Below are 144,179 nucleotides of genomic sequence, written 5' to 3' on the forward strand. Positions count from 1 at the left end.
TGGGTTAGTCAAACTCTTTTAACATACTTTGCATTCATGAGTATTAGTGTGAGGGAATGAGACTTGCCACTTCAGACACCCAGGCTCTAAATCACACCATGGAATACTAAAGTATGAATAAAAAATGCATTCATCTGAAATCCTTCTCCCCATTGTCATAGCACGGGCATTAGAACGATAATCTGAACACCTCTGCCAAGTTATCAGAGAGAGAAATTTCAGACAAATGCATTGTGTTTACATGCATGCATCAGTTGTGCAATGCAGATCATGTTGGCTCAGTGGCAGGACTCACCTGGGAAAACTCCCCTGCTCTTCTTTAAGAAGTGCTGTGGGATCTTTGACGTCCACCGGAGGGAGCATTCTTGGGCCTTGGTTTAATGTCTTATCTGAAGGACGGCACTTCCCGCAGTGCAGCACTCTCTCAACAATGCACGGAAGTGTCAATCTAGATTATGTGCTCAAATTCTGGAACAAGGTTTCTGATTTCCCATATGGGACTAATCAACCACCAGTGGAACTACCAGAGGACCTGAGAATTCTTTAATGATCCAAGGTTGCTTGATATGAGATAACTATTATTAAGACACAGATATTCATATCTGTGTGCTGACTGTTCACATAGAACCAGTGGGAAAATGGTAAGTATCCTACAAGTCTGTCACCTTTTGCCAAGCCCAGGGTAAGGTCAGGATGGGTCAGCCAATCGGAACATAGGAACAGGAGTAGGCCATTCAGCCCCTCAAGCCTGTTCCTATTTCAGTTAGATCATGGCTAATCTGTACCTCATTCTCACTTAGCTGCCTTTACTGCATATCCCTGGATACCCTTACCCAACATATATCTATCAGCAGTAGTCTTGAAAATTTCAATTGACCCCGAAATCCACAGAATTTTGGGGGAAGAAATTCCAGATTTCCATTACCTTAATATTGCCCACAAGATAACTATCAGGACGAGGAGCCATGGCTGATTTTCTGCCCTTGGTCTGAAAGCAATGAGACAAATTGCAGCAATGCAGGGACTATGTGACTAAGAGCAGCTGATGGTACAGACCAGGATAGAACCAAATCTGGATTGCTTCGTAGTATATTGACATTGCCTTTGCCAACTAAGCTATATTTAAAGTGGAATAGAGTCAGTTATATCATTCAGAGAATCATATCTCTACTGAGAGGGATGATGCACCTTCTTTTAATACTGATTTTACAAGGATGATACCAGAAGTTAGAGGCTACAACTATCAGAAAAGACTGAACTGGCTGGGTTCTGTTTCCTCGAAAAGAGAAGGCTGAGGGGCTGTCTGATGGAGGTTTTTAAAATGATGAAGGGGTTTGATAGGGTAGACATAAAGAAGATATTTCCACTTGTTGAGGAGTCCAAAACTAAGAGTCACAATTATTAAAGTTATTAATAAATCCAACAAGGAATTTAGAAGAAAGTTATTTACTCAGAGTTTGTTGAGAATGTGGAACTTGCTATTGCATGGAATGATTGAAGCATTTAGCACAGATACATTTAAGGAGAAGCTAGATTAGTACATGAGGGAGAAAGGAATAGAAGGTAATGCTGATAGTGTTAGATGAAGAAGAGTGGGAGGAGGCCCGTGTGGAGCATAAACACCGGCAGTGCTGCACTGTTGGAGGAGCCATCTTTTGGATGAGATGATCAACTAAAGAACCATCCGCTTGCTCAGGTGGCTATAAAAAATCCTATAGCACTATTTGAAGAAAAGCAGGGGAGTTCTCTTCGTATCCTGATATTTATCCTTCAACCAACATTACTAAAATGCTGTTGTTTGTGGGACTTGACTACCACGTTCACATCAGTGACTTGAAAAGTACTTCATTGGATGTAAAGTGCTGTGGAACATTCTGAGGTTGTGAAAGTTGCTATAGAAATGCACATTCATTCTTTACTGGCTCCCAGCTGAGCTATCTTGCATTTTCTTAGTCCCGTAGCATAGAGTTAATATTGCAGCTGTACAGCTGGTAAGGATTGGGCCCAGTAACAATATCCTCACTGTTTCTTTCTACGCTGCAGTATGTGAGCTGGAAATGTTTTGATAAGAAAAGGGCCAATTTGAGAAACAAACCAGGCTAGCAAACTAAGAGTTAATGATTTTTTGTGACATGGGAAAATGACTGTCTAATATATCATTCAATGAGGTTCGTAAGATTTAAGAATGAAATGGCAGCAGCACACCTGCGTGAATAATGAATGTGCTGGGTAGATTTTGTGACTGCGAGTCCAAATGTGTAAACAGGAGTTGTGATTGACCACTCATAGTGTGCGTCTGAGCCAGATTGCAGACTATTTTCTGTGCTGGATGAAAGCCAACAGATAACTTTGACCTGCCATATTGTACTGTGACTGTGGGTTAACTCAGTGGTTCTCAAACAATTTTGGTTGGAGTATCCCTTTTCAAATGAATTAGCAATCACGGAGTCCCCATCAATATTATACTATATAATACTCATAATGTGAAAGTGCTGCAATTAAACAGTGTTTTAATAATGCTTCTAAGAAAAACAAGTAATGACTTAACAGTTATTTACCTACCCAGTAATCTTAGTGCTCCTCCTCCATATGCACCCCCCAAGGTGAGACAGCCAGCCCACTCTGCGCTGCACATGTGGGGGCTGCACTCCGCTCCCACCTCTGGGCTCAGACCAAACCCACTTCCAGCCGCTCATGCTGCCTACCTGTGAGGCCGGCCCTACTCAGTAAGCATTTTCACGGACCCCCTGGAAAATTTCTATCATCCCTCAGGAGTTTGTGGACTCCAGTTTGAGAACCACCACATTAACTCACTTAGCAAGCTTGTCCACTTCTCAAACTGCCTTGGGTTTTTTTCTTTGTCAGATGGCAAGGGGATTTCCTACTGAGAGCTAAGCAATGTTTTGCACAGTGTAAAAGAAAGCATGGGCACTGAAAAATCAACATGGCTGTAGCCCATGCAGAATTAGTTCTTTATTGAAAGAGAGTCTAAGGTGATGGACTTATCGTGCAGAATTTCACTAGAGAAGGACTTCCCTTCATGTCGCCATTAGACTGGCCTACTCATGCTTTAAATCTTTTCATTCTTTTGACTGAAGATGACAGAAAAGACCAAAAGGTTGTGGTGAAAGGTAGATGCAAATAATGTTTTTTCTTGTTTAGAGCACTTTATTGTTTTTTTCCTGAAGTCTTGGCTTCACAAATGGACATTTGAACTGAATAAATAAAATCAGATGGGATCCCAACTTGTACCAAATCCCATCCACCCATCACCCCTGTGCTCACTGACGTACATTGGCTCCCGCTCCGCTAATGCATTGACTTTACAACTCTTAGCCTTGTTTTCAAATCCCTCCACAGTCTCTGCCCCTCCCTATCCTCTGCCCCTCCCTATCTATGTAACCTCCTTCAGCCCTACAATCTTCAAAGAACCTACAACCGTACAACCTACTCCACTTCTCCAACTCTGGCCTCTTGCACATTCCTCAATCCTTTTTTCCCACCATTGGTGGCCGTGACATCATGCCCTAAACTATCGAATTCCCTCTTCAAACCTCTTTGCCTTTCCATCTTTCTCTCCTTTAACAGGCTGTTTGTCACCTACCTCTTTGACCAAATGTTTTGTTACCTGTCCTAATACCTCTCTCCTTCTTTAGCTTGGTGTTAACTTTTATCTGAAAATGCTCCTATGAGATGCCTTGGGATGGTTGGCATATATAAATGGATGGTATTGTTGAGGGGGGAAAATAGTTGGATTAGATTGGCGTGGAGGATATAACAAACTTATTTTAACTGCACACAGAGGGATGGATTTAGTCGTGCTGGCAGGGCTGCCGGTGTCAGGCCAAAAGGGCGAAAGGAACCCTGTCTCGGCTTTTCCGAGACCCTGTCACGATTCTACCATGCTCAGGCACTGAAGTGCAGGGATCCTGCCTCCAAGAGCTGCTGGCCAATCAGAGGTCCGGCAGCTCAGTAGTATTGGCAGTGCCACCGGGAGCAGTGGCCACTGCTCGTATATAGAAGGCCTGGGAGCAGGCCAATTGCTGGAGACTGGGTCAAGAAGGTGGCGAGGTGGGGGTCACAGTTTGCACGCAGAGGAGCACCCCTCCACCCCCACAAGTCCGCAGGGAGGTTGCTTTGTTTCACTGGACAATCTCCCCATGTGGGGGAGCCCCCCCACCGCCCCTGGCCTGCGCCACTGGCTTAATTTCAGCGGTGGCAGAAAGAGACCCTTAAGTGGCTAATAATTGGCCACCTAAGCACCTCAATTGGTCTCTGGGCAGGAAAGCTGTCTTCAGCCTCTCCCACCCCGACTTAATCGCAGTGCGATGGGGAGGAGACGGGCCCTCTGCATCCCGTTCCCCCTGCTTTCCATCACAATTCTATGGGCCTTCCACCTCCTATCTTCAAGGGTCCCATTAAATCTAGCTCAGCGTTAAAGTTCTATTGCACAGCAAGGATGTTCCTGCATTAATGAAACATTACTATAAAGGGTGGTGGAAGCATTCGTTTACTGGGAAGAGTTTGGCAGGTGTATAACACTTTAGAGGGCAAAGTCACTGTTGCTGTATTGTCAGCAACTAATGGGGGGAGGGTCATTTGATTTCCAAAGGCAGATTCTGTAAAGTCCCACAAAGCCATATCTTCCATATTCCTGTTGTCCTGCCAATCTCAAATCTGGTCATTAATCTGGTCGAGGGCGGCACAGTGGCGCAGTGGTTAGCACCGCAGCCTCACAGCTCCAGGGACCCGGGTTCGATTCCGGGTACTGCCTGTGTGGAGTTTGCAAGTTCTCCCTGTGTCTGCGTGGGTTTTCTCCGGGTGCTCCGGTTTCCTCCCACAAGCCAAAAAAAGACTTGCAGGTTGATAGGTAAATTGGCCATTATAAATTGTCACTAGTGTAGGTAGGTGGTAGGGAAATATAGGGACAGGTGGGGATGTTTGGTAGGAATATGGGATTAGTGTAGGATTAGTATAAATGGGTGGTTGATGTTCGGCACAGACTCGGTGGGCCGAAGGGCCTGTTTCAGTGCTGTATCTCTAATCTAAAATTCATTGCTGTTTGTAGGTCTGTTCGCAAATTGGCTGCTATTATCCCCGACAATACAAAAGTGGCTAACACTTCAAAAGTAGTTCATTGGCTGTAAAATGTTTTTGGACGTTCTGAGTTTGTGAAAGACTCTATAGAAATGCAAGTTCTTCTTCCTCTTTCTAATTTCTCCAGAGACATATTGGAGCCAGAGAACCCAAGATCAAATTATTCATGGAAGCACCCGGACAGAAGTAGACCTTTCAGCCCTCGCGTCTGTTCCACCATTCAATCAGATCATATCTATCTCGACTCATTTTGATCTTATCCCTCCATATCCTTACCTAAATAAAAGTCCTGAAAACTCCAATTGATCCAGTGTCCACAGTCTTTTGGGAGACAGAGTTCCAGGTTTCCACTACCCATTGTGTGGAAAAGTGCTTCCTGATTTCAATCTATTGAATGACCTAGTTCTAATTTAAGATTATGCCCCCTTGTTCTGGGCTCACCGATTAGAGACAATAATTTCTCTATGGAATCCTTTAATCATTTTAAGCACCTTGATTAGATCACCTCTTAATCTTCTAAAATCAATGTAATACAAATCAAGTTTATGCAACCTGCCCTCATAATTTAAATATTTAAGCCTTGGTATTATTCTGGTGAATCTGCTCCAGACCTTTTCCAGGGTCAATATATCTTTCCTGGGATACGGTTCCCAGAAGTGAATGCTATACTCCCTTCCCATCAGTGTTCACTACCCTGGGTCCATCACCAATGACAAGGCAGGATGATAGTGGTGTAATTTGATGGCATAAACAGCAAAGAGTTGCCACTTGCCTATTTCACACCAGTCAGTTTTACTGGCATGGGGAGGGAGCTTTCTCTGCTCCAAAGGAAAAGAAAGACTTACATTTCTATAGCAACCTTCATGACCTCAGAACACTCCAAAGCACTTTACAGCCAATGAAGTACTTTTGGCATGTCGTCACTGTTGTATTTTAGGATATGCAGCCAATTTGCACACAGTAAGCTCTCACAAACACCAATATGACAAAGACCAGATAATCTGTTTTTGTGATATTGATTGAGGGATAAATATTGGCCAGGACACCAGGGATACGTCCCCTGCTCTTCTTAAGACTAATGCTGTGGCATCTTTTAAGTCCATCTTACAGAGCAGATGGAACCTTGGTTTAACGTCTCATCATGTCTGAGTGCCACCAGTCTCTCCTCCAAACTATGGGCAACTAGGTGCTCTTTGGTGTCTGACCAAGTGGCCATGTGAGCCCAGATAGTGGGTGTTGGTCCACAATTTAATTGTGAGGGGCATCACACCAATCTTAAGCCTGTCCTCAACGACAGGCACAAAAGCACTTTTCCAGTTAACAGCGACCAGGAGTGGAAACCATGTCGAATTTCCTATCTTCACCCCTGATTCTACTCAACCTTTGAAATGCTGAGTCCAAGTGAAGCAGATGTACTGCAGACTGGCTGAGATCAGCAGACTCAAAACTGATGAAGGATTGGTGTTTGGACTTTCTGGATGTTTACGGCACAGTCATATAGTGGTGATGGTACTGGACGAGTAATCCAGAGAACATAAATTCAAATCCGGAAAGGGCAGTTTGGGGTTTCAAATTCAATTTAAATGAAAAATCTGCTATGAATAAAAGTGAACACAAAGCTGACAGATTGTGGTAAAAACCAAACTGGTTCACTAACTGCCCTTTAGGGAAGGAAACCTGCCGTTGTTACCTGGTCTGACCTATGTATAACTTCATTCCCACACCAAAGTAATAGATTTTTAAATGCTCTCCTAAGTGGCCCTGCTCAGTTGCATCAAACTGCTTTTGAGATGAAGGCCCACCTTCTCAGGGGCAACAATGGATAGGGAATTAAAATCAGCGTTCCCGGCAATGCCCATATCCTGAGACTAATTAACAAAAAAAGTTTCTCACCTGACGATACATTATTCACTGAACCAGTTGGGTGCTACTGCTACAAACTATTTACTTGTGCCAAAAATGTAAGTTATTCTCGCTGAATTAATGTGTGTGTGGATCCCCCATTCTGGGCCCAGCAGTATTTTTGAGAAGAGCATTAATTGAAGGGTTGCAGATCTCCTGTAGCGTGAGAAAGAACATTTTAAATAATGTCCCGCACGCTCGCACGCACCTGAAAACTGAAACAGTTACATTCTCAGCAAGTGTGTGTGTGTGTGTGTGTGTGAGGATACACTTGGCTGAGCTTGTCTGTCATGCTTTGGCATTCGCGCCTCACTGCAGAAGGAATTAGCCTTGCGTGCACATCATTATCCAACACCTCCTAAGAGCCCACAGGCTGAAGGAGTTGTCACTAAGAACCATTCGAAGCTGGCGAACAAAAGAGCTTGAAAATCATTTAGTGCGAGAGACAAAAAAAATAGCTCAATGGACTCAGAGGAATGTGAAAGCAGACCTGGCGCAATGTTTTATAATGCAAGTCTGAAGCCTATTTAACTGAATAGAACCAGTTTTCTCAGTGATTCTATTCCCAGGGATGCCCCCACCGCCCAGCCCCACCATTAACAGGGGCTATATTCAGCCTCAGTGCTGCTAGGTTGGGGAGGTAGGGTGTTCCTGCTCAGAATCATTATCCCGGAAGCCTTCCTGGGAAATTCACGTGTGCAAAGATTATCTGAGGACTGATAGTACTCAGAGGCAATGCATTACCCCCTTTCCACTCCTTTCCCTCTTTCCCCTGCCCCACATGTTCGGCGGAGAGTTTCATCTTTTGACTTTTTTTAATTAAAATAAAACCACCCAGTTTGTATATTTTACATAGCTTACTGACATTCAGCATCTGGACTGACACATGGAAGGATGGCCATGCAGCTAAGTACCAGAATGCAACTGGCTGGCACCTTTGGAACCGTAGCTCAGTTAAGGTTCGGCAGGTGAAGAAGGGGAGGAAACTTATTTTAAAAAAGCAGTTCAAAAAAAGCAAGTCCTGTTATCCTACAGGTAATTTCACATACAGCGGGTTCTCACATCACAGGGTGAAATTACTCTGCGTGTCAAGGTAACACGTGTGTTATGTGCGTGTTAACATAAATTAACGATGCATTAGTACATGCTGTCAATATTGATTCCAGAGACAATCCAGATTTACACACATCAAGACACAGATCGACTTTGGCATGTTAAAGATGTGCTAAGCACCAGTTAAAGCTGCATTGTTTTAATGGCAGAGAACACAAGAACATAAGAACACAAGAAATAGGAGCAGAAGTAGACCAGATGGCCCATCGAGCCTGCGCCGCCATTCAATATGATCATGGTTGATCTTGGGCTTCAATTCCACTTTCCTGCCCGCTCCCCTTTTCCCATGATTCCCTGCGAGACCAAGAGTCTGTCTATCCCAGCCTTAAATGTTTTCAACGATGAATCATCCACAACCTTCTGGGGTAGAGAATTCCAAAGATTCACAACCCTTTGAGCATAGTCATTTCTCCTCATCTCAGTCCTGAGTGATCGGCCCCTTATCCTGAGACTATGCCCCCACGTTCTAGATTCTCTGACCAGTGGAAACAATCTCTCAGCTTCTACCCTATCATGCCCTTTCAGAATTTTGTATGGTCAGAATTTTACGGTGGCCGGAGGGGAGCCGTCCACCGACTGAAAAGTTGGTGGCGATCCCGCCTCCGCCGGGCCTGTGGATCCAGACTGGATTTTATGGTCCCCAGGCCCTTAAGTGGTCTTAGGCGGGACTTCCACCTCATTGAGGCAGGAAGTCCTGCCTAAGGGAGCTGCCAGCTAATCAGCGGGCTGCAGCTCCTAGTCCCAGCAGCGCCACCGGGAGCGGTGGCCACTGCTGGGACTGCAACCCAGCTGAAGAATGAAGATGTTGGGGAGCAACAGAGAATGGGTACGTTTTTGGGGCCTCGCCAGGGGCGAACAGTTGGGCCCCGGGTGTGTTGGGCATTGGGGGCAGTTGTGGCATCGGAGGCGGCCCTCCGTCATGCACAGGGTGCCCGATCAGGATGATCCCCCCATCCCCACCCCCCCGAGCCATCAGAAGGCTGCCTACTTTTATCAGGTGGCTTTTCTGAGGCTTCGGCCTCCTGCCTGCCAACCGTAAAATCCCTGTGATGGCGGGCGGAAGCCCTTAAGTGGCTGCTCATTGGCCACTTAAGGGCCTTATTTGGCCTGGGGCGGGGGGTGGGGGCTGTTTCTCACCGCCACCTCCCCCTATAAAATGGCGGCGGAGGCGGGAGCTGGTCGGGAAGGGTCCCCCGAACCTCTCACTCCATTTTACGCTCCCCACCCACCTCCGCCACCAGCCTGCTGTTGGAGGGTGTAAATTTCTGCCTATGTCTCAATTGGATCGTTCTCATTCTTCTAAACTCCAGAGAATATAAGCCCTATATATTCAGCCTCTCATCATAGGACAACTCCCTCATCCCGGGGACCAATTTAGTAAATCTTCGCTGCACTGCCTCCAGTGGAAGTATATCTTTTCTGAAATGTGGAGACCAAAACTGCACACTATTCCAGGCACGGTCTCACCAATGCCTCATACAATTTTAGTAAGACTTCTTTATTCCTGTACTCCAATCCCCTTGCAATAAAGGCCAACATGCTATTTGCCTTCCTAATAGCCTGCTGCACCAGCATGTTAACTTTGTGCGTTCCTTGTATGAGTACCCGCAAGTCTCTCTGAACATCAACACTTACCAGTTTCACACCTTTTAAAAAATATTCTGTTTTTCTATTTTTACAACCAAAGAGAACAACTTCACACTTCCCTACATTATACTCCATTTGCCATCTTATTGTCCACTCACTTAACCTGTCTATATCTCTTTGCAGCCTCTCTATGACCTCCCCGCAGCTTACCTTTCGACCGAGCTTTGTACCATCAGCAAACGTAGATACATTACTCTCTGTCTCTTCATCCATGTCATTAATTATGAGTGTAAATAGCTGAGGCCCCAGCACTGATCCTTGCGGCACCCCACTATTCACTACTTGCCAACTTGAAAATACCCCATTTATGCCCACTCTCTGTCTATTAACCAATCCTCTATCCATGCTAATATATTACCCCCAACACCATGAGCCCTTATCTTGCCTATCAATATTTTATGTGGCACCTTATCGAATGTCTTTTGGAAATCCAGGTATACTACATTTACTGGTTTTCCTTTATCTACCCTACTCGTTACATTCTCAAAAAAATCTAATAAATTTGTCAAACAGGATTTCCCTTTAGTAAAACAATGCTGATTTGTTCTAATCATACTACGCTTTTCCAAGTGCATTGTTAGACTCTGTTAATAGTAGTCTCCAGCATCTTCCCAATGACTGATGTTAGGCTAACTGACCTGTAGTTCCCTGTTTTCTCTCTACCTCCATTCTTGAAAAGCGGTGTAGCATTTGCCAACTTCCAATCTGATGGGACCATTACTGACTCTGACGAATTCTGGAAAATCATAGTTAGCGCATCCACTATCTCTGCAGCTATCTCTTTTAGAACCCTCAGATGTAGGCCATCTGGTTCCAGGGACTTGTCCAATTTTAGTCCCTCAAGTTTCTCCAATATTTTTTCTCGGCTGATATAATTTTTCTTAATTTCCTCACACTTTTTAGCCCCTAGATTCCTGTCTATTTCTGGGATGGAATTTATGTCTTCTACTGTGAAGATAGACACAAAATATTTGTTCAATGCCTCTGCCATTTCCTCATTCCCAATGATGATTTCTCCTATCTCTGCCTCTAAGGGACCAACGTCTACTTTAGCTCCTCTCTTCCTTTTTATGTACTTATAAAAGCTGCTGGCTCGTTTACTCTGATGTTCTATTTTTTCCCTTTTTATCAACTTTTTGGTGGCCCTTTGCTAGTTTCTAAAACACTCCCAATCCTCAGATTTGCTATTAATTTTTGCAACTTTGAAAGCCTCTTCTCTCAGTCTAATACTCTCCTTAATTTCCTGAGTGAGCCACGGATGGGTTTGTTTTGACGAGTTTTTGTTTTTGAACTTTTGTTGAACCCTTTGAATTGTTTCTTTAAATATTTCCCACTGTTCATTTACTACCGTACCTTTCAGCTTATTTACCTATTCAACCTGAGCCAGTTTTCCCCTCATACCTTCGTAATTGGCGTTGTTTAAGTTTAAGATTCTTGTTTATGATTGAAACGTGTCACTTTCAAACTTTACATGAAATTCAATGGTCTTCTGATCACTATTTCCCAGTGGATCTTTTACTATGACATTGCTTATTAACCCTGTTTCATTACACAATATGAGATCTAAGAAAGCTTTATCCCTAGTCAGTTCTACAACGTATTGCTCCAAGAAACTGTCATGAGAACATTTTACAAATTCATCTTCTAGACCACTGTTGCCAATTTGATTGTCCCAGTCTATAAGCAGATTAAAGTCCCCCACAATTAATGCATTACCTTTGTTACAAGCTCCAATAATTTCCCATTAATGTTCTGTCCAATAATATAACTACTGTTCAGGGGCCTGTATACTACTCCCACAACGTTTTCTGACTCCTGCTATTCCTAATTTCCACCCAAACTATGTTGGCAGAGGAGATGTGATAAACAGCTACTCATTGGCTACATGGCTGAATTTTCTACATTACGATAGTGGCAACACTTCAGAAAATATTTAATTGTCTGCAAAGCACTTTGAGATATCCTGAGGTTGTGCATTTTGCAACTGGTTCTTTCTTTCTTTCTTTCTTTCTTTCTTTCTTTCTTTCTTTCTTTCTTTCTTTCTTTCTTTCTTTCTTTCTTTCTTTCTCATGAGTGCATCAGCAAGACTCACTCTACTGTTGGGAGAGAGAATAAGATTTTCCTCATCTCCTCCCTGGTTCTTTTGCCAATTATGTTAAATTTATGTCCTCTATCTACATAATTTTGAACATGTCTATTTACTCTCACCCTAACCTCCTTAGCTCGAAGGAGAACAATCCAAGCTTCTCTAGTCTTTCCACATAACTGAAGTCCCTCATCTCTCGTACATCTTCTCTACACCCTCTCCAGCAATATTGTAAGCACATTTCTGCGGAATAGGGAAGAGAACAAATTATTCAACTTGGGCAATGAGAACCCATGAGGAGAAGCAGGGTTAGAGACTAGAAGTTACTTTTTCTGGCAACTTTAAGAGGAAGTTGGATTGAGAAGTGGGATTGAGGAATAGAGGGGTGTTAAATAACACTGCTTTGTTTTATTTTCTAGTTGAGAATGGGAAAGGAAACTAGTGTTCCTAAAGTATAGGATCAACACAGGTCAGTGGTGATTTTCAGGATAAAATAATCAGGCCTGGATCTTACTAGAGAGGGCTTGATGGGCTGACCCTTTTCTCACCCTGAATTTTCTTGCGCTACATATATTTTGGATTCTACTCGGAATATCAAACAGAGGAACAGATGCATTTGCAAAGGTGCTGCACACAATCCCTAGTCGAATCATTACCCTCTGAGTGCAGAGGTGAATACAGACCAGGAAGGTCCTAGGTTCAAGCCTGGTCTGTACCAATTTGGATTACCTCAGCCATGTGACAGCTTATGGACTGCTGTGATTCACTTTCAAAGGGCTCAGGAAAGAAAAATAGTCAGTCCAGCTTCCCATTCTTAATCGTTAACCTATTATTTGTGCTGGGAAATGTGTAGACATTGAGGTAAGAACAGGAGAGGGCTGAGACATGATGATGCCTTCCATAGTTAAATAATCTGCTAACACACACTGTCTAGAGTTTAGGACCACCTATGATGATTGGCCTCTTGGTTGAAGCACCACAAAGTGGTTTGCCGTTATTTAATAGGCTGAGAACCATGGCTAAGTACATTGGATACAGCAAAGGCTATGGGCACTGACAAAATCCTGGCTGCAGTATTGAAGACCTGTGCTCGAGAGCTAGCCGTGCCCCTAGCCAAGCTGTTCCAGTACAGCTACAACACTGACATCTATCGGCAATGTGGAAAATTGCCCACATATGTCGTGTCCACAAAAAGTAGGATAATTTAAACCAGTCAATTACCAATCCATCAGTCTCGTTCTTCTCTTTGGCCTCCTTATCTCGAGAGACAATGGATAAGCTCCTGAAGGTGGTCAGTGGTCGTTCAATCATCAGCAAAGTGATAGAAGGCAATGTCAACAGTGCTATCAAGCGGCACTTACTTATCGATGCTTAGTTTGGGCTTCGCCAGGGCCATTCAGCTCCAGACCTCATTGTAGCCTTGGTCCAAACATTAATAGAAGAGCTGAATTCCAGACGCGAGGTAAAAGTGACTGCCCTTGACATCAAGGCAGAATTTGACCAAATGTGGAATCAAGGAGCCCTAGCAAAATTGAAGTCAATGGGAACCAGGGGGAAAACTTTCCACTAGCGGGAGTCATACCGAGCACAAAGGAAGATGGTTGTGGTTGTTGAGGACCAATCATCTCAGCTCCAGGCTATTATTGCAGCAGTTCCTTAGGGCAGTGTCCTCAGCCCAACCATTTTCAGCTGTTTCATCATAGAGTCATAACAGCACAAAAGGAGGCCATTCAGCCATCCAGCCATCATGTCCATGCTGGTTCTCTGTAGAGCAATTCAGTCAGTGTCATTCCCCCACTCTATCCTTGTAGCCCTGCAAGCTTATTTCCCTCAAGTGTCCATCTAATTTCCTTTTGAAATCATGCATCATTTCCGCTTCCACCACCCTCATAGGCAGCACATTCCAGGTCATTACCAATTGCTGCATAAATACGTTCTTTCTCATATACCCCCTGCATCTCTTGCCTTTGATCTGTGTCCCCTCATCCTTGTACCATCAGCTAATGGGAACAGCATTTCTTTGTTTACTTTATCTAAACCTGTCATAATCTTGTACACTTCAGTTAGATCTCCCCTCAATCTCCTTTGCTCCAAGGAGAACAACCCCAGCTTCTACAACCTAACCTTGTAGCTAAAATCCCTCATCTCGGTAACCATTCTGGTAAATGTCCTCTGCACCCTCTCACAGATCCTCCCTAAAGTGTGGTGACCAGAACTGGCTGTATTATTTAAAGCAGAGATTGACAGCTTTCTAACTACAAATGACATAAGGGAATATGAGGATACCGTGGGAAAAAGGCATTGAAGTGAAAGATCAGCCATGATTATATTGAATGGCGGGGCAGGCTTGATGGGCTGAATGGCCTACTCCTGCTCCTATGTTCCTATGTTTCTATGAATGCAATTCTCTAGTTGTGGCCTAACCAGAGCTGAATAAAGGTTCAGCATAACTTCCCTGCTTTTGTACTCAATACCTCTACTTATGAAGCCCATGACCCCATACGCTTTGCTAACTACTGTTATGGACAGACTGAGATAGGGATGGGCTCCCCATTTCACTTCTCGACTGACTGAAGACAGTATGTTACGAAAGAAGTGTTTTAACCCCTGAGTGCTTTTATTGTCAGGAGCAGACAAAGGACAGGCTTTCTCATAAGTTTTAAAAGAAAGATAAATGTTTATTGTTCAACGCCTGAATATACACATCTGCGCCCACTCTCATACTCATACAGATACACACACTCAAGAAAAGATTATGATTATAAAAGTAGCATGTGTTTAGGTCTTACAATTTCAAGAGTTCTCTGTTACACTTGCTTTTCTCCAGGGTGAAGACTTGAAACGGTGCAGGCCTGTAATCCTATTTTTATATCCACTGAAGAAAAGCTCTGCAGGTTTAGGAGGACGGATTTATTGTTGTTTTATGTTTGCAGTAGCAGATTTCTCTTGTTATACTCCAGTCAAGATTCAATGGTGAAGCCCTGGTGAGGTTCGTCAGGTGGAGAGTTCAGAGCCAACTCGAGCCTCTGCCTACATGTGGCTTAAAGCTAGTGGTCTTAGGCAGGGTCTTTTCTCTTCATTGTCATTGATGCTTTTTCCATCTGGCCAGAATGTGCCTTATTAAAACACCTTATCAGAAACCTAGTTTCTGTCATGTGACCAGAGCATTTCTCCCCATTGTCCTCATAAATAGTTTCTGATGGTTAGGCCATTGTCAGACAATCATCCACATACCATCTCGATAAAATAGATCAGAGCCTTCACAGCTTGCCAGTTACACTAAGGAAGTCCCTCCTGCAGTGCTCTCACCTTCTCCAACCTGCTGGGTTGGAGAAACAAAGTGGGACTGACCCCTGTTGGGAAAGAGGGAGCCTATGTGCAAAATCCCTCTTAATTGCTTGCTTAATATCTTAAATTGCCTTCCCACCTGAGCCAAGGGGTTCCTGACTTCACTCCCTCCCCTCCCCTGAGAAAGATGCAAAGAGGCAGGAGCATGTCGGGATACCAGCCTGAAGGTAGTTTTTGCAATTTTCCTGGCCCACCCCCTCTGCCTCCAAACCCGCTTCCACTGGCCTGGGAAAACTCCCCCCAATATGTCAAAACAAAGTACTGAGCCCAAGCTGATACCCATGCACATATCAACATGGAGACACACTGCATCCACTTATATGGATGCACTTACATGCAATGCCAAGATGTAGTGGTTACAAGTGTCTTGCATTGCTCTGAGTTTCAGAGGACACCAACCTGTCCATAAGTACATAAGAAGCATAAGAACATAGGAACAGGCCATTCAGCTCTCAAAATTCCACCATTCAATTCGATCATGGTTGATCTGTGTCTTAACTTAATCTACCTGCCTTGGTTTGGTAACTCTTATTACCCTTGTCTAACAAAAATCTATCAATCTCCGTTTTAAAATTTTCAATCGGCCCCCTCCTCCCCCACCTCGCCACCCACCAGCCTCAACAGCACGTTGGGGCAGAGAGTTTCAGATTTCTACTACCCTTTGCGTGAAGAAGTGTTTCCTGACATCACCCTTGAATGGTCAGCTCTAATTTTAAGGCTATGCCCACTTGTTCCAAACTCCCCCACCAGAGGAAACAATTTCTCTTCAGCTTCCCCATCAAATCTTTTAATTGTATTAAATATCTCAATTAGATCGCCCCTTAATCTTCTATACTCAAGGGCATAGCCAGTGTTTGCACTGTTGCTTACTAGACTTGTGCTAGTCTGACTAGGTAAGTCTAACGTTCTCACAAGTTCTAAGAATTTGGGCTCTTTCAAACCAGCAACTAATTGAACATTATTTGGCAGAAAATCATTAGACAGGATGTTCTGATGTTGAGGTTGAGACAGAGCGGAAGAGGCTTTGGTCTTCTGATGTGCCTTGGAACTAATCTGTATTAAATTCATCCTCTCTCTCTTTCCTCCCCTGCAGACATTGACTCTTGCCAACGTGCAGTGCTTTGGCTGCCCACCATCCATTGCTACCTTACCCAAGCAGCTTCTTCAGGTGTGAGCCAAAAGGACTGAGAGCGGATATTTTGGCCATGGAGAGGTACCACAAACAAGCTCCAAATCCACACATGTGCAACATTCACCAGGTAAGTATTTCTCAAATCGGGGTCTGTGCATCTCTGGGAGTCCATGGAGACTTTCAAGGAGCTCTGCGAAATAGACAAGTAGTGTGAATGAGCAATAGGCGGAGGCAGGCTTGATGCAAGATGGGGACAGAGTGCTGCGCAGAGTGGGCTGGCTGTCTCACCTAGGAGGGGAGTGCATATGGAGTAGCATACAGAGTGGCATGAAGATTGCCAGGTAGACCTGCAATTACTAAGGCTGGTGATGGGCATTAGATTAGATTAGATTAGATTAGAGATACAGCACTGAAACAGGCCCTTCGGCCCACCGAGTCTGTGCCGAACATCAACCACCCATTTATACTAATCCTACACTAATCCCATTAGGCCAGCTCAGCCTTGTTCAAGAGAGAGGAGCTTTTAAAATATTAAAGTACTACTTAAACTCAAAGAAAGAACACCAAAATACAAGATCGCTTAGTTATTATGAGAATTTTATGATATTATAATTTAGATGGTGGGAATGCCAGCCTCCTTCAAGCCTCCTTCGATGCATGACCCTTACCACCCAGAAGGACAAGGGCAGCAGATGTATGGGAACGCCACCACCTACAAGTTCCCCTCCAAGTCACACACCATCCTGACTTGGAACTATATTGTTGTTCCTTCATTGTTGCTGGGTCAAAATCCTGGAACTCCCTTCCTAACAGTACTGTGGGTGTACCTACAGCACATGGACTGCAGAGGTTCAAGAAGGCAGCTCACCAAAAAAAAGAAAGACTTGCATTTATATAGTGATGTAGATGGTTGGGCCTAGGACGCTACCCTGAGGAATTCCTGCAGCGATGTCCTGGAGCTCAGATGATTGACCTCCAACAACCACAACCATCTTCCTTTGTGCTAGGTATGACTCCAATCAGTGGACAGGTTTCCTCGTGAATCCCATTGACTCCAATTTTGCTCGTACTCCATGATGCCATACTCGGTCAAATGTTGCCTTGATGTCAAAGGCATTCTCTGGAATTCAGCTCTTTTGTGTATGTTCGGACCAAGGTTGTGATGAGATTTGAAGACGAGTTGCCCTGGTGGAACCCAAACAGAGCATCGGTGAGCAGGTTATTGATAAGTGCCACTTGATAGCACTGTCAATCTTCCATCACTTTGCTGATGATTGACAGTGGACTGATGGTCCAGTAATTGGCTGGATTGGATTTGCCCTGCTCTTTGTTGACAGGACATATCTGGATAATTTTCTACATGGTCGGATAGCTGCCAGTGTTGTAGCTGTACTGGAACAGCTTGGCTAGAGGTGCAGCTAGTTCTGGAGCATAAGTCTTCAGTACTACAGCCGGGATATCATCAGGGCCCATAGCCTTTGCTGTATCCAGTGCCTTCAGCCATTCGTTGATATCACATGGAGTGAATTGAATTGGCTGAAGACTGGTGTCTGTGATGCTCGAGCCCTCAGGAGGAGGCTGAGATGGATCATTCACTCGGCACTTCTGGCCGAAGATGGTTGCAATTGCTTCAGCCTTGTCTTTTGCACTGATGTGCTGGGCTCCCCCATTTCTGAGCATGGGGATGTTTATGGAGCCTCCTCCTCCTGTTAATTGTTCAATTTTCCATCACCATTCATGACTAGATATGACAGGACTGCAGAGCTTAGATCTGATCTGTTGGATATGGGGTTGCTTTGCTCTGTCTATCAAGCAGAGTCAACATGGTTTTATGAAATGGAAATAGTGTTTGAAAAATGTATAAGTGTCCTTTGAGGATACAAGCAGGGTGAATAAAGGGCAACCAGCAGATTGTAGTGTATTTGGATTTTCAAAAGGCATTTGATAAGGTGCCACATAAAAGGTTACGACACAACATAAGAGTTCATGGTGTTGGGTATAATAATAGCATGGATAGCGGATTGACGAACTAACTTTAAACAGAGAATCGGGATAAATGGGGCATTTTTTGGTTGGCAAACTGTCACCCGTGGGGTGCCACAGGGATCAGTGCTGGGGCCTCAACTATTTACGATCTAAATTAATGACTTGGATGAAAGAACAGAGTGTATTGTAGCCAAATGTGCTGGCAATACAAAGATAGGTGGGAAGCAAATTGTAAGGAGGACACAAAGGGTCTGCAAAGGAATATAGATAGGTTAAGAGAGTGGGCAAAAATTTGGCAGATGGAATATAATGTGGGAAAATATGAGATTGTCCACTTTGGCAGGAAGAATAGAAAAGTAAAATATTATTTAAACGGAGAGAGACTGCAGAATGCTGCAGTATAGAGTGATCCGGGTGTCCTTGTACATGAATCACAAAAGATTAGCATGCAGGTACAGCAAGTAATTAGGGAGGCAAATAGAATGTTGGATTTATTGCAAGGGAGATGGACTATCAAATTAGGGAAGTCTTGCTACAGCGCATTGGTGTTGCATAGTTTTGGCCTCCTTATTTAAGGAGGGATATACTTGCATTGGAAGCAGTTTAGAGAAGGTTCACTAGGTTGATTCCTGCAACGGAGAAAGGTAGAGCAGGTTGGGCCTATACTAATTGGAGTTTAGAAGAATGAGAGGTGATTTTATTGAAACATGTAAGATTCTGAGGGAGCTTGACAGGGTAGGTGCTGAGAGGATGTTTCCCTTCCTGGGGAAATCTAGAACTAGGGGGCACAGTTTCAGAATAAGGGGTCTCTCATTTAAGATGGAGTTGAGGAATTTCTTCTCTCAGAGGGTCATTGATCTTTGGAATTCTTGACCACAGAGAGCAGTGGAAGCTGGGTCATTGAATATATTCAAGGCTGAGTTAGATTTTTGAATGACAAGGGAGTGACGGGTTATGGGGGCCAGGCAGGAAAGTGGAATTGAAGCCATAATCAGATCAGCCATGATCTTATTGAATAGCGGAGGAGGCTCAAAGAGCCAAATAGCCTATTCCTGCTCCTAGTCATTATGCTCTTCTGTTCTTATCACATGCTGCTTCCCTGCATTAGAGATGGTAGCAGTCCTGAAGTGGAGAGGCAGGCTGACACAAATGTGAAAATGGAATTTCTGGGTTCAGCATCTCTTACAAAGCTGTCGTTTATTGCCCACCCATTGTTGTCCTTGAGAAGTTGGTGTTGTGCCTTTTACTTGAACCACTGCAGTCTATGTAGTGAAGATATTCTCATAATGCTGTTAGGTAGGAAGGATTGACAATATATTTTCAAGTCAGGTTATTGTATGACTTATTGAGAAACCTGCAGGTGATGGTGATCCAATGCACCGCACCTGCTGCTCTTGTCCTTCTAGTTGGTGGAGATTGAGGGTTGGGGATTACTGTTGAAGAAACCTTGGTAGGTTGCTGCAGTGAATCCCGGAGATGGTATACGCTGCTGCCATGGTATGCTGGGCCCATATATATATCTCGCTGGCATTCTCTGAACATCCAGTCAGAGAAAACACTTGCAAATCTCACAGGCAGGCAGGCTGCGAAGAGACTGAGAGAGAAAAGGGTAGGGAGGTGGGAATGACTAATCCCTGTTCTACTTCTAAATATTGCCATGGGATCTTTTACACCACGTAAGAGAACTGATGGAATCTTGGTTCAACTTCTCATTGAAAAAATAGCACCTCCAACAGTGCAGCACACCCTTAGTACTACCTCTCAGAGAATCAGCCTAGATTACATACTGAAGTTTCTGGAGTGGGACTTGAACCCATAACTTTCTTACTTACGGGTGAGAGTGCTGTCACTGAGTAAGCGGAAGGAAAAAGAATGGAAATGAATAAGAAGAGGGGAAAATATGTGTTTCGCTTGACATTTGTTTATGGGATAGAGGCAGCTCACTGCTTTAGTTATGTTCACGTTTGGTTTTGGTGTGACTGACTACCTGAGGTAAAGAGTTTGTGACTGAAAATATATTATTGCAGTTAACAGGTTAAGGAGGACAAGAGGACACGGGTTTAAACAATGTTAGAGTAGGAATAGATGGAAATTAGGTTGTCTTGTTTTCCCAGAGAGTACTGAGCCTTTGGAATGCGTAGCTGGCTTATGTGGTGTGCGTGGAGTCTCTGTGTGCCTTTAAGGGGGAACTGAATGGCTTGTTAACTGGGGCAGAGAGCACATCATAGAGAAGACAAGTGTCTTTATAGTTAACACTTGATCCATGTGATCTCTTGGACTGATTTTGATTGCCTGAGGGAGACCGAGAGGGATCCTCCAGAGTATTTTATTCCCTTTTGTCCCTTGGTTTCCCCCTCTGTTTGTTTGCCTCTCCCAGGAGATCACATGGCTGCGGGAAGTTGGGGGGGTGGTGGGGATGGGGTGGGAGGGTGGGGGTGAGTGAGAGAGGAGAGGGGATGCCAAGAAGTGTTTAATCATGATATTCCCGCCATCATGAGTGTGGGACAAGCTTGATGGACCAGCTGGTCTTTTCCTGCCCATTAATTTTGTGTGTTCGTATGAAACCCCTGTTTCTTTGCCCCTTGCACCCCCATTCCCCCTACACCTCTCCATGACAAATTACATGGATGGAACAATTGCACAGGCTGCGACTCAGTGCCTGTTAGTTTCCGCAGCTGATGTGTGCTTCTGTCATGCAAAGCTTGGCATTGGGAGTGGGGCGAGAGCGGTGCCACAGTATAAGATTTGTATTTAATGCGTCTTGCAGTTAGAATCATACAGTACAGTATTAGGCCATTCAACCCATCATGCCTGTGCCAGCTCTTTGAAAGAGATTTCCAATTAGTCCCACTCCCCCTGCTCTTTCCCTATAGCCATGGAAATCTGTCCTTTTCAAGTATTTATGTAATTCTCTTTTGAAAGTCCCTGTTGAATTTGTTTCCCCTGCCCTGACAGTCAATGCATTCCAGATCATCACAACTTGCTGCATTAAAAAAAAACTCCTCAACTCCCTCTAACTTTTTTTGCCAATTTCCTTATATTTGTGTCCTTTGGTTACTGACACTCCTGCCAGTGGAAACATTTTCTCCCCATTTACTCTATCAAAGTCCTTCATAATTTGGAGCACTTCTAATAAATCTCCCGTTAACTTTCTCTGCTGTAAGGAGAACAATGCTAGCTTCTCCTGTCTCTCCAGGTAACTGAAATTCCTTATCCCTGGTACCATTCTAGCAAATCTCTTCTGCACCCTCTCCAAGGCCTTGATATTTGAGCTAAAGTGTGGTGCCCAAAATTGTGTACAATGCTCCAGCCGGGACCCAGTCATTTCTGAGTTGATAAGAAGAAGCACAACACATGTTACATAATGGTTTCCAGAGAAAACATTTATAGGATTCTACGTCAACCTTGCAATAAAGATCCAGAGCGCATGACAGACGTGTCACTTGTCAATAAGACTACATTGACCATCTAATTTACCCAGTTCCTGAACTCAAACAGTTTGTTTGCGATTTCAAATCTGGTTTTGTTTCTCGTCAATCTTCTCCCATCTTCTCCTGAGAGCGGGAGTCCCTTGCTGGCGCATAGTTCCACAGGCACCAGTTGCCAACCTCCACCTCAGCCAAGAGATTGTCCTTCATATGCAAGCCTAGTCAGGCTATTTTTCTGTGAGGGGTGCCAATGCAGTCAGGCCTGATGCTGTGCTTGCCTAATTCCCCACACAGGACCTTTCCAGCACACAGGCACTGAACAGCAATTAGGAGCGAGAACACTGAATGCTTTCAGGGCAGCTATGAATTAGTCTGCTACATAAATACATTCAATTTTAACTGGAGTTATTAACCAGCAGGTCGGAGTGATATTAAAATAAAAATATTTTCTGATACATTATGTGCCCCTAAACCTGTAAATTGTAGAATCTGGATGAAAAAGCAAAGAGAAAGGAAAAACACTGCACAAGGTATAAATATATCAATGATTCGAAAATAAATATCTTCACTTCTCAGCAATTATACATAACTTCACATTTAACAAATGTCCTTGAAGGGACCCACAAACTGAATGGCACAGTTAAAGACTGACGGAAATCATTGGAACATTGGTCAACAAACCAAACTGCGTTCAGCAAAACCCTCCCATTTATCGTGAAAAAAAACAAAAAAGGAAATTTTGAATATTTTGTGTTCTTGACATCCAGCCATTTGGCTTTCCATCCGTCCTCCCTCCTATATCTGGGCTGTGCTGCCCTCCGAGGTTTCACACACTTAATTTTGCTGCACATTCAGACTACAAGATTAGCATCTGTGTAAGATGTGTTTTGGCTTTGAGCCAACCTTAAACACCAGGTGCTTAAATTGTCCTGAACTGGTTTCTAGAGTGAGGTGGAGCAAGGCTAAACTCTTCAAGGGCGTTCGTTACCCCTCAGTATTGCACTGGGAGGGTAAGTGCAGATCTTGTGCTCAAGTCACTGGAGTGGGACTTAAACCCACACCTTCTGACTTAGAGCTGAGATTGGCACCAACTGAGCCACAGCTGACACTGTCTATGGATGAGTCCCCTTATTGGTTAGGGGGCTGCCAAAATTAGGCGACTCATTGCTGGAATCCAAAGAGTAAACTAGTTCAGGTGTGAATTATGGTTTTGTTGACGTAAGTTTTACATTTGGTTGTTGCGGATTTTGGCAGCTAACATACTAGCTTCACCAAATGAAGACAGTTTCCAGATGGGGCTAGTATTATTCAGGTTGGTGCAAACTCTCCTGATTGGACGTGTAATGATTGATGGAGTCTCCTGTCCAATCGGCAGATGAGTCTCAATTGTAATGGCTGCACTGGTGGAAGAAAAGCCCAAACCTGGGACATCATGTACAGCTGCACTTATCACATTGAAAGCCAGCTGAGGGGTGGGGGCAGGGGGTGGTAGATGTGTGACCTTTTGTAATCGATTAAGTGACTAGCAAAACCTGTAATGAATCCGAACTGTATGAACAACATCTAAAGGGAGTCAGTTTATGATGAAAAGCAAACTAAACAGCGGATGTTGGCAATCCGAAAGAAAAGCAGAAAATGCTGGAAACACTCAGCAGGTTGGGCGCCCTCTGTATCGAGAACAGAGAACAGTTTTGAATGGGGATACTTTATCAAACTGGAGGAGATTGGAGATGGCCAGCATCCAAAAGGAATAGAACAAAGGAAAGGAAGAGGCAAACACAAGAAGCAGCAGCAGAAGATGAAAGACTTGCATTTGTATAACGCCTATCATGACCTTAGAATGTCCAAAAGTTCTTTACAGCCAATGAAGTACTTTAGAAGTATAGTCACCATTGTAATGTAAGAATGCCCTGTAATGTGTGGAAATGGAAAACAGGAGGGGGTTAAATGGCTGAAGTCCCAGTCTGGTCTGGGGAAAGCTCAGTAAATTATAGTGTGAAGGGGTAGCGAAGGGGCTTTTTTTGCTGAGGCCGGGGCTGAACATGTTGTTGGGGCAGAATAGAGGCAGTTGGCCCAAAAGGGCCTGTTGTTGACACTGAGAATGACCACTGTTTGGTGGTGGCAACAATCTCAAACAGCTCAAGACCAGCTCCCAAGAATAATCCTGCAGCGATGAGATGTGGGTCTACATCCATGGTTCCACTGTAGTGAGCTCTTTGCTTTCAACTGTATTGTACTGGGCAGCTACTGCCTCACAGGAAGGATAACAAATGAAAAACCTACAAGGAATGAGAGTTTGAATAGCAATCTTACACATGGTCGACAGATGGTGGGGATTGCTCAACATCCAATGATATTCCAATAATGGTACTAGCTCTGGTAACATGGCACAATGAAGAGGGTCATGAACAGAGACAGGCTAACACAGGGCCAGAAGTAACTCTCCAAGGTCACAAAAACTATGGTGAACATCTGCAACTCTCTCTCCATCACCACAAGGTTACAAATGTGTTCAATTAGAGCATTCAAGACTGAGATCGATTGAATTTTATTGGGTAAGGGTATCAAGGGTTCTGGAGCAATACCAGGTAAATGGAGTTGAGAAGCAGATCAGCTATGATCTAATTGAATGGTGGAGCAGACCTGAGGATGCTGAATGGCCTTCTCCTGTTATTAATGTTCCTATGTGACAGGGCTGGAGGTCGCATGGGGCCCCAGGCCATATCCGCCTGCACCACTGTCTTGTCTTGATGAAAAAACGTGGCAAACATCTAAAGTGATCAGAATAGACTGAGTACACAGGCTAGCTCATTGAATTATGAAACAACAGCAACAACTTGTGTTTCTATAGCGCATTTAACATAGTAAAACGTCCTCAGGCACTTCACAGGAGCATAGTCAAACAAAATTTGACACTGAACCACCAAACAGAGTAAACGAGATCAGTAGGGTTATTTTCTTTAAACACTGGTCCTCAATACACATTGTACTTATATATACAAAAATGAAGGTTTTTTTTAAAAAAACCTGTTTAACTTTGCCTTTTCCAGCTGGTTTATTGCCCCAGTTCTCGCTATGGATTGCTACATACTAGAAAATGTCCCTGCATGGTTGTGTGCAGTGATGATGTGCCAGCCCTCCAGAGCCATACTTTTGTCTTTACCAGTGTTCCGGGCCATCATGTTAAACACTACCTATTAATTGATCACTGTTCTTGAGGGCTCTTTCCCAGCCCTGCATTTCCATTGTTAAATTTGAAGAGAACAGGAAACCGGGCCACATTTAAAACAGACAAACAACAACTCCCCCCAGCCCTGTCTGTTTAACTAAAACTGCATTTGACAAAAGGCAGAACTTATTTACAAAATGCACAGAGAAAATCCATTCAGTTAGCACCCCACCCCCCACACTCCCGCCTTCAGTGTAAGTACAGTCACCTGCAACGGTGACATTACGTCTCAAATGTGCGACACGTGTAATCCTTAATTGGACAATGCAGTGAGCATCGATGAGTGGACGTCACAGATGTCGAACCATTGCTTGGACACGCTACCGCGGCCATGCAAGCCCCTGGCCGGCAGTGCGGGATTAACTTGGCGCTCTGCTTCGCTCACCACCTTCCAGAAATACTGATCCTTCATGAAGAAGAGTGCGCGGTGCACGTAGGAGTAAAAAGCAGCATCCAGGTTCCCCACTGGATGGTCGCCGGCCACTACCGGTGGGAAGAAGTCCACAATCTTTTTGGGAAACCCATTAACCTTCTGGTTATGATCGATGGTGAAGGCGGTCACCTGTAGAAAGGCAATAAAAGGACTAATGTGTGCAATGAATTGGAAAGAACAGGCTGATTTTATTACACTGAGTTTGGGTTCATGTCCTTTTGCTTTGAAGTTGAGGTATCCATAGTATTTCCCTGCTCCCTTCCCTGCATCCCACCCCCAATACCAACCTCCATTCCTATTTTTCTTGCTTTCTGAAGGAGATGCTTTACTGCTGGTTAATAGGTGTTAGCTATGGCTCAGTTGGTAGCACTTCAGAGTCTTAACCACATTGTCTGTGCAGATATTCCTCTGTAGTATTGAGGGACTGTTGCACGGTCAAGAAGAGCTTTTGTTTTGGATGAGACATTAAACTGAGTCCATGTTCTGCCCTCTCAGTTGGATGTAGAAGATCCCATGACACTTTTGCAAGTCTGAGAGGTGACTGAGAGAGGGGAGCAATAGGATGGATAAACTGATAGTCTAGGGGCAGGACAGATCTTGTGAGTGAGACAACATAATCCTGAAAGGTGGACCCCGGAGTTTGAGACAACGGTGAGGGAGCTTAGAAAGCTGAGCAACATCTGAGAGTCTAGAACAGGAGCAGGCCAGAGTCCTGTCTGGATTGAGCTCCAATATCAGCTATTACAATAAATATTATAGAAGATGACCTGCTTGCACTCCGCCTCCATGTCCTACATTCTTGGGTTTCTGAGTAAATTATACATTCAACTTCTGAGCTTTGACATGTAAGAATAGCAGTTTATAGGTGATGCGAACGTAATGTATAAACATGGCAGCCGAGCTTACCTCATCACCCCTGAAGAAATAAATATTTCGGTCTCGTCTGTCAAAATAAGCGGTGTCTATTGGGCTGGGAGCACCAGGAAACCCTTCACTAATGAGCTTGGGATATCTGGTGCCATGTGCGTCTTGAGTAAAAGCCATATCATTAATAGGGTCATAGTGCCAGTACTGCGTTCCTGCAAATCAGATGGACAGAATTAAAAATGGCCGATGCTTAAAGTTCTTGCCCATACCTCCAAGCTTCTCCGCTCCTCAAATGCACTGGTGATAGAGTCATAGCGTTATACAGCACAGAAACAGGCCCTTCAGCCCATCGTGTCTGTGCCGGCCATCAAGCACCTAACTATTCTAGTCCCATTTTCCAGCACTTGGCCCGTAGCCTTGTATGCTATGGCATTTCAAGTGCTCATCTAAATACTTCTTAAATGTTGTGAGGGTTCCTGCCTCTACCACCACGTCAGGCAGTGTGTTCCAGATTCCAACCACCCTCTGGGTGAAATTTTTTTTCCTCAAATCCCCTCTAAACCTCCTGCCCCTTACCTTAAATCTATGCCCCCTGGTTATTGACCCTTCCGCTAAGGGAAAAAGTTTCTTCCTATCTAACCGATCAATGCCCCTCATAATTTTGTATACCTCAATCATGTCCCCCCTCATCTTGTGATGATGCCAAAATGGAGGGTGTGTCTGACAGCAGCTTCATCCATTTCATTGGGGAGGCTGATGACTTGTTAGCATAGGAAGATTAGGAACACGTGTAGGCCATTCAGCCCCTTGAGCTTGTTCTGCCACTCAGTCAAATCATGGCTGCTCTGCACCTCAAATACATTTACTCACCTTAGCCCCATACCCCTTGATACCTTTACCTAACAAAAATCTAGCAATCTCAGTCTTGAAATCCTCAAATGACCCCCATTTGAGGGGGCCTTTCTGGGGTAGGGTGGGGTTGGGTGGGGAGTGCCTGGAAAAAGAGTTCAGATCTTCACTACTCTGTGTGTGAAAAGTGCTCCCTGATTTCGCTCCTCAATGGTTTAACTCTAAATTTATGATTATGTCCCGTTTTCTTGCTTCCCCCACCAGAGAAATTGAATTCTCTGTATAAAATTCTTCTAACATTTTAAACCCCACAATGTCAATGCTCATGGGAATGAAGCCAAGTTTATGTGACCTGTCCTTGCAACTTAACCCTCTAAATCCCAGCATCAATCTGTGCTGCACGCCCTCCAAGGGCAATATATCCTTCCTGTAGTGCAGTGCCCAGAACTGAATGCAATTCTCCAGATGGGGTCTGATCAAGGCTTGGTGTAACTGAAGCATCATTTCCTCCTCTTTGCATTCCAGCCACCTTGCGATAAAGACCAACAATCCAGTAGCCTTTTTAATTTCTTTTTTTACCCTGTCTTTTAAACAGTCTTTTAAGGACAAAGACAAGTTTTGTACACAAAACTCACCCTGTCGAACAGAATAGCAACCACATCCTGTTTCTGTTGTTCGCACTCTTGCTTTCTATATTTCACTGACTGTGCGTGAAAAGTAAGGGAAAGTTAAGGTATTGCACCCCAAGCTTTGCTAAAAGAAAAAATTGCATGTATATATGCCAGTTTTGAAGTGCAGTCACTGTTGCAATATAGGAAATAGGGCAGCCAATTTGCACACAGCAAGTTCCCGTAAACAACAATGCAATAATGACCAGATAATCTTCTACTGATATTGGTTGAGGTATAAGGTTGGCCAGGATTTTCCTGTTTTTCTTCAAAATTGTGCTATGGGATCTCTTATGTTTACCTGAAATGGCAGATTGGATCTTCATAGAATCATAAAACGTTGACAGCATAGAAAGAGGCCACGTGGCCAATCGTGTCTGCGCTGACCAAAAATAAAATAACCACCCAGCCTAATCCCACTTTCCAGCATTTGGTCCATAGCTCTGCAGGTTATGGAACTTCAGGTGAACATCCAGGCACCTTTTAAATGAGATGAGGGTTTCTCTCTCCACCCTTACATGCAGTGAGTATCCTTGATTAGTCCGAGCCTTTCTAACTGACAGTTTATCCTATCTCTCAGAATTATACAGGAGGGTGGGGGGAGGTGCAACAGTGAGGGAAGCTTGTGTTGATGGGGGGAACCCTCTGTGGGGCACAGGGTGCTGGATCAGGAGGGCCCGCCCCATCTCCCTTCACCTGGGCCCTCAAGGAAGCCGCCAGGTTTCACTGGGCGACCTCCTGTGCTGTTGAAGTTCCCAGCTGCCGCTGGTAAAATACCAGTGGCGGTGGGAGGAGGTGCTTAAGTGGCAATTAATTGGCCACTTAAGGGCCTCAACTGGCCTGGGACAGGTAGGCTGTTTGCCACCTCACCCGCCGCTCGTAAAGTTGCAGCAGGGTGGGAAGGTGATGGGAATGGCACCCCCACCTCCCGCACAATTTTACACGTCCCCATGCCTCCAGCCCACTCCCTTAGGGGGTGTAAAATTCCAGCCATAGGTTCTTACAGCACAGAAGGAGGACATTTGGCCCATTGTGTCTGTGCTTGCTATTTGAAAGAGCTATCACAATAGTCCCACTCCCCTGTTCTTTCTCCATAGCCCTGCAAATTTTTCCTTTTCCCATTTTATATTTGTAACTCGCCTCTGCATCCTCTTCAAGCCTTGATGTCCATCATAAAACGTGGTGCCCAGAACTGGATACTCCAACTGAGATCTAACCAGTGATTTATATAAGGGTTTAGCATAACATCCTTGCTTTTGTATTCCTTGCCCCTGTTTAATAACATCCAGAATTTTTTTAATGTAACCCTTTCCATAACATTTCTCGGTGACATTTTTTTCGGTTACACTTAATCCTAGTCAAAAGTATTCCAACCTGGTTAAGTTTCCGAGGCATATGTAATTAATCTACACCTGATTGGAGCATTCTTTCCACTGCCTTGCTCTTGACAGCTATAGTAGGCAATGAAAATGTAAGTTACAAGCAAACAAAAAATAATTGAAAGATTCCAAGTTGGGTGTAAATGTGAGAAAGTTAAACCTTTTTTTTTAAAGCAGTGATTCATACAATTAGAAAAATATTCATTTTTCACCTCCTGTACCTGACTCTCTTTCTTCCATTGGCAAAGCAGTATTAATTTGCTGCATATTTCTCCACATACCCACTGACAAACTCCTAATTGACCTGTCAGACAAACAAAGGCAGGGTTTGGATCTGTAACTGACCCAGCATTCATTTCAAGAATCCATCATATTTATGTCTAGCCCAAAGGGACGCACTCCCACAATCTATTTACAATGGTATGATGTTCCTCTCTTCTACCCTAAAGGTGTGGATTTGGGCACCTCATTTTGGACTTTGCAGAAGTGGCCATTCTTCATATGTAAGTCTAGACAATCAAAAAGTCTTCTTTAGGCATATAAATAGTAAAAGGGTGGTAAAAGAAGAAGTGAAGCTGATTAGGGATCTGCATGAAGGCAGAGGGCATGGATGAAATACTAAATGAGTACTTGTGTTTATCCTAACCAAGGAAAAAGATGCTGCCAAAATCGTATTGAAAGAGGAAGTATTTGAGACACTGGATGGGCTAAAAATTGATAAAGAGGAGGTATTAGAAAGGCTGGCTGTACTTAAAGTTGATAAGTCACTAGGACCGGATCAGATGCATCCAAGGATACCCGAGGGAAGTAAGGGTGGAAATTGCAGAGCCACTGGTCATAATCTTCTGGTCCTCCTTAGATACAGTGGTGGTTCCAGAGGGTTGGAGAATTGCAAATATTATACCCTTGTTCAAAAAAGGGTGTAAGCTTAAGCCCAGCAACTACAGGCCAGTCAGTTTAAACTCAGTGGCAGGAAAGCTTTTAGAAATGGTAACCCAGGACAAAATTAGCAGTCACTTAGACAAATGTGGATTCATTAAAGAAAGTCAGTACAGATTTGTTAAGAGCAAATCGTGTTTAACTCATTTCATTGATTTAGTTGATGAAGTAACAGATAGGATCGATGAAGGTAATCTGGTTGCTGTGGGGTACATGGACATCCAAAAGGCATTTGATAAAGTATCATATAGCAGGCTTGTCAGCAAAGTTGAAGCCCATGGAATAAAGGGGATAGTGGCAGCATGGATACAAAGTTGGCTGAATGACAGGAAACAGAGTAGTGGTGAATGGTTATTTTTCAGACTGGAGGAAGGTATACAGTGGCATTCGCCAGGGGTCAGTATTAGGATCACTGCTTTTCTCGATCAATATTAATGACCTGGACTTAGGTGTATAGGGCACAATTTTAAAATTTGCAGATGACACAAAACTTGGAAGTATTTTAAACTGTGAGAAGGATAGTGATAAACTTCAAGAGGACATAGGCAGGCTGGTGGGATGGGTGGACAAATGGCAGATGAAATTTAACGCAGAGAAGTGTGTAGTGATACATTTTGGTCGGAAGAACGAGGAGAGACAATATAAAATAAAGGATGCAATTCTAAAGGGGATGCAGGAGCTGTGGGACCTGGGGATATATGTGCACAAATTGTTGAAGGTAGCAGGCCAGGTTGAGAAAGCAGTCAATAAGGCCTACAGGATCCTGGGATTTAGAAATAGAGGCAGAGAGTACAGAAACAAGGAAGTTATGATGAGTCTTTATAAAACTCCGGTCCGTCCTCAACTGGAATATTGTGTCCAGTTCTGGGCATCACACTTTCAGAAGGATGTGAAGGCATTAGAGCGAGTTCAGAAAAGATTTATAAGAACGGCTCTTGGGGATGAGAGACTTCGGTCACATGGATAGATTGGCAAAGCTGGGGATGTTCCCTTTAGAGAAGAGAAGGTTGAAAGGCGATTTGACTGAGGTGTTAAAAATTATGAGGGGTCTGGACAGAGCAGGTAGCGAGAAACTGTTCCCATTGGCTGAAGGGTCAAGAAGCAGAGGACACCAATTTAAGTTGATTGGCAAAAGAGCAATGGCAACCGGAGGGAAAACTTTTTCACACAACGAGTGGTTAGGATCTGGAATGCATTGCCTGAGAGTGTGGTGAAGGCAGATTCAATGTGTGGCTTTCAAAAGGGAATTAGATAATTACCTGAGTAAAAATTTGCAGGGCTACGGAGAAAAGGCGGGTGAGTGGGACTAGCTAAGTAGCTCTTACAGAGAGCCGGCATGGAGATGATGGGCCAATTGGCCTCCTTCTGTGCTGTAACCATTCTATGATTCCAGTTGGTGGGCAATTCGGCCGAAGATCAATTGAGAGCTTGCCCTCACCTGTCATCCACAGACATACATTTCCCAGCAAGAGCCACATGCGTTATTTTAAGTGTTAGATGTGGCTCCATGGTAGTACTTTTGCCTCGGAGTCAGAAAATCCTGGGTTCAAATCTGACTTGAGCATATAATTCAGGCTGGCACTTCAGTGCAGTTCTGAGGGAGTGCTGCCCAGTTGGAGGTGCTGCATTTTTGGTTGAAATGTTAATCTGAGGCTCTGTCTGCCTTCTCAGGTGGACATAAAAGATATCAGAGCACTATTTTGAAGAAGAGCAGGAGAGTTGTCCCAAATGTCTTGGATAACTTTTATCTCTCAATGAACACCTGAAATAGATTCTCTGGTCATTATCACATTGCTGCTTGTGGGACCTTGCTGTGTGTAAATTGACTGTTGCATTTCCAACATTACAACCTTGATGACAGTGTAACATGGTACTTCATTGGCTATGAAACACTTTGTGACATCCCGAGATTATAAAAGGTGCTATATAAATGCAATTTCTTTCTTGGATAATGATTGGGAGCTGAAGTCAAGACTGATTATTTTGACTTCAAAGTTGAGGCTAATGATAGCAACTCATTGAATTTAGCTAACTCAGTCCAGCCCAGAGAATGGAATGTGGGATCTTTCTAATCTGAATGACTTAATTTCCCATCTGGCAATGTATTTACCATTAAGGCAATGGGAGCAGGGGGAATTGTAATTGTTCCCTTTAACCAAACCTTCCTATAAATAGGGAACAAGATGTATCTTACCTTTGAAGAAGTACTGCGCATCTCTCTTCTCCTCAAGATTGCTGCTCCATGCCCAGATATGAACAAATGCATCTATATCTGAATCAGGGAGATTACGCCATCCTGTGGAGATAGGAATTGGATCTCCATAGCGTGTCCTGTTGCTCCTGTTCTCGTACATCCAGTACCAGCTCTTCCTGAAGAAGTACGTATTGAAGTGGTAAGTTACAGTGCCATCGGAATTCTCACGCTGATAGACCCAGTCAAAAACCGTGCTGAAAGCACCTTCACAAACACCTGTAAGTTAAGGGAAGAACAGCATGTTACCAATGCTGACTACGCATAATCAATGTGGATCCCTCACCACTGAAAACATAACATGCCACTCCTTTGTGAAGATGTGGCCCCATGTAAGCTCATTGCTAACAGCATGTATAGTGTAGGTTGAATAGAATCTCAGAAGAGCTGCTTGGTCTAAGCACGAAGACAAATATGTTTCTGAAGATTTTGTTTTCTGGTCGGTACTTTCAGTGAGATTGTCAATGGCAATTTGTTTTAAATATTAAACCTTAAACATTCACTCCCTCCCCCACCGACACACAGTGGCAGCAGCATGTACCATATACAAGATGCACTGCAGCAATTTGCCAAGACTCCTTTGACAGTACCATCCAAACCTGCGATCTCTACCACCTCAAAGAACAAGGGCAGCAGATACATGGGAACACCACCACCTACATGTTCCCCTCCAATTCACACCATCCTGACTTGGTACTATTTCACTGTCCCTTCGTCATTGCCAGGTTAAAATCCTGCAACTCCCTCCCTAACAGCACTGTAGGTGTATCTACACCACACGTACGGCACCACCTTCTCAAGGGCAATTAGTGATGGGCAATAAATACTGGCCTAGCTAGCATTGCCTATATCCCATGAACGAATAAAACAGTATTATTCATTCTCAGGAAGCTGACATCCCTGATTACTCTGAAAAGGTGGTGGTGAGCCTTCTTCTTGAACCTCTGCAGGTGTAGTAAGTGTCAACCACATTGGTGTGGAACTGGAGTCACATATAGGTCAGTAGATTTCCTTCTGTAATGGGCATCCATGAACGATTAAGCTTTTACAACAATTCAACAGCTTCATGGTCACTTTTTCTTTTTACTGATACCAACTTTTTATCTTTAACTGAATTCAGATTTTCACACAGCCATGGTGGGATTTGAAATCATGACTTACTTGATTAATTAGTCCAGGTCTTCTGGATCATTAGGCCAGTAACATAACGAGCAGAGTAGTAATCTCAGGATTGTTACCGGTGCCACGTGCTAGTGAGGCTAGAAACAGGGAGCGAGTGCAGCTGAACACGTGGCTACAGAACTGGTGTAGGAGGGAGGGATTCAGATATGTGGATCATTGGGATACCTTCTGGGGAAGGTGGGATCTGTACAAGAAGGACGGGTTGCATCTGAACTGGAGGGGCACCAATATCCTGGGCGGGAGGTTTGCTAGAGCTCTTCGGGAGGGTTTAAACTAGTTTGACAGGGGGATGGGAACCGGAGCTACGGATCAGTGGATGGGGTAGCTGTTGAACAGGCAGATACCGAGTGCAGAGAGTCTGTGAGGAAGGTTAGACAATTGACACGACAAAGTTGCAGCCAGTATGATGGGTTGAAGTGTGTCTATTTTAACGCAAGAAGTGTCAGGAATAAGGGTGATGAACTTAGAGCATGGATCAGTACTTGGAGCTACGATGTTGTGGCCATTATGGAGACGTGGATATCACAGGGGCAGGAATGGATGTTGGATGTTCCGGGGTTTAGATGTTTCAAAAGGAATAGGGAGGGAGGTAAAAGAGGTGGGGGAGTGGCATTGCTAATCAGGGATAGTATCACAGCTGCAGAAAGGGTGGTCGTCGAGGAGGGTTTGTCTACTGAGTCATTATGGGTGGAAGTCAGAAACAGGAGGAGCAGTCACTTTGTTGGGAGTTTTCTATAGACCCCCCAATAGCAACAGAGACACGGAGGAACAGATTGGGAGGCAGATTTTGGAAAGGTGCAGAAATAACAGGGTTGTTGTCATGGGTGACTTCAACTTCCCTAATATTGATTGGAACCTCCTTAGTTCAAATAGTTTGGATGGAGCAGTTTTTGTCAGGTGTGTCCAGGAAGGTTTCCTGACTCAATATGTAGATAGGCCGATTAGAGGGGAGGCTATGTTGGACTTGGTGCTTGGCAACAAACCAGGCCAGGTGGCAGATCTCTCGGTGGGAGAGCATTTCGGTGATAGTGATCACAACTCCCTGACCTTTACTATAGTCATGGAGAGGGACAGGAGCAGATGGGATGGGAAAATATTTAATTGGGGGAGGGGGAATTACAATGCTATTAGGCAGGAACTGGGGAGCATAAATTGGGAACAGATGTTCTCAGGGAAATGCACGACAGAAATGTGGAGGTTGTTTCGGGAGCAGTTGCTGCGACTGCTGGATAGGTTTGTCCCGATGAGGCAAGGAAGGGATGGTAGGGTGAAGGAACCTTGGATGACAAGAGATGTGGAACAGCTAGTCAAGAGGAAGAAGGAAACTTACTTAAGGTTGAGGAAGCAAGAATCAGACAGGGCTCTAGAGGGTTACAAGGTAGCCAGGAAGGAACTGAAGAATGGACTTAGGAGAGCTAGAAGGGGACATGAAAAAGTCTTGGCGGGTAGGATTAAGGGAAATCCCAAGGCGTTCTACACTTATGTGAGGAACAAGAGGATGGCCAGAGTGAGGGTAGGGCCGATCAGGGATAGTGGAGGGAACTTGTGCCTGGAGTCGGAGGAGGTAGGGGAGGTCCTAAATGAATACTTTTCTTCAGTATTCACTTGAGAGGGGGACCTGGTCGTTTGTGAGGACAGCGTGGAACAGGCTGATATGCTCCAACAGGTTGAGGCTAAGAGGGAGGATGTGCTGGAAATTTTGAATGATATGAGGACAGATAGGTCCCCGGGGCCTGACGGGATATACCCAAGGATATTACGGGAAGCGAGGGAAGAGATTGCTGCGCCTTTGGCGATGATCTTTGCGTCCTCGCTGTCCACCGGATGATTGGAGGGTGGCAAATGTTGTTCCCTTGTTCAAGAAAGGGAATAGGGATAACCCTGGGAATTATAGACCAGTCAGTCTTACGTCGGTAGTGGGCAAATTATTGGAGAGGATTCTGAGAGACAGGATTTATGATTATTTGGAAAAGCATGGTTTGATTAGAGACAGTCAGCATGGCTTTGTGAGGGGCAGGTCATGCCTCACCAGCCTTATTGAATTCTTTGAAGATGTGACAAAACACATTGATGAAGGAAGAGCAGTGGATGTGGTGTATATGGATTTTAGCAAGGCGTTTGATAAGGTTCCCCATGGTAGGCGCATTCAGGAAGTAAGGAGGCATGGGATACAGGGAAAGTTGGCTGTCTGGATACAAAATTGGCTGGCCCATAGAAGACAGAGGGTGGTAGTCGATGGAAAGTATTCAGCATGGAGCTCGGTGACCAGTGGTGTTCCGCAGGGATCTGTTCTGGGACCTCTGTTCTTTGTGATTTTTATAAATGACTTGGATGAGGAAGTTTGCTGATGACACGAAGGTTGCTGGAGTTGTGGATAGTGTGGAAGGCTGTTGTAGGTTACAACGGGACATTGACAGGATGCAGAACCGGGCTTGGAAGTGGCAGATGGAGTTCAACCTGGAAAAGTGTGAAGTGATTCATTTTGGAAGGTCGAATTTAAATGCAGAATACAGGCTTAAAGACAGGATTCTTGGTAGTGCGGAGGAACAGAGGGATCTTGGGGTCCATATCCATAGATCGCTCAAAGTTGCCACCCAAGTTGATAGGGTTGTTAAGAAGGCGTATGGTGTGTTGGCTTTCATTAACAGGGGGATTGAGTTTAAGAGCCGCGAGGTTATGCTGCAGCTCTATAAGGCCCTGGTTCGACCACATTTGGAATATTGTGTTCAGTTCTGGTCGCCTCATTATAGGAAGGATGTGGAAGCTTTAGAGAGGGTGCAGAGGAGATTTACCAGGATGCTGCCTGGACTGGAGGGCATGTCTTACGAAGAAAGATTGAGGGAGCTAGGGCTTTTCTCATTGGAGCGAAGAAGGATGAGAGGTGACTTGATAGAGGGGTACAAGATGATGAAAGGCATAGATAGAGTTGATAGCCAGAGACTTTTTCCCAGGGTGGAAAGGGCTATCACCAGGGGGCATAATTTTAAGGTGATTGGAGGAAGGTTTCGGGAGATGTCAGAGGTAGGTTCTTTACACAGAGAGTGATGGGTGCGTGGAATGTCCTGCCAGCAGTGGTAGTAGAAGCAGATACATTAGGGACATTTAAGCGACTCTTGGATAGGTACATGGACGATAGTAGAATGAAGGGTAGGTAGTTAGTTTGATCTTAGAGTAGGTTAAAGGTTCGGCACAACATCGTGGGCCGAAGGGCCTGTACTGTGCTGTACTGTTCTATGTTCTATGTTCTATAACCACTATATTACCAAACTCAATGCTGTATGTAGTTAAGAGAGCAATTCTACTTCCGCTGCTGCACCCTGCCCCAGTACCTTTCATTGATCAAGTACCATATGCTGCTCCCACAGGTACCAACAGCCCAATCACTCTGTTGCTTTAGTAATCATTTTTCATGTGTGTCTATAGACAGTAAGGAGGTGAAATTCCTCTCCACATAGGAAAATTCTGCCCTTCTCTAAACCAACAGCATTCAATTAGAAATAAAAACAGAAAATGCTGGAAATACTCAGCAGGTTGATAAGCAAGGGGGTGTAATGTTATCGGGGGTAGATGGGAATGTGGAGTCGAGGTTACAATCAGATCAGCATGATCTTATTGAATGGCGGGTCAGGCTTGAGGGGCCAAGTGGCCTCCTCCTGCTCCTAGTTCATATATTCATATGTTCGTAGGTCTGGCAGCATCTGTGGAGAGAGAAACAGAGTTAACGTTTCAGGTCGATGATCTTTCATCAGAACTGGAAAAGTTAGAAATATAACAGGGTTTTAAGCAAATGCAGAGACAGGGAAAGGGAGGAGGGGAGGACAGAATAAAAGGAAAGTGTATAATAGGGTGGAAAGCAGGAGCGATTAAATGACAAAAGGGATGATAGTGCCAGGCAAAAGGAGATGGTAATGGGACTAGTAGAGAGACAAATGATGTGTAAATGGCAATAGCAGAATCACTACCAACAGGTGCTGTCTGAAAAAATAGGAGCAGTTGTTATGATCTGAAATTATTGAACTCAGTGTTGACTCCGGAAAGTTGTAAAGCATCTAATTGAAAGATGAGGTGCTGTTCCTCGAGCTTACATTGAACTTCATTGGAACAGGGTAGAAAGCGGAGGACAGAGTTGGAATTGGACAGACAATTGAAATGTTAAGTGACCTAAAGTTTGGGGTCACACTTGCGGACTGAATGGTGTTCTGCAAAGCAGTCACCCAATCTGCAAATGGTCTATTCCATGTACAGAAGATCACATTTTGAGCAGTGAATACAGTGGACTAAATTAAAAGAGGTACATGTAAATTGCTGTTTCACCTGGAAAGAATGGTTGGGGACCTGGACGGTGGGAAGGGAGGAGGTCATCGGACAGGGGTTCTATCTCTTCTGCTTGCATGGGAAGGTGGTGTGGAAAGGGGAGGGGTTGGGGAATGATTGAGGAGTGGACTAGGGTGTCATGGAGTGAACTGTCCCTTCAGAATGCCGAAAGGGAAAGGGAGGCAAAGATGTGTTTGGTGTTGGCATCAGGCTGGAAATGGTGAGGGATAATCCATGATTAGGTCATGGCTGCAACAACTTATATTAATGTAGTGCCTTTAATGTAATAAAATGTTCGCAGAAACATTATAAAACAAAATTAGACACTGAGCCACATAAGGCGATAGGCAGATGGACAAAAACTTGGTCAAAGAGGCAGGTTTTAAGGAGTGTCTTAAAGGAAGAAAGAGAGGTAGAGACACAGAGAGGTGCAGGGAAGGAATTCCAGAGCTTAGGGCCTAGGTAGCTGAAGGCACAGCCACCAATGGTGGAGCAATTAAAATCATGGATGTTGAAGAGGCCAGAATTACATGAGTGCACATATTTTGGAGCATTGCGGAGCTGGAGGAAATTGGTGAGATGGGGGGCTGGGGTAAGGCTGTGAAGGGATTTGAACACAAGGATGAGAATTTTAAAATCAAGCCGATTCTTGACAGGGAGCCAATGTAAGTCAACGAGCACAGGGGTGATATGTGAAGCAGACTTGGTGAGTGAAAGGACATGGGCAGCAGAGTTTTGGATGACCTCAAATATACAAAGGGTAGAATGTGGGAGACCAGCCAGGAGTGCATTGGAACAGTAAAGTCTAGAGGTAACTAAGTCATGAATGAGGGTTTCAGTAGATGAGCTGAGGAAGGGATGAACTCAGATGTTGTTATGGAGGTGGTCTTAGTGTTGGAGCAGATATGTGGTCGGAAGCTCATCTTGGAGTCAAATATGACACCATGGTTGCGAACAGTCTGGTTCAGCCTCACACAGTTGCTAGGGAGAGGGATGGAGTTGGTAGTTAGGGGATGGAGTTTGGAACAGGGACCAAAGACAAAATGGAACCCCCGGAGATGGGCTAGGAGGTGGGGGGAGCCCATAGAATTACGACGAGAGGCAGGGGCACGGAGGGCCCATCGCCTTCCTGGTGCACCGCTATTAAGTCGAGGGCAGGATAGGCCAAAGATGGCCTTCCCACCCATACACTAATTGAGGCTCTTAAGAGGCCTATATATCAGCCACTTAAGGGCCTCTTCCCGCCGCCACTGGCATTAAAAGGACCGGGATCCTGGCACCGAGATGTTAATTGGCCTGGCGCCATTAAATAAAGCCGGCTTTGGGGGGAGCTCCAAATGGCCGAGGTGGGGGACCCACCGCCTTTTTGGCCCAGAGCTGTGAACTCCGCCGGTTCCACTAAACCCTGCCCAATGGCTTCAGTCTTCCCAATATTTAATTTGAGGAAATTTCTGCTCATCAGTTCTGGATGTCAGATAAGCAGTCTGATAACTTAGACACTGAGCCACATAAGGCGATAGGCAGATGGCCAAGAGAGGTGGTGGTGAGGTAGAGCTAGGTGTCATCAGCATACATGTGAAGATTAATGCTGTGCTTTCAGATGATGCCACTGAGGGGCAGCATGTAGCTGAGAAATAGGAGGGGCTTAGGATAGACTCTTTGGGGACACCAGAGATAACGGTGTGGGAGTGGGGACACAGATTTGGGAGGCGACAATGTGTTCAAGGATTTTGGAGAGGAAAGGGAGGTTGGAGATAGGCTGATTTATATCTACCCATCTTGTTTCATAACCCTTAATACCCTTGCCTAACAAAAATCAACAGCCTCAACAGCTTTATGAGGGCAAGAATTGCAGATTTTCACTACCCTTTGTGTAAAGAAATGCTTTCTGACATCATCCCTGAACAATCTAGCTCTAATTTTAAGGTTATGCACCCTTTTCTGGACTCCCCAATTCTAAAGTTTTCCAGTGAAAATCAAATCTGGTAAGAGAATTGTATCACTATTAAATAAAAAGCAGGAGTGTAGAAAACTTCAGAAAGTAGTGTAACCCCTCCATTTCTCTTCTTTGTTAAATGGAATAGTTCCTTTACATCTCACCAGGACACATGCTTCCAATGCTTGTACTTACCATATAAGTGCTGTATAGCCTTTCTGTCTAACCAATCCAGTTCAAAGTTTTCACTTTGGGTGTTGTAATTGGGGTGCATGACAGAGCCTGCTCGAAGGAGATGGGGCAAACCAAGGGCATGGCCAATTTCATGGACAGCAACCTGAAAGAGAAGGATGCAAGGAAGGAGTCTGTAAACCTAAGCCACAATAAGGAGATCATTTTCTTGGTTACAATGCATTTAGGTTACTTAAAAGGAGTAAGGAAACACAATGAGGTTTACTTAAAGGTGCAGTATCCCTTTTCCGCTGGCTTTTGTGCAAGTTCATTGAGATATTCAATAAAGTGAAGGCACATTATCCCTTTCATGAACTGCTGCATTGATCCAATCTTGGCTGTTTGATTGTAACTTTTTTTATTAAACTAATCTGCTCTTAATCCGTACCAAAGTAATTTTCAAGAACATTGGGATTTCCCTTTTCTGATTTTGAGCAAACAGAGATTATTGCATTTGTATGAACAATTACTACAATTATAGATAATTGAGAGGTCCAGGTGATACCATGAGACTGAAGCTTGAGCACCTTTGAGTTGTCATCTGACCCCAAATATTACATTACAGCTTCAAAGATTGTTTTGTCTCTGCTGTACCACTTTATTTTAATGCTTTAGCAGTTTTCTCCCCTTTTCTCCTAACTGGTGCTGCTGAGTCTAATCAGTAGACTATTCAACCACAGAGGGTATCGGGCCCGAGTCCAATCCTGCTCTCACTGGCTGTCTACACGTACACAGTCCAACAGGAGCTCACTGGATCATGATCAGGAGCGCTGGATGATATTCTTTTACTCTCGCTCCCTCTCTAACCCAGAGAGATCTCTGTAGGCTGGCCACTTATTGCCCTGCCAGAGATCGGTTAATGCTGTAAAAAGTGGGAATTGAATATGTATTCTGGAATTTTCGTAACCACTTCCATCAACAGGAGATTGGTACAACCCAACAACTTCCACAAAAACCCCCTCCCACCCCAGAAAATGGCATAAGTGGCTGAAAAGGGCCCTTTCTCTGTGTGTTCTGCTTTGGATTGCTCACCCTCCAGGATCCTGGGGTCTCCAGCAATGAAACATTAATCTCCAGGACACTAATGCAAGTAACTGATGGTTAAGAAGCCATACAGGATACTTTCCTTTATGAGTTGAGGCATAGAATATAAGAGCAGGCAGGTTATGCTAGAACTGTATGAAACAACAGTTAGACTGCAGCTAGACTACTGTGCAGAGTTTTGATCACTGCATTGCAGGAAGGATGTGATCACACTAGAGTGGGTACAAAGGAAATTAATGAGGGCTGAGGGGAGATTTAATTATGGTGTATAAATTGATGAGGGACCTAGATAGTGAGTGGGAAGGATTTATTTTCCTTTGCAGAGAGGTCAATAACCAGGGGCCATTGATTTAACCTAATTGGTAGTAGGATTAGAGGGGAGTTGAGGAGAATTTTTTTAACTCAGAGAGTTGTGGGGGTCTGGGACTCACTGCCTGAAAGGGTGGTAGAGGTAGAAACCCTCAACTCATTTAAAAAAAAAACTGGGTAGACACTTGAAGTGCTGTAACCTATAGGGCTATGGACGAAGAGCTGGAAAGTGGGAATAGGCTGCATATCTCTTTTCTGCTCAGCACAGACATGATGGGTTGAATCTGTGCCATAAGTCTATGTTTCTAATCCTGGTAAAAAAAATCAGGTCATTAATGAAAATAGTGCCCTTTTAAAATAATTTCTTTGATTAGTTTTGGCTATTCGTTGTAAAAGTACTGCAAATGAAGAAATAGCCTGTTTGCTTGACAGTCAAGAATCATTTGAGATGCTGAGGGATCGCAAAAGGTTAGTATGCAGGCACAGCAGGTAATTAGGAAAGCCAATAGAATGTTATCGTTTATCGGGAGGGGAATTGAATACAAAAGTAGGGAGGTTATGCTTCAGCTATACAGGGCATTGGTGAGACTACATCTGGAGTACTGTGTACAGTACTGGTCTCCTTATTTAAGGAAGGATGTAAATGCGTTGGAGGCAGTATTAATACCTGGAATGGATGGGCTGTCTTACGAGGAAAAATTGGACAGGCTAGGCTTGTATCTGCTGGAATTTAGGAGAATAAGAGGCGACTTGATTGAAACATATAAGATCCTGAGGGGTCTTGACAGGGTGGATGTGGAAAGGATGTTTCCCCTTGTGGGAGAATCTAGAACTAGGGGGTCACTGTTTAAAAATAAGGGGCTGCCCATTTAAGACAGAGATGGGGAGAAATTTTTTCTCTTAGAGGGTTGTGAGTCTTTGGAATTCTCTTCCTCAAAAGGCGGTGGAAGCAGAGTCTTTGAATATTTTTAAGGCAGAGGTAGATAGATTCTTGATAAGCAAGGGGGTGAAAGGTTATCGGAGGTAGATGGAAATGTGGAGTAATCAGTTCAGCCATGAACTTATTGAATGGCAGAGCAGGCTCGAAGGGCCGAGTGGCCTACTCCTGCTGCTAAATCGTACGTTCGTATCTTTTCGGGTCCATTTGCTATCTAATTGGCATGGGACGGTGGTACCTTGTGAGGACAGACATGTCGCGCCACAGATGTCTGGAGTGTGGTGTGAGGCAGTTGGAGGCAGGAGGTCACTTGATGAAATCTCCAGGAATACCTCCAACCCTAGTTCCACCAATCTCCGACCAAAGTTAATGCATGGAATTGGGAAAACCCAACGGAAATTCCAGGTCAATATGTACAGAATTTGGTGCTTCCACCCACCCCAAGGCCATCAGTGGATGCACTTAATTTTTTTGTAGTTTTAGAGTTGTTTGGATTAGTTGTGAAAGAAAGTTTATTGCACCTGCCACCTAAGTGTCAGTCTTCAGAAGAGAGTTGGAAAATGCAACTCCCTCAGCATGCTTGTATTGAGCACTGAGGCCACCATATATTAATTCCAATGCATAGTTTTAGTCATGGGAAGCTACATTGGAATCTTTCTCTCCTAATGGCTCAAATGATAAGTTTATCCACCAATGTAGAACAGTGTGATATAAACCAGGAAGGTTCCACCTTCCATTCCCGGTTTGTACCAATTTACGTTCTCTTAACTGGTGAGACAATTGTGGGGGGTGAGGGGCAGTGGTATGTAAGGATCAATAAATAACCTCGGTATGCTTTTAATGGGAAGGGGGTGGGGAAATCAGCCAAGGTTCCTATTCCTGATTGCTTAATCAGGGAATTCCTTCATGGTGAGTATCTCTGGGTGTCAGATGAGGTAGATAAGCAGTAAAGAATAGCAGGAGTGGGAGCTGAGCGAGTTGCAAAGTGTGGCGGCAGAGGAGATTGGAGACCAACTCAAGCACAGGCAGAAAGTGGGTAAATAAGTGGTGTTAGAATCAGTGGAGAGTGGAAGGAGTGGCAAAACCAGAGAGAACCAAGGTCAGTATCGAGGATAAGTATTGAGGTAAGGATCTAAAATAAAGAACCAGAATAATTAAACTGGGTTGAAAAAGTGTGCGGTTTTAAGTGTTAAATTTTAAGTCTTTAAGCCTTAAGCATTATTTCTGTTATGTTTAGAGTAGTTTAACAAATAGAGGATTTGCTGAAAATAGAGACATGTTGTCGAAGCATGTTTATTGGTTATTCTTGCGATTGTCCTGATGAGTGCAAGACAAAAAGCTTCGACAACATGTCTCTATTTTCAGCAATACTCAAGATCTGTACTACTAAATGATTATTTGTATAAATAGAGGAATGACAGGCAACCACAATCTCATCAAATGCGCAAACTTTGCCATCTGCGAACTCCAGGACGTTTCTCGAGAACCACATGTGCAGGAAGTGTTGTCAGCTGGAGGAGCTCGAGCTCTGGGTTTCAGAGCTTGAGCAGCAGGTGGCGACACTGTGGTGCATCTGTGCGACTGAGAGCTACGTGGATAGCATATTTCAGGATGTGGTCACCCTGAAGCTTAACAGTGTGCAGGGAGAGAGGGATTGGGTGACCGCCAGACAGTCAGGGAGGATGAGGCAGGTAGTGCAGGAGTCCCCCGAGTGCCTCTCTGAATACTGTTGAGGGCAACTGTTTCTCTGGGGAGTACAGCCAAGTTCACAGTATCATGGATAGCTCTGTACAGTCGGTAAGGAGAAAGGATAGAGAAGCAATAGTAATAGGGCATTCAATAGTGAGGGACACAGACAGGTGTTTCTGTGACTGCAGATATGATTCCCGGATGGTATGCTGCCTTCCTGGTGCCAGGGTCAAGGATGCCACTGAGAGGTTGCAGAACATTTTGAGGTGGTGGGGGGAAGCGGGGTGGTGGGGTAGGTGTGGGTCGTGAGGATGAACAACCAGAGGTCATGGTCCATATTGGTACCAATGACATAGGTAGAAAGAGGGATGAGGTCCTGCAGGCAGATTTTAGGGAGCTAGGAAATAAATTAAAAAGTAGGATTTTAGTAGTGGTAATCTCCAGATTACTCCCAGTGCTACGTGCTAGTGAGTACAGAAATAGAAAGATAGAGTAGATGATTGTGTGGTTGGAGAGATGGTGCTGGAAGGTGGGCTTTGCTTTCCTGGGGTATTGGAACTAGTTTTGGGAGAGATGGGACCTGTACAAGCAGGACCTCAACAGGGCCAATATTATGATGGAGAGGTTTGCTGGTGCTGTTGGGGAGAGATAACACTAGCTTGGCAGAGAGGTGGGAGCCTGAGCATAGATTCAGAATGAAGAGAAGCAAAGCTGGAAATGGAAGGCAGAAAATCAGAAAGTGAGTATGGAAGGCAGAGGAAAGAAAGGCTAGAAAATAGATAACAAAGGAGTTTGGCGGAGCTTAATGGTATATACTTCAATGTAAGGAGTCTAGTGAATAAGACAGGTGAGCTGAGGGCACAGATAAACACTAGGAAGTATGATATCATAGCTATTACTGAAATGCAACTTAAAGAAGGGCAGGAATGGCAGCTCAACATTCCTGGTTACAGGTTTTTTTCAGACAGGTTACAGAGGTGGATGAAAGCAGGAGGGGTCGCAATATTGGTCAAGAAAATAAAACCCAGTTGAGCGATGATATGCTAGAAGGATCATCAAATGAGGCCATATGAGTTGAATTGAGGAACAAAAAAGGGCAATCACATTGCTGGGAGAGTACTATAGACCCCCAAGCAGTCAGAGGGACATGGAAGAGCAATTATGTAAGCAAATTGCTGAGAAATGCAGAAACAATTGGGCAGTAACAGTAGGACATTTCAACTACCCTAATATTAACTGAGATAAAATCAGTGTAAAAGGTATAGGGGAATTAGAACTCTTAAAACTTTTTTAGCCAGAATGTTGCATGCCCAAAAAGAGAAGGGGCAGTTCTGGATTTAGTTTTAGGGAATGAAGCTGGGCAGGTGGAAGGGATATCAATGGGAAAGAATTTTGGCAGGCATGATCATAATTCAGTTAGTTTTAGTGTAGTTATGGAAAAGGACAAAGATAGACCAGGAGTAAAAATTTTAAATTGGGGAAAGGCCAATTTTACTAAGCCGAGATGTGATTTGGCAAAAATGAACTGGAAACAGCTACTTGAAAGTAAATCAGTGTCAGACAGTGGGAGGCATTCAAGGCGGAGATAGAGTAGGTTCAGAACAAATATGTTCCCACAAAGAAAAAAGGTGGGACTCCCAAATCTAGCCACCCCCACCCCTCCACCCTGGACAGCAAAGGGTATACAAAATAGGATAAGGCAAAAAAGGGAAGCTGATGTCAGATACCGAAAGCAGAGCCAAGAATAGAAATTGCAGGGGGGGTGAAATTAAAAGGGAAGTTCGGCAAGCAAAGAGAGGATATGAAAAAATATTGGTAAGTAAAATCAAGGATATAAAGAGTGAGAGGATAAAGAGTAGGATCTTTACAGGCAAAAAAGCTAATCTGCATGTGGAGCCGGAAGACATCTTCACAAAAAAGGGATACAATGCAGACATTGTAGTTAAGGAGGGGGATTGTGTAATATTGAATGGGATAAACAGAATGAGAGTGGAAATATTAAGGGGTTTAGCATCTTTGAAAGTATATAAATCGCCAGGCCCAGATGAAATGTATCCCAGGCTGCTAAGGAAAACAAGGGAGGACATAGTGGAGATTCTAACCAATCATTTTCCAATCCTCTCTGGCTACAGGCTAGGAGGACTGCTAAACCTGTACTTTTACAAAGGGGAGGAAGGGATAGCCTGAGTAATTTCAGGCCAGTTAGTCTAACCTCCGGGATGAGCAAATTATTGGGAAACATCCTCCGGGATAGTATAAATCATGATTTAGAAATCAGAGACGGTCAACATGGATTTGCTAAGGGAAGGTGGTGTCTGCCTAACATGGCTGAACTTTTTGAGGAGGTAACAAGGAAGGTTGATGAGGGTAGCGCATATGATGTAGTGTACATAGATTTTAGGAAGCTTTTTGACAAGGTCCCACATGGCAGACTGGTCAGAAAAGTAAAAGCCCATGGGATCCAAGGGAAAGTGGCAAGTTGGATCCAAAATCAGCTCAGTGGCAGAAAGCAAAAGGTTATGGTCCACGGGTGTTTTTATTACTGGAAGTTTGTTTCCAGTGGGGTTCCGCAGGGCTCAGTACTGGGTCCCTTGCTGCTTGTGGTATATATAAACAATTTAGACTTAAGTACAGACAGCATGATTAAGAGGTTTGCTGATGATACAAAAATTGGCTGTGTGGTTGATAGTGAAGAAGAAAGGTGTAGATTGCAGGAAGCTATCACTGGACTGGTCAGATGGGGCAAAGGGGCAAATAAGATTTCAATTCGGAAAAGTGTAAAGGAAAGGCAAAGAAGATACAAGAATACACAATAAATGGTGGGATACTGAGAAGTGTAGAGGATCAGAGGGACCTTGGACTGCAAATCGACAGATAACTGAAAGTAGCAGGACAGGTGGTTAAGAAGGCATATGGGATATTTTCATTTATTAGCTGAGGCATAGAATATAAGAGTAGGGAGGTTATGGTATACAACACGAGTTAGGTCATAGCTAGAGCACTGTGTACAGTTCTGGTCACTGCATTACAGAAAGGATGCGATCACAAGAAGCGGGTACAGAGGAGATTTATGAGGATGGTGCCAGGAATGATGAAAGATTGGATAGGCTGGGATTATTTTCTTTGGAAAAGAGGAGGCTGAGGGGAGATTTAATTGAAGTGTATAAAATTATGAAGGGCCTAGATAGTGTGAGTAGGAAGGATCTAGTTCCTTCAGCAGAGAGGTCAATAATTAGGGGGCATAGATTTAAAGTAATTGATAGAAAGATTAGAGGGGACGTGAGCAGAAACTTTCTCACCCAGAGGGTTGTGAGGTTTGGAACTCACTGCCTGAAAGTGTGGAGAAGTCTTCATGGTTTTTACAAAAAATTGGATTGCACTAGAAGTGGTGTATCCTACAAGGTTACGGACCAACGGCTGAAAAATGGGATTAGAATGGATAACTCTTTTTTTTGGCCGACACAGACATGATGGGCTGAATGGTCTCCTTCTGTGCCATAAATTTTCTATGTTTCTAAAGATGGTATAACAGCCTCCAGGAGCCTTGGGATAAGGGGGGATAAAAAGAATTCATCCAAGGATTCCACTCTCGGTTGTTTTGCAATAACTCCTTATGGAAAATTTAGGTTGGCAGCCTCCTCGCAGCAGCTCCCACTTTGGATCTGTAACTTAGCTGGGGGTGCGGTGGAGTTACTTAGAATGTCCAACAAAGTTACAGCAGCAGAGCGGAGATGCTCCAAGGAAATTCCTGGCCTATAAGTTTGGATGTTGTTTGAGGAGAGTGTGGAGTCTTGCCTGGAAGCTCCACCCACCATGATCAAAAATAGAATTGCAATCCCAATGACACCATCACCAATTCTGTATTAAGACAATAATTCTCTACTGCAATTGGAATTTTTAATAGGGAATTGGATATATACTTGGAAAGGAAATATTTGTAGGGCTACAGAGACAGAGTAGGCGAGTGGGACAAATTGGGATAGCTCATTCAAAGAGTTGACACAAGAATGTTGGGCCGAATGGCCTCCTTCTGTTCTGTAAGATTCTAGGGGGGCCATTTTGTCAATACATTCAGGTGCTAAAGAGCCTTTGAGAAGGCCAAGGTGGGGGCTTCAGCTGAATTTCCAGTTTAGCCCACGATTAGCGCAAAACGGTATCTTGGTAAAGGAGTTGAAGCCTGTACTAGGAACGGCTGCCTGAAGAGACATTAAGGGACTGATTGCCACTTAAAATGACTGCCTGGTGCTCACTAAGAAGGTTACTTGGGAATTTAGTGGTTTAGTGCTTGTCCTAATGCTCTCTCCTAACAGCGACCCATTGAGGGGCAATAAACAAGGCATTGATGCGGATTTCAAGTGCTACTTAAAGGGATACTCACCATTTCATGTTCACTTGCTGCTGGAGCTGTGAAGAGGACTTCTGAAACTCATTGGGAGACTTTCTGGGACACTTTGTCAAGACTTCACCAATGCTCAAGCAGCATCATTCTACAAATTCACTGAGAACTTCACCTAAAAAGAGTATGTGGTTTGATACTCCACCTCATTATATACCTTACAGGAGTCACCAGGGGAAAGGGAGTACTTGGCCATGGGCATCTTTCTAGCAGTCTCCTTGGTCTGCAGGAGGAATGGGAGGAGGATATGAGGCTAGGCAAAGCAGTACCTGCTGTTGCAGGAGATGGGTAGGAGGTCAAGGAGGGCAAGGTGGTGTCCTTCCCTGCGGTGGGTAAAGATCATTCATTGTCCTCTGGACCTCCTCCACCAGGACTTCCAGTGCCACTTTTTTTTAAATTTCCAAAATATACTTTATTCATACAAATCTGTAAAAAATACATTACAAAACAGTTCCAAACAGCACCAAGTCACACAACACAAAGAGGGCAAAGGAGAACAGTTTCCTTCAATACAAGAGTGAGTTGCCTCACAACCCTTCCATTTCATTTTACATGCCATGTACATTTTACAGCAAACAAATATTTTCCAGATACAGTTCGAGGGTGTTTCCATGGATCCAGCCCCTCTGTTCAGCTTGGTGGAGGGGACCTTACACTGTGGTCTTTCCCCATTGAGCCTTTGCTGCGGCTGCCCCAAGCTTTAGTGCGTCCCTCAGCACGTAGTCCTGGACCTTGGAATGTGCCAGTCTGCAACTTCGGTCGTGGACAACTCTTTGTGCTGGAAGACCAGCAAGTTTCGGGCAGACCAAAGGGTGTCTTTCACCGAATTGATAGTCCTCCAGCAGCAGTTGATGTTTATCTCGATGTGCTCCCTGGGAACAGCCTATAGAGCACAGACTCCTGTGTTACAGAGCTGCTTGGGATGAACCTCGACAAAAACCACTGCATCTCTTTCCACACCTGCTTTGCAAAGACACATTCCAGAAGGAGGTGGGCAACAGTCTCCTCCCACCACAGCCACCTCAAGGGCATTGCGCAGAGGGGTTGAGACTTCGGGCGTGCAGGAAGGATCTGACGGGGAGGGCTCTTCTCACCACCAGCCAAGCTACATCTTGGTGCTTGTTTGAAAGTTCTGGTGATGAGGCATTTTGCCAAATGACTTTGGCGGTCTGCTCGGGGAACCATCCGACAGGATCCACCATCTCCTTTTCCCGTAGGGCCTTGAGGACATTCTGTGCAGACCACTGCCTGATGGATTGGTGGTCAAAGGTGTTTTTCTGCAGAAACTTTTCCACGAAAGATAGGTGGTATGGCACGGTCCAACTGGATGGAGCGTTCCGTGCAATGTGACCAGGTCCATCCTTCACAACACCGGGGACAGATAGAACCTCAGCACGTAGTGACACTTGGAGTTTGCGTACTGGAGGTCTACACACAGCTTGATGCAGCTGCACACGAAGGTAGTCATCAGGATGAGGGCGATGTTGGTACATTTTTCCCGTTCTTATCCAGAGGTTTGAAAATCGTGTCCCTCCGGACTCGGTCCATTTTGGATCCCCAGATGAAGCGGAAAATGGCTCGGGTGACCGCCACAGCGCAGGAGTGGGGTTTGGGCCAGACCTGTGCCACATACAGCAACAACGTGAGCGCCTCGCACCTGATGACCAGGGTCTTACCCCTAACGGAGAGAGATCGCTGCCCCCACATGCTCAGCTTATGTTGTACCCCGGCTACTCGCTCCTCCCAGGTTTTGGTGCACGCCCCGGCCCTTCCGAACCATATTCCCAGCACCTTCAGGTAGTCTGACCTGACGGTGAAGGGGACAAAGATCAGTCAGCCCAGTTCCCAAAGAACTTGGCCTCGCTCTTGCCGTGGTTAACTTTGGCTCCCGAGGCCAGTTCGAACTGGTTGCAGATGCTCATCAGTCTGCGCACGGACAGCGGATCCGAGCAGAAGACTGCAACATCATCCATGTACAGGGAGGTTTTAACCTGAGTGCCTCCGCTGCCTGGGATTGTCACCCGTCTTATGCTCGCATCTTTCCTAATAGACTCAGCAAAGGGTTCAATACGGCAAACAAACAAGACCAGGGAGAGAGGACAGCCCTGTCTGACTCCAGATTGGATCGGGAAACTTTCCGATTCCCACTCATTGATTGAAACTGTGCTACTGATGTTTGTGTAGAGCAGTTTGATCCAATTGTGGATTCCCTCCCCAAACCCCATTTTGGAAAGCACGTCCATCATGTAGGTGTGCGATATCCTGTCAAAAGCCTTCTCCTGGTCCAGGCTGATGAGGCAGGTGTCCACCCTCCTGTCCCGTACATAGGCGATCGTATCCCTGAGTAGCGCAAGACTATCGGAGATCTTCCTGCCGGGTACAGTACAGGTCTGATCAGGGTGGATCACCAACTCCAGAGCAGACATGACTCGACTGGCTATGACTTTGGACAGAATCTTGTAGTCAACATTAAGTAGTGAGATGGGCCGCCAATTTCTGATTTCTGCCCTCTCCCCCTTCCGCTTGTAGGTGAGGGTGATGATGCCTTTCCTAATGGATTCTGACATGCTGCCGGCCAGGAGCATACTCTCGTACACTTCCAGCAGGTCCGGGCCGACCCAGTCCCACAGAGCCGAATACAACTCAACTGGTAAGCCATCGCTTCAGGGAGCTTTACTCGTCTCAAAGGACCTGACGGCCTTTGTCAGCTTGTCCAGAGTTAGCGGCTTGTCCAGTCTCTCCCTCCTGCTGTCATCTAAGACCTCTGTGATAGATGACAGGAAGGACTTGGAGGCTCTGCTGTCTGTGGGCTTCGCGTCATACAGCCCAAAAAGAATTTGCTGATCCTTAGTATGTCAGACTGCAAAGACGTTACTGAGCCATCCTCTTCCTTCAGGCTTCTGATCACAGAGCTCTCTCTGTGTACCTTTTGGAAGAAGTAACGCGAGCACGTCTCATCCTGCTCAATGGAACGGACTCTGGACCGTATGATGATCTTGGAGGCCTCCGTGGCAAAGAGCGAGGCCAGCTGGCTCTTCACCTCTTGGAGATACTCCTTGACCTCGACCCCCGATCGACTGCAGCCAGAGCAGATTTTGCATACTTTTCTGGAGTCGGGAAATTTCTCTCTGTCTCTCTCTTGCCCTCTGAACACCTTTGAAGATAAAGAATCTCTTGATGTTCTCCTTGATCGCCTCCCACCAGTGAACTGGAGACTCAAAGAGGGGTTTCACGGTCCTCCAACCTTTGTAATACCTTTTGAGTTCGTCAACGTTCTCTGGGGTTAGCAGTGTATCATTAAGCTTTCATGTCCCTCTGCCAACCCTCTGGTCGTCCTGTAAGTGACAGTCGGCCAGTAAGAGGCAGTGGTCGGAGAAGAACACCGGCTTGACGTCGGTGGATCCGACCGTGACGGCACGGGACACAAACAGGAAGTCAATCCTGGAACGGGCAGACCGGTCCGATCTTGACCATGTGTATCTGCGCTGCGCTCCGTCTGCAGGTTTGCTGAAGACGTCGTGCAGTTTGGCATCTTTAACTGTTACTATTAGAAATCTGAACGCAGCGTCCAGTTGGCTGTCGTCACTGCCGGATCGTCTAGCTGCATCGATGATGCAGTTGAAGTCACCGCCTAGAATGACCATCCTGGACGTCGCCAGCAGCAGTGGGAGCTGCTGGAAGACGGTCAGCCGCTCGCTGCATTGAACCGGGGTGTACACGTTGATCAACCGGAGCGGAGCATTGTTATACATTACATCTGCTACAAGGAGGCAACCGCCCACCACCTCCTTAACTTCGGAGATGGTGAAGTTTCCTCCCTGCAGCAGAATACCCAGGCCGGAGGAACATGAATCATTACCCCCGACCAGATCGATGGCCCGTGGGACCACCATCGCGACCATTGCCTGTAGGTGCTGAGGTATGGTATTCCACACTCCTGCAGAAACAGTAGGTCGGCTTTGACCTTGGCGAGATAATACAAGGTTGAAACACATCACGTAGTGGATTTAATGCTACGCACGTTAATTGAAGCAATCCTTACACCCATTTTTTAAGTTCGTTGCTGCTTCCCATACCATTTGTCCTTGCTAGTCCCAGTCCTTCGGTATGTTCCTGCATACCCATAGTGTACGCAAGCTGTTTCACGATCATTGGGCTCAGAAACCCCTCCTGGTTTTTCATGCAGGGTTTGTGCCGCTGGGGTGACATCGGAGGGGTCTTGTAGGCAGCAAGGACTGGGCTGTCCTCTGCTGTTCCCCTCTGTTCCTCCTCGAAAACATCACTGCTCCCGGATTCCCGGAGATGGAGTGCGCCAGACGTGTCTTTGCTCTCGGTGTCCCAGAACTGGGATGTGCTGGGCATGTCGCTAGGTTTGGCGCTTTGGGTTTGGGGCGCGCTGGGCCCATCACAGCTTCCAGTGCCCGGGGGCTGGGGGGCTTTATCTTCCAGCTCCTTTGAGGTCTGCCTCCTCTTTTGAAGGTGCCGTTGTTCCGACATTTCCTCGCCCAGTGAGGAGGAGCTGCTGTAGTCTGTCTCAGACAGTAGCCTCCTCTTGCCATTGGTTTGGGTGGTGGCCTGTTCCGCTTTTGAGGTTTTTTCTTTGTGCTTTTCCTTTGTACCACTTACCACTGACCTGTTTGTCCATCTGCTGCCTCCTCCTCCATTGATTCTGTCTGTGGAGGAGGGGTTTTTGGGCACAGGGTGGGTGTTGGGTCGCTGGTTTCAGCTGCCTCCCCTTTCTTCTCCTTCTCAGGTAGAATTTCCTCGCTGCGGAGAGAGTTGCTTGTCTCCTTTCCAGAACCAGACACCTTCGTCGGTCCTTCTCCCGGCCTTTTCTTGGACCTTTCTGCCTGAGCATAACTGAGGCAGCGTTTGGGGCAGGTTTTGTAGAGGTAGCCTGCCGCACTGCACAAGTTGCAACACTTTGCTTACAGTACGTGGTCTGATGGCCTTCCTTCTTGCAGTTCTTGCAGACAAACATGCTGCAGTTAGCTGCCACATGACCAGATTTGCCACAGGTGCGACAAACTCTGGGCTGCCCAGCGTAGACCAAAAAGCCTCGACTTCCCCCGATAGCAAAGCTGGAGGGAGGGTGGATGATGGCTCCATTGGCATTGACCTTCAAGGTCACCTTGACCTGCCGCTTGCTGGTCCAAATCCCAAATGGGTCCTTGACATCAGTGCTGCTGCCGGCCACCTCGACGTACCTGGCAAGGAAGGTGAGTACATCCACAACAGGAACATGGGGGTTGTAGAGGTGAATTGTCACCACCCGGTCATGTTGTGACGGCAGCATGAAGAGTGGCTGCGCTTTGAGGATGGTCGGCAGTGCCTGGTTCCCTTTCTCCTTGAATACCTTCAGGAACCTGATGCATCCCGCCACATTCTTAAATGTCATGTGGAAATATCTACTGCTGGGGAAGTCCTGCAGGCAGAAGATGTCTAGCTTGGAATCCACAGCAATCGATGCGGATTTTCTTGATGAAGAAGGTACGATCAACCTGTGCATCTCCTTCCTTGTCCTTCACAACCACCCGAATGGTGTTACGCATTCCCTGGCTTGAAGCTCGAAGATTTGTTATAGCCATTTTTACTCAAAGCATACCCAGGACAGGATCAAAGGCCACTGATCATGTTCCCTCCCCTGCCAGGCAAGTAAACTGATAAGAACAGATACTACACTTGATCTTAGCCAAAAGGAACATCTGAGAATGTGGTGTCCTCTCCCTCAGTCCCTGAGCCATCCTGCAATGTGCAGCTGTACGCTAGCCAAAGAATTTTACACATTTCAGTGGAAGTAGGTGCGAGGAGCCCACATGTACTGCTCCACGAAAACTGCATCTAATCAGCACCTGAGTGCTCAGCTGCAGGTTTCTGGTTTAGCACCTCCTGGTAATCAGTAATTAGGACCAAAATTGCATGCTAACTTCAGATTTTCAAACAAATGTGTCTTATTAGCATAGCACCCATTTAGCATCTGTTTTCACCCTTTGGCCAAATAACACGCTTTGATTGTAAGGCATATCACTCCTTTGATATGTAGAAAGAGAGAGAGAGAGACAGTGACAGGATCACAGCATTAAAAAAAATACATGAAGTACCGTAAGGAGACGAATGCCTTGACCGTTGTTGGTGACAACAAAATGTTCAGCATCATCAAAATGGATATCGGCCAAGTACCAGGCATGGGCAAAGATCTGTCCTGTCCCGTCAAAGTCCTGAGAACAGCCAAGGTGTTGCCCTAGAACATAAGCACAAATCTATTTGGTTAGGACGTGGTTTCCAAACTTTTCTATGTGGGGATCCTCTACTGCTCCTGAAAATTATTCATACACCCCAGGAGATCCCCAGTTCTAAGTTCTGTAAGTGAAAGCAAAACAGTGAGAACACTGCAGAAAATTTTTTTTTTGCTCAATTAGTGTACAGCAACAAAAATAATGGCCCAGGACAAGAAATTCCAGTATACTGCTGAGCGGGGCGAGAAAACCTACTCAATGTTGTCCAACTCATTTTGTATTCTCCGTATTTTAATGGGCATACAAGCACATCCTGGAACGTATTGGGTGGATTCATGAAAAGTGGGCATTTGACATCACGATGAGGATGCATCTGGTCCATCCCCTAACAGAAGAGGTTGCATATTGCAGCCTAAGTGACCAGCTGGGGTGATGTACTGCCTAGCCCCGTCCACACCCTTGGTTAACAAAATTAGTTAGTCTGCCCATGGTATCCTTTGTAAAGAAGGGTATTATGTTTTGTTTTGACAAGTATCCCTAATCCTGGCCTGGACTATTTCTTCCTCCCACACCTACACATTGCATTGTAATGAAGGCCAGTATGCCTCTTCTGTGTGGGTGCTCTAGCGCCAATGTTATGAGAGATCCCCTGTAGGCTGAGAATGCAGGAACTTATGGCATTGGGAGTATTCACTCGATCCCTTGTCCAATGGTGTGGGTGTCCAGTTAAGGGTCAGAGGTTTTGCCTTTGCCAAGCTCATTGGGAACTCCTATTTATGACTGTAATCAAACCAAGTTTAGGCTGGTCTCCAGCTGGAGTTATGGCGGACGTTACTAGAACAGTTGCATTATTTCAGCCCTGAAAGGTCTATCAAGTACATTCTATCTATCACACTTCAGTTGCCCACCACACTTTAAAAAAATGAAACCAAGGAATTCTTTGAGAATATAAAACAATTTAGACAGAATATCTGCAGCTTCTTAATTAATGGTTGTACAAAACTAACCGAGAAATGTGGGTGTGCTGGCGGCGCAGGCATAGGGTACATTCTCTGTATCTGATTGGTGAGCCCTGAGGCTCGCCAGATGCTGGGCTTTGGATCTCATTGTAATGGACCCTATCGGTGAAGTGTTGTGTAATATTGGGCAGCCCTCAGGTAAGTAGGTGAGTCACAGCATCTGGTGAGACCAGAATCAGGAGTCCGGGCTTGTGGAGGATGGGATCAGATCAGCAGTCAGTAGAGGAGGTCATTGGGGAGGATCGGAGATTGGGAGCAGTGGTGATTGGGGGTCTTGGGTCCGGACTCTGAATGGGAGAAATTGGGATTCGGGGTCGAGAAGGGGGAAGATTAGGGGTTGGGAAGGGGGGAGATTGGGGTGTCAGATCGTGAGCAGCTGAGATGCAAGCAGAGCAGCAGCGATGGTGTTGGGGGTGGGGTGTGCGGTGGGCAGTGGTGGTAATCTTGCACTTTAAGGTGAAGTCGGGAGGAGCACTCCTGCATCTCCTGGCTTCAGTGTCGGGTAGGCTACTCACCATCTGGCGATCTTTAGGGCTGGTTTCCCTGAGTGAAACCCACAATAGTACTGGCTGCCTCAGGGCAAACCAATTGGGGAGAGAGGACCTCAAGCAGGCATTAGCCTTTCATTTGTATATGAAAACAACTTAATGCTGTTTCAAGCGTTTGCAAAGGATGCCTATTATTTTCGTTTCCACATGCTGTGTCTTGCACTTGCACATGGAAATTGTGGGCTCTTCCTGCGCACCATATTTCGGGGGCGGGGGGTGCTTAGTAGACCAGTTAATGCCTGAGAAATGATGCTGTGTGGACTAATTTATAAGCCCTAGAGTTTACAACTTTTTAACCTTCGAGGGTCACTCACATATATTTCAGCGGAAGAATAATAGATCATGTTTCTGCCTTTACGAAACATCGCACCCTCTGACTCATGGTGAGCTGAGCTATTGGAGTTTTACTATTACATAAAAATTTTCACAGCGTCTGTCACACTTTAAAACGATTAAAGTATGAAACAAAAGAAAAAAAAGCTAATCATTTCATATTAGTTTCTACAGTAAATATTTCTATATAAATATTGGTCAGGTCAACAGGGAAAACTCCTTTGTTCTTCTTCAAAATAGTGTCATAGGATCTTTTACATACACTTGAAAGGGCAGACGGGGCCACGGTTTAATGTCGCTTCAAAAGATAGCACCTCCGATAGTGCAGCACTCCCTCAGTACTGTATTGGAATGTCAGCCTGGACTATGTGTTACTTATTTGGATTGGAACCTCAGCCCCAGCCTACTGAGTCAGAGGTGAGAGTGCTACCAGTTATGGCTGACAGTTATCAGGTGGGTGAACTATAAGCCAGCCCTAAGAAATGGAGATTTACCAAAAGATTTTGTGTTCATCAATCTGAGGGATGTGAATGATGAAAAAATAATAATTTCCATTCTGAAAGTGTAATCAGGCAGAAATTGGTGCTGGGTCAAAGGACAGGTGACCAAAATCTTAGTCAAAGAGATAGGTTTTAAAACATATATTAAAAGGATTGAGAGAGATTGAGAGGCTTAGAGGCTTAGGGAGGTGTCACGCCAATGTGTTTTGTAGAAAGATAATTTTGTCAACTCTACTGACTTGAGATCTGAAATTATTTTTTTAAAGACATTTTTAAAAAGAACAGATAAAAAATGATGACTTTGATAGTCTTTTAGATGGCTACCTAATTTGCAACACTCTATCCGACATTGCAAGGCCTGTGAGGAGGGAGATGAAATGTCTGCTCAGGTCCTCAGCAAGAACCAAGACTCAGGAAGTTTAAGAGAACTACTGTTCTTCTTAGCAAGAAGAGAAACACTGCTACCATTGGGTAACTGTCATGTGACAAGCCCCTCTGCATCTGTCGTTTGCTTCTGGACTCTCACATGTGCAGACCCAAGTGGAGGTCTCTCTCTCTCTCTCTCTCTCTCTATTTCAGCTTACAAGCTTCAAACTCTGTCTGTTGACTGACCACCATTGCATACTCCGGCTACAATCAGAAACCCCAATGGATGAAATCATCCACATCACTGACTCCAAGAGACCCACCAAACCAGTCATCTACCTCTTCAAACTAAAAGCCTCAGGATCACCGAATTCAGCTAGAAGCCAGCCAGATCACCAGATACCACAGACTGTATACCTCTTATTTCTACGGACTCTAACTCAACTAATCTACCTTTCCCCACTCTGTAACCTATTTGTGTGTGTGTAAACCTCTAGTGTGTGTGAAAGTTGGCACGTAGTTTATTATTTACATTAGTTTGGCTTAGATACAATAAAGTTAACATCTTTCTTTGTTAAACTCAAGAAAACCTGTCCGATTGGTTCTTGTTATGATAATAGTAAGTAAGTACATCCATTTTAAGAAAGAATTAAACCTGTTGGGGTCAAACAGGGAGAGGGAAGAAAGGAAAGCCCTTCGACCCCTCCTCACCTGACCGTAACAGAGGAAATATCAGAGCTTGGGGTTTAGACAGTTTTCTGAGTATATAGCTTTATCACTCCAATCAGAAATGTCTCAAAATGTTTGACACATAATAATACCTTGAAGTACAGTAACTGTTGTTATGTAGCATAACGTTTGCTATTTTGCAGCATTCCACAAACATCAATGAGATAGTTGAGCAGTTAATCTATTTTTGGAGGGATGCATGTTCCCCTAGGCATCAAGTATCAGTATCAAGTACTACAAGGACACATAAAGAAAAATCCCTGCTTTCTGGTCTAATCTTAAGGCAATACTCTTAAACACACTAGTGCTACATTTTTCTCATACCAGTCATCCTGTGGTGCCTCAGTGAAATTGCTAATTTAGTGCCAAGAATGATGAACTTGAGGTGAAATATTGTGCTGCAGGTCTTCTGCTCACTACAGACTGCCAAAAATAAATAGGAGAGTGGTGCCATCCCTGGCCTTTTTTATCTTATGATTTAAATTTTATGGCCTGCTCAGCCTTTGGCCCTCTATTTGCCATAACACCATTGCAGCAATTGATTTACTGAAGCACTCCTTGCCCTTGTCCACAGACAATCCGTTACTCTCTCCCATCCTGGTTCTTCCCTCGGTACAGCCTCATTCTTCATTCCCATATGTCCAAGAGGCACATACTTGAGTGTATGTGGTGCTCAACTGGTTGAATCATTGAGCTATTGATCTGGCTGGACGACATGGTATTGGGTCTCTCCTCCGCCAAAATCCTCCGGTACTCCAGGATCATCCTGACAGCAAGAATAAACCCATTTTCTCAACTACCAACCATCATCTTAAATCCCACCTACTGCACCCTCCAATCTCACTCCAGCATGTGAGTAGCTCATGGACTTCTTTGTCATCAGGATTAATACCAAGATTGCCTCTGCTGCTTTACCCTTCTCCTTGATGCCAAAGCCAAATCTTCCCTTGAGGACCACCATCTCTTACACCATCTCTGAAGAGAATCACCTTGATCCCGACTAAGTTGCTAACCATCTAACTTCTGTTCCTGGCCCCGATGCTAGCTGACATTGTAAATAGTTTACTCCTCAGGCACTGCCCCCTTCCTTTCAGAATCTGAGTCATTACCTCTTCATTAAAAAATGTACCCTGGACATCTCTGTCCTTGCAAACAAGTGCTCCGTCTTAAAACTCAATTCCCTTGCCAAACTCTTTGAATTTATCATTGCATTCCAAATCTGTTCCCATTCTTCGTGCGGCTCTCTTTATGAATCACTCCAATCATATTTCTTCTCCACACACAGCACTGAAACAGCCCTAACAAAAGGAACAAATTATATTTTCTGTCATTGTGACCTTGATGCGTTAAAACTCCTCATCTTGCCCAATTCTTCTGCAGCCTTTGACAAGGTTGATCAAATCATTCTCCTGCAATTCCCTTCTGCCGTTATCCAGTTTTGTGGAACTACCCTCAATTGGTTCCACTATTAACTATCCAATCATAGCCAAAGCACCTCCAGCAATTGCTTTTCTTCCAGTCCCTGCATCATTACGTCTCGTGTCCCCCAAGAAACTATTCTTGGCCTCCTCCTCTTCCTCATCTACATGCTGCTCCTTCGTGACATAATCCAAAGAAATGGGGTCACCTTCCATATGTATGCGGATGACACCCAGTTCTACCTCTCCACCACCTGCCTTAATACCTGCACTGTCTCAGTGATATCAGACTGCTTGCCTATTATCCAGTCTTGGATGAGGCATAATGCCCTCCAGTTAACCATTGGGAAGACTGAAGCTATTGTCTTCAGCCCTCTCCGCGGACTTGTTCCTGATTCTATCCTCTGTCGCGATCAATGTCTCCGGCTGAGCACATTTGTTTACAACCTTACCTTCCTATTCGATCCTGAGCTGAACTTTTGACCTTATATCCTGTCCATCACCTACTTCTATCTCCATAATATGCATTTGCCTCTACCCTCATCCACGCTATCAATTCGAGACTTGACTATTCCAATACACTTTGGCTGGCCTCCCATCTTCCACCCTCACTAACTTTAGCCCATCCAAAAACTCTTGCCTGTATCCCAATCCCGTACCAATCACCACTGTTCTCATTAACCTACATTAAGTCCCAGTCCCCAGTACCTCAATTCTAAAATTCTCATCTTGTTTAATTCATGTATCTGACTCTTCGTATCTCCATAACTTCCTCCTGCCCTAAAACCCCTTGCAAAACTCTGCAATCCTCTGTCTCTAACCTCTTGTGCAACCCATATCCCGTCACCCACGATTGGTGGCTGTGCCTTCAAACCATGCTCTGCATTTCTATCCCAAAACCCCATAGTTTCTCCACTCACCTCACCTCTTTCAAGTCCCTCCTTAAAAACCACCCCTTTGTTCAGGTGATCTTAATATCTTTTTCTTTGGCTCTGTGTCAATTTTTTTTTTGGATTATGCCTCTGAGAAAGGCTTTGGGACATTTTTCTATATTGAAGGTGCAAAATAACTGCAATTTGCTGTTGTTATTGAACACAGTAAGATTCCAGTTCAGTCGTAAACTCTTCATTGTCATTATGATTACGAAGAAACTCAGTACAGAACAATAATCTCTTTTCGGTGTTAATGGAATTTTTGGGGACGGCACCTGTGCAGGGTAGATTGATTACCACATGCCTGTTCTCTGCAGGTGTGAAGATCAAGCCTGTGTGCCTTGAGTGTGTCCTTCTTTCCTTTGAATGCCGACCTTTTTTGTTCTAAGTCTCCCCATTGTACCTCATCTGTTACGTGATGTTGAAGCAAAAGGGACTTAGTTTCAGGGTCATGAGCAATGCATTACAAGGCAATTTTGGTTTGTGATACAGGGGATGTGCGGAGCTGGTTCAGCTCTAGAAAAAGCATGTTCTGCCATAAAGTCTCTGCCCCTTTTATTGATTGATGTGTTCCGCAGCAACTATTCAGCCTGAAGACATTTAGGGGGCATTGGAGAGGGGTGTTAAATTGTAGGGAGCAGGGCACTGTAAGGAAAGATTGGGTATGAAAGCAAAATTATTTAAAGGTTTTTATACACTTCATTTTAAATGCAGATTTCAGGATGCCTTGTATCAGTGAGTCAAGCTCCCAGAGTCTCTGCTCTTGGTTAAAGAAAAGCAGACTTTTAATATCATAAACACCAGCAGCTGATTCAGGGATGTTGGCCTGAACTAAAAGGCTACTGTAAACACAGCTAAAATATTTTTTATCTGGGTGGAGATGTTCTTAGATCTGGCAGCCTTTTGGGGACCAGTTGTGTCAGTTGTCCCAGATGGATAAAACCAGTTTCGCTGACATATTTGTTTGGGCCGTCTTTGCCCAGCAGCCACCAGAGTTGACAGGGAGCTGGCATCTTTCCCAGTCTGGCTGGGATCCAGTACTGAGCCATTTAATCCTCTTGTTAAGTCGGAGTCAGAGTGTACCTGACAGAGGATGATGCCTATCCCATCTCAGCCCCATAGAAACCGGCCAGATTAACATAGGTTCTCCTTTAAGGACAAGCCTATCCTCCATGGCTGACATGGAAAACAGCACATTCCCACTGTCTATTCATTGAACCCTTTGCTTATATGCAGCCTTTCAGGGAAGTGGAATTTTGACCACTCGAGATTTATGTAGTGTATGCAAATAACTATTTTCATTCAGTTCAGAAGATGTTCAAGTTTGGGTTAAAAAAAAAGGTTAGCACCACACAGAAGGCAACCCTAATAAGGCTGTGGCAGTGAAGGAGTTAACCTGGCCTATATACTTCAATAATATAGGCTTACAAGAATTGTCAGGGACTATCAGTCATGTATTATAAAGTGCTTTGAGAACTCTATGCCTCAAAAGGATAGCAAGGTGGAGTCAATCCATTCTAAAAGTGGTGGTAGGTAATTATCTCATGTTTCTCTGTTCATTCTTTTTTTTCTCCCCTTTTATCCTTTCACATCACCTTCAGTTGTTCAAAATGTAAAACAAGCTTTTAATGAGGTTCACTGGCACAGATGAAAGGTGGCAGTTTGCAGGCAGTGTGAACACTCTGCACACCTGCAGCCCATGACTTTCCCTAAATCCGGGCTGACACGCTAGTATGGTACCGAGGGAGCTCTGCATTCTCAGAGGTGCCGTCTTTTGGATGAGACATTAAACCGAGGCCCCATCTGAGTTCTCAGGTGAACGTAAGAGATCCCATGACATTAGTTCGATGAAGAGCTGGGGAGCTCATCCTCATATCCTGGCCAATAATTTATCCCTCCAGCAACAGCTTTAAAGACAGATTATCTGGTAACATGACCCATTGCTGTTTGTGGGAGCTTGCTGTGCACAAATTACCTACTGTGTTTCCTACATTACAACAGTAACTACACTTCAAAGCACTTAGGCATGTACTGAGATAGTGAAAGACCCTATATAAATACAAGTCCTGTTTGAGAGATTAATCTTGATCAGGGAGCTCAGACTCACATGCAAGTTCCCTTCTGGCTTGGTGCTCTGTAAGATGACATTTTCTGTGATATTTTCCAATAGCTCCTTTTTAGAGAGACAACCTTTGTTGCGATGTTATTCATGACATACACTGAGGGATATATTTATTGCTTTTCCAACTAATAATATTCATTCTGACGTTAGAAATTAACTTTCACAACAGCTGTCACCTTTAAAGAATTAATTCATTGCTTGAGGCATCGTGAGACTCACTAATATAAAAAGTACAACATAATGCAAATGTTAAATACCTGTTTGGCTGCACACGGAGCATGCTTATGATGTTCAACTGCTAATCTAGGCTGTCCGTTTAAGACCACTGCTCGAATGCTCCCTATGGGGCTTCAGCTTATTGTAGCTGGTTGTAAAACCCTGTGATCAATTACAGGTCAGTAATCTGCTTGTAAATTTCAGGCGACAGGTCAGGAGAAATCAAAATGAAAAGCCCTGGCTTTTTCTCTTTCTCATAAAGTTTGCAACAAAGTATGATATCTGGTGTCCGGTGGACAAACGTTAAGAGGCAAGACTATCATCAAAGCACAATTATTATCACGCAGCATAAAAAGGCTGTTTCAATACTATTTATATCTTTATTTGATTATAATCCAATGCACTTTCACACCGCCATTATCTTTTGGGAGAGTGCCAGGGAGCAAGTACTCTTCATGTGCCAAATTACAGGCACTGGGTGGGGCAATGGATTAGACACTGGTTTTACACCTTGGTTTGGAATCTAGCCCAAATTGAAAGGATGACATTCTCCTTTACCAGTCAGGGTCCTACATCAAGTGAGTTTAAAGTTCTTAAATAAATTCCCAGTGGGCATGGCACACCGCACAAAAAACTGCTCCACCGTTAGCACTAATTTTACCCTCTTGCTCAGGGAGGCTACAGGATGGCAGGTATGGGGAAGGTTGCAGAGTCAGTAAGTGGTGCACTTCTGGGACATTTTGTTGCGGCAGAGTAAGGGGAGCTTTGCCTTGCCTCGAATTGCATGCACTTAACATTGATAGGAAGTGTCCCGTTGCCCACTACTGCCATCCCTCACCTTTAACAAGTGTGAGAAACACAATTGTATTGGCACTGTAAAGTGTTGGCACCAAGGGATCAATAGGAAACCCAAAGTTTCCTGGAACTGGCTTATTGCCTGCTCCGCTGTGTCCGCCTCCATTAAAATCGGAAGTGGGCAGGATGGAGGTGGATTGGGGGGGGGTCAAGATTCAGATTTTTAACACCTTGACCTGCCACATGACCCCCCCTCCGCCTGTTTTTTTGGGGTTTAAAATTCCACTAATGTGACTTTTCAGTCTCTATAGACCAGTGGTTCCATTTATGCGTCATTATGATTAGGCTAAGTGAGGGGATTCTCCTGTTCTTAGATCCTCCCATTCTCCTCACTTGATGGCAATTCACGTTTGGGTCCATGTACTATGAGTACTCTCTGCTGTCCACCACCATTGGCATTGCTCACAAGTGAACCCAGGTGATAAGGATGTAAAAGCCTTGTAGCCCAGCCCCTTCCTATACACCATCAATGCCAACCCATGCTCCTTTCCAGCAAGGGTCGATATGTATTGTTGACGAGGGTGGAGCCTGTATTTTCCATAGCCCTGAGAGTCTGACACCACTGCTTAGGGCAGACAACTCAGATCGGAATTTAACTCTGGGATACTCATGATAACTTAAAAGTCCGCACGCTAGTGTGTGTACATTTAGTTTTACCTGTTCCAAAGCCCAGCTAAATATCAACGTCAGCAGGAAGGGAAACCAAGTCCTCCTCGAACTCCAGTGGCGTCACCTCACTCCACATGCGGAAGGCCAGCCTGAGGATATTTTTCTGCTGCTCAACACTCATTTGGATTGTGAAGGCCTCATCCATCAGTCGCCACTTCAGCTTTCTCTTCGAGAAGCCCAGGCTGCTAGCGGCTCCTCCAAGGGCATCCAAGCTGTCTCGCTTCCTTCTGGCGTGCTCCACCAGACTGGCAAGGAAACGCTTCTTCCGTGCGGATTTTGGGTTTGTGGCAGGCCAGGTGGAGTTTGAGCCACTCTCGGCGCCATTGGCATGCGTGCTGTCTGACTCGTTGTGTGACATCACGTTTGAGAGGGAACCATTCTCCAGCAGCATCTTATCGGGCACGCCACAACGAGGCAGGTTCATTACATTAAGGGTGGCATTGTCGAGGATTCCAGTGGGACTCAACCTGTTGGCTTTCTGGAACTCCTTGAGATTCTGAAGGTAAGAAACGTTGTCATTGGGCTCCTTCAGCCTATCCTTTGTGGCAGGGTCTCCAGAAATTCCTTCAGTCATGATCTGAGGCACATCTCGGGGAGCTGGGTTTTCCTGTTGCGGAGCTGAGTCCTTCCCTGACACTTGACTTTCCCAATCGACAGGTTCACCCCAGCCAAATTTTTTCAAATATTCCTGGGGGGAATATTTTAACAGTACATAATTCTTAACTCTCTTTAGGTGATAGTTTGTTATTTAAAAACAAAATTACTTTGGAGACTGATAGAAATGGCAATGAACACATATCAGAAATAAACTCAATCAGAATTCTGCTGCCAAAATCCTATCCATGTTACGTGGGCATGGTGACCATCACCCTCAAATTCCCGACTTGTTATCCAGTCATGTGAAACTCAGTGCCAGGGTTACTAAATCCCCATTGGGACATTTCTGAGGGGATGTGGCAAGGGTCTATTTAAGTGCATGTTCTTTGCTTTCTTTGCTGTGGCAAATGGAGGAAGTTGCTTGTTGAGTGTATCAGAAAGGGCTAAGTTTCCTATCAAGCCCAAATCTTTCATAGCTCTAGTGCAACCTGCCTCTCATGGCCTCTACATTGTCCATTTTGTTCCCTGAGCAAACTCCCTCATTCTCAAAGGTTATCAAGTAAAATTTATCCCTCCTCAACATGTCCAACATGCTCGGTACCCTCATAGGAACAGGCAAAGACCATTGAGCTGTCTGGGTCTGCTCTGCCATTCAATTAGTTCATACCTGATCTGTATCTCAGCTCCATTCACCCACCTTAGCTCCATAGCTGTGATACCCTTACTCAACAAAATTGTCCCAGCGTACACAACCTTTTGGAGGATGGAATTCCAGATTGCTACTACCAGAGAGAGGACATATGTCCCTCTACCAACCTAATCCCCAGTCCCAGCGGTACAGGAGCCATCCCCTTCTATATCCCTTTAAACTCCAGTCCCGTTCTCAAACTGATACTCTTTTTGGAAGTAAATGAGCAACAATTGATTTTGATCAAAGGCTATACAGCAGAGTAGAGGAAGCCTTTCTCTGCAGCTAACTATTGTACCTGACATGAGAGAGTTTAATGCTGTTACTAGTGTCGGGAACTTTGGGCTGGGGGCACGGGGTGCAGAGGCATTCCATTCCCCATCATGGATATCCATAAACTTGACAAGCATAAAAGTTTGTTTAAGACCAGCTAGCCACTGTGCAGCAATATTAACTCCTGGTTTCAGCTTTGAATAGTTCTATGACATGTCAATGTCACTGGAGCTATTGTGTAGCTTCAGAGATCAATTCTTAGGTTTCACCATTGCTTTAGTGAGATAACTGCCTTATCTATGGTGGCAGTGAGTCACAGAGTTTGGTAAGATCTCAGGCTGATAGAGCCTTAACGAGACCCCATTTGGAGGACTTTCTTCAGTTTTTACACAGCACCTCAGAAAGCATATATTGGCCTTGGAGAAGGTTAGCACATATTCACCAGGATGATGCTTGGACTTAGAAGGTTAAATTACGAGGACAGATGCGTAAACTTGGGTTGAATTCCCTTCAGTCCAGAAGATTGAGGGGTGATCTGATTGAGGCACTTAAACTGTTAAAAGCATTTGATGGTGTTAATGAAGAGATATTTCCTCCAGATCTGTTTGAGTCAGAACAAATAAATGTACGATACAGAATGGGGAAAAAGATGCTAAGCTCCCTCAGTGGTTCAGCTCGTAAAGCAAGTGCATAGCTGATCCATTCTTGCAAAGATTGATTGCCAGACTATGCTTAATTAGCCACTCTCGGCTGAAAGGCTGAGTGGAACCACTGCCGGCTGGAGGATGGGAAAGATCAGTCAGGGGTCTGATTGCCATTTGGGATTCCTTGCCAAAATTATGTGTCCACTGACTTTGGGTGAAGACAGAATCAGGTTTGACAATGGCCAATTTAGTAAGGGTCTTGAAGGTGACTGGTATCTGTGAAACCGTACCCTGGCACGAGTCAGTGCCTTTGGGGGAGAAACCTGACGAATGGGGGAGAGCTTAAATTAAAGTTTACCACCCTTTTAAATAGAAAGGATTTTTTACTGTGAAATGTACACAGACACATTTCTCCTGAAGAGCATACACAATCAAAAATAAATCGCAGCTAAGAGTAACAAAGGGTCACAAAGCCAATCATTACACACAAATTGCAACTAGATGCCTCATGGGGCTCACTGTTTTGACTTTGCACCAAGTGCAGTATAACTTCAGCCCCAGTACCAGTTGCTCATAACCCCAGGATCCTGTCTCTAAATTAAAAAAATCTACATGCGGCAACACTGGAAATGGGTCGATGTGTTTTCTGACCAACATCATGCTAACTCAGGCAAAACAGGATACCAGCAAGTAATGGCAACAAAGCAAAAATTAAAAAGACAAATAACTAACTTGCAGGTGTAGAACCTGGCAGCCTCAACTGCAAAGCTGACAACACAATTTTAAATGAACGATCAGTGTTTAGGTTCCTCCCGAACTCGTCAACTCCCATATAAATCAGGATTGGAAGAAGTGATCTCTGCTCTCTCACCTCTGCTGTTTGGATGGTGAGGACGCGGGGAGCACGGTGGTTGTTAAGCTGCGTGTCAGAGTGATCCCTTTCCTTGAAGACCGGCTCCGCTTTACCGGGCATCAACGCAGTGAAGCAAAACAAGGCGGCCACAAGGGTCAGGGAGATGGGTAGCTGCATCTTTCTGGTCCTGGCACTCTGTGCCTGCGACTAGTGGAGAATTTCTGCTGGCAGCTGGTCTGTAGGCTGACTTTTTAAGAATGATTTCACCCTCCTTCCTTCACTCCCTCCCAATGACGTTCAGTCAGAGCACGCCCACAGTCCTGGACTGACAGAGGCAGGGATATGATTAAAACTTACAGGCTGAAAAAAAACTCCTTTAAAATGAACCCTTCCTACTCCTCTCTTAAAAGGAAGAAATACAATACTCATTCACTGCCAGGGATTTTTTAGTTTAATTCTTTCTGTTGGAATTCAGCAGATTTGCAACTGATATGCAGTGTACAAACACTCATTGCCCAGGGCCACAAGGTGGCGTAATTAAATAGCCAGCAACAGCCACAATAACTTGCACTTGTAGGCTCAAAGGGGTCTTTATAGTTTGGGAGGGGACTGTAGATGAACAGGAATAGGGAGAGGAGTTAAAGTAGGCTGCTGAAGGAACAGTCAAAAAATGAAGGTAGGTTTTAAGGATGATTTTGAGGGTGGGGAGATGTAGTAAAGTGGAGGGGTATAGGAAGAGATCATAAGGGTATGGAGATGTTGGTGGTGGTGTGTGGCTGTGAGGGGATGTGACATTAATGAAGCCTGTGCCTTTGTTGGTGGAAGAGACGTGAGGGCTGGAGGGGAAAAGCACAGATATCCAGAAGAGAATAAGCTGAGACATAGGAATGGAGCAGAGGCTGCAAAGGTAGGGAGCAGCGAAAATGTGCAGGGACTTGAAGATGAGGAGAAGGATTTTGAAGCAACACCTAGAAGGGCAAAGTATCGTCAAGTTGAAAATGACAAGCATGATCAGTGAGTGGGACTTGATGCGTTATTGAGCAGCAGTGTTGGTAATCTGCATGAATTGAAGTCAATCACTTCTCACCTTTAAAACAACAGCATTCTTAAAAAAATTAAATAGCGCTGTTTAGTTCTAAACAACACAATGGGCTGGGCAGTAGCAACCTGAGGGCCACCAGGAGCTTCAGCCTCGGTGGAGGGGGGGTGGTGGTGTTAGGGGCGGCAGGGGAATGCAGGAAAAAGGTACAGAGGGGCACGCAACCAGTCTCACATGTGCAGAAGAGGACACCACCAGAGAGGGTCTACCATCTAAGGCTCAGCTACCTTCAAATGTCAGAGCAGCAGTGTCACTGAAGATTCCGCCTCTCCAGGGAGGCCATCACAGAGCTGTTTACCATGATGGAGGATGAGCTCAGCCCCATGGGAAGTGGTGGCCACCCTTTGTCAGCGGTGCTGAAGGTCACCGTGGCATTGAATTTCTACCTTTTAGGATCATTTCAGGAATCCACTTGAGATATGTATGGGATTCCCAGTCTGCTGCTCATTGCTGCATCAAGATGGTCACCAGTACCATCTTCAAGAGGGCCTGTCAATAAGTGCGCCTTGGCACTAATCCAGACATTCATGCTGAGAGGACCACTGGATTTGGGACCGTCACTGGATTCCCTCAGGTGCAGGGTGTCATCGAGTGCATGCATTTGGCTGTTAAAGCTCCAACAGACAACCTTCATCAGCAGGAACGGCTTCCACTTGCTCAATGTACAACTGGCCTACGACCACCGCAAATAGTTCATGCACATACGTGCACAGTTCCCAGAAGCAGTCATAACGCCTACATACGAAGGCAGTCCCAGGTGCCAGACCTTTTCAGACACCCCCCCCACCCCCCACGCCTTCAAGGATGGATACCAATAAAGAGATGGCTCTGAGGAACCTAGGCACAAATGCAGAGGAGAGGTTCAGCACCTGCCACAGGACAACTCGAGCAAACATCAAGAAGGCCATCAGGCTTCTGAAGATGTGGTTCAGATGCCTCGATCAATCTGGCGGCACTCTTCAGTATGCTTCAGCAAGGGAGTCACATATCGTGATATTGTGCTATGCTCTGCACAACCTGGCGCTACAAGGGGAGAGGCCTTGACCAATGAGGATATCATGGAGCACAATGCCTTCTCCAATGGAGCACAATGCCGTCTCCAACAATGAGGATATGGAGGGAGATATTGACCAGACATTACATGATGAAGTATCTCAGGGACCACATGCAAAGTGCACTGAGATATGCGCAAGGGAAGCTCGGGATGCACTAATACAGGCATGTTTCAGGTGATCCTTACTAACAGATCCAAGCAATCCATTACAGATGCAGCTTTCCTGCTTCCTTCATTGCCCTTACCACATACTTGCACCCATTAAGACATTGTGAAATGGGGAATGCATCGACTGCACATGGTGTAGACCCTCCCATCACACTGTTTGAAGCCCAGTGGCCTGCAAGAAATGAAAGGTTACCTTTTTTTTGCCACATTCCATATTTATTGGAGAACAAAAAGATTGCAAGGCAGCATTCTTTAACAAAATATTAACCCATGAATCCGAGTGCAGCTAGTTGCTCTTTTTAAATCTCTTACGTCTGCTCCTACCTTGCGCACCCCCTGTGCTGTCAGTTGAGGTGGAGGCAGGCTTCTGGCCTTGCTGCTCCGTGACTTTAGATGACCTTGGCCATCGTCCTGTGGCTGCCTGAGGCCTGGAGGGCCCAGGCATATTGAGGACCTTCTGCTCAAGACAAGGAGCCTCCTGTGTTATTGCAGCTAGGTGAGGTGCGGGTGAACTGATGGAGGGGCTAAGAATCCACCGCCCACACCAGGAATGTCCTGAGAGGAGCCCCCAGATACATCAGGCAGCTGTTGCTCCTCTCTTTCAAGGTACATGTGTACCTCCCTGCTCACCTGAGGTCTCTGAGGACCTGGTGGTGAGGCATCTTGCCCCCTCTCTCTCACCCAGTCATTTATCCACAAAGCTTATGGAAGTGGTGGTGCATGCAGGTCTGCGTACATCTCCAGCATCCACTGTGTGGTCTGCTGGATCTGGGTCTCCATGAGGGTGACCAATCTCTTGCTGGAGGAAGCCAAGTGCGCACACACCAGAGACATGGCGGCACTCAGCGCCTGGAATGGACTCTTCCATCATCTGTGCTCGGGCGCGCACAGCCTCTGAAAGATCCACCAAATGTTCTCTGCCGCCTTCCTAACAACTCCAGAGGCATGTCATCAGCCAGAGGGTCAGCATTGCCCTGGCTCTCCACAGACCTCCGAATTTCGGTGGCCTCAGCTGTCACTGCTCCATCAGCCGCTCAGGCATATCTGTGGCATGCTCCCCAGGTTGTGCCCCCAGATCTACTCACAACCAGATACCCACCAACGTGAGAGTATCTGCACTGGTGAAGGATGCAGGGGAATGTTGTGATGATGCACCCTCTGAAGCTCCCTCCTCCTCCTCAGGGATAGGTGGCTGTTCCTCAGTCTCTGGAGCTGTCTGGTCTTGTGTTTGACCTGCGTGAGAGAGGAGATTAATTAGAGGGTAATGCGTATTCAATAACATCCTTCAGAATACTCCTAGTGTGGAGCTCCAGGTGACCAGTGGTGGACACATGAGCACTATACCTCGTCTTCTGCAGACGCTCTCTTGTGCCCATCCATTAGGCCAGTCACTCTCTTGTGTCTCCATTCCTGTCTCATCTTCTGCAATAGAATGATTCCCCATGCTGCTCTCCGAGTTCAAGAGCCTCCTCCTCCATCGAGATCAGGATGGCGAGGTAAGGGACGCCGCCGCTGGTCTTGGCCCTTTCTTTGGCATTGTGCGCAGACTTCTCCTGAAAGTACATAAATGATTCATTATTAGTCACCCGCCAAAGACACGCACAATGTCTGTGCTGGTGGCAGCCTGGCTGTTCATGATGGTGCCCCAGGTTTGCCACCTGCATGTGACTACTCAGAAACGGTAAATCTGGAGTCAACTCTGATGGACTGGGGCCATTCACCACGAGGATGTCATGCCTATGACAGGCAATTTTGCCGCTTGGCCATTGCCACGACTGGGTTGGCATTCCCTTTCTATCAATCACACCCTCAAGGATAGCCACAAATAAAGCTGTAAAGAAAACAATATGTGTTGCACTCACCTTGGTGGATCACATGAGGTCATTCACGCTCTTGAGGCACTGCAGGCGGGTTCAAAGGATAACCCCTTGGCTGCTGACATCCCCTGGGATTTCCGTCCAGACTTGTTATGCCTTCTCTTCTCATCCGAGGGGAAGAGGACATCTCTCCTTGCTCGAGCAGCCTGGAGGAAAACGTGCAGGGCAGTTTCACTGAACTGTGGGGTCAGCTGGAATCTTCCTTCTGCCATTCCTTCACAAGCCTTCTTCCTTATGGTTTCAGTAGGTGCAGTCTTAATGAGAGGAACAATTTGGGAGAGTGTCGGCAGCCCTTTAAATATGGTGCCAGAAATTCCAGCGGCGTGACCTCACACCGCCACAGTTGGTGGCTCCTCCACCTCCCGGCAGTTAGTTGGCCTGCCACCACAGAATTCCATTCTCCAGCATGCCATTCCCCACGCCACCCCCACCCCCCCCCCGCCGAGCGGCAATGGCTCCTGCTTCCGGTCCTGGCGGCGGGACCTCGAGCCTTGCCGCAAAATTCAGTCCCTTGTTTTTGTTGTTAAATCAAGTTCTGCAGTTAAACAAGATGGCAAAAATTCTCAGACTGTTATGACATAAACATGGGGGAAAATCGGGGGCGGTGTGGCGGGGGGAGGGGCGGGAATCTGGCTTATTCAGGCTGGGATAAAATAATCTTTTGAAATCACCATTCATGCTCCTTTGAGAGACTTTAAAAGCTCCCTGTACTGACTATTTTCTCGAACAATTTGAGCCATGTAACATTTCTGAATATTTAAATAGAATAATTTTCTGGCTACAAAGTAAGACTGAATGGAGCATTGTTTTCACATTTATACAATAACAACTAATATTTATATTGCACCTTTAACGTAATAAAACACCCCAAAGTGCTTTACAGGAGCATTATAAAACAAAACATGACACTGTACCACATAAGATATTAGGACAGATGACCTAAAGCTTGGTCAAAGAGATAGGTTTTAAGAAGCCTCTTAAAGGAGGAAAGCAAGATGGAGAGACAGAGAGGTGTAGGGAGGGTATTCCAGAGCTTAGGGCCTAGGCAACTGAAGGCGTGGCCATCAATGGTGGAGCGATTAAAATTGGGGATGCTCAAGAGGCCAGAATTAGGGAAGCCCAGATGCAGGCACTAGTTGCTATTAGGAAATAATATCAAATCACTGACACTGGTCTTGGTGTGTCTGTCACTCACACTGCCATGAGTGATGGGAAGAGGTGTTGCAGCTGAGGATGAACCTGGCAGGAAGTGACAGCTGGCTGAAGGAATGGGCCCCCAGCACCCAGGGAAGATGCTGGGAGGGGGTCTCGACAGGGCCTTGTTGTCAGGAAAGGAGTGAGAGTGGAAGGAGGGAAGACACAAGACAAGGGATACTACAAAGGATAGGACTCCCTTTCTCTTACAGCCTCTCTATAGTCTTTAGGCTTGGAAGCCTTCTGGTTGCTAGTCTCTAACAGCAGAAAAAGATCTTGAGGCTATTGGCCCAGTCCGCAGCTCTTGGAATTTCCTTTCAGCCATTGTATCTATTTCTTACATATACATATAAGTTGCTTCTGCATACATTCATTTCTCATAATAAATTTGATTTAATAGTTTTAGCCCAAGCTAAGTCTGTTCTTGTAGCGGTCCAGAGACAGTATAAAACTCACCCCAATATATAGTTTATGACTTGCAAGTCAATTTAATCTTAACATCCCAAACCAAGTCAATCAGAACCCTTAATCCCATCCATCATCACATAGTTTGTTGCTTGTACATCATCAGTTACACAGACATACAATACCTGTTCCACTTGTTCAAGCTTAGTCTGCACTGCAGTTTCTCATACTTTCTCAGCACACACTGCTTTGTCTACTTGCAACATGCAAAGTTAGCTAAAAAAAAGTAGCAGCTTCACATCCACACCTGCCACATGAACATTTTACGACGTGTTATTTATTTTCTTGCTTGTTTCCTTCTGAATGAATTCGCATCAATTGCAGGGAAGGGCAAGAATGATTTGGGATACTTGCCTTTGCTCTGCACGTGCATTCTGATTGCTATTTTTGTTATCCTACTGTGATATGCTGCACATGCCATATCAACTGTTGTATTTGAAAGCAGTTTCCGGATTCCTAAAAACCTATTCAGTCTACCGTCGTTCAGTATCAATGCTATGAAGAAAATGCAATTTCTTTTTTTTTGCAATACAGTCAGGTGTTTCCCCAACAGCTCAGTTGTTAAGTGCACCATCCACTGTGAGAAGGAATGAAAGAAAGAACTTGCATTTATATAGCACCTACACAACATCCCGAAGCACTTTACAGCCAATGAAATACATTTTTTTAAGTGTCAACACTATTGAAATGCAGGAAACTAGACAGCCAACTTGCACAGAACAAGATCACACGAACAGCAATGAGATATGACCAGATAATTGTTTCAGTAACATTGATTGATTAATAAATAATAACCAAGACCCCAGGGAGCACCCTCTTATTCTTCTTCAAATGGTGCTATGAGATCTTTAAGCCCACCTGAGAGGGCCTTGGTTTGACCACATCCAAACAACAGCACAACACTCCCTTTGAAATGCCAGTATGGATTATGTGCTCAAGTCTCTGGAGTGGACCTTGAACCCACAACTTTCTGAGTCAGAGGTTAGAATGCTGTCACTGAGCCACATGTGACTGCAAATTGAGGCTTACAGACCTAGAAGGTCCCAGATTTGATCACCGTCTTCGATGCTCAAACAGCTGAGCTCAACCAGGCAGCAGCTGGGTGCTTTGGTGTTCCTGGGCTGAGGAGGGAAAACCAGTCAGGATTCCTACTCCTGGTCCCTATCCCGTCGTCCCTTTTGAAAAGTGTGTGAACTTGGGTGAGCTTGGGATTGACTCAGCGGAGGTAGCCCTCAGCCCTTAAGCCCTTCTTCAGTTGCCCACTGAAACAGGTCAGCAGCTGAAAGAAAGCTTTGTGCCTTGGCAGCAGTTTATCCCATATCTCAGAAACATCGCAAACTGCTTCACAGCCACTGAATGACTTTGAAGTGCAGTAAGTGTCAATATGTAGGCAAAGGCAGCAGTCATTTTGCATACAGCCAAGTCCCAAAACAACAATTGGATATATGACCAATACACTAGGAATTGGCCAGGTCACCATGGAAACTCTCACCTCTTTCTCAAATAACGTCATGAAGAGCTAGTCGCGCCTTGATTTAAAATTTCATCAAACAGACGGCACATCCTACAATGAACATAAGAAATAATAGCAGGAGTAGGCGATACAGCCCCTCGAGACTGCTCCGCCATTGAATACAATCATGGCTGATCTGATCTTTGCCTCAACTCCACTTTCATATCTGTTCCCCATAAGCTTTGACTCCCTTATAGTTCAAGAATCTGCCCATCTCAGCCTTGAATTTATTCAAATGCAATATTCTCTCACATTGGAGTGCTCAAGGCCTAGGCTTTCTAACCCACAGGCAAAAATCCAACTGATGGGGCCATGCTGACACAACAAATCTGCCCTCTGCTTCGGTGTGGCCTGCACAGTGTGGCGAAGGTCATGAACTCAACCAGTTTGGGAGTGTAACCTGCATGCTTTCACTCCACCTCAATTCATGAAAAATAATTTTTATTTTCAAGACTCCTGCTGACTGAGCATCGCCCTGCAAGATACAATGTGAAGAGCTCAGTGTTAGGTTTAATGGTGTACGTGTCATGAATATGTCAGCACTGTGTCCAAAAATGAAATGTTTTGAGTAATCACTGTGTCTGTCAAAGAGCTGTATGTTCACCCGGAACTCCAAGTTCCACGTCTGAAACGGCACATCCTCCCTTGCTGCCAGATAGCTCCAGGGCCTTCTCCTCAGCCTATGTTAGTGGTCCAATGTCTGGCACCCCTCCACCGGGCCTGGAGGACTCCCTCGCATGGTGGGCCCTCTTCACATGGAAGAGCAAGGATGCAGATGTTGAACATTGCCAAACAACATCATGACACATGTCACAACAGGGGCGCTAAGACAAAAGGTGGGGGTCGCTCAGTCTGTAATACAGGCTCAGCCTGTCATGTAGGTGTCATGCTCTGAGATGCAAACAAGGGCGAGTTTTTTCACACATGCAGCCATTCATGTGGCGTCAATCCTCCCGGCCCAACCTCCCTGTCTTTAACATGGCAGTAGCACTCACGTGCCACTCTATGTGGGGACACCCAGGTCAAATGGAGCTGTAGAACTAAGTGCCACTTACCTTTGCCGAGTGCATGAGATTGTTCATCCTCTTGCGGCACTGGATCCAGTCTCGGCGGATGACCCCATGGCAGCTTACCTCATCTGCAATCTCCGTCCTGGCTTGATTGGTCAGACAGGAGGATCTCTTCTTACCATCGCTGGGGAAAAGGAACTCCCACCTTGCCCATGAATCGCTGAAACGTGGGGCCACCCTCCCTCGCACCTCTGCCAGCTCTGGTGCCTTGCAGGGGTGGTTGTTTGGCAGCTGGGGCTCTTTATACTTCTCTGCTGGCTGGTCTGCTCCAGCAGCAAACGTTTAATCGTGAATGAGGTTGTATGCAGGACTGGCTGCCATTCAAATATGGCGCCAGCACCTGTTGACTTGTCAGCTGACGCCATTCACGGCATCATACAGCCCGCCTCCTCCACCTGGGCATGTTAATGAGCCGCTGCACGCGAGGTTGCGGCAGCTGCACAGCGTATGGCCCGCTTTTATGCGGCGGCAGGCTCATAAAAACTAGCCCAATGTGATTAACTCGACTGCTGGGCCCAACTGAAAATGTAGATTGGGGAAATGCTTCAAGAAAATGAATAATTAGTAACTAATGAGAAAGCCACCAATGAACCTAAGGCTAAAATAGGAATATATGAGACCAGAGACTGAACCGCCAGTTGTACATGATTAAACTGTATAAAAATTGCTGCAGCCTGTCCAAGGTACTCTAGCTGCTACTGAAGACCAGAAGAAGAGGACCAGAGGGGATAATAGCATCTAGAGCCCGACAGCTTTGGAAAAGCAAGGAGCCATGGACAGTTGTTGCTTATTGCCTGTTGTTAAGTATACCTTAATAAATTCTGGTTGATTGACTATACTTCGGCTGTTATCCCTGTCTCGTCAACCAGGTTGTCTTGTCCGAACTAAAGTAAAGGGATATTTTTTCACACATGGGCTACCGGATCAGGAGTTCGGGGGGATGATGGGGGGGTGAGGGGGGAGCCCATTGATCGATCGTGATATGGTCAGGCAGGAGCATCCATGCGTGGCAACTTCCAGGCATTTGAGAAGGCCAGAAGACCTTCATTGCCATTTTCTTTTTCTTCTTGAGAGCATCGAGGCCATTTTCGTGCCAAAATGCTGCTTCGTGGGCAGGGCCTTTCAGAAGGTAGCAACAGTACCACTGATCCCTACTTTGGCAACAAGATGTGGCCACTGGAAAAATTGCAAGACAATGACCTTAGATTACAAGCACTGAGAAGCTGCGCTAGATAATTTTTTTTCAGTCTTATGCCAATACTGCCAAAACAAAATGACAACGAGGTTTCCAGCCCTAAACTGGAAACAGCAGACCTCCTCTGAATTAAAATTATTCAGACAGAAAATGGAACTGTGTTTTATTGACTTGGCAGTTGCTGAGCCAGAGAGACAAGCAATTAACCTTGGGAATGAAGGCCTGCACGGGTTAAATATATCCTGTCTTTCGAAGGGTGACTTAAAGACCTGAGCAAAATATAGTCCACATTGAAAGAACAGTTGAAAGTAGAACTCGACTTCAGAATACAAGTCTCGAATTTATGTCATTCCGGCAGCAAACAAAGGAGACATTGGAGCAATTTGTGAGCTGATGTAGAGATAAGGGGCGTGATTGTGATTTTTCTGAGGCCAAGCTAGCTGACAAGTGTTGTGTGATTGCTTCTAAGAGTGATATCCCTTTAAGATGCTAATGAGCCAAGTACCAGGATGCAGTCATGTTACTTCAAGCCTGAGTCACTCTGTAACTTTAACACTGAGAGGCAGGTCCTGTAAATGATTAGCTCTGCACTATTTATAATATTTAGCTGTTAATAAATCTGTTTGAGATCTTCAACCAACTGGACTCCATGCATCTCATTTATGTTGAATCAGACAACAAAAGAAAACTCATCATATGGTGGCAGCTTCTCATCACCTGGTGGCAGCTGTGGTGAGAAGACGGAATCGAAGATTGAAGAACACAGGGAAAACAGCTTTAAAAATCACCTTCCTACAGCTGAAAGAGAGAAAGTTTAAAAAAAATGCTGACCCAAACAGGAGAAGAAGAAAATGCTTACCTCAAGCTATAAAAGGCAGAGAGCTGAAAGACAGGCTGCAAAATTGGCCATTGTAAATTGCCCCGAGTGTAGGTAAGTGCTAGGGAATATGGGATTACTGTAGGGTTCGTATAAATGGGCGGTTGTTGGTCGGCACAGACTCGGTGGGCCGAAGGGCCTGTTTCAGTGCTGTATCTCTGAATAAATAAATAAATCAATCACGGTGATCAGTGAGTCATTGTCCCGACGGTCCAGGAATCCACGCTGAAAAAAAGTTTCGAGGTCAGAACAAAGTTGACTTTTTTAAAGGCTCAGTAAAAAAAAACAGGGAAAACCCAATCCCTATCTCAGGCTAATTGATTGTTTTCAAAGGCTCCCCCAGTCTGATCAAGGTCTGCACCATTACAGAAGGCACCCGACAGCAAATGCATGGGAATCCTCCATTCATGCAGCTCACAGCTAAAGCTAAAAAAAATCATCAAATCAGAGCTTTCATTCACTCAGCCAAAATTTAAGAAAAACAATTAAAACCACTCAACCGCGAAGAACTACTTACTGAATGGCTGTATAAACAAACTGTAGCAGAGAAAAAAAAGCACTTGAAAATGCCGATTGCACAACTGTGTAAACAGACAGACTAGAGTGGTGGAATCTAGATAAACAGACAAGCACCGCTAAACATCTGCTCCTGTCAATCAAAGCAGCCAAGAGAGATTTTTTTAAAGGGGAAACAATACAGAGCCATAAAGCAAGTTCTTAAAGCAAGTTTAAAAGCAAAAGAAAAGCAGGAAGACGGATACCAAATTTTCCAACATGAACTGGAAAGCTATGGATATCCTATCTGAGTTCCGATTTTTCAAAAAAAAAATGCAGGCATTCTTCACAGACCAAGTAATTGTAGAACCAGAAAAAAAGGCTGTGAAAATACCAATAGCAGTTGGAAATGAGGGATTACACAGATTCAATACCTCAGGCTTATCTGATGAGGAACAGAAAGATTCCACAAAGTGTGGAAAGTGCTAGAAGATCAACTCCAATTAAGAGTAAGTTTTAGAATTCAGTGCCTGGAATTGATGTACTATAGGCAACAGCCACATGAATCAATAGATCAGTTCATTGGTAGATGCCGTAGGAGGGGTAAAGAATACAATTTTTCAGAAACTGAGCTGTCGGACCAAATAGTGGAGCTGCTGATTGTATCAACACCCACTGAAGCATTTCAGAAGGTCCTCTTGGGGAAAAAGAATGGTTACAGCATTTATGCGCTGCTGGAAGATGGCAGGAAATCTGAAGCCATTGTAGCTGGCCAATAGCACCTGCAAGCACTAGGTGCAGCCAACAGTATCAGCGCGATAACCAGGTTGAAAAGAGCAACCAAGCTGTGTGGTACATATGGTTTGTCCCATTCACGACAAAGTTGCCCTGCATTTCGAGACCTGTGCAAGGTGTGCGGTGCAAAAGGACACTGGGCCCACCTATGCAAGAAATCTGGATCCAAAGATGCAGCCAGAAGTCATAGTAGGGTGCAGACAAACAGATAACAGGTGCAGAAACAGGGCAACAGCAGCAAGGAGAGCTCCAAAGACCAGCGCAAATGCAAACCGATACACGAAGTCCACAGCGAAACAGGCCTGAGCCAAGACTCAGAGAGAAGCAATTCTCAGCCAGAAGACGAGAAGGCATTCCACCTTGTGAACATGACACACCAGATTGATGAAGTCAAACAACTGAAAGTTTTTGCCACTATTAATAACATGTGCCCAAAGAAAGCTGGCAAACATACACTCAGGATCAAGATTGACACCGGTGCTAGTGCCAATATCCTACCAGTCTGAATCCTCAGTGGGCGGCACAGTGACGCAGTGGTTAGCACCGCAGCCTCACTGCTCCAGCGACCCAGGTTCAATTCTGGGTACTGCCTGTGTGCAGTTTGCACGTTCTCCCTGTGTCTGCGTGGGTTTTCGCCGGGTACTCCGGTTACCTCCCACCACCAAAAGACTTGCAGGTTGATAGGTAAATTGGCCATTATAAATTGCCCCTAGTATAGGTGGGTGGTAGGAGAATATAGGGACAGGTGGGGATGTGGTAGGAATATAGGATTAGTGCAGGATTAGTATAAATGGGTGGTTGATGGTCGGCACAGACTCGGTGGGCCGAAGGGCCTGTTTCAGTGCTGTATCTCTAAATAAAAAAAATAATAAAAAATATGTACCAGAGTAGTTGGAAATCAATGATACAACTGACAACTGCCAAAATATCTGCATACAATGGGTCAGCCATCCCTTGCAGTGGCATATTAACAATGCAATGCAAGTACGGCAAGTCAGCATGGAAGCCACAAACATTCTACCAGTAGACACAAGTGGACCGGCAGTGGCAGGACTACCAGTGTGCAAGGACCTCAACATCATAACCAGCCATGAGGTCACCATGGTATCCATTACAGCAGAAGAGACCAAGGGTACCCGCATTGAGTGGGTTCACGACCTACAACCGGTACCCGGACATGTTCGACGCCACAGGAAATTTCAATGGTATGCGGTACTGCACATCAGAGAGGATGCAATTTGATCAAGCGATCCTCCCAGAAAGTGCAGTGTGCACGTACAAGAAAAGCTTAAGTGCGAGTTAGATAACATGGAACGCAATGGCATCATGCATCATTACACAGACTGGTGCAGCTCAATCACATGCATACTGAAGAAGGAGTATGTCTAGATCCAAAGCATCTAAACCTCTCCCTAAAGAAATGCCCCCACAAGATTCCAACATTACAATAATTGAATCCCAAGTTCACAGGAACCAAATTCTTCTCCAAGTTGGATGCCAAACATGGATATTGGTCAGTACACCTAGCTAAGGAATCTCAAGAAGTCACTACCTTCAGGACACCATTTGGAAGATATTGCTTCCAGAGACTACCCTTCGGCTTATCTGTCAGTCAAGATCTGTTTCAGCAGCATATGGACAGAATTATAGAAAACATGCTTGGATGGATCTGCATTGCCGATGACATTGCAGTAATGGGCAAAAGCAAAGAAGAACATGATCAAATCTCCATTGACTGATGGCAGTAGCTCGTCATGAAGGGCTTATTTTTAACAGCAGGAAGTTGCCAAAGACTTGCAGATTGATAGGTAAATTGGCCATTGTAAAAATTGCCCCCAGTGTAGGTAGGTGGTAGGAGAATTGAGGGAAGGTGGGGATGTGGGAAGGAAAATGGGATTAATGCAGGATTAGTATAAATGGGTGGTTGATGGTCGGCGTGGACTTGTTGGACCGAAGGGCCTGTTTTGGTGTTGTATCTCTCTATGACTAAGTTCCAGTTGAATGTAAGTCAGATCAATTTCTTTGGCTCCATCTATTCAGGTTGGGGAATCCATCCTGACCCAGGCAGAATTGAAGATGTAAGGCATATGCCTACCTCACAAGACAAGGAAGACCTCCAGAGATGTCTTGGACTTTTCAACTTTATGGCACCATACATTCCAAATTTTTCTGACAAGCATCATTGCTGAGAGAGCTCTTGAAGAAAGATGTACCATAAGCTGTCACTGGGATCTTCGTAGAACAGTTCTTGTCAGGGGATATTGAAGATCAGTTTGGGCAGGCTTTCCAGGTAAAATGCAGGAACAGGGGTTTCAGACAGTTTCTTACATGTGCTTCTCAGTTTCTCAAGAGATGGAAGAAAAATTAACATATTAATTTTGTCATATGGAACACTATTTGAACATTTACTGGACATTGAACATAACTTGTTTAAAAAGACCACTGAGCAGTGACTGAAAACATGGCTGCACAATGGCATTCTGAGAGATACTTGAATAGAGAGACAATGGGAGTAGTCCCTGATTCAATTAGCCAGATGGGTTTTGTCAATGGTGATGATCAAAAGACATTGAGAGTCATTGTCTGTGCAAGAGCCAGCACTCCACCCCCCCCCCCCCCCAACTCCCACGACTGAGCATGTCTAGTAAGCTTTAAAGAATCAACAAACCTCGCAGGGGATGCTGTGTCAAACAAAGAGCTGGTCACATGACTAACCTGCTGGCCAACCTGGGAACTGATTGAATTGTGCATCACAGAAAGTTTTGTACAGACTGCAATTTTGAAGAATAAAGAGAAGCAAGGTCTGTCTCTCGCTCTCTCTGTCTCTCTCTCTCTCATGCAAAGTTCCAGGGACCCACGGAAGTAACTTAAGCCTCAAGGCAGAGGCTGCAGCCTTCTGGTACCAGTGAAACAAGTTTGAAAGTGTGCACTGGGCCCCAACTGCAAGACTTAACTTTAATCAAAGACTTCACAGCAAAACTAAAAAACAGTAACTGAATTCCATCTACTACTTCAAACTTTCGCCCTTTAATTTTTTCTCCTTCTCTGTATCTATTTGTGTGTGTGTTTATCGTGTATGCAGGCTAGTATGGTTGCATCATGTATTTTTTGTCGTCTTAACTGAGGTAGAGTGTTAAGGTTAATAAACTTACACCTTTCTTGTTTAAACCTGAGAAAGCCTGCCTGATTGATTCCTTTATAATTACAATTACAGAGCAGTGAGCAAGGACTCACTGAGGTGAAGCTAAAAACACTGTGTGTTTTAAAAGTTAAACCCTGTTATGGCCAAACCAGGAAAGGGGCGAGAGGGGAGCCTGAGACCCCTTCCTCACGTGGTCATAACAGAAAGTTCACCCGATGTAAATGGTTCCTGTTATTTTAAGACACATCTGCAAATTAGAAAAAAGGGGGATGTTGTGGTATTACTTTAAGGGACGTATCTAAAACAGCTGTGCATCGCCAGACAGGATATGACGTACAGACCCATGTGAACTCTAGGCACTTGTTGGAAGCAGCTCCAGAGATAGGATGTGCTACCCTACCTTTCTAGTATTGCTGTATATAAATTAGCATCTTCAATAGAAGTACCCACTTTTTAGATTCACCAATCTTATATGTGTGATTGGTGTGTTTATGTCAAGAAAGAAAAACAACAGTGGTGTTGGCCGGCTCTGGAGGGAGCACAGGGTGAAACCACAAGGAGGAGCTGGTGAGGTGATAGCAGATGAGCAGCAACTAGAGGAAGGGAGGATTAGAGCTTGCTAGGCAGCTGCTGTTGGATCAAATGTTTCATACATTACAAGAAAGAAAGGAAGAATCTCCATTTATTTACACATCCTCAAGACGCCCTGAAATTCTTCACTGCCAATGAAGTGCATTTTAACTGTAGCCACTTTATCATGTAGGCAAACATTGCAGCCAATTTGTACACAGCAAAGTTTGATCATTTATTCTAATTGTGTTGGTTAAAAGCTGGCCAGGCCACTGGCAGAACTCCCCTGGTCTTGGTCAAATAGTGCTGTAGCATCTTTTATAGTCACCTGATCAGTCAGATGTGGCCTCGATTGAATGTTTCATCATTGTTATGATCTGGAATGCACTGCCTGAAAGGATAGTGGAAGAAGATTAAGTAATAACTTTCAAAAATAGGATAAGCTCTTGAAAGGAAAAGAATTGCAGGGCTATGCGGAAAGAGCAGGGGAGTAGGATTAATTGGATAGCTCTGTCAAAGAGCCAGCAAGGGTATGGTGGGCCGAACAGCCTACTTCTGTGACGTATCATTGTCATGCAGGCCCCCACCTGCCAAGAATAAGGCATATTAATTTTTGTCTTATGAATGTTGATTTTAAACTGTTACTGGAGTGAAGAAAGGACTTGTTAAAAAAAAAATCACCAGATACTTGGCTGGAAAAACATTTTGCATACCAACAGCCAGTGCTTGGAGGGACAAAGGGGCTATTCCCTACTTCAAGTTAACCCACAATGGACTTTGAGCACCAGGTATTGTGTGTAAGAAGAGACATTCCAGGGGCGGCTAAGACAAGAAAATCCACAAACAGACATGGTTAGACCAGCTAGTCACATGACTAACCTACTTGGCAACCTGGCTTTTTCTGAATTATACAAAGAGTTTGAACAGAAAACAGACTGTTTGCTCCTGGAGTGAAAAGATCTCTCCTGTCTGCTCCCATCTCTTTCTCACAAGCCTCTGGACCCACTAAGGACACATGAACTTCAAGTGAGAGAAGTCCCCTACATCGAACAAGGTATAAGAAGAATATTGGGTCCTGACGAAAAGCAAGACCTACCTACAATTAAGGACTTTGTAGTGAGCTCGAAGAACAGTAACAAAAACCATCTTTAGATATTGCCTCAAAATTGTCCACTTCATTTCTTCTGTTCTTTTCTGTCTCTTCTGCATGTGTATATAATGTATGCATGCTAGCATGGACACGTTGCGTATCCGTAGGCGTTAACCGAATTAGAGTTTAAGTTTCATAAGTTCAACCATTTTTCTTTAAACCTAAGAAAACCTGTTTGGCTAGTTTCTTTGCCTTATAATTGGAAGTTAGTGAACAGGGATTCACTAAAGGAGAACTAAAAAACGGTGTGTTTAGAATTAAGCCCTGTTACGGTAAGACTAGGTGAAGGCTGAGAGGGAACCCTAGACCCCTTTCTCACATGGTCGTAACAATCACTCTATGCTCTATAATCTTAAAATTGGAACTAAGCCACTCAAGAGCAAAATCAGGAAATACTTTTTTACACAAAGAGTAGTGGAAATCTAGAACTCTCTTCCCAAAAAGCCTGTAGATGCTGTGTGAAGTGAAGCTTTTAAGACTGAGGTAGATAGATTTTTGTTAGGCAAGGGTATTGAGCGATACAGAAGAAAGGTGGGTAAATAAAGATGAGATACAGATCAGCCATGAGCTAATATAATGGAGGAATAGGCTAAAGGGGCAGTAATCTTGTTCCTGTGGCTTCCAAAGTGTAATATTGAATCCTGCGGAATCAGGATTCCCTACCCACCCAATTCTGCCAGCCTCACAGGCTGCCGGAGAGAGGTATTTCCTGAGCACAACAGTTGCAGATTAGTCCCATGGAATAGCCTTCTAGGAAGGACAGGGGAGGCCCAAACTCTAGAATCAATCAATTAGCACTCCTTACTATGCTGGGGTCTTTTTTTGAATAGTTGAGATAGAAGCTGGGATTGTTCTCCTTACAGCAGCGAAGATTACGGAGTGATTTATTAGAAGTGTTAAAAGTTATGAAGAAGTTTGATAGAGTAGATAGGGAGAAACCGTTCCCACTGGTAGCAGGGTTGGTAAACAAATGACACAAATTGAAGATAATTGGTAAAAGAACCTGGGGGAGGCTGAGGAGAATTTTTTAAGTTGAGTTTTTGTTATAATCTGGGATGCACTGCCTGAAAGGGTAATGGAAGCAGATTCAATAGTAACTTTCAAAAAGGAATTGGATATATACGTGAATAAGAAAAAAGTGGTAGATTTATGGGGAAAGAGCAAGATAGTGGGACTAATTGATATTCTTTCGAAGAGCAGAAACAGATACGAGGGGCCAAATTATCTCCTTCTGTACTGCATTATTCCATGATTCTATGAGCTAGGATGGTATGAATGATTGGAGTCATTCAAATCCAGTATGCGATCTTTTGTAGATTTTCCATTCTGTGATGTTGAAGATAGTTGTAAAGTATTTATCACTTTGAAAAACATTCCAACATGAATCCACAAATGTAATATTCTCATATCATTATCTGATTGTATTTCTGTGAGCGGATATGGAGCAAAGGTGGAAAAATGGTGTTGAGCTGCAGATCAACCATGATCTAATTGTGTGTTGTTACAATCCCGATAGAGGCCGTTCACTTTTAAAAAGACAAAGTTGAATTCCCAGTGATTACTGAAAGAATTATGTCACAAGATTTCTTGTTTTAAATAAAGAGCTTTACTGTACAAGAGTTAAACAAAATAAAACACTACTAACTTGCACTATAATTTGGAAACACTTATACTTTAAACTTAAAATCTTAACAGAACATGATGACGTATACTTGAATCTCTAAATCTCAACAGAACATTCCTATTCAACTATTACTTACACCCCAAGAATTTTCCCTACATGTTGGCAGTTTGTTTACTTCTCCTGGGACCAATCCAAAGTGTACCACAGCTCTTAGAAATTCACTTCAATTTCCTTAATTTCTCAGCTATCTTCCAAGATATCAGAACAATGTCTGAATCTGGACTTCCCAGCTTGAGCATGGACCTGCCTCAAAAAAGAAACTCCCCTGTTTCCCAATTTTCTTTGCTCTTGAGTCCAGCTGCTCCCAAAGCTAACTGCTTTTCCGAAGTAAACAGCTTGTTCAAAAGCCAACTGCTTTTCCAAAAGCCAAATGACTGATTGGGCTGAATTTTATAAGCCCGCTGCCAAAATCGGCAGCAGGCTAAATGAATGGTGGGCCTCATGCCAAAAAGCTGCCATGATTCCAATCATACAAATAACCTGGGCAGGCTGCCCCCCAATTATGTGGAGGGGGTAGGCAGTCTGTCCCCGGAAATGGCATCAGTTGCTTGTGCGCAGGCGTTGATGCCATTTTTAAAGGGCTGTTAGCCCTACCAGCATATTTAAATATTTAAAGAAATGTTTAATGAAATTAAATAAATACATCTCTTTTGCCCCTCTCCCACTCCCTAATACCAATTAAATTAATTATTTGCTCTTCTCCTCCAAACACTTACCTTTACCATCTGACCTTTCCCGCTCCCAACTGCACAAACTTTAAACTACAACCTTTACCACCATCCCGTACACCCATGACATTAATTTGACCCTGTTCCCCCCTCCTGCACTGAGAAACTTACCTCCTCCCCCCTCCCCATCAGTGTTGCGCCTCGTTTTCCCGGCTGGGGATCCGAAGGCGCGGGAGTGCCGGCTGCGAGGCCGAAGATCGCAGCGGGACATCGGGAGGTGATGTAAGTTTATTTAAATTAATTATTTTAATTGATTTAAATATTCAAATTATGGTCCCATCACCGAGAGGCAGGGGGGCTGCCACGAGCCCTTGCTGCCGCCAGTAATATTGGGCTGGGCCCTGCCGGCGTTGAGGCCCATTTTCATGGATCCCGATGTCAAGGGCTCCTTAAAGTCCCATCCATTGTGTCAGCAAGCACCCAAAAAACCAACAGACACCCCCTGCATCATCTATCTCCATAGCATGTGGTCCATGTGGGATGTCCCAGACAGCTATTTAAACTAATTATGTCCAACTCCAAAGCTTCTCTTTGATTCCTGATACCTGCATGAATAATTGATATTGCTAATAATGACAGAACAAACTTTCCTAAACTTTCTGGTTTCAACTGCCCAACTAAATGAGGCCACCTCCGGTGTTATGGATCTTACCTCTGACTCTGTAAGCACTCATGGAGAGATTTTTGTACTTTAAATCTTATCTTTGTTCTGGGAAATCAGATGAATAATTTAAACCTCTGACAGAGGTAGCTGCAGACATACTGTCTCCATCAATAAGTTAAGAGAAGCTCCCATTGTGTATTGGCTTTACACTTCCCAATATGACCTTACTAAATAAACACGGGCTATCCTTTGATCTGTAACTACTCCAGGCTTCTCAATCCAGGTGTTTTCATTTGTCTCGCATTAAAAGAAATTCAATTCACAAATTAAATGTTACCTCTAGAAATTAATACAAACCATGAACCAGGTGATCGTAATAGTGGTGGAACAGGCTCGAGGAGCTGAATGGTCCACTCCTATTCCTGATGGTAAACTGTTCCTATACACAAACCTGCCATAATAGTGAAATCCTCATTAGATAGTTATCAGTGTTGCACTTTGCATTCAGGCAGCTAACATCCCATATCATTCACTAATCAAAGAATAGAAACTCATGGACAAGATGAGAAATTTCTGTTCCTGTCTAGGACTGAATAAGGAAAGGCATAAGGGAAACAGGCAAAGCCAGGAATGTGGAGGCCCTATTGATCGTAACAGCAATGCCTCATTTAAATAATCTGTTGCAGATTCCTAATAGCTACCCAAATTGACAGCCTGGCCAGAGGGCAAGAGCACAAACAGCCGGCAGGAGGCTGCAGCTGCAGAGCCAGGGGGATGGTCCCCAGCAGTGAGTGCAGGCTGGAAGCTCTCAGCTGCCATTGGTGGTGGGGGATGGGGTGGTGGGAGAAGGAGAGGGTGTGAGGTGGTTCAAATCAAGACCTCAGTCTGCGGGAATGCAGGCACACAGTAAAAGGTTTGCTTTTCTTGGCAGGGGAGCCAGTTTAATGGTATTGATCAAAAGAGTTTGACAGCTGAAATGTGATTCCTTTGTTGCCATGACAATCATGAAACATCTTCCAGGCTCAGACTGTTGTGTTTTATCATTGTTAAACTATTAGAGAATCCATTGTAAAAAGTGAATTTGGATTGATGTCATTGTCATATAGAAAACACCATCCTAACTCTATCAAAGCTGACAGGTAATATTATCTTCTGTTGTCATACTTCTATGTCAAAGGCAAGATATCCTTATTAACCAGCCATCCTCTTGGTGTCCAATGTTCTATTCTCCATATATCTAAAGTAGGTTAGAGGCCATTAATTCTGTGAAGAATTATCTTAAAAATTTAATAGAAGAGCTTCAAGAATTTTGGAAAGTCTCTTGTTTGCTTTGAACAGTCAAAATGGTTTCAATATTTGATAATCATATTGCTTTAATTATTGCTGTGTCTTTTTTACTTCAAATTATTTTATCAGTAAATAAATCCTAACTAGTAGTATAACCTATACACAGTGTGCATGTAGCTTCTGAGTGGAAGAGAGTATCCTTCATCTCTACTCTTTGCTAAGGTGGAACAGAACAGCAGGGTTCCACAAACAGCAATGAGATAAACAATCAGATAATCTGCTTTAGTGGTGTTGATTGAGGGATATATATTGGCCAGGACTTCCTCAAAATCATGCCATGTGATCTTTTACATCCACATGAGAGGCCCTCGATTTACTGTCTCATTTGAAAGATGGCACCTCTGGCAGTACAGCACTCTTTCAGCATTGCACTAAAGTGTTACCCTGGATTAGGTGCTCAAGTCTCTGAAGCAGAATTTGAATCCTTAGCTTTCTGACTCAGAGACAAGAATGACACTCTTCGCACTGACTGTATCTATACCACTGCTGGTGTGAAACCCCAGTAGCATAACACAATCTGCTTTCGTGCTTGCAAGGACTTTTGCCTAAACGTGATTTGGTTGTCTTCCGAACAATTAACACACCAAATTTTGTGCTAGTTCGAAGTGTCGTATGGTGATAAAATATATGGTATAACCAGCCTGTAAGACGCACGGTAGTATATTTGTGTCTGTCCATTAATTGCAGATGTAGATTATAATATGGATTTTATGGTAGACAACCTTTGTGTAATTCAACTCTTAGTATATCTGCCTGATCTCAGCTGGAATGAACTAAAACTGGCCTTGAAGCCATGGTTTAGAAATAGTCATCAACAAAAATGTTTGTGTGCGCATGTATACTTGGGTGTTGAGAAATTATAGTAACAGACTTCTCCTCTTGCTCCCTTGCACTTTCACGATTGAATAGACTGCCAATACTCACTATCTGGGTTCACACATGAAGGATGAGTCATAAAGTCATAGAGTCATAGAGTCGTACAGCATAGAAACAGGCCCTTCGGCCCACCGCGTCCATGCCGACCATAATGCCTATCTATACTAATCCCACCTGCCGGCATTAATTCCATATCCCTCTATGCCTTGCTCATTCAAGTACTGTCCAGATGCCTCTTAAATGTTGCTACTGTTCCTGTCTCCACCACCTCCTCTGCTAGTTCATTCCAGATACCCACTATTCTTTGTGTGAAAAATTTACCTCTTTGATCCCCTTTAAACCTCCTCCGTCTCACCTTAAATCTATGCCCTCTAGTTTTAGTCACCCCTACCATGGGAAACAGACTCTGGCTATCTACCCTATCTATGCCTCTCATAATTTTATATATCTCTATCATGTCCCCTCTCAACCTCCTTCTCTCCAGGGAAAACAGACCCAGCCTATCCAATCTCTCTTTATAACTCAAACCCTCCAAACCAGGCAACATCCTTATGAATCATTTCTGCACCCTCTGTAGCTTAATCACATCTTTCCTGTAGTGCGATGACCAGAACTGCGTACAGTACTCCAAATGCGGCCTAACCAACGTTATGTACAACTGCAACATGACGTCCCAACTCTTGTACTCAATGCCTCAGCCAATGAAGGCAAGCTGACCATAAGCCTTCTTCACCACCCTGTCTACTTGTGTTGCCACTTTCAGGGAACTATGTACTTGCGCCCCAAGGTCTCTCTGCTCAACAACACTTCCCAGGACCCTGCCATTCACTGTATATGTCTTGCCCTGGTTTAACTTCCCAAAATGCATCACTTTGCACTTGTCTGCGTTAAATTCCATTTGCCAATCCCTTGCCCACATTCCCAGTTTATCTATATCCTTTTGTAACCTTAGACAACCTTCTTCACTGTCCACTATACCACCAATTTTGGTGTCATCTGCAAACTTACTAATCATGCCCCTTACATTCACATCCAAGTCATCATTATATATGACAAACAGCAGAGGGCCCAGCACCGATCCCTGCGGCACATCAGTGGTCACCGGCGTCCAATTTGAAAAACAACCCTCCACTACCACCCTCTGCCTCCCGCCACCAATCCAATTTTGTATCCAGTTTGCTAGCTCACCCTGGATCCCATGTGTTCGAAACGTCTGGACTAGCCTACCATGCGGGACCTTGTCAAAGGTCTTGCTAAAGTCCATGTAGACAATGTCCATCGTCCTGCCCTCATCAATCCTCCTGGTCACCTCCTCAAAAAACTCAATCAAATTCGTGAGACATGATTTCCCACGCACAAAGCCATGCTGACTATCCCTAATCAGACCTTGCCTTTCCAAATGCATATAAATTCTGTCTCTCAAAATCCCTTCCAATAACTTTCCCACCACTGATGTAAGGCTCACTGGCCTGTAGTTCCCTGGCTTATCCCTGCTGCCCTTCTTAAATAAAGGCACAACATTAGCAATCCTCCAGTCTTCCGGTACCTCACCCGTGGCTAATGATGATACAAAAATCTCTGCCAGGGCCCCAGCAATCTCCTCCCTTGCTTCCCATAACATCCTAGGATACACCTGGTCAAGCCTTGGGGATTTATCCACCTTAATGCACTTCAAAACCTCCAACACCTCCTTCTTTGTAATGTTGATATGCTCCAGGATATCGCTGTTCCCTCCCTTGAGCTCACTAACTTTCATGACCTTCTCTGCGGTAAATACAGAAGAGAAGTATTCATTTAAGACCTCGCCCATTTCCCGTGGCTCCACACATAGATTGCCACACTGATCCTTAAGGGGACCTACTCTCTCCCTAGCTACCCTTTTACTCTTAATATACTTATAGAATCTTTTAGGATTCTCCTTTATCTTATCTGCCAGGGAAATCTCATGGCCCCCTTCGACCTCCTAATTTCCTTCTTAAGTGTGGTCCTACATCCCCTATACTCCTCGAGGGACTCGCTTGATCCCAGCTGCCTATACCTGACATATGCCTCCTTCTTTGTCCTGATCAGACCCTCAATATCCCTTGTCAACCAAGGTTCCCTAAATTTGCCAGCCTTGCCCTTCCATCTAACAGGAACATGCCGGCCCTGAACTCTTCCTATCTCACTTTTAAAAGCCTCCCACTTGCCAGACGTCCCTTTTCCTGTAAACAGCCTCTTCCATTCAACTTTTGAGAGTTCCTGTCTGATGCCATCGAAATTAGCCTTCCCCCAATTTAGGACTTCAACCTGAGGACCAGTCCTATCCTTTTCCATAACTATCTTGAAGCTAATAGAGTTATGGTCACTGGTCCCAAAGTGCTCCCCCACTGACACATCAACCACCTGCCCAGCCTCATTTCCCAAGAGGAGGTCGAGTGTAGCCCCTTCTCTAGTAGGGCCATCCACATACTGCTTCAGAAAACTATCCTGGACACACTTAACAAATTCTTCCCCATCTGATCCCTTAGCACTAAGGCATTCCCAGTCAATACTAGGGAAGTCTCCTACTATTGAAACCCTATAATTCCTACACCTATCTGTGATTTCCCTACATATATGCTCCTCCAATTCCCTCTGACTATTGGGGGGCCTATAGTATAATCCCATCAAAGTGATCACCCCTTTCTTATTTCTAAGTTCTACCCATATGGCCTCGCTGGACGTTCCCCCCGGGATATCCTCTCTAAGTACTGCCGTGATGTCCTCCCTAATCAATAGTGCAACTCCCCTTCCTCTCTTACCTCCACCTCTGTCACGTCGGAAGCATCGGTACCCCGGAACATTGAGCTGCCAGTCCTGCCCATCCCTCAACCACATTTCCGTAATAGCTATACTATCAAAATCCCATGTCCTGATCCATGCTTCTGAGTTACCTGTAAGGCTTCTTGCTTTAAAGTAAATGCAATTTAGCCTACCAGACCTTCCACGCTCCCTGTGCTGCCCCTGCCTAGCCTGCCTACTGGACTTGCTTGCTTTAATCTCTACATTTGCCTCAACTGTCTCATCGGAGAGACTACTACTTTGGGTCCCACCCCACTGCAAGACTAGTTTAAGCCCTCCCGAGCAGCACTCGCAAACCTCCCTGCAATGATATTGGTCCCCTTCCAGTTCAGATGCAACCCGTCCCTCTTGTACAGGCCACCTCTGCACCAGAAGAGATCCCAATGATCCAAGTAGCTGAAGCCCTCCCGCCTACACCAGCTCTTCAGCCATGCATTCATTTGCCTGATCCTCCTATTCCTACCCTCACTAGCACGTGGCACAGGGAGAAATCCTGAGATTACAACCCTAGATGTCCTGCTTTTTAACCTTCTGCCTAACTCCCTATATTCACTTTGCAGGACCTCATCTCTCTTCCTGCTTATGTCGTTAGTACCAAAATGGACCATGAACTCTTCAACTGTTCCTACATAAATGCTAAGTAATCTCAGATTCATTTGCATTTTGAAGTAAATAAACATTTGTTCAGTCTTTTATGAAGTGGAGCATCTACCACAATAACTGGAGAACTGCCAAGCCTGTGCAGTTAGGTGATCAGAACTACAAAGTGTTAGCCTGAAATAAAAACAAGAAATGCTGGAACCACTCAGCAGGTCTGGCAGCATCTGTGGAAAGAGAAGCAGAGTTAACGTTTCGGGTCAGTGACCCTTCTTCGGAACTCAGCATTAGCCTGTTAGCCTGAAGTCTGATAGTCATGAAGCATGGTTTCTATGGTCAAACAAAGAGCACTTTGTCTCCTAATAGCTGTTGTTAAGTGCTTCATGATGGTTATTCTATTGTTCAGCAACTAAAGCGAAACTGCAATGGGAATGTTAAGTGGAGCCATCATATTCACTTTGGACAGCTCCTTATCTGTGGCAAAGAAATTAACCTGACAAATGTTAAATGATTAGCATCCCATGATGTTTGGATTCGATTGTTGGCACATCGTGATCTGATTGAATTCGAATGATAGAATAGTACAGCGTAGAAGGAGGCCATTTGGCCCATCGAGTCTGCTCCTGTGTTTATGCTGCACACGAGCCTCTTCCAACCTTACTCCATCTAAACCTATCAGTGTAACCTTTTATTCCTTTCTCCCTCATCTATTTATCTATCTTCCTTTTAAAGGCATTTATGTTAGTTACCTTAACTGCTCCTTGTGGTAGTAAGTTCCATATTCTAACCATTGTCTGGGTAAAGAAGATTCTCCTGAATTTCCTTTTGGATTATTAGTGATGATCTTATATTTATGGCTCGTGTTTTGCACTCTCCCACAAGTGGAAACATCTTGTCTGTCAAACACCTTCCAGGATCTTGAAGATCACTATAAGGTCATCCCTCAGCCTTCCCTTTTCTAGAGAAAAGAGCCCCAGCCTGTTCAGTCCTTCCTAATTATTATAACCTCTCAGTCCCTGTATCATTCTTGTAAATCTTATTTGAATCTTCTCTGGTGCTTCTATATCATTTTTTAAATAAGAATGCAAGAACTTTGCACAGTACTCCAAGTGTGGTCTAACCAAGATTCTATATAAGTTTAACATAGCTTCTTTGCTTTTCAATCCTATTCCTCGATTGGTCCAAGCAGGCTGTTTCCATTTAGCCACAGTTAATTACCGATTGTATAAACCAGTAAATGGTGGAGACCAGGCCTGTTTTCCCCATCTGAATCCAGGGGCACTGAGGCCAATTGTTATTATGCATTTACGCCTGATGGAAAGTGTATTTGTGCATGAACTGCAGGAAGAGGTCAGGGTTGGGTTCAGTTGCGATGGTTTCCACAGTCATGTAGCTGGCACTCATTGTCAAATTTCATACACAAATAGGAGTTGGGGGTCAGAGTTGGCTCAGTGCTAGTACCCTGGACTCTGAGTCATAAGGTTGTGGGTTCAAGTGCCTTTCCAGAGATTTCAGCACATAATCTAGGTTTATGAAAATTCTCCCCAGCCCACTCCACTTTCTCACTCCGGCCATTGTATTCTGCCACGTGTTTGTTAGGTTTCATCTCTGTGATTTTTTGAGCAGCGCCATCTTTAGTCCTGGCAGCTGCAACAGTCGCAAGCTGTGACGTTTTCGTGGCACATGCTGTATCTGCGCATGTGCCAAAACAGCGCCACCTACCGATCGCGTTGTCAACAATTGCGGTCATTAAATAATTACTCATTGGCTGCTCTGCATTTGTCCTTATCAGGGGAAGGCAGAGAATATGCCCAGCTTGTCCAAGTTACAGAGATGTGTGCACTTAAAGGTAAGTGGCTGCATATAGGGGTAAATATTGTTTCAGCCTTTAGCCAACCATAAAATGATATTCAGACAGTTGATTTGCTAAAGCTGGTGGGGGCGGTGGTGTTTAGAGAATGGGGAAAGAGGGGGAAGGGGAGGAATAACAGGAACAAATTAAGTGAAAGGAAATCTATTGTAAAGGCACAGACCAGAGTGTGCAGGCAACCGAGCAGAGTGGCACATCAAAGAGCCCCCTATTTGCTGGATGGTCAGATGAATGAAGCTGACATGAGAAGGGCTGACTTATTTGGAACTTCAGGGCAATTTTCCCAGTGCGCCTCAGTGCACTCACTGAGAGCTGGAAAGAACCAGGCTCAAGTTCTGTTATACTTACCTGCTGGGCATCTGGACTGATGCATGAGGCGGAGTGCAGGCTTAATGGAATCTCTCTAGGAAAGACTTCTCAACAAGTGCCCATGTACGTCATTGACAGCCCAAGAGTACATGCCGCCGAGTGTTGGCTGCAAATTTGACTCACATTCACTGTTAACCCTCACATCATCTTACATACCTTGGCGTACTAATACCTCAGGAGGGCACAAGATGGAGAGTTCCAAACCTTGTTACACTCACATCTTTCAAGGCCCAGAGTACTTCAACTCATTACAATGCGACCAAGCTATGTGATACAAACAGCCACTAACATCCAGATTGGGCACATGTCTGTCATTGTGCACGTGCTCTTTCAAGGGGGTATGCTATTGCACTAGTAATACTAAGAATTTAAGTTCATAATATCATCATGGCAGTTTGAGAATTTGAATTCAGTTTTTAAAAATCTGGAAATAAAAAGCTGTTAGTAAAAATGATCAGATATTAGTAACAGCCCAACTGGTTCACTAATGTCCTTTAGGGAAGGAAACCTGCCATTCTTACCTGGTCTGGTCTATATGATTCTCCAGTTTCACATCACCACAGCTGACTTGAACTTCCCTCTGAAGTAGCTGAGTTGGCCCCTCTTTTAAGGATGGATCAAAAATGTCAGCAATGCCCACATCCTGGGAATGATTTTTCAAAAAGGTTCAGCACCTCAAGATTATTTTGCATAAGCAACCAATCCCAACCTGGAGTAAATTCTTCCTCAGTATTAAAGGCCTACCCTTCTTTCTGCCGTCGACAAGTAGCTCTGGCAGGGTAGTGGCAGATTAGTGCTGGCTGTCTCAGGGTCAGACTCACCTCCCTCTATCTCATGATCCCTCTTATCCTTTAGCTTCCGGGGGAAAGGGCGATTCTAGAAGGATTGTACTAGTAGAGGCTGTTCTAAATCAATCGCATTGAAAATTACTTGAATGGTAGGCAGTGAAAAGGGAAAACGCAGTTGAGCAAAAGAGGTAAAAGGGGAAAGTTAAGTGAAAAATGCACCTGAAGTAATGCAACAAAAGTGAACCAAAAAGAAAAGTGGTGGTTAGGGGAGGAAGAAAGGCTCTTAATCGCTCTCTAGGCCAAGGGACACACAAACTATCAGAAATCTACCACTCTTGGCATTGGACAGCCATGACGCTCCATTGGTTAACAGCAGTGAATAAGTGCAAGGAAGCTCTGCCTTCATTGACATAATGTTTGGAGGGTTCTCCCAGCAGCATAAGCATCCTGCTCCCCAGCAACACACCCTCCCATGGCACAATTCAAAGAAGAGCAGGGGAGTTCTCCCAGTGTCCTGGCCAGTATTCATTCCTCAAACAACACCTAAAAACTGATAATCTGGTCAATAATCTCATTGCTGTTTGTGGGATCTTGCTGTGTCAAAATTTGCTGCTGCATTTTCCTACATTACAACAGTGACTACAATTCAAAAAAGTACTTAATTGACTGTAATGCACTTTGGGACTACATAAATGCAAACTTTTCCTTCAACATCACACTGGACACTGTATTTGCGCACAGAAAGATTGGGAAAACTTAAACCATTTTATTTATTGCAAACTTTCTGCCTTAATAGTATGACAGGAATCTCAGCTGGGGCTGCATTGCTCTCAGATGCTTCTATCCGATCCTGTTGTAAGTGAAATTATGAACTGTGCTTCTCTGGTGAAACAACAACAACAACTTGCATTTGTGTAGCAAACTTTAGTATAGGAAAATATCACAAGACATTTCACAGCGGTGTACATTGAACAGAGATATTAGGAGGCATAACCAAAAGCACAGTCAAAGAGATGGGTTTTGAAGTGGGTCTTAAAAGGGGAGAGTAAAGTGGAGGAATTTAGGCAGGGAATTCCAGTGATTGGGACCTACGCAGCTGAAGGCATAACTGCTAATGGTGGGGCAAAGGGAGGGGGCATACACTAGAGGCCAGAGTAAGAGATGAATTTAAAGAGTAGTGCCAGGATGAAAGTAGTGGGGTAGAAATCCGTCTCGGACAGTGGTGCAAAACGGGCGATATCAATTGGCCACCTGTTAAATTGCGGAACTTGGTATTCAGCTCTAGAGACTAGTCTGAGTTATGAAATACTAGGGTGAAGGACTGCTGGTGACAGGCCTGTTATTGGTGGAAATGGCAAGATCGATTTGAGGTGAGGTATCACACAGCAGTAAGATATACAGGCTTAAGTTTTTTTTTCCTGTAGCATAATGGTATTAAGATACAATATAAACCTTATGACAATACTGACACTCAAAGGTAAAATTATGGCTGGAATTTTATGCCCCCCAATGAGCCGGATAGTGGCAGGAGGGTGGCATAAAATTGAGCGGGAGGCTCCAGGAGACTTTCCCGAACCGCTCCTGCCTCCGCCCCATTTTACATAGGCCGGAAGGGGGGTCGGTGGGGGTGGCGAAAAACAGCCCGCCCGCCCCAGGCCGATCAAGGCCCTTATGTGGCCAATTAACGGCCACTTAAGGGCCTTCTCCCGCCTTCACGCAGATCTTACGCATGGCAAGCGGGTGTCCTGGAGCCGGGAAAAGCCACCTGTTGAAAGCAGGCAGTTTCTCAGCGTCCTGGGGGGGCCTTGCTCAGGGTGCTCGATGGAGGGCTGCCCACGATTCCCCTACCACCCCCAGGACCCAACATGCACCACCCCCCCTTCCCCCCAAATGACTAACCTTGCCTCGCCGGGGCTGACCAATTACGCCCGGCGAGGCAAACAAAATGTATCTTAAATATCGGCTCCATGTCTTCCTCTGCGGCCGTCTGGGCTGCAGTCCCAGCAGTGGCCACCGCTCCCGCTGGCGCTGTTGGGACTAAGAGCTGCCAGCCCACAGATTGGCCGGCAGCTCAATGAGATGGGACCACCTCCCTCAAGCAGGTGAAAGTCCCGCCTCGGAACAATTAAAGCCTGGGGACCCGTAAAATATGGAACGGATCCCCAGGTGAGGCGGAAGCGGGTTCAGTCGGTGGCCAGTTCCCATCTGCCCAACGTAAAATCCAGCCCTATATTTCAAATTGATATTGGTAGCATGGAGCGAGTCCAATAATGTAGCCTGATGAGTTGAAGATTTAATTACAGATAGCAGCCTTTAGACATACCACTCGATGTACTCTGCCATTGCTTAGTACCTGCTGGTTGATGTTCTTCATTCTGCAACCCCATCATCATGATTTCTCTTTATAAAATGCTATATGAATTCTGATTGGCGTGCTCAAGATGAATGCTCCAGAGCACTTTTTTTGCCACATTCCTGCTGCACCTGCTTCTTGGAACTTGGCCAAAAATATCAGGAGATGTTTACAAAGCAAATGCAACTCATGAAAGAAAATTAGATTTGGAATGCATATGGATCAGAATGTTATTCCCATTCAATACATGACAGAGAGGTGAACTGCTGTAACATAATGTGGCTTTTTAAGGCTCAGCCAGCTTCTGGTTGCTTGCAATTTTAATTAACCCCCTCCGCCCCCGCCCCCACTCTCAGACCCACATTTCTGTCCTCGGCCTGCTGCAGTGTTCCAGTGAAACTCAACACAAGCTCGGCAAACAGCACCTCATCTTCCTGTTAGGCACTTTGCAGCCCTCTGGACTCAACATTGAGTTCGACAAATTCAGACCATGACTGCCATTTTAATTTTTTTTAACCATGTGCCAGTCTTAAATTTGTTTTTCATGCTTTTGCTTTCAGGCCGAGCTGTTTATTATTCTGCCATTAACACTCTCTCTCTGGCCAAATGCTTTGTCTTTTACTGTGGATGTTACTACTCCCTTTGCCCCTTGTTCCATGACATCTTTGTCATTTAATTTCTCCTGCCCTCTGCCCCAACACAGACCTTCCCTTTTGTTCTTTTTCACCTCCTCTCCCCTTTCACTTGCTCAAAGCCTATTACATTTCTAACCTTTTCCAGTTCTGATGAAAGGCCACAGACCTGAAACGCTAACTCTGCTACTCTCTCTCCACAGATGCTGCCAGACATTCTGTGTATTTCCAGCATTTCCTGTTTTTATTTCATCCGCAGTATTTTGCTTTTATTATTATGGCAATGACTTTCAGATATCTGGTAACGGACTAGAAAGTGTCGGACATAATGTCTGCATTTAAACTATTCTGACAGCAAATGGAACTATGTTTCCTAGGCATGGAAGTCACTGAACCAGGGAAACAAGCTACTAAGATTAAGATTGCGCTTGGCAGCGAAGGTATTAAATGACTCAATATCTCAGAATTGTCAGATAAAGGTCTGAAGGATCCTAATAAGATCTGGACGTTTCTGAAGCAGCAACTGAAAGTGCAGCGAAATTTCCACATTTCCACATTGAGTTTATGACTTACCAGCAAAGGCAAGATGAGTCCATTAATCAGTTTGTTGCAAGGTGCTGAGACAATGCTCAATATTGTGACTTCGCTAATGCCGAATTGTCAGTTAGAAATGGAACTGGTAATTATGTCTACTGCACTAGAGGCCTTTCAAAAAGACCTGCTAGGAAAGGAGAAAAGGCACGCCATAGATGCACTACACAATGATGGAAGGAAATTTGAAGCCATCGTGGCTGGGCGCCGACAGTTACAAGCATTGGGGGTGGCTACAACAATCGCTACAGTTACCAAGGCGCAGAAATCCACTAAGCCTTTTGGCAAATGTGGCTTGACTCACCCAATTTGCAACTGTTCAGCATTCTGGGACACGTGCAAAGCTTGTGGCACGCGATGACATTGGGCAAGGCAGTGCTGAATGCCGAGCTCATGGATGCCCAGTTTTGCATTGCTAGATCTGTTCGAAATCTATCCCATTTAGCACGGTGGTAGTGCCACACAACACGATGGAAGGTATCCTCAATGTGAAGGCGGGACTTCATCTCCACAAAGGCTGTGCAGTGGTCACTCCTACCAATACTGTCATGGACAGATGCATCTGTGGCAGGCAGAGTGGTGAGGACGAGGCAAAGTATGTTTTCCCTCTTGTTGGTTCCCTCACCACCTATCCAGTCTAGCAGCTATGTCCTTTAGGACTCGGCCAGCTCGGTCAGTAGTAGTGCTATCGAGCCACTCTTGGTGATGGACATTGAAGTCCCACACCCAGAGTACACGTGGACATGAAACTAGAAGGAGATTTGCACAAAGCAATATCACGGTAACCGTAAATGACCAAACAATCTGTCTTAGTGGTGTTGGTTGAGGGATAAGTGTTAATCAGGACTCCTTTCCCTTTAGGTAGTGTCTTGGAACTTTTTACATCCTCCTAAGAGAGCCTCAGTTTAAACGTCTCATCCAAGAGGCAGTACCTCCGACAGTGCAGCACTCCCTCAGTGCTGTACTGGAGTGTCAACCTAGATTATGTGCTCAAGTCACAACCTTCTAAGCCAGAAATGATAATGCTAGCCAGTGTGTCAAGACCTTACAACCTAGAGATTTTAAAATCCCAAACTTGATGTCACCTAGCCAATACTTCCATCACCTTGACTTTTTGCAGCCTTGATGATGTCCTGCCCTGTGGGCCTTGGCCTTTCACTTTGGCTTCTCAATAATAAAATGGAAATGACACACCCACCCATTAATTCATGAATGAATCCACCAGTTGGCTCTCCCAGGAGACCTGAATCAAAATCTGTCCACTCCTGTGCTCAACCATTTGGCATGAGAGAAAAATAATGTCAGTGTCTGATTATATTCACAAAGAGGTTGATTCTCATGAATTGATGAAGAATCGAAATGATCTGACATTAAATGCGTACAGAGTATTTTGTACAGTTTTAGTCTCTTTGCTTAAGAAAGGATATAATTGCATTGGAAGCAGTTCAGAGAAGGTTCACTTGATTGATTCCTGGGATGAGAGGGTTATCTTATGAGGAAAGGTTGCACAGATTGGGTCTGTATTCATTGGAGTTTAGAAGGATGAGAGGTGATCTTATTGAAACATATAAGATCCTGAGGGAGCTTGACAGGGTTGGTGTTGAAAGGATGGTTCCCCTTGTAGGAGAGACGAAAACTAAGGCCCACAGTTAAAAAATATGGGGTCTCCCATTTTAGACAGAGATGAGCTGAAATTTTTTTCTGTCAGAGGTTCGCGAGTCTGTGGAACTCTGTTCCCTGGAGAGTGATGGAGGCAGAGTCATTGAATGTTTTTAAGGCAGAGGTAGACAGATTCTTGACAAACCAGGGACTCAAAGGGTATCGGGGGTAGGCAGGTAAATAGAGTTGAGTCCACAAACAGATCAGCCATGGTCTTATCAAATGGCGGAGCAGGCTCAAGGGACTTAATAGCCAACTCCTGCTCCTAGCTTCAGTTGGAAGTTATGGGTAGCTTTATATGTGGATGTGAAGCTGGGGGAGGTTCTCAAAAAAAGTCTTCAAAAAGTCTTCAAGTCTGCAAAAAAGGGAGGAAGAATCAACTCTTTGGCATATCATTGAGATCCAGTATTAGGGAAGGGCTTGGAGTGTATTTGTGGGAAAAGAACGGGAAAATGGGAAAAGAACGTGTTGGCCCCTGTGTTTCTTCAAGCTCTCCAGCTGTGGCACTGTCCTGCAATAGTTGGTTTGAGAGTGGTTTGACAGATGCAGAGCTGACAGTTTCGGGTTATATTGCTGCTCTGCATTGGTGTCTGGTCAGGCAAAGCAGAGCTGCACGCGGTTGCTTGTAACAGCCAAACGATGTGAGGTACTGATAACAACAATCAAAATTAATATAGTACCTTTAACATGGCAAGACATTCCGAGATGTCATCAAAAAGGTGTAAGAACAAATAAAGTTGACAGGATGCTGAGTTACATTGCCAGCTCAAGTGAGTTCAAATCCTTAAAGGTCATGATGAAGCTACAGAGTGCATGGCCCGTGCAATATCGTGTACAGCTCTGGTTTCTGCAGCAGAAGAGGACCATATGGATCCTAAAGACAAACAACACCTTGCATTTATTTAGCACCTTTAATGTAGTAAAACTTCCCAAAGCGTTTCACTGGAGCATAATCAGACAAAGAAAGATACATTAGGACAGGTGACTTGGTCAGAGGTAGGTTTTACGGAGCATCTAAAAGGAGGGGAGAGGGGTGGAGAGATGGAGAGTGGAGAGATTTAGGGAGGGGAATTCCAGAGCTTAGGGCCTTAGTAGCTGAAGTGACAACTGCTAATGATGGGGTGAAGGAAGTGGGGAATGGAGAAGAGGCCAGAATTGGAAGAAGACAGGGTCCTCAGAGGGTTGCAGGAGGTTACAGAGATAGAGAGAGGCAAGACCATGGAAGGATTTCAACACAAGGATGAGAATTTTAAAATAGAGGTGGTGATGGATTGGGAACCAATGCCGCATTGAGGCTGATTTCCAGTGTAGGAACTATGAGAAATGATTTGATAAGCTATAGCCAGTCACCCTCAAAAAAAGAGATTCAGACAAGAGCTTAAGATTTAAGATGTTTATTGGAATAGAAAAATTAACTTTGGGACAATACCTTAAATATGTGCCAGGAGAGCAAGACAAAGGCACAGATTCAAGTTTGTACAGGAATTAGAGAATATTTCTTTACACAGAAGATACTCTTCAGGAGGAATATGTTTCAGGAAGAGGTGATTGAAGTCAGGTTACTGGATGTTGTAGTGAGGAGATGGTAAGGCTGAGGGGACTTCTTCATCTGAAGCTACGTCAGGAACCTCTAGGCAGTCGTTGGACATCAATCAGAAACTGGACACTGGCGACCTATTCTGCCTCCCTAGCCCAGGAGGGCTGTGGTCAATTTGACACCTGGTTCAGACTACAGACCAAGAATGGAGCTTGGGGCCTGCCTCGTATTGTCTGCCTCAGTTCCTAAGTCGCAAAAATATCAACTGAGCTACTTCAGCAGGGTTAAAACTCATTTCAGGAGTAAAGATCATTTCCCATTGTTGGTCTTTCTATTTCCCTCAAAAAGTTCCCTTGTGTCAACGAAATGCCATTGATATTTAACCTCTCATCCAAAAGAAAGCAGCTCTGACAGTGCAGCAGTCCCTCAGTACCACATGCATTTCTCAATATAGATTTTGTGCTCAAGTCTCTGTTGTGGGACTCAAGCCCATAACTTTCTGACTGAAAGGCAGGAGTGCTACCCACTAAGCCACAAATGAAACCTGCAAGAGTCTAAGGCAAAAAAACCCTCAAATTATGAATGATGAATTGAGAGGCTAACTTTACAACTAAGTACCATTAATGAGAGGGCCACTACGGAAGAGTCCCTTTAACTTTTGTAGTAGATGGACTTGAGCTTTGTTATGACAACAGTTATGATAACAGTTTACAGATCTAACAGTTTACTGGTGGTTCACGCAAGCAGACTGAGCTATTTTGATAGAATATTAGGGGGTTTTCAGTGCTCATGGAAGGAGTAATATCCCTTGAAGCATCAATACCTTTCAGACTGGGGGTGGGTAGGGCAGTGGGGCAGGGGGGAGGGGGGAATATGAGAACAAGTGTGCAAAAAATTGTATTGGTTTCTCTGTGAATTTTCAATGCATGGACAATTTGTCCGATGAGGTCCATTGCCAGCATTCTAGGAATCAAGGTCACAGTGTTAACTCCAAATGAAGGATGGTAAGTATTAATGATGTGCTTGGATGCAATGCAAGTATCCAGTAAGGTCAGGGGACATTGGATTTTGACTGCCTGGAATTCCAAACTATGAATAACTCTGTCCAGAGAAAACAGCCAGATGTTGATTGATGAGGAGAGGTTACATGAAGTGACTGGTCTTGAATAAACATTGCAGTCACAAGGAACTGAAGCTTAGCACGACATTTCTTAATTTCTTTTTCCAGGTTTGTCGCCTGAAGGCTCAAACTCTCGCTTGGGTGTGGTTCCATAGGCACTGGAGATCCATTGGTCCCGTCACCCCTACATGCTCATTCTGCATGCGTGAGTTGCAACAGGGAATGTTGATGGGCTATTTAACTAAAGGAGGCACCACAGTCATTCATGATGCTGCTCTCACCTTATGTTCACACTTCACAGCAGAGGGTGGAGGATGGGGTGTCACTAGATAGCAATCAGGAGCAGAACCCTGGCAGAATTTCTCCTCCTTCATGGTGGAGGGGGCTTAGGTTAATTGCTGTAATCAGCTAACTCAGCAGAGGCTGTAAATGGAACAAGGTATGTGCTACACCAGGCGGTGCATTTATTAATCAGACTGTGAGGGGAACCCAGCACCGTACATTCATCACATTCACCATTATTTCATTATTTTGAATTTGGATGGCCTACAAAGAAAAAATATAAGCATTTTTTATTACCTTGAACAAATTAACTCCTCGGTTGGAGGTTCACTATGTCTCAGTGCTAGTACTCCTGCCTCTGGCTCAGAATGTTGCAGTTTCAGGCCTACTCTATCGATTTGAGCATGTAGGGTAGGATTTTATTCTACCTTTTGGAGATGGGCATGGAGGCGGGGGCTGCAAACAAAATGGCAAGGGGTGACTTTGCTACCCCAGCCATTTTGTCTGGGGTGGGGAAGACTGAGGCCCAATTGCCACTTAAGGCCTCGTCTCACCTCTGCTTCAATTTTATTGAAGGTAGAGGGGCCCACCGCCATGTGACGACGCTGCCAGGTGACATCTAGTGGGATCTGGGCACACTCCTTTGGGGGAAATCCAGGGCCCCTGGTGGCGATGGCCGTCCCCTTGGGAAGACCCCCCCCCCACCACCCTCACTATCCCCCCAACCCTGTCACTGGGGCCTGTCTGAATGGCCTCAGCTACTCCAACCCCACTGACCTGTCCACCTTTTGCAGGATGTCCTCCTTCTTTGTACTGCAAGCCTCCTGTAGTACCGGCTGTGGCCATTGCTCCCAGTGGCACTGCCAGCACTCAGTCAGCCCTCCAACTGGCTGGCAGCTTTGGAGGTGGGAGCTCGACCCTGAAAGGGACTGCATCCCCTTCAGCGGGCAGTTAATTGGCAGCTCACCGTTAAGTAGCACCAGGGGTCCAAAGGAGGGCCAAGGCAGGATCTCCCCCCACCTTGCAGCAAGCTACCGGGGCCCCCCATCGCCACAATAAAATCTGGCCCATAGGCTGGGATTTTCAACAGTTTTTGATGGCTAACTGTTCGCATTCGCTCTCATTACTCCTCTGAAACCGATCACAACCCACAACTTCAGGATCTAGTGCCAGTGCAGATTAATATGGGAATCATGACGTCGCGGTCTGTCATTCACTGCTCCGCCACAGGCCACACTGTGGAGTCCGCTCCGCATCCCCAGAAGCAGCATTAATTAAAATCAGATGATGTGGTGAGAATTTCCCCATTTTCACTCTCACATCCGTTAGAAACCCTAGAAAAAGTTACACCTTGTTCAAGCAGCTGATCTGTATAATAAGTATTGCTGAACCACAGGTATGACCCTGAAAAAATAAATTTATTAACAATTTTATTGTTAAATGTCACTATTACGATTATTTACTAGATTTTTAAACTAAATTATTTAAGTAATTTTTAAAAAAGTTTTTTCACGATGGGCTGAATTTTACCAGCCCCTCGATGTCGGGGGTCATGGCGGGGGTGGGGGGGCCAGTAAAATTCTGCTTGCCATGACCCCCGATGCCGAGTAGGCCCTGCTGCATTTTATCTGCGGTGGCGAGGCCTCGGTGCGGCACCCCTGTCACCAAACGGCAGGGCCTTTAGTTACATATTTAAATTAATTAAAACAAAATGAAAATAAACTTACCTAGTCCCGGCGGCCGTCCCAGGCTGATTTTACGGCCGTCGGCTGCACCTCGGGTGCCTTCCCAAGGTGAGACACTAGTGGGGGGCGGGGAGGAGTGAAACAATCAGGATGGGAGAAGGGGGGAGCAGGGAAAACACTTCTTATTGGCTGTGGGGATAGGGGAAAGGGGTTGAAGGGCAAATGTGAGAAAGTTGGGGGGCAAAGTGCGGGTTGTGAATAAAATTAGTTGTATGAATATAGGGCAATCAAAAAATCATTGTGGGGCCGGGATGGGTGTTGGGAAAAGGCCCCCATCTTCCAATTTTTTTTTACAATCGAATGAAAAATAAAATACCTTTAAATATTAGCATTTTTACTCAGGGTTTGAAGTCCTTTAAAAATGGCGCTGGAGCCTGCGTGGGGGCTCAGCGATGGTACTTCCATGTCGGAAGGCCGCCAACTTCAAAGTGTGCCGCCGCAATGTGCCGCAGGCTAATAAAATTCAACCTGATATTTCAGCTTTTACTTCACCCCATGTGTATGTTCCAGTCTTTCTTATGATCTCTGTAAACTTTTTAAAAAGTGATTCGATTTGAGGGCTTTTCATTTTCTGGTTGTCTGTGAGAATTCTTTAATGTGATTGGCTGCTCGGTCAGCTTGATGCTCCATGTTGGGAACCCCCATTGAAGAACGTTGCAATCCACTGCACGTCAAGAGAGGTAAAATTCTCACCACAGAAATCGCTAGATCTCTCAGTGATAATTTCATCAAGATCAATGGAGAGTGCTCTTGCTTCGCCACTAAGTCTAAAATTCAGGCCACAATCTAGGCTAATAATCCAGTGCAGTACTGAGGGAGTGCTGCACTGACAATGGTACTATATTTCAGATGAAATGTTGAATCGAGGTCCTGTCTGCCCCATACGGTGAATGTAGAAGATCCCATGGAACTATTTCAAAGAAAACCAGCAGAGTTTACCTCAGGGTGCTTGATCAATATTTATCCCTCAACAAATGACAGTAAAACAGATTATTTTGTTGCTGTTTCCATGACCTTGCTGTGTGCAAACTTACTGCTGCATTTACTTAACACTTCAAACGTAATTCTGTGAAGTGTTTTAGGACATCCTGAGGATGTGCTACATAAATGTAAGATCTTTCTTTCTTATAAACAAGACACTTAGTTTATCCAGAAGTAGTGACATGTGTCCTGTGTATAATTATGGATTTATTTTGGCGTAAAAATATATATAGACAACTGGGAAAATAAATGCAATGTGCTGGCAAGAGCCACGGAAAGCAAAATAACTCCAATTTTAGCCCGTTGCCAAGGCAGAAAGGAAAATAAACAGCCCAACATTCACAGGGTGAGTGAGTGCACTGTGCACTGTGTCAATAGAGTCCTGGTTCAAATGTCAGTGGGAGTCAGTGCAGTCTCCTTGGCCAAATTGAACTTGAAGCTTTTCAAAGCAAATGCTTCCGATATGCCACAAAAATGTTTTCCAAAAAAAAACAACCAGAAAAAAAAAGTTAAAATGTCAAACTTCATAATAATTCTTTTTAACTAACTGTGTTTGAAAAAGAGGCTCACACAGTTCCTGTGCCTCTTTTGTGTTGATTTTGTCAGCTCTCTCCCCTCCTCCTGTCCTGATGGTGCTCACTTGGGCTGACGTACAATTCACAGGTACTGGACACTCTTTGATAGCTCATCCAAGTGGTCATTCTTCACGCTTAATTGTCATCAGGCTATTCGACCGCAGGAGGATTCACAGCAAAACCCATTCCTGTTCTTTGCAGCAGTGGGCACTGAATGGTAATCAGGAAAGGAGATGTCTGTCTACTTCCCCCCCCCCCTTCCCCCACCCCCCTGCCTATTCCATGAATGTTGAGGGTAATTATAATACACTCACTGTCACCCTGAATGAGATGGGCCAACTCTGCACAGGCATGGTCTCAAAGTAGGGACTCTACTGTTCTATGTATTTAGCCACTAAACCAACAGGGAACCCACTCCAAAGATATAAAGAAAGAATTTACCTTTATATTGTGCCTTTCACAACGTCATGATGTTCCAAAACACCTTGCAGCCACTTTTCAAGTGTCGGCACTGTTGTTATGTAGGAATCACAGCTGCCAATTTATACACTGCAACGCCCCACAAACACTGATGTGATAATGACCAGATAACCTGTTTTATTGATGTTGGATAAGGGATAAATATTGGGCAGGATACTAGGAGAGTAGTCCCAAAGGATCTCCCTAACCCCAGATTCTCGATTTACCTCTCTAGTTTTGCTGGAGTATATTTAGATCAGTACCAGCTCCCTACCCCTCCTTCCCTGGTACCTTGCTACATTGCCACCTCTTTACCTTCAGCAGGCGTCATTGGATAGATCGGGAGTGGGAATCCTAGTTCATTTTTCCCTTTTCCTTTGAAAAAGAGGCATGTATATTTGACATAGTGCCATGGGATCTTTTACATCCACTTAAGAGGGCAGACAGTGCCTTTATTTAACACCCCATCTGAAAGATGGCACATCTGACAGTGCAGCACTCTCTCAATACTGTCAGTCTGCATTATGTGGTCAAGTCTGGGATTCAAACCACGACTTTCTGACTCAGAGGTCAGAGGGTTATAAACTGAGACAGATGACACCTAATGTTTTTATTTGGAGTTTATATTTGAAATCTACAACATTGAGATTCTTTTAAAGCAATGTTATCCTCACAGCAGCCCAAGACCTCTAATCATTTACGTTACCAAGTAAAACTGTGCGTGAACAAGCAAAAGCATCAAGCATTTACACAGCACCTTTAGTAGCAGTAAAACATCTCAAGAAGCTTCACAGGAGGGTTGTCAGGTAAAATTTGACACCGAGCTACATAAGATCTTAGGACTGGTGACCAAAAGCTTGGTCAAGCAGCATCTACCCTTAGGGAATATGCCTATCCCGTGAATGAGCATTGAGCATTCACTAAGGTAGAAGTATAAAGAGAAAACTACAGGGTGATATAATTTAAGCTATCTCTGTGCAGCAGTTTTAGATTATGGAGGAACTGTTGCTATGCCTTAGACTCGATAAAATTCTACCTGAACTGGAAAATTTGCAGGCAATAATGGCAACAGACCATAAATTTGGCCATCCATGTAGACTGAGAAACCGTATTATTTAAGTTAAATGTGTAAATGCAGTAGAATTCCATTGTCGGGGGCTTAGAGAATTAAATTATGAGGAAAGTTTGATAGACTCATTACAGAAGGAGAACATTTGGCTCACCGAGTCCATGCCAGCTCTCTGTCCAGCAATCCAGTCAGTCCCATTCCCCTAATCTATCCTTGTAGCCCTGCAAGTTTATTTCCCTCAAGTGCCCATCCCATTTCCTTTTGAAATTATTCATTGTCTCCACTTCCAGCACCCTTGTAGACAGCAAGTTCCAGGTCATTATCAATCGCTGCCCAACATCTTAAATCTGTGTCCTCTAGTCCTTGTACCATCAGCTGATGGCAACAGCTTTTCTTTGTCTGCTTTATCTGAACCTGCCATGATCTTGTACACCTCTGTCAAATCTTCTCTCAATCTCCAAGGAGAACAACCTCAGCTTCTTGAACCTAACCTTGTAGTTAAAATCCCTCATTCCTGGAGCTATTCTGGTAAATCTCCTCTGCACCCTCTCAAGGACCCTCACATCCTTCCTAAAGTGTGGTGACCAGAACTGGATGCAATTCTCTAGTTGAGGTCTAACCAGAGATTTCTAAAGGTTGTGGAAATCTGGAGCGCTCACACTCAAAAGGCTGTGGAGGCTGGGGGTTGATTGTCATTTTCAAGACTGAGATCGATAGATTTTTATTCTGTAAGGGTATTAAGGAATGTGGAGCTAAAGCGGGTAAATGGAGTTGAGGAACAGATCTATTTGGCTATGATCTATTAGAATTGTGGAACAGGCTTGAGGGGCTGAATGGTTTATTCCTGCCCCTGTGTTGCTATGTCTACTGCTGTATACATCACTACAGGTGTACATCAGCTGAACAAGACAGACATTAATCAAGTCCAGCACATAGTAATACACAGAACAACAGAAAACTCCTTTGGGAGAATGACATCAGTGCATTGTCCCAGCTCATCCCTAACTGAATTTTCTCCTCTTTCATCTCAAGTCATTTTGTCACCAAGAGTCTCTCCTAAACATTTTGTAAAGCTGTCTTCAGGAACGTTTTATTGACAACCATCTGTTCTATGCTGGCAATTATGCTCTTCCCACCCCTCTTCATCAAACTCTGTCAGCGTATCCTTCTATCCCTTTCTCCGTTGTGTACTGATCTAGCTTCCTCATCTCATCTGTGACTCAGTTGGTAGCACACTTGCCTCCGAGCCAGCAGATCATGAGATGAAGTCCTGATGCAGTGTCACTGAGCTGAAACATTAACTCTGCTTCTCTCTCTACAGATGCTGCCAGACCTGCTGAGTATTTCCAGCATTTCTTGTTTTTATTTCAGATTTCCAGCATCTGCAGTATTTTGCTTTTATTTATCCAAGTGAAAGTGAATGGATTACAGGTTTTCCACCCTGAGTTTTTTTCTCTAGCAGTTTTCTCCACTCATACCTTGGGGCCCCTTCAGGAGATCCTAGACCCTGGGACTCACCTTAATGTACTGCTAGGCCCTGAAACATTATTACCAGTGCAGCTAGGTCCAGAAAACCTATTCCTAGTGTTGTCAGGTCTGGACCTCCAACCTACTGCTCTCCGATTTATTGGGCTACCTTCAAGGCTGACCAATCAACATCCCTGGCATAATATGCTTGTTGTCATAAAACCTACAACCTAATGTGTACAATATCTTTTTTTTTACACAGTGAGTTATTGTGATCTGGAATGCATTGCCTGAAAGGGTGGTGGAAGCAAATTAACAGTCCACAAAATGGTGGACATATCCGACCCGGCCAATTATCGCCCGATCAGTTGACTTTCCATCATCAGCAAAGTGATAGAAGGGGTCGTCGACGTTGCTATCAAGTGGCACTTGCTCAGCAATAACCAGCTCACTGACACTATGTTTGGGCTCAGACAGGGCCACTCAGCTCCTGACCTCATTACAGCCTTGGTTCAAACATGGACAAACGAGCTGAACTCCAGAGATGAGGTGAGAGTGACTGCCCTTGACATCAAGGCAGCATTTGACTGAGTATGGCATCAAGGAGCCTTGGCAAAACGGGAGTCAATGGGAATCAAGGGGAAAACTCTCCATTGATTGGAGTTTGCTGATGATTGCACAATGTTCAGCACCATTTAGAACTCCTTAGATACTGAAGCAGCCCATGTTCATATGCAGCAAGACCTGGACAACATCCAGGCTTGGGCTGATAAATAGCAAGTAATATTCACGCCACTCAAGTGCCAGGAAATGATCATCTCAAACAAGAGAGAATCTAACCATCTACCCTTGATGTTCAATGGCATTACCATCGCTGAATCCCCCACTATCAACATCCTAGGGGTTACCATTGAAGAGAAACTGAACATAACAACCACATAAATGCTGTGGCTACAAAAGCAGATCAGAGGCTGGGAATTCTGCGGTGAGTAACTCATCTATAACTAGCTATGACTCTATGACTCTATCTCCTGTCTCTCCAATGACTGACCATTAAGACACAAGTCAGGAATGTAATGGAATGCTCTCCACTTGCCTGGATAGGTGCAGCTCCAACAACAGTCAAGAAGGTTGACACTATCCTGGACAAAGCAGCCCGCTTGATTGGCACCCCATCCACCACCTTCAACATTCACTCCCTCCACCACCGACACACAGTGGCAGCAGTGTGTACAAGATGCACTGCAGCAACTCACCAAGGCTCCTTTGACAGCCAAACCCGCAACCTCTACAACATAGAAGGACAAGGGCAGCAAATGCATGGGAACACCACCACCTGCAAGTTCCCCTCCAAGTCACACACCATTCTGACTTGGAACTATATTGCCATTCCTTCACTGTTGCTGGGTCAAAATTCTGGAACTCTCTTCCTAACAGCACTGTTGGTGTCCCTGCACCCCAAGGACTGCAGCAGTTCAAGAAGGCCATCACAATCACCTTCTCAAGGCAATTAGGGATGGCAATAAATGCTGGCCTAGCCAGCGATGCCCACATCCCACAAATGAATAAATAAAAAAAAACAGCTTGCACATGCACTACTAAAATTTAACGGAGACATTAAGCTGGCCATGCCTCCGTTAAAATAGCAGAGAAAGGTATTCCACATGAACATTATAAGTGTTTATATGCTAATATTTGCACATAATTTAAAGGCATTAGAGATTAAATTGAGGACTGTTCGACATGTTAGTGTTTAGTAGAGTCCCATCTAAGGCACCAGAAATATGTTTTTTGAGTGCCTTCCATCTTTTAGGAGTGTTTTTACTGCCGGGGAAATGCTGTAATCCAGCACTCCCAATGGGAAGTGTCATTCCCAGTAAGTGCTCTCAGGGAATTGCACATGTGCAGCCTGTCACTTTCCTTCTACTACTTAAAGAAAGAACTTGCATAGATATAGCACCTTTCAGAATCTCCAAAATGTCTGAAAATGTGATGTAGCTACTGTTCATGTATAGTCACTGTTGTAATGTTGGCAAAGCCACAACCAAATTGCGTAACTGGGTGCAGGCACCCATGATGTTTACTGGAAGAACACCCCTGGGGGAAGGATTAGTAAGCAATGCTGGAATGGATCCTTACTGCTGGGTGGGGAAGGGAAGCAGTTAAAGGTAAAATCTGATTGAGAATTATCATGAGTTTCTTTGTGTTATCTTAAGTTACACAATGAGGTACGTGGATTCCAGTTTCTTGAAGATCTCTAGAAGGTTTATTACCAGCTAAAACTAATACACATAATACAGAGCAAACTATATACAAAACCTTTGTCCAGGGTGTAGCAGTGTAGAGTGACTATAGCTTCTACTCACATAACTACATCCTGGTACTTAGCTCATTAGCATACTGAGTTATTAAAGGGACATCACTCTTAAGGTGATCATCCAACATACCCTTTCTTTCCAAAGATAAGTCTCGTATGCTATAAGTACAAACACATAAAATTGTATAATATCAAAAATAGTTATACAGGGATAGAGATTATAAAATTTACTAGTATAAAAATAGGGATTGTGAAATTTACAAGTGCAGAAGCTTAAGAGTCCATATATCGTATCAGCGGTTTGACAACTCTTCCAGATTTTGGTATAACCTTCTGGGGATGTGGATTTCAGCCTTGGCTGTTCTTGGCTTGCAGATGTGTTGTCAATGTGTTGGTTGTTGTCCTGTTTTTCCGTGTTACGGCCAGGTGAGGAAGAAGTCTCAGGCTTCCCATTTGCCCCTTCCTCTTATTTGACCGCAACACGATTTATTCCTTTTAAATAGTGGTTGTGCTTATCACCTTTGCGAGTGTTTTACCTTTTTCATTTACAGGGCGGCACAGTGGCACAGTGGTTAGCACTGCAGCCTCACAGCTCCAGCGACCTGTGTTTGATTCTGGGTACTGCCTGTGCGGAGTTTGCAAGTTCTCCCTGTGACTGCGTGGGTTTTTGTCGGGTGCTCCAGTTTCCTCCCACAGCCAAAGACTTGCAGGTTGATAGGTAAATTGGCCATTGTAAATTGCCCCTAGTATTGGTAGGGGAATTGAGGGAAGGTGGGGATGTGAAAGGGTAATAACCTCTAAATAAGAAAAATAAAAATAAATAATAAGTGATTGTGAAAGCACCAAATGGACAGGTTTTCTTGAGTTTAAACCAGAAAGAGGTATGTTTATTGTACTTAACACTGTAACGACCGGGTGAGAAAGGTGTCCAGGGGTCTTTCACTGTCTTCACTGGTCTTTTTGTAACAGGACTTAATTTTAAACACACTGTGTTTTGAGCTCCCCCTTTGTGAATCCTTTTTCACAGCTTTCCAATCATAAGGCAAAGAACTGAGCATAAACAGGCTTTCTTAGGTTTAAAGAAGATAAGTGAAATTTATTCAGCCTTAAACTTAAAATCTAATATGGTTAATGCCTATGGATATATGATGCGCCCATGCTAACATGCACACGCTATACACACATGCAAAGAGAGACAAAAACAGCAGAAGAAAAATAAAATGGAGATGTTTGAGGCAGTCTCTAAAGGGGGTTTCTTGTTACTGCTTCTCTGTTTACAGATCGCTGTAGAGTCCTTGTTTAGACAGCTTTTACTTTTTGTTGGGACCCAGTATTCTTCTCAAACCTTCTTCATGGTAGGAGACTTTTCTCTCTTGGTATTCATATGTCTACATTGATTCCCGAAGCTGGTGAGAGCGAGATGAGAGCAGACAGGAGAGAGGTGTTCTCAGTCCATGAGAAAAACAGCTTCTTGATTTCAAATTCTTTGTTGGAAATCCAAATTCAAAAGACTTCAACAGTCATGTGACCCAAACCGGTCCGACCACATCTGTTTATGTATTCAGCTATCTTAGCAGTTAACCTGGAATGTTATTCTTACATGCCCTCTGAAATGGCCTAGCAAGCCATTGAATTATATCGAACCACTACGAAGTCAATAAAAAAGAATGAAACTGGATGGATCACACGGCATCGACCTAGGCACCCAGCCCTGTCGACCCTGCAAAATGCTCCTTACTAACATCTGGGAGCTTGTGCCAAAGTTGGGAGAGCTGTCCCACAGACTAGTCAAGCAACAGCCTGACATAGTTATACTCATGGAATCATATCTTACAGACAATGTCCCAGACACCGCCATCACCATCCCCGGGTATGTCCTGTCCCACCGGCAGGACAGACCCAGCAGAGGTGGCGACACAGTGGTATACAGTCAGGAGGGAGTTGCCTTTGGAGTCCTCAACATCGACTCTGGACCTCATGAAGTCTTGAACACCACTTGGAGGAAGCACTGAGGGTGGCAAGGGTGCAGAATGTCCATCATCAAGAGTGGCTTGGTAGCACCACCACTGACCAAGCTGGACGAGTCCTAAAGGACATAGCTGCTAGACTGGGTATGCGACAGGTGGTGAGACAACCAATACGAGGGAAAAACATACTTGACCTTGTCCTCACCAATCTGCCTGCTGCAGATGCATCTGTCCATGACAATATTGGCAGGAGTGACCACCGCACAGTCCTTGTGGAGACAAAGTCCCTTCTTCACATCGAGGATACCCTCCATCGTGTTGTGTGGCACTACCACCATGCTAAATGGGATAGATTTCAAACAGATCTAGCAATGCAAAACTGGGCATCCTTGTGGCGCTGTGGGCCATCAACAGCAGCAGAATTGTACTCAACCACAATCTGTAACCTCATGGCCTGGCATATCCCCCACTCTACCATTTCATCAAGCCACGAGACCAACCCTGGTTCAATGAAGAGTGCAGGAGGGCATGCCAGGAGCAGCATCAGGCAAACCTCAAAATCAGGTGTCAACCTGGCGAAGCTACAACACAGGACTACTTGCGTGCTAAATTGCATAAGCAGCATGTGATAGACAGAGCTAGGCAATCCCACAACCAATGGATTAGATCTAAACTCTGCAGTCCTGCCACATCCAGCCGTGAATGGTGGTGGACAATTAAACAACTAACTGGAGGAGGTAGCTCCACAAATATCCCCATCCTCAATGATGGGGGAGCCCAGCACATCAGTGCGAAAGATAAGGCGGAAGCATTTGCAACAATCTTCAGCCAGAAGGGCCGAATTGATGTTCCATCTCTACCTCCTCCTGAAGTCCCCAGCATCACAGATGCCAGATTTCAGCCAATTCGATTCACTCCACGTGATATCAAGAAACAACTGAAGGCACTGGATACTGCAAAGGCTATGGGCCCCAACTATATCCCGGCAATAATACTGAAGACCTGTGCTCCAGAACCTGCTGCGCCCCTAGCCAAACTGTTCCAGTGCAGCTACAACACTGGCATCTACCCTGCAATGTGGAAAATTGACCAAGTATGTCCTGGACACAAAAAGCAGGACAAGCCCAATCCGGCCAATTACCGCCCCATCAGCCTACTCACAATCATCAGTAAAGTGATGGAAGTGTCATCAACAGTGCCATCAAGCAGCACTTGCTTAGCAATAACCTGCTCAGTGACGCTCCGTTTGGGTTCCGCCAGGGCCACTCAGCACCTGACCTCATTACAGCCTTGGTTCAAACATGTACAAAAGAGCTGAACTCAAGAGGTGGGGTGAGAGTGACTGCCCTTGACATCAAGGCAGCATTTGACCAAGTATCAAGGAGCCCTAGCAAAACTGAAGTCAATGGAAAACCCTCCACTGGTTGGAGTCATACCTAGCACAAAGGAAGATGGTTATGATTGTGGAGGTCAATCATCTGAGCTCCAGGACATCACTGCAGGAGTTCCTCAGGGTAGTGTCCTAGGCCCAACCATCTTCAGCTGCTTCATCAATGACCTTTCTTCAATCATAATGTCAGAAGTGGGGGTGTTCGCTGATGATTGCACAATGTTCAGCACCATTCGCGACTCTTCAGATACTCAAGCAGTCCGTGCTGAAATTCAGCAAGACCTGGACAATATCCAGGCTTGGACTAATAAGTGGCAAGTAACATTCGTGCCACACAAGTGCCAGGCAATGACCATCTCCAACAAAAGAGAATCTAACCATCTTCCCTTGGCATTCAATGGCATTACCATCGCTGAATCTCCTACTATCAACATCCTAGGGGTTACCATTAACCAGAAACTGAACTGACGTAACCATATAAATACCGTGGTTACAAGAGCAGGTTAGAGGCTAGGAATCCTGTGGTGAGTAGCTCACCTCCTGACTCCCCAAAGCCTGTCCACCATCTACAAGGCACAAGTCAGGAGTGTGATGGAATACTCTTCACTTGCCTGGACGGGTGCAGCTCCAACAACACTCAAGAAGCTCGACACCATCCAGGACCAAGCAGCCCGCTTGATTGGCACCGCATCCACAAAACATTCACTCCCTCTACCACCGGCGCATAGTGACAGCAGTGTGTACCATATGCAAGTTGCACTGCAGCAATCCACCAAGGATCCTTAGACAGCACCTTCCAAACCCATGACCTCTACCAACTAGAAGGACAAGGGCAGAAAATACATGGGAACACCACCACCTGCAAGTTTCCTTCCAAGTCACACACCATCCTGACTTGGAACTATATCGCCGTTCCTTCACTGTTGCTGGGTCAAAATCCTGGAACTCCTTTCCTAACAGCACTGTGGGTGTACTTACCAAATGGACTGCAGCGGTTCAAAAAGGCAGCTCACCACCACCTTCTCAAGGGCAATTAGGGATGGGCAATGAATGCAGGCCTAGCCAGTGATGCCCACATCCCATGAATGAACAAAACAAAATAAGCATGGTTACACCACAAAGTTCTTTAATATAACCAATGACATTTTAAAAAAAATCTGATAGAGCTACAGTCATCAAAGTGCTTTATTTTGGCTCAGTTCTCTTATTTATCAATCAGATTTTCTTTAGATGCCACTGGTGTTGAGTCGAAGGAATTTATGAAGGACACCGGTTAGATGCCCCTGTCAGTACGATTAATGGCCTTCAATTCACATGCGACTTTTCAACTGTTGGCTTCAGGCCCTTTGATGGTTTAGCGCTCAATATCAATTACATCTTTAGACAAGTGAAATCTGTCAATTCATACGATGTCATCATCTAATCTGTGCTCAGTCATGCAAAGATTGTGTTCACTGCTAAGACTGTGTTGTTCGTGGCTGACGAAGTCAAACAACATTATTTAAGTTTAATGAAAGAACTTGTCTTTTACATATGTTGAATGGAATAGAAAAAAGGAAAGAACTAACTTGAATTTCTATCGCACCTTTCACAACTTCAGGACATCCCAAAGCACTTTACAGCCAATGCAGCACTTTTGAAGTGTAGCCACAGTTTTAATATAGTAAACACGATAATCAGTTGCACGCAGCAAGATGCCACAAACAGCAATGAGACAAAGGGCCAGAATTTGCTGCAGCAAGGCACCTATGCAGCAAGAGAGCTGAGTGAAGAGGGGAACCAACAAGATATCTCCTTAACTAATGAGATTTAAGCATTGGAAAATAAACATAGGAAGAACTGGAGGAGGTTGAATTAAAGGGATTGAATTCAATGTCAAATCAGGTACAGAAAGAGCAATATTAGAGTAAGAGGGAAAGAGAAAAAAGGGAAAGATAGGAAAGTAAGAAAAATTGTAAAATCTGTCATTTTTAAAATCTCGGCAAAAAATTCCAAACCTGAAGCAAGGATATTCCACACTTGTAATAGTTCATTTTCGGTGTCAGAGTGGTGATGAGTAATCATTAATATTTATCATGTTGTTAAAAGGATACCTGTATTTGTCATGACAAGAGGTAGCTTTCTGTGGCGAGTTTAACAGGCAGTTCATGAGAAAGCCCAGTAAAATCCTAAAACAAATGGGGAGGCTGAAACGAGATGCTTTTTTCACAAAGCTGGTGATGGAGTGGCACAACACAAACAGCAACCTTTGAATATTTGATCCTCGCCTGACACTGCTGTACCATTTACTCATAACTAATGACAAGCACCATTAGCTTTGCCATTATTTTGACAGCAAATTGTGGCCTTCTGTTTCAGTGATGTTAGTTGAGGGATAAATATTGCCCAAGTCCCTGGGGAGAACTCCCCTGTTCTTCTTCGAATAGTGCCTTGTGATCTTTTATATCCACCTGAGAGGGTAGTCGGTCCTTTGCTTAGTGTCTCCTCTGAAAGATGTTGTCTCCAACAGTGCAGCACTCCCTCAGTACTGCACTGAAGTATCAGTTTAGATTCTGTGCTCAAGACTCTGGAGTGGGACTTGAACTTCTGTCTCAGAAGCAAATCTACCTCCTAGGCTGACATCTCAGGAATACCTCTGGGTTAATTCTACCCAAATTCATTTGATGCCAGCAATCAGAGAAAATTTTCATCCTATTAGTCTGGGCTTGATTAAATCCAAAATCTACAGTGGGTTAGCCACTACCATTTCACGTTATTGTTTACACGCAGTGTAAAATCCCACGGGGATTTTATGTGGGCGATGGGGGTCTCGGCCATTGGCTGAAGTGCCGGTGAGAGCCCCACGTCGCCTCCTCTGGGGAATGCCAATTAGGCACTTAAGTGGACAGCGGCAGGCCTTAATCAGGATTAAGGACCTGGGCGACGGAAGTCCCTCTGTTGAGAGCTGCTGTCCAATCAGAGGCCTGCAGCTCTTTTACTGAGCTCTGCCATCGGGGAGGTGGTGGCTGCTGCTGGTAATGGACCTACTGGAGGAAAGGGAACCAGGCCACAGGTCAGTCAGGGCAAGAGGAGTCTCGTGGGGTGGGGGCCACGAAGGAGGGGACTGTAGGGGGGTCGGCAGCAAGGGAATAGGGGGTGACTCTCAGTGGGCTCCCCACCTTTCCGATGCCAGGTCCCTCAATCAGGCACTAAGAAACCACCCTAGAGCCAGCAAGCTACCTGCATGGCTTGGCTTGGCATGCTCCCCTTGTGGCAACAGGCCCATCCGTCACTGGGTTAATACTAGTGTAGGTGGGATGAGGCTCTTATTTGGGCATTAATCTAAACACGCAGATAGGGGGTGAGCGTAAAATCCCCCTGCAGTCTCACTGTCCACCGTTTTCCTTCTCCCTTCCACCAGCTGCCTAATGCAGGATGTCTGACCTTGGTAGAGAGTTCAGAGCCAAGGCTATCCTGAAGCAGCTAAAGCAGTCTGCCTGAGTCAAGTCATATCCATGCTGCTGTGTTTCAGCAATAGATGAAGAATTCTGAATTTGCCTGAATCAAAATCATTTGTAAGTCTGAATTTGCCTGGATGACATACAGCTAAAACTGGTTGTGTTCAACCATGAGGGGACGAGCAAAATCATGCAGCATTCTTTGAAATCACTCCTTATCAGTAGTCAGCCTCTGTTCTTCTTGGCCTGTTGATTATATCAAATGTGTCATGATCCTGCAGATTAGGAAAGGTGAGTGGAGAGCAGCTCTTGCCAGTTCTAACACCTGCTATGGCCTCCTGTTGCATTAGTTGATTGAGTTTTGTTCTCTTTTGGGCCTCCTTATCTCGAGAGACAATGGATACGCGCCTGGAGGTGGTCAGTGGTTTGTGAAGCAGCGCCTGGAGTGGCTATAAAGGCCAATTCTGGAGTGACAGGCTCTTCCACAGGTGCTGCAGAGAAATTTGTTTGTTGGGGCTGTTGCACAGTTGGCTCTCCCCTTGCGCCTCTGTCTTTTTTCCTGCCAACTACTAAGTCTCTTCGACTCGCCACAATTTAGCCCTGTCTTTATGGCTGCCCGCCAGCTCTGGCGAATGCTGGCAACTGACTCCCACGACTTGTGATCAATGTCACACGATTTCATGTCGCGTTTGCAGACGTCTTTATAACGGAGACATGGACGGCCGGTGGGTCTGATACCAGTGGCGAGCTCGCTGTACAATGTGTCTTTGGGGATCCTGCCATCTTCCATGCGGCTCACATGGCCAAGCCATCTCAAGCGCCGCTGACTCAGTAGTGTGTATAAGCTGGGGATGTTGGCCGCTTCAAGGACTTCTGTGTTGGAGATATAGTCCTGCCACCTGATGCCAAGTATTCTCCGAAGGCAGCGAAGATGGAATGAATTGAGACGTCGCTCTTGGCTGGCATACGTTGTCCAGGCCTCGCTGCCGTAGAGCAAGGTACTGAGGACACAGGCCTGATACACTCGGACTTTTGTGTTCCGTGTCAGTGCGCCATTTTCCCACACTCTCTTGGCCAGTCTGAACATAGCAGTGGAAGCCTTACCCATGCGCTTGTTGATTTCTGCATCTAGAGACAGGTTACTGGTGATAGTTGAGCCTAGGTAGGTGAACTCTTGAACCACTTCCAGAGCGTGGTCGCCAATATTGATGGATGGAGCATTTCTGACATCCTGCCCCATGATGTTCGTTTTCTTGAGGCTGATGGTTAGGCCAAATTCATTGCAGGCAGACGCAAACCTGTCGATGAGACTCTGCAGGCATTCTTCAGTGTGAGATGTTAAAGCAGCATCGTCAGCAAAGAGGAGTTCTCTGATGAGGACTTTCCGTACTTTGGACTTCGCTCTTAGACGGGCAAGGTTGAACAACCTGCCCCCTGATCTTGTGTGGAGGAAAATTCCTTCTTCAGAGGATTTGAACGCATGTGAAAGCAGCAGGGAGAAGAAAATCCCAAAAAGTGTGGGTGCGAGAACACAGCCCTGTTTCACACCACTCAGGATAGGAAAGGGCTCTGATGAGGAGCCACCATGTTGAATTGTGCCTTTCATATTGTCATGGAATGAGGTGATGATACTTAGTAGCTTTGGTGGACATCCGATCTTTTCTAGTAGTCTGAAGAGACCACGTCTGCTGACGAGGTCAAAGGCTTTGGTGAGATCAATGAAAGCAATGTAGAGGGGCATCTGTTGTTCACGGCATTTCTCCTGTATCTGACGAAGGGAGAACAGCATGTCAATAGTCGATCTCTCTGCACGAAAGCCACACTGTGCCTCAGGGTAGACGCGCTCGGCCAGCTTCTGGAGCCTGTTCAGAGCGACTCGAGCAAAGACTTTCCCCACTATGCTGAGCAGGGAGATTCCACGGTAGTTGTTGCAGTCACCGCGGTCACCTTTGTTTTTATAGAGGGTGATGATGTTGGCATCGCGCATGTCCTGGGGTACTGCTCCCTCGTCCCAGCACAGGCATAGCAGTTCATGTAGTGCTGAGAGTATAGCAGGCTTGGCACTCTTGATTATTTCAGGGGTAATGCTGTCCTTCCCGAGGGCTTTTCCGCTGGCTAGGGAATCAATGGCATCACTGAGTTCCGATTTGGTTGGCTGTATGTCCAGCTCATCCATGACTGGTAGAGGCTGGGCTGCATTGAGGGCAGTCTCAGTGACAGCATTCTCCCTGGAGTACAGTTCTAGGTAGTGCTCAACCCAGCGGTCCATCTGTTTGCGTTGGTCAGTGATTATGTCCCCCGATTTAGATTTGAGGGGGGTGATCTTCTTGATGGTTGGCCCAAGAGCTCTCTTCATGCCATCATACATTCCTCTGATGTTTCCGGTGTCTGAGGCCAGCTGAATATGACTGCATAGGTGTTGCCAGTAGTCGTTTGCGCAACGCCTAGCTGTTCTTTGTGCAGTACTTCTGGCTGCTTTAAGTGCTGCGGATGTTAAATCGCTGGGGGCTTTCTTGTAGTTCAAAAGTGCAATGCGCTTAGCGGCTATGACAGGTTCCAGCTCTTCATTATGAGATTGAAACCAGTCTGCATTTCTCTTCGCACTTTTGCCGTAGGTGGTCAAAGCTGACTCATAGATGGCGTCTCTGATGTGGGCCCACTTGGTCTCAGCATCCCCTGTGGGAGTGTTTTGAAGGGCTGTTACAAGTGAATTTAGAAATTTTTGTAACAGCTGTGGGTGAGAAATTCTGCTCGTGTTGATGCGCGGGTGGCCCTTCTGCTTGGAATGATGCAACTTCTTTGGTCTGAGTCTAACCTTGCTGCACACCAGGGAGTGGTCGGTGTCGCAGTCCGCACTGTGGAAGCTGCGTGTGATTTGAACACTGTTTAAGGCGGCTCGCCTTGTGACAATGAGGTCTAGCTGGTGCCAACGACGTGATCTTGGGTGCCTCCATGAAACCTGGTGACAGGGTTTAGTGTGAAAGAACGAGTTGGTGATGCAGAGGTTATGATAGGTACACAACTCAAGCAGTCTCTGCCCGTTCTCATTCATCCTTCCAACGCCATAGCGCCCAAGGCAGGAGGGCCATGAGTCATGGTCGGCCCCAACCCTGGCATTAAAGTCCCCCAGCAGGAATAGGTGTTCGGTGTTGGGGATGCTGCTAATGATGTTATGGAGTTGTTCATAGAACTGGTCTTTAGCTTCAGGTGCGGAACAGAGTGTTGGAGCATAGATGCTGAGTAGGTGTACTGGACCAGAGGTGGTGAGCAGTCGGATGGACAGTATGCGTTCCGAGCCATTTGAGGGAGGCTCTATCATGCTGAGCAAGGAGTTTCTGATGGCGAAGCTCACTCCATGCTGTCTTGGTTCTTCAGGATCCCTGCCCTGCCAGAAGAAGGTGTAGTCTTGCTCTGCTAGAGAGCCACTCGCGGGGAGGCGAGTCTCCTGAAGTGCTGCAATGTCCACATTGAGTCTACTGAGCTCGTTGTTAATGATGGCGGTCTTCCGAGAATCGTTGATTTGTGTAAGGTCTTCCGACAGGCCAGGACACATAGTTCTGACGTTCCAGCTTGCAAAGCGAAGGGCTGGTACCTTCTTTCCTTTTTTCATGTTGTTTGGTGCGGTGTATCAGTCCACCTTTCGGGCAATGACCCTGAGCTCCAAGCACCCATTGAAGCAGGCAGACTGTGGCGGGACAGAACCTTATTGACCGGGGGCTGCCCGGTTTGAGGCGGGCGGTAGCTGTCCAGTGAGGTGCAATGACCTCTCCCACCGACAAAGGCAACCCGTGGCGCCCAGTTTCTACGCCAATTTATCTGGACTTATAACCCGTAACTGCTGCCTTCCGTGTTGTTTCAGTCGCTGTGAGGCAACTATGGAGTGACCTCTCCATGGCGCATGCCTGGGCAAATTTATGGAGGTTGAGAGTTGCCCAGTCGTCAAAACCCCCCTCTCGGCCTTTCTGGTGGGGTCCAAAGGAGTGCAGGACACGACGTTTGGCACCAGTATGGCTGCAGGAACTGCCGGAAACATGCCAAAGGTGACACATGACCGCCTACGGGGTTCCGCTCCGGATTTTCTGTTAGGGTTTACTCCCTTAGCCTTGGTCTCTCCCGAGACGCCCACAAGGCAGTGGGGTTGTTGGGGCCCCTACGTAGGTGTAGGATGGTGCCGGTGGGAGGAGGGGATGCAAGGGGGAGGGGTAGAGGGAGGGGGTGGGGGGGGGGTGCAGGGGAAGGGGGTGCGGGGTGAAGATGGTGCGAGGGGGGGGCGGGCTGGGACGGGGTTGTGAGGGGGTGAGCTGAGAGGGTGGAGCAGGGAAGGGGACGGGGGTGGGGGAGGGTGGAAGGGGGGTAAAGGGGGGGTGGAATCTGGTGCAGGTAATACACAAGATGGCTCCTGGGCTGGAAGCTCCCTAGGAAGCTCCCTTGCTGTTCAACTCTATCCATGGCCATCTGCTCCCATCCCTAACGTTTTCTCCCCCAATCTGCCCTCTTAAACTGTTTAAATTCCCCTGGCTCTTTAAATCAGTTCATTTTAGCCCTATCTAAAAGTTAACAGTTAGTTTAGTGTATGTTACCTGGGCCCACTGCCCTCCCCCAGCCACACCTGCTCTTTGTTTTCTCAATGAAATTGATCCGGATGAAACTGACGAGCACAGCTGCCGATACTTTAATCTCCGATCCTGCTGTCTTCACAGTCCAGAGTGTCTGCAGCCACGGCATGCGGTAAGTCCATTGAGGTGAAGAAGGAGCTGCGGGACCCGAGAGAAGTCCTGTGAAAAGGTGCCCCGAACACCCAAAACATCCACGAACGGCCCCCCCGGCCGCAACTTCAAAGCGCCCGCGGGAGATGGCTCGGAGAGCATCTGCAGCGCACTGTCGGCAATGCTGCATGCCTTTATTTAAACCACTGCAAAAAAAAAACCCTTAGCAAATGTAATCACCTCTAAGTCTGCCAAATGATGCTTCACCTCCCGAAGGACGTGGATGAGCTTTCCGGACGTCGATGGTGGGCACTGAGGAAATGGAGTTTTGTTAAACTCCTTCTTATTGACTGACCTGGGATAGTCTGCTCTACATTTCTCCGTAAAGATTGCGACTGTTCCATGGGATGTTAAATCAGGTGGCAATCCCTACAAGATTGTCCAGAAATTAAAGATTGACCTCTGCTGTGCACAACCCGGGATGAAAAATAAGAGGGGTGTTATAAAAAAAATTGATGTTTTTATCATTGGTTTTAAACTGTTTCTAAGTTATGAAAATACTTGTTGATAGAAAAAAGGCTTTGGTTGACAGACAAGAATCATCCAATCAGATAATGCAGAGCATGCTTGCTTTCCATAATGACCTTTAACATAATAAAACGTATCAAGACACTTCACAGGAGCATTATAAAACAAAATTTGACACCGAGCCCCATAAAAGGATATTAGGGAAGATGACTAAAAGCTTGGTCAAAGGGACAAGTTTTAATGAGCATCTTGAAAGAAGAAAGAGAGGTAGAAAGGCAGAGAGGGTTAGGGAGGGAATTCCAGAGCTTAGGGGTTTAGGCACAGCCACCAATATTGGACCGAATATAATTGGGGATGCTCAAGAGCCCAGAATTAGAGGACTGCAGATTTCTTGGAGGGCTGTGTGGCTGGAAGAGGTTACAGTGATAGAGAGGGGGTGAGGCGATGAAGGCATTTGAAAACTAGCATGAGAATTTTAAAATTCCGGCGTTGCTTACCCAGGAGCCAATGTAGATCAGAGAGAACAGGGGTGATAGGTGAATGGGATTTGGTGCGAGTTAGGACACGGCAGCAAAGGTTTGGATGACCTCAGGTTTACAGAGGATAAAACGTGTCAACCAGCCAGGAGTGTGTTGCAATGGTCAAGTCTAGAGGTATCAAAGACCAGATGAGTGTTTCAGCAGCAGATGAGCTGAGGGTAGGTCAGAGTCAGGTGATATTATGTAAGTGGAAATAGGCAGTCTTACTGGTGGCAGAGATAGAAAAGCAGAACAACAGCGGCCTAATCAGGTGCATTTCACAACACAAATGCATCATTACCTTCACTAACCATTCCTTCAAAAACGGAACGTTGCTTTTTTCCAACGAAAGGGTTCAGCACCAACACAGGAGTTCAAAAATATATGAAGGATGCACCTATTTGTGCAGGGGTTGTTTTCTATCTCATGCCAGAACATAGGAAAGCAGTGACTCAGAAGGGCCATTCAGCCCATCAAACCTGTTCAACTGGTTTTGAGGACAGCTTCAAAGTTTCTTGTATTGGGGTGTCTCCTTTTCTGATTAACAAGCTGACAAAGTGCACTACTTCGTACTTACTGCCTGAGGTCTCTGTAGTACAGCCAAGCATCCATCTCCCCAGAACAAAACAGCATTTTGTGATCAAGCCTATCTCTGTACCGTAGGAAACATGTTACTTGGAGACAAAGTGATTTGTTATCATGCAGATCTGCACAGAGACTGTCAGTTTCACTGGCTCCAGGATTGTTTACATACAAAACTTCAGAAACTTGAGCAGCGTGTCTTCCTGCAACAACTTGCACTGATGTATCACATCTCACGTGCGGAAATCTCAACACGGTATCTGCAGAAGTTAACAGCATTCAGCAAAAGTGCCAAAAACCTGCATTTATACAACATCTTGACTTAGAAAAATGTTTCAGGGCACTTCACAGGTTGCAAAATCAAACAGAAAATCGACTTTGAACCAAAGAAGATGTTAGGAGTGGGTGAGCAACAGGTTGGTCAAAGAGGTGGGTTTTCTGGATGGCCTTAAATAGGGAGAAAGAGGTAGAGGGGCAGATAGGGAATTCTAGAGCTTAGAGCCGAGAAGGCTGAAGGCACAGCCTTCAATGATGCAGGAATACACAAAGAGGAGGTGGGGGCTGGTGGGGGTGGGTGGGGGGGACTTTTGTGCTGTCCACCAAGCAGATTTGGTGGCATGTGGGAGGTGTTTTATAATTAAGGTGGGAGGTGTTTTCTCGGATTGCCGACATCAGGATATTTTAGAGGAATTAAAACGGCGGTAGTTTTATGGTATTCCGGTATTCCCCCAGCGCAGTGGCGGATTGCAGCTTTGCATTCATTTAAATAACATGAATACTCATTACCCTACACATAGTTACAATTTAGACCTACCTGCCAGTTAAGTGAATCGCGAGTGATATTCTTGTGCACCCAGTTCACAAATGTTTCAACGTGGTGCACAACAGTTGGATTCGTGCAGTTGAGTCTCAGGACTGTGCTGTTCTCTCTTTAACTCATCCGCTAAACTAACGTCAGCATTGGAATGGATGTTTGCCTCCAGGCTCGGCACCAGCAAGGGTGAATTTTCTTAGGGAATGGTGGTGATGGCATGGGCGGGGGCGACATGGAGGAACAGGGGAAGGTAGTCGAGGAGGGAAGGGTGGGGTTGATCGGGTGTAAGGAGGAGCAGGGGAGGGTCGTGTGGAGTGTCCAGACTGTAAAATGGTTGATGTTGATGGCGAAAATGCATTTTGTTGGCTGCGGGTGTGGTGGGTGGACTAGATCAGCACAGTGTGAAGATATTTGGCAAGGGTCTAAAGGGAGGGATAAGTGCTGTCAATGTGGGGGAGCTGTGGGCAAAATTGTGGGTACTGGCTAGTAGAGGGAATGGTCACAGTCAATGGGGGCAAATGGATTCTGTAGGGAGGAAGATCAAGACTAATGGGTGGATATTCGACACTCCATATGGAGGGGAACGGGACTCGGCAATAATGGTCAGTTCGATGTGAAGAGGTTCAAGGGTAAGAGTCAGCATGTCGATAGTAACGGGAGTAGGAACAGTGGGGAGGGATGGCATGAATACATTGATGATTACACTGTGCACGGTAATGGAGGGAGGCTCAATGGTAACGGAGGGAAGGGTAACTGTAACATTGGGTGGGTCAGAGGGTGATGGGTTCAAGCTGGAAGGTTACAGGAGGAGGTTGGAAGGTGGGAGACTTGCTCTGAATTCCACATGCACCATTTTCTCCAATGATAATGGAAACCACGTGGACACTCAAGGAATGCAAGGAGAGCAGGAGGAGGCAAACGACAGTGGGTGTGTTTTCTACCTGGCTGCAATTTGAAGGCCGATATAAGGAAGTTATTCGTCACCTCGATGTTTCTGCTCAGTGTCAGCAGAGGGCTGAATCGTCACGCTCTGCTTATTTATTGTTCAGAAAACCACAGCAACATGGGTCTTATACACCCACTTTGTCTAGTACCATGGGAAGAAGGACAAAGACAGAGACTAAGGGAGGCTCTTTTCCCTCAACTCATGATGCCTGAGCACCAACAACAGGAAAAACAGGAAGGTGAGGATGCTCCGAATGATAACATTGAGTAACGGTCTTATCAAAGACGGGCACTGGCATGTCATTGCATCCTCAGGACAAGGACAAATTACCTTCAAATATCAGAGAGGCAATGCCAGAGACACCTTATGATGTCACATGAAATGGTCACAGAAATTTGTAGGATCCTGCGGCATGACGTGCAGCTACTTGGCCTTGGTGCGAATCCCATGCCAATTGCCCTCCACGCGACTGCTGCACTCAGTTCTTTCTCCAGTGGCTTTCTTCCAGGGATCCATGAGCGACTCATGTGGCATCTCATAGTCTGAGACCCATAGGTGTATCAAAAAGGTAACCAATGCCCTTTTTCGACATGCCAATGATTTTATCTACTTACTTATAGATGAGGACAGCCAGGCAGCAAGGTCTGCAGCCTTTGGTGCCTTCGCTGGCTTCTCTAGAGTGTAAGGGGTGATCGACTGTACTCATGTGGCAATTAGAGCTCCCTGGGACCAGCCTATTGTCTTTGTCAATCACAAAGACTTCCACTCTTTAAATGTACAATGGTTTGCGACCACAGGAGAAGAATCATGCATGTTTGTGCATATTTCCCAGGGAGCTGTTAAGATTCCTAAATTTTGAGAAACTCCCAACTGCCAGCAGTTTTCAAGGAACTAGCTGAGGTGGACGGATGGATCCTGGGTGACAAGGCTTACCCCCTTTGTACACAGTTGATGGCATCAGTATGTCATCCCCAAAACGCTGCTGGAGAGCGATACAATGCTGCTCACGCATCCACCACAGCCATCATTGAACACACCATTGGCATGCTGAAAATGTGATTCCGTTGCCTTGTCCAGTCTGGAGGGGCTCTTCAGTAAGCGCCACATAATCGTTGTCTGCTGTGCCTTGCACAACCTTGCAATTAGACATGGCAACATTCAGCAGGCGGAGGAACAGGAGGAACACCAGTCCTCCTCAGATGAGGATGACTATGAAGAGGGTGAGGAGGAGGACAACAATGACAATGATGTCATCATCGATATGAGGGCCATGGAGAGACATGCAAGGAACATAAGGGAGAACCTAATTTATGCACGTTTCAGCCAACAATAAGCCACATCATCAAGGAACATTGGAAGGAGAAATATAACAATTCCCCATGGAAATTCCCTTTTGCATGAGGTCTTATTCATCTCTGCAATCTTAACGAAGCATTGCTGCACTTTCATGTGATTGACATTTGAAATCATCTACGGGCTATGATGAATGTGACTGCACATCATTGCAAACAGTGTTATGACTGTAGAAAACAAAAGTAAGGCATGACAGTATTGGAAAAAGTTATTAAACATCAATAGGAAAACAGCCATCATTGAAGAATGAAGGCAATGAGATATGGACACTTTCCTGAGATGCTTTGTAAATTTCATTGCATTCCTGCCATAGGCCTCCAAAAAACTTCTTTGTCTCCACCTGAAACCAAGCAAAACATTAATGAGAGTGGATCAAATTTTACATGAAATAATAATGTATGAATTATTCTTTGTAATCGTGACAATTTGTACAGCGCCCATGCCACCTTTGAGCTCAAAACTCTTTCAATTTCCTTTTTCTCACACTATGTTTAGGTGCTACGCCGACATTAGCAGCTGAGATGGAGGCAGTCTGCTCAGTACGCTGCCCCGTTGCTATGGATGACTGTGGCGGGCGTCCTCTGGAGGAACGGGGCCTTGATGGCTCCATCCTGCTTGGGGTCTGCAGCAATGGTGCTTGAGTATCTCCCATGTGCTCGCCTGCTGGAGGTAAGGGGTCAATGTCAGGAGAAGATGAGATGCCATTTACCCTGGGGATGTCCTGAGAGGAAGGCCCCGGGGCAACTGGCATGTGCTCCTCCTCCATCTGGGTGCACAGTGGCACCTGCCGGTGTCCCTGAGGGGGAGGAGCAGCTGGAGCGAGGGTCCAGGTTCCTCATCCCCGTCTTGATTAGACTCTGCTGCCTGGAGCCCACGGCAACAGCGATGGAGTGCAGGTCAGGTCGCTTATGGCTTGAGTGCTCAACCAGACTCGCCACGGAGCTCGCCAAACTCTCGACTGAGAAAGCCATTTGCTCACATGCCTGGGACATGGCAGACATCATGACTTGCACGGACTCCTCGATGGCACGCGCAAAGCCACGCATGACCTCAGGCATCTATCTTCGACATATTTTCCACAGGGCTTTGCTGCACATCCAGCAGACTTCTCATAGCGATAAACAGAGGATCATCATGAGTGTGGGGCTGAGCAGGGGCCTGGTCTCCAGCAGTCGTCCGATTGTCAGGGGACCCGGCCAGCACATGCTCACTCAGCTGCTGGGACATGTCTATGTCGTGCACACCAGCTTGTGACCCAGATTCTAATCTTAACCCCCCCCCGCCCCCTCCCCCGTCCCATGGACTGTGGGGATGTATCTGCAACGGCATGGGTGGTAGAAGAGGCAGGTGGCAGGCACCCTTTGGGCATTGGCTTCTTCTTCCTCCCCAGAGAGGAGTCTTGGGCCATGCGGCATTCTGTGACTCAAGTGCGGGCACCTGCAGTGGAGACACAAACAGAGGCACTTTAAGCATGTGCTTCACATAGGTTCACACAATTTCCTTCAGTTTCCACATATGACTTCAAGAACAGAGATGACACTTCATCCTTATGCCTTGTGGCTCCTGCCTCGTCATCTCCGCTCGCCCTGCCTCCCTCCTTTCTCCCGATCTCCGACGCCTCCTCCTCAGCCATGTTCAGCAGCTTTATGTCAGGGACCCCTCCTCCAGTTCTAGCACACTCATGCTGGTTGTGCCTTTGTTTATCCTGCAGAGACAGTGCAGATTTAATGACATAGAATACAATACATCACAACAATTGTATACATGGATTAACATCACTCATTCTAGATTGGCTTTCGCATGACTCATCCAATCACATAAACAATGCCAATCTTCATCTTGGTGAATCATTTAGTGAATGGTACCAAGGCTGCTCATGCATTCCACTGCATTGTCTTCCCTCTGCCTTAAAGACACGGAGCCATGGAAGAAAACAATGGAGCAGCTTCACCAGGACCACTTACCCTCGCCAATCTGAGCAAGTCATTGATGCGCTTGTGGCACTGCACTCATGTTCTACGAGTGACCCCACGGTTCGAGAGCTCCTCTGCTACCTCCATCCAGGCTGCCTTGGTGAGGCGGGAGGGCGTTTGCACTCCATCTGCAAGGAAGAGGACCTTCTGCCTTTCCCTGATGGCCTGGAGGAGAACTGACAGGGAGGCATCACTGAATCGTGGGGCAGGACGCTGCCTGCTGGTTGCCATGTGACTCACTTTGGCTGCAGGGGAAATAAATGATGTGAAGTCGGTGGTGACTTTCATGAAATAAGGGAGGCAAAAACATTCCACCAATGAAAGGCCACTCCTGCAGCATGATTCCACGTGTCCCCCTTGTCCCCCCACCCCCCACCCGCCCGTTGCCGCATGTCTAATTTAAGTACAAAATTGCATGGAAAACAGGATTTGAGGTGGAAGCGGAAGTCTGACAATGCCCGGTCCTGCTGTTGGGAACATGGTGGCACTCATAAGATTCCACCCGTAGAGTTCTTGGAGAGTTTCAAGAAAGTTCCTCATTCATCACAAGACAATTCCCTATGCCAGGTCATTTTGCCCCAGTTCTGCAGTCTTTGCAACAACCATGTTATTGGATGATAGAACATCAGCTATTCAACTTAACAGAGGAACCTTACACTTCTCAACTATTGTGTCTTTCGCACTTTATTATTTCAATGTTATTGTTAGGATGCAGTACAAATAAAGGAAGGGCTCATATCACAAGATATTATGATCTCACTTTTTTGTTTGCGAGGTTGGTGTTGTAAAGGTGTAACAAAATATCAGTGTTTGTTTCTTGAAGAGATAAAGTGATAAATCATCCTATCGGGTCATGTACCTTTAATGTCTGTCAAAGTCATGAATACTGTAGCACTTAATGAATCTTTATTTGTTATTGACCTGAATGAGAAACAAGGCCAATCATAAATGCTCTCTGCATTTAAAGGTGACTTACTCTAGTTTTCCTCAATTGCTAAGCAGGATAAATCAGTGAATAGCTGAATCATGTAGAGCAGGAAGTTCCCAGGCTAACTGATTCACAGGTGTGGTAGTGGGACAGGCCTACAATTGGCCATCCTGCCCCAGATTAGAGAGGGAAAAATGGCTCCTTGACCCCTATTATCACACAGCCACCCCTGCTGGAAGTGTGGCTTGAGAACATGATCAACTACATTTGTGACACAATGTGTGCTTGAATAGTGTCACGCCAGCATGCTTTGTTGAATGATAATTTTCTTTAATCCACTGACTGGAGATCTGAATTTATATTTTTTGAAGAAATTTAAGAGAGAACAAATGAAGGATGCCTTTGCTGGCAGCTTAGTATGGCCACCTAATTTCCAACACTGTATCCTACATTGCAAAGCCTTTGATGTGGAGACGAAATGGCTGCTCATCCCAGCAAGAACCAAGACCCAGGAAGTTTAAAGGAACTACCTGTTCTTTTCAGCAAGAAGAGAAACACTGTCAGCATATTTGAATCACTGAGTGACTGTCATGTGACATGCCCCTCCCCCATCTGTGGTTTTAAGCTTGTGTTTCTCTACAGCAGCAAGGAGAAGCTTCTGGACTCTGACATGTATAGACCCAAGTGGGGTCCCTCTCTCTCCATTTTAACTTACAAGCTTTGAACTCTGCCTGTTGACTGAAAGAGTTAAGCAACTTGCCTTTGACCAGTGGATATTGGCAGTCAAGATACAGCCCACATATGAAAACCTCAGGAAGGTGATCCTTCTCAAGGAGTTCAAAAACTCATTCCCCCTTTCCATTAAAACCCAAATAGAGGAACAAAAGGTTCCAAGAGCCAGGCAGGATGCAGTTCTGGCTGATGAATTTACACTTGTTCACAAGCCCTTACCCCAAGGGAAACTCTTCCCTAGTCAACCCCCAAAACCCAAAAAGGATAAAAGGTGGGAGGATGATAGGAGCCTGAACAGCCATGGGTGAGAAGAAAGAACTGGAAACACAAGGGGCCCTCCTCAGGCCAAAAAGGAAGGTGCTGAAAAGAGGAATGATGCCCAAAAGCCTGTATGTTTCCATTGTAACAAGGAAGATCAACTTTGAGCTGACTGCTGGAAGTTACATGGAAAATCCATTGGTTTAGTCAGGGTATACAAGACCAGTGCAGGGAAACGGGCTCTGATGGAAAGCACAGCAGACCAGTTGTGGCTTTAACTGCGGCAGTAAAACCAGGTAAACCTACTGCTGAGAGTGTGGGAAAATTTAACAAAATCCCTGAGAGTTACCAGGATTTTGTGTGCAGAGGAAATGTGACCCCCAAACCCCTCAGGTGAGGTGAGTAAGCCCATAGTCATACCTAGGGATACAGCAGCCACCCAATCCCTGCTGCTGGGAAAAGGCTTGACCTTTTCCCAGAGAGTGCATTGAATGCTAGGGTGCTAGTAAACGGTATCGGAGGAAAGTATATGCCCATACCTTATACCGGGTGCACCTAGAATGATCTGGTGGGGTCGAAGGTGGTAGCTTCCCCTGTGGTTTTAGAGAGTCCGAAAGAGGTCAGGGAGCCAGGGCAGTTACAGAAAAAGCTCCCTGGCATTTTTCCTGACTGTGTGGTGATCCGGTCCATGGCCAAACAAGCTCCGTCACAGGAGGTTGAACTGGCACTGCAGACAGATGACTCTACTGTCTGCTTATCTGAAACCTTCTTTGGGAAGTTAAGAGGACCCAAAGGAGGTGTTAAACAGGACCTAGGGTTAAAAAGGTTAGCACAGACTGCCCAAACTGAAGCTGAAGCAGATGGAGTTCTAGAGTGCTACTATTTAAAGGATGAGGAGCTGATGAGGAAGTGGAGACCTCCTCATAGACCTGCAGATGAAGAGTGGACAGTGGTTCACCAGGTAATGGTGCCACCGAGGTACTGGATAGAAATATTGAAAACAGCCCGCGAGATTCCAATGGCTGGATATGCCGGTATCAGAAAAACCCAATCCCACACAAGACAGCATTTTTGTGGCCTCAGCTCCACAGCGATGTGGTGGAGTTCTGTAAGACTTGCCACGCATGTCAGGTTGGGAGTAGCATCAACCTGCAATAAAACCTGCACCCCTAATTCCCATACCAGCTTTTGGGGAACTGTCCAGTAGAGAGCTGGTAGATTGTGTGGGGCTCCTGCTGATAAAAAGGGGGCTACCAGTATCTTCTCACCATTATGGATGTGGCTACCCGATTTCCAGAGGCTATCCCTGTAAGAACTATCTCTGCCAATATAGTGGTGGAGGGGCTAACCCAATTCTTCACCCGATATGGGCTGCCTGCTGAAATCCAGTCAGATCAGGGCACGAATTTTATGTGCAGTGATTTTCAAAAGTCATGGGTGATCTGGGTATAACCCAACTAAAGTCCTCAGCCTACCACCCACAGTCACAAGGGGCTTTGGAGTGGTACCACCAGACCCTAAAGACACTGATCAGAGCATACTGATATGAGTATCCCCATGACTGGGACAAAGGGCTGGGATTTCTTCTGTTTGATACCAGAGACTCACCCAATGAGTCCACTGGCTTTAGTCCCTTTGAATTAGTTTATGGACACAAGGTGAGAGGTCCTCTAAAACTAACCAAGGAGAGGATTTTGGGACACAGGGACGAATCTTCCTTGTTAGACTACATCTCCATGGTCTGAGAATGGCTCACGAGAGCCTGTGCGGTGGCTCAAGAACAGCTAAAAACCTCACAGACAGCTATGAAAAGACTGACGGATAAAAATGCAAAGGCCAAAACATTTCATCCCAGCAACCATGTGTTAGTGCTATCACTAATACGGGAAGAACCATTGAAAGCCCAGTTCAATGGCCCATACAGAGTAATAAAGAGAATTAGCCAAGTGAGTTGTATAATTGACACCCCGGATCATAGGAAAAAGCAAAGGCTGTGCCACATCAATACATTAAAACGGTATCACAGCCGGGAAGGGGACAAACAAGCACAAGTCTGTTAGGCAGTCAGGAAAGAGGAGGGACAAAGGGACAGTAAGGATGAGTTAGAGGGAGGCTGGGGGGATTCCCAAATCAAACCCGTACCATCTGGTTAGCTAACACTGAAATGTTAGGGAGATTAAACACAATACTCTCTTATTTAAACGCAGAACAGAGAGGAGACATAACAAGGCTGCTCACAGTGTTTAAAGGGATTTGCAGGAACAAACCAGAATGGTAACCCTAACTGATGTGGATGTAGGAGAGACCCCTTCCATAAAACAAAATCCCTATTGCCTAGGTCTCAGGAAAATGACTCTGACAGTGAGACTGATGAATGTATGTACAGTTTCTTTTTATTTTGTAATCTCAGAATGAAATGCTCCTGTTCTCACATTTCATTTTGCATGGTGGGGAGGTGTCATGTCAACTTATTTTGTTGATTGATAATTTTCTTTAATCCACTGACTGGAGATCTGAATTTATATTTTTTTGAAGAAATTTAAGAGAGAAAAAATGAAGGATGACTTTGCTGGCAATTTAGGATGGCCATCTTATTTACAACACTGTATCCTACATTGCAAGGTCTGTGAGGTGGAGATGAGATGGCTTCTCATCCTGGCAAGAACCAAGACCCAGGAAGTTTAACGGAACTACACGCTCTTTTTTAACAAGAAGAAAAACACTGTTACCATGTTTGAATCACTGGATGACTGTCATGTGACAAGTCCCTCCCCATCTGTGGTTTTAAGTTTGTGTTTCTCTACAGTAGCAAGGGGACGCTTCTGGACTCTGACAGGTGCAGACCTAAGCGGGACCCAAGTAACCAACATGTCCCTCTCTCTCTCTCCATTTAATCTTAAAATCTTCGAACTCTGTTTGTTAACTGACCACCATCACATATTACGACTACAATCAGAAACCCCTTTGGAGGAAATCATCCGCATCGCTATCTCCAAGAGACCCACGGAACCAGTCATCTACCTCTTCAAACTAAAAGCCTCAGGACCACCAAATTCAACTAGAAGCCAGCCGAATCACCAAACACCACAGACTATATATCCCTTTTTTCTATGGACTCTAACTCATCCAATTCTACCATTCCTCCTCTGTAACCTATTTGTGTGTGTGTAAACCTCTAGTTTGTGTGTGTGAGTGAAAGTTGGCATGTAGTTTATTATTTTCGTTAGTTTGGTTTAGGTACTATAAAGTTAACCTCTTTGTTAAACTCAAGAAAACCTGTTCAATTGGTTCTTGTTATGATCATAACAAGTCAGTAATCAAACACCTACTGAATTGGCCAGTACATCCACTTTAAGAAAGGAATAAACCTGTTGTGGTCAAACAGGGAGAAAGAAAAGAGGGAAGCCCTTCGACTGTTTGCTGTTGCTTCAATTTAGTTTTAAGTATTAATAAGTTTAACAATAGATTTAGCCTGAAATACAAACTCTGTCATAGTTATTTGTCTGTCAATTATAAATTAGTATTTTATGATGGTAGTCTGAACAATTTCTAGTGTGTACTTTATCAGTTAAAAAGTTCATTTTCACCTTGTGACCTTCACACCTCAGACTAAGCTTCAATTTACAGTGAGCATTGACAAGTCTGTGGAAGTGAAGCTTTGCACAAGAAAACGTATCTAAAGCCCATCCAAACTGTGATAAACATATTGGAAACTGTAAATAATTATTGAAAGAAGAAAAAAATTGCATTTCTATGTGCTTTCCTTGACTTCAGGACAGCCCAAAGTGCTCTACAGCCAATGAAGTACTTTGAAGTGTAATTACTGTTGTATTGTAGGTAATGCAGAAGCCAATTTATGCACAGCAAATCCCACGAACATCAATAAAATAATGCCCAGTCTGTATTTCTATGATATTGGTTGAGGGATAAACATTGACCAAGGCACAGGGAGAACTCCCTTGCCCTTCTTTGAATGGTGCCATGGGATCTTTTACATCCACCTGAAAGGGCAGACAGAGCCTCAGTTGAAAGTCTCGCCAAAAAGACAGCAGCTCTGCTAGTGAAGCACTCCCTCAGTACTGCACTGGAGTAACAGCCTGGATCGAGTGCTTAAATTACTGGAGTGGGACCTGAACCTATAACCTTCTGACTCAGAGTTGAGAATGTTGCCCGCTGAGCCATGGTTGACACATATTAAGTACCAGCAAAGACCCGCAAAACATTTCCGGTGAAATTAGTGTCTTTATTGCAACAGTACTTCTTTAAATCTCCATCACAAGCTCTTCCATCCTTCCCAAGCTATCCCTCTCCTACCATCTGCATCCTATTCCTTTCTTCCCTCTTATATCATCCCCATCCCATCCTCCAATCCGCCCCTTCTTCCTATGTCATCCCCATTGTCCATTCCATCCCTCCCATGCCATCCCATCCCCCATTCCACACCTCCCGGGCCATCCCATCCACCTCCCATGCTGTCCCCTTCCATCTCATGCCATTCCCACCTCCAATGCTGTCCCATCCTCCCCCCTTCCAGAGGAGATGAGCCAAGGCAGAGAAGCATCAGCTGCTGCACAAGAGAGGGACAGGAGGGGGAGGTGGACGCCTTCCCTCCTGCAGGTAAGGATATCTCTTCTCCTTTGGACCTCCCTCACCAGGATCTCCAGTACCATGTCTGAGAACCTGTGCATCCTCTTACTCAGTCCCTGAGCCATATCGTAATGTGCCGCTATGTGCCAGCCAGAGAACTCCATACCTTTAGTGGAAATGGGTGTGAGGAGCCCACATACACTGCTCCATGAGAATTGCATCAAATCAGGGCCTGAGTACTAAACCTGCAGGTTTCTGTTTAGCAAATCTAGGCAAATTCAAATTATGGTAATCAGCAATTAGGACCAAAATTGTGTGCTAAATTCAGACTTTCAAACAGGTGTGTCTAATTAACATGGCACCCATTTCTTATTGGAGTCATAGAGAGATACAGCACTGAAACAGGCCCTTCGGCCCACCGAGTCTGTGCCGACCATCAACCACCCATTTATATGAATCCTACATTAATCCCATATTCTCTACCACATCCTCACCTTCTCCTACCACCTACCGACACTAGGGGCAATTTACAATGTTCAATTTACCTATCAACCTGCAAGTGTTTGGCTGTGGGAGGAAACCGGAGCACCTGGCGGAAACCCACATGGTCACAGGGAGAACTTGCAAACTCCGCACAGGTAGTGCCCAAAACTGAACTCGGGTTGCTGGAGTTGTGAGGCTGCGGTGCTAACCACAGCACTACTGTGCCAATTTAGTATCAATTTTCACCCTTTGGCCAAAATAACCACCTGCATCTTTTTCTGATAAAACTTTTGGTGGACAGTGTTGTTTGTAACTCTACTTGTCACATACAGAAATCTATTGCAAAAGGTTGACAGCAAACTCATAGAAAAACTGCTTGAATTGGCAATCAAGACCAGACCTGTCAATCTAGTCAAATCTGGGTCTACGTTTTCTAGTCTCGAGCTTGTGCTGTCACATTCCTTTCTTTGGCCTCCTTGTCTTGAGAGACAATGGGTAAGCACCTGGAGGTGGTCAGTGGTTTGTGAAGCAGTGCCTGGAGTGGCTATAAAGGTCAATTCTAGAATGACAGACTCTTCCACAGGCGCTGCAGATAAAATTGGTTGTCGGGGCTGTTACACAGTTGGCTCTGTACATGCACTTCTGTCTTTTTTTCTTCCAACTGTTAAGTCTCTTCGACTTGCCACTCTTTAGCCCCGCCTTTATGGTTGTCCGCCAGCTCTGGCGATCACTGGCAACTGACTCCCATGACTTGTGATCACAGGACTTCATGTCACGTTTGCAGACGTCTTTAAAGCGGAGACATGGCTAGCCGGTGGGTCTGATACCAGTGACGAGCTCGCTGTACAATGCGTCCTTGGGGATCCTGCCATCTTCCATGCGGCTCACATGGCCAAGCCATCTCAAGCGCCACTGGTTCAGTAGGTGTATATGCTGGGGATGTTGGCCGCCTCAAGGACTTCTGCGTTGGAGATACGGTCCTGCCACTTGATGCCAAGGATTCTCTGGAGGCAGCGAAGATGGAATGAGTTGAAATGTCACTCTTGGCTGACATACGTTGTCCAGGCCTCGCTGCGGCAGAGCAAGGTACTAAGGACACAGGCTTGATACACTCGGACCTTTGTGTTCCGTGTCAGTATGCCATTTTCCCACACTCTCTTGGCCAGGCTGGACAAAGCAGCGGATGCTTTTCCCATGCGCTTGTTGATTTCTGTATCAAGAGACAGGTTACTGGTGATAGTTGAGCCTAGGTAGGTGAACCCTTGAACCAGTTCCAGAGCGTGGTCACCGATATTGATGGATGGAGCATTTCTGATGTCCTGTCCCATGATGTTCATTTTCTTGAGGCTGATGGTTAGGCCAAATTTGTTGCAGGCAGCTGCAATCCTGTCGATGAGTCTCTGTAGACACTCCTCTGTTGGGATGTTAACACAGCATCGTCAGCAAAGCGGAGTTCCCTGATGAGGACCTTCCGTACTTTGGTCTTCACTCTAAGACGGGCAAGGTTGAACAACCTGCCATCTGATCTTGTGTGGAGGAAAATTCCTTCTTCTGAAGACTTGAACGCATGTGAGAGCAGCAGTGAGAAGAAGATTCCAAATAGTGTAGGTGCAAGAACACAGCCCTGTTTCACACCACTCAGGATAGGAAAGGGGTCTGATGAGGCACCGCTATGCTGAATTGTGCCTTTCATCTTGGCATGGAATGAGGTGATGATACTTAATAGCTTTGGTGGACATCTTATCTTTGCTAGTAGTCTGAAGAGACCACATCTGCTGACGAGGTCAAAGGCTTTGGTGAGATCTATGAAAGCAATGTAGAGGGGCATCTGTTGTTCACTGCATTTCTCCTGTAGCTGGCGAAGGGAGAACAGCATGTCAATGGTGGATCTCTCTGCTTGAATGCTGCACTGTGCCTCAGGGTAGACATGCTCAGCCAACTTCTGGAGTCTGTTTAAAATGACTCGAGCGAAGACTTTTCCCACTGTGCTGAGCAGGGAGATTCCACGGTAGCTGTTGCAGTCACTGCGGTCACCCTTGTTCTTCAAGAGGGTGATGATATTGGCATTGCGCGTGTCCTGTGGTACTGCTCCCTCATCCCAGTGCAGGCAAAGCAATTCATGGAGTGCTGAGTGTAGAGCAGACTTGGCACTCTTGATTATTACACGGGCAATGCTGTCCTTTCCAGGGGCTTTTCCATTGGCTAGAGAATCAATGGCATCACTGAGTTCCGATTTTGTTGGCTGTTCGTCCAGCTCATTCATGACTGGCAGAGACTGGGCTGCATTGAGGGTGGTCTCAGTGACAACTTTCTCCCTGGAGTACAGTTCTAGGTAGTGCGCAACCCAGCGGTCCATTTGCTTGCGTTGGTCAGTGATCGTTTCCCCTGATTTAGACTTGAGGGGGGGTGGCGATCTTCTTGATGGTTGGCCCAAAAGCTCTCTTAATGCCATCGTACATTCCTCTGATGTTTCCGGTGTCGGAGGCCAGCTGAATACGACTGCGTAGGTGTTGCCAGTAGTCATTTGCACAGTGCCTGGCTGCTGTTTGTGCAGCGCTTCTGGCTACTTTAAGTGCTACAGATGTTAACTCGCTAGGGGCTTTTTTGTAGTTCAACAGTGCAATGCCCTTAACGGCTATGACCGGTTCCAGCTCTTCAAAGTGAGATTGAAGCCAGTCTGCATTCTGCTTCTCACGTTTGCCATAGGTGGTCATTACTGAGTCATAGATGGTGTCTCTGATGTGGGCCCACTTGGTCTCTGCTTCCCCTGCAGGAGTGTTTTGAAGGGCTTTTTCAAGTGAATTTAGAAACTTATGTAACAGCTGTGGATAAGAAATTCTGTCAGTGTTGATGCGCGGGTGGCCCTTCTGCTTGGAGTGATGTAGCTTCTTTGGTTTGAGTCTAACTTTGCTGCACTCCGGGAGTGGTCGGTGTCGCAGTCCGCACTGTGGAAGCTGTGTGTGATTTGGACACTTTATCGAGGCTCACTTGTGATGATGAGGTCCAGCTGGTGCCAACGACGTGATCTTGGGTGCCTCCATGAAACCAGGTGACAGGATTTAGTATGAAAGAACGAGTTGGTGATGCAGAGGTTGTGATAGGTACACAACTCCAGCAGTCTCTGTCCATTCTCATTCATCTTTCCAATGCCATAGCACCCAAGGCAGGAGGGCCATGAGTCATGGTCAGCCCCAACCTTGGTATTAAAGTCCCCCAGCAGGAACAAATGTTCAGTATTAGGAATGCTCCTAATGATATTATGGAGATCCTCGTAGAACTGGTCTTTAACTTCAGGTGGGGAGCAGAGTGTTGGGGCATAGATGCTGAGTAGATGTACTGGACCAGAGGCGGTGAGCAGTCGGATGGACAGATGCATTCTGAGACATTTGAGGATGGCTCTATCATGCTGAGCAAAGAGTTTCTGATGGTGAAGCCCACTCCATGCTATCTTGGTTCTTCAGGATCCCTACCCTGCCAGTAGAAGGTGTAGTCTTGCTCTCTTCGAGATCCGCTCGCAGGGAGGCATGTCTCCTGAAGTGCTGCAATGTCCACATTGAGTCTACTGAGCTCGTTGTTAATGATGGCGGTCTTCCGAGAGTCGTTGATTTGTGTAAGGTCTTCTGACAGGCCAGGACACATAGTTCTGACGTTCCAGCTTGTAAAACGAAGGGCTGGTACCTTCTTTTCTTTTTTTATCGTGCTGTTTGGTGCGCTGTTACAGTCCACTTGTCGGGCAATGACCCTGAGCTCCAAGCGCCCATTGAAGCAGGTGGACTGTGGCGGGAGAGAACCTTTCTGACCGGGGGCTGCCCAGTTTGAGGCGGGCAGTAGCTGTCCAGTGAGATGCGATGACCTCTCCCACCGACAAAGGCAACCCGTGGCGCCCAATCTCTATGCCAATTGAGCTGGACTTATAACCTGTAGCTGTTGCCTTCTGCATTGTTTTGCATAAACGTAAGCATAAACACCATTAAAAGCAGCACCAATCATACGGACACTGGGGATGGCTATGTGGAATGAAACTTATACAACATCTTATATTAATTTTGTCTCTCCGATTTTCCTCAGCTCCCTTCCACTGTGTTACCATCTTTATGTTTCACAGCCCAGAGATTTGCAGGGCTGGACAAAGTTACAGAGCTAGAGAGAGGCAAGTCCATGGAGGTGTTGCTGGACCAGAAGCCAATGTATGTCAGCAGGCACAGAGATAATGAACATAAAAGTGCTCCTTAACTGTGTTGGCCTGACAGATGAAAAGCTCCAAGTGAAAGCTTTGAACCGTAATGGTCGGAAAAAGGTGGTAGCAGCAAAGTCCTATGGATAAACCACAATATGACATGGTTTGTGGAACGGCCAGAAAAATATTTTGTGAGCCATCTATCTCGTGAGATAAAGGAAAAGAAAGCAGCTACATATATATGATGACAAGATGGACAACAAGATGATTGATGAAATGTATAGGGTTTAATGTAAGATACGTACTATGGAATCTTCTTTGGTTAAGACTGTGGGCCAGGAAGAAGCTTTGTGGAGTCACATAAAGGTGATTTTGTGAGTTGGGTCGAGAACATGGTATATCATGGTGTGTCGAAGGACTGTGGCTTTATGCTCTTCGTTTAAAGTTGCTCCAATTCGGTCACCCCACACAACAAACAAGCCAAAAATATATGATTGTGTACTCATTATAGGATAAATATCCTAATCTCACATTCTGAAAAGCCAGTTAAGTTCCAGGAATCACACCTTGTAGAATTGGGTTTACAAAGTTGTAAGTTGGTCTTCATCCAAACTCCCATTACGACACTTTTTCTGTGCTGGGAGTGTGCGAGAATGACATTAGTCCTTCTGTCATAGAACAGCCCAACGTCACATTAAGTTGTCAGGATAGGATAGAAATAATGCTTAGAAAGGAAACAGTGTAATAAGCCATTAATATTTTTAAGTACCATCAGTTGTATCTAGATCAAAGGATACTGAAGGAAGTATTAGTACCTTAAGTACAGACATAAACAAACTTCAGAGATTAGTAAAGGATAAAAGGAAGATAATACAGTTGGCAGAATAATTACACATTAGTTCGGCAGTAACATGTATGATCATATTACTTATGGGCCTTGAAGGCACAAGTGAATTTTTTATTCACTTAAAGAAAAGTTTACTTGTATCAGATGATCAAGTATTTTTCTTTTTCTGTGGAATTCAGCTCAAGACTGCAATAACTTGTAACTTCATTTCAGACTGCTTTTCCTTCGTAATCAAAAATATATTGGCTGTTTCTTTGTCCTGGAAAAGACACAATTATATCTAGCTATCATGAAAATAGTACCAGATGTCTCTGATATCACTCACATGAGGGAGAAAATTAATATTGTATTTGAAAAGTCACATTACATTAAATATTGATTCTCAGTAAGGTCCTCTAGATTAAAAACACTGCTTAGTCTGGTTTTAACCCTTTCAGTTCTGAAAGTGCTCTGGATATTTTTCCCCCATGTGCTGTGTAAACAGTCCATAAGTAAGTCCTCACATCCTCTTAACCAGAAAGGGAGCATAACAACAATTTGAATTTATCTGGCATCTTTAACGTAGTGAAACTTCCCAAAGTTGACACGGAGCCACATAAAGAGATATTAAGGCAGGTAGCCAAAAGCTTGATCAAAGAGTTTGGTTTTAAGGAGCATCTTAAAGGAGGAGAGAGGTGGAGAGATTTAGGGAGGGAATTCCAGAACTTAGAGCCTAGGCAGCTGAAGACGATTGTGGAGCTATTAAAATTGGTTTCGAGCTACTCGTTGAAGGGTTAAACAGACACTGCAGCCAGATGAGATCCTTCGACAGCTCCCTTGCAGAACTTGAAAGCAAACAAAAGGGAGCATTCAGATTGTGTAGTGAACTAACAGAATACACTCTTTACACCAAATGAAATGCTGATTCATGATTTTTATACTCGTCTCAATGTTTTGAAAGGGTGGTGGATGCAGATTCAATAGTAACTTTCAAAAAGGAAATGAATATATACCTGAACATGAAACCCTTGCAGGGCTATGGGGAAAGAGTGAGACTAATTGGATTGCTCTTTCAAGGAGCGAGCACAGGCATGATAGATATAATGGGCTCCTTCTGTGCGGTACAGTTCCACGAACTGAAGGGCATCCATTTAACTGAGACCTTCAAATAAGTATCACACTCTCATAGAACTGTCTAACTCAACAGTGGATCATTCATCAAAAGGATTTACCTACCATCATAAATCACATCTAGAGTTTATGGCAAAAACTCAAATTCAATTCAAGACAATTCAGCTCTCAGGGTTCAATCTTCAGTAATGTACAGATAATAGATCCTTCACTATTTGTGTTGTGAAAATCTTTGCAGCATTCTGTAAAGCAGATAGCATCTCCCTGGCTCAATGACTGTCACAGCAGTGACTCCAATAGCCAACAAATACCGTCG

General features: G+C 45.1%; 1 pseudogene; it reads right to left on the minus strand.

The window, feature by feature from the left end:
- Positions 1–21,721: 21,721 nt before the first annotated feature.
- LOC137375686 (matrix metalloproteinase-21-like) lies at positions 21,722–67,567 on the minus strand (annotated as a pseudogene).
- Between the last annotated feature and the right edge of the window lie 76,612 nt (positions 67,568–144,179).

This window comes from Heterodontus francisci, chromosome 12 (assembly GCF_036365525.1).
Source record: "Heterodontus francisci isolate sHetFra1 chromosome 12, sHetFra1.hap1, whole genome shotgun sequence".
NCBI classification, from domain to species: Eukaryota; Metazoa; Chordata; class Chondrichthyes; order Heterodontiformes; family Heterodontidae; genus Heterodontus; species Heterodontus francisci.